Source organism: Choloepus didactylus, chromosome 20, assembly GCF_015220235.1.
Source record: "Choloepus didactylus isolate mChoDid1 chromosome 20, mChoDid1.pri, whole genome shotgun sequence".
Lineage (NCBI taxonomy): Eukaryota > Metazoa > Chordata > Mammalia > Pilosa > Megalonychidae > Choloepus > Choloepus didactylus.
In genome coordinates, this window is record NC_051326.1 from 17,199,760 (window position 1) to 17,312,612 (window position 112,853).

Below are 112,853 nucleotides of genomic sequence, written 5' to 3' on the forward strand. Positions count from 1 at the left end.
GTTAACAATTATGTGTATTCTCTGACTTGTGTGTGCAACTTTTGTATAAGTAGATGCAAATCATGCAAATGCCTTTGTAGAGATTTGGGGATCTCAAGGAGTACCGTCTCCTAACTTTACTGTCCCCTGGCTTACATATACATCTTGGCACAACTCATATTATGCCTGTATTTTGTGTTTGTCTCTAGAAGCTCTAGAAGGGCAAGGCCCTGTTGTGTTAATTTTACTGGTTTCCTTGCCTCCATTTATAACAGTGCTTTTTATGTGGGGGATAGTCAGTGTTCTATAAACATATTCTGTACTCAAGGCTGAAAACTAGTAATTACAGGAAAAGTTGTTATTTCCATTGGGGACAGGGGTGGGGTGCAGAATGTTAGAGGAAAAGCTTGGGAAGGATGGCCAGAGGAATGAAGCTTGAAGCAACAATTTTCCTAGGAGAATCAATACTGAAGATTTTCAAAACTATTTGGTGCTCTTCAACTCACTCTCCTGTTTGGGGACCATGGAGTAACTGTTGAAGGCATCTGTAAGGTAAAACGAGTTCCCAAATTGCATTGTCGTCTTACGTGAGATTCCAAAACAGAGGGGAATTTATATGTTTATTCTTCAGAGTTGCTGGCTGAGGAACTAATTGCTGGAAAGTACAACAAATAGGCAAGTCCAGATATCAAGATGATTTAATTATGGTCCATCCATCGAATAGACATTTTTCCAAGGAAGATATGCAAATGGTCAATAAGCATATGAAAATATGTTCAACATCATTAGCCATTAGGGAAATGCAAATCAAAACCACGAGATAACCACTTCACACCCACTAGGAGGCTATTAAAAAAATATAGAAAGTAAGTGTTGGAAAGGATGGAGAGAATTGGAGCTAACGCATTGTCAGTGGGAATGTAAATATACATATACACTTACTGGTATATGTCCAAAGAAAGTGAAAACAGGGTCTCAAACAGATGCTTGAATACCAATGTTTATAGCAGCATTATTCACAATAGCCAAAAGGTAGAAACAACCCAAGGGCCCATCAACAAATGAATGGATAAACAAAATGTGGTACATAATACACAATGGAATATCATTCAGCCATAAAAGAGAATGAAGTTTTGTGACATGTTGCAACATGGATGAACCTTGAAAACATGCTCAGCAAAATAAGACACATAAGGACAAATACTGTATGATGTCGTAAGAGATGTGTAGAAATAAGACATCTTCAGCCATAGGTGGTTACCAGGAGTTGGGCAGTGGGGAGGAAAGGGCAGTGTTATGTTTGGTGGATTTGGAATGTGTTTTTTTTAAAAAAAAGTTCTGTTCACTTTGCAATATAACACAGTCATTAAAAGTATGTTTAGAAAGACTACCAATATGAAAAAAAGGTTGTACATATTAACAGAAGAAAAGTATGCTGAAATTTAGATAGGAGGGAGGTGAGGGGAAAGGGCATCGGGAAAAACCACAAAACCGTGAAGAATCGTTTTTTCATTCAACAAACATCTGTTAAGCACCTACTACATCCCAAGCATCAGGCTAAGGCTAGGACACAGTCAAAAAAGATTAACAGCCCAGAACAGTAAATCTAACGTTACTCCCTCTCCTCAGAGAGTCACAGTATTCTTAAGTTTGAGCGGTCTTCCTCTTTTTATGTAATTATTTTTACATGGCTGTAATTGTACATTGAAATTGCTGCTAAGTTCATCTAAATCTGTCCTCCTGCTTTTGAGTTCTCCATTTATGGAGCACCCGTCGGGAGGTCTGTACTGTGCTTGTTGCTGTGGGGACAGAGATGCGTTAAGGTCAGAGTCTAGTTGGGGGAGAAGAAATGTCTCTAGGACAAGACTGGCTTTAATAAGGGCCCAGGGAAAGAGGTTAAATTAGTCCAGAAAAAGATCTGGGCGAGTCGTGTGAGCTTTGTTCGGGCTTTGCCGGGAGAATAAAGCAGACAGGATTAAGGTAGAAGCTTGGGTTCTTCCCGCTGTGACCCGCGGCTGAGGCTCGAGGCCGGGCAGGTGGGCAAGAGGCGGGCTGCAAGCCCGCGCCTTCTCCCGGGCTAGCCCCGCTCCCCGCCGGCTCTGGGCTCTTATTGGCCCCTGCTGGCCTCGCGCGCATCGTCCCCCGGGCCGACTCTGCGCTCTGATTGGTCCCTGCTGGCTTCGCGCTCGCGCTCCCGGGTTGGCGGGACGCCTCTGAGCCTGGGCGTGCTGCCGTCGAGCAACCAGCGCCAACCGTCTGAGGAGCCCCTGGGCGCTGTGGGGAAGGTTGGTCGCCCTCGCCTGGCGCCGGCTTCCTCAGGTACTCTCCGCTCGCACCGCAGGATCGGGCCGAACCGGCGACTCTCCCCAGTGTCTGTGGTGCCTGTTCCCGCCGGCCCGCCGCGGTTCAGAGTGTGGCGGCGACTCAGCCCCTGCCAGGCGCCCCGCCCTCTTGCGCAGTCACGCCCACCCGCGAATCTCCTGGAGGTGGCTGCGCGGCAAAGCGAGCCGGGGGGCTGAGGGGAGGGCTGGCGGCGGCCCGAGGCCGGGCCCTGCGGGGTGGTGCCCGCTCGGAGGGCGGTGGCGGAGGACGGCGGGGGGCGCGTGCTGCTGGTCACCAGGAGGGAGCCACAGGCGGCCCCTTGGTGACGGTCGGAGGCGTTTGGGCCGCATGTGCTCTCGCGGCCGAGCCCGCTGCGAGTCCTCCCGGGGCCCCTGGTGCCCACTGAGTGGGGGAAAATGGCTCCTGTCTCCAGCGCAACCTCCCTCTTGCCTTAGGTTTGCACAGACCCGCCTCGCGGTCCCTGTCACATCATTTTTTTGTCCAGGAGCATCCGCACCGATAATCCTGGGGTCTGAGCGATGACTCTCAGTGCCGTGTCCTTAGCCCATTTCTCAGAATTGACACGTTCTTTTCTTTTCCATTTTCAGTTCGACTGGAGGCCAAATAGCCGAAGCTTTTCAAAGTACGTTTTAAAAGTAATTTAGCATTTAAAGACTGAAGACCCATGCAGAGTTCAAATTGGAGTCATGTCTCTTGACAAAATGTATTCTCTAACATAAGCACGTGTTTTAAAATACCCATGATCTCTGTTTCCAATAAAGTTTTCTTAGCATTTAAGTTACATTTAGGAGTTCAGGTGAAATTTGTCTGTCTCATATTCAGACTCTTCTTTCCTTGAAGGACACTTTTCATATAGAAGAGCTAATGATACCTTAATAAGGGCTGCTACATACTGAGGTTTTACTCTGCATTCAGCACGGTACCAGGCATTTTTCATGTAGTTCCTTTCCTAATGACCTAATAAGAGGTCGTTTTTATTGAGTAGTTATTACGTACCAGGTTCTCAATAAACGTAGGTGCTTTCGTTATCTCCATATCCAAAGCTAGGAAACTGAGGCTCCCAAAAGTTCAATAGCCTGAGGTCATATAACTACTGAGAGACGGAAGTCAGGTCTTAAATCCAGGTCTGTTCTCCAGTATTTTAACATACCCTCAACTGGCTCTGTCCCTTTTGCCACCAGACACACATAAGTCTCCTCTGTCTTTAAAAAATCCTCATTTGACTATTGTCCCTTCTAGCTGCTGTTCATTTCCTTCTTGATAGTCATGTCCACCCAAAAAGGGGGAAGGGGAAGCAGGGTTCACATCTCCTGCCTCATTTTGTAGCACATCACTCCTTTAATCTCATTCAGCCTGGTTTTCATTTATTCTCACAACTTCATTGAAGTGTGCTATTATATACAATGCTTCTTCATTCACTAATGATTTGAACTTCTTATGGAAACAGGAATGCCATCTAATTATTTTGCAAACAACAGAGCACCTAACATTTGGCTGAAGTTGAAAGTGTTCTATAACCATTAGATGATTAATTAAATTAGAAAAATATGTTTACAACATCAAAACTTTGGAGTTATCTGCCAGAACATTTTCTCTGAATTTACTGCACAGTTTTTCAATTATTAGATGCTGCTGTAATCATTTCAATAAGGATTCTTTTTTAAGTTATTTTATTTTAATAAAAAAGTGGTAAGCCCCTCTTCCCCACAATAATGGCGTATTTAACCACTAAGTCACAATGTAGTGTATGCATTTACACTGCTAATGTTAGAATTAAATTTATATAAATTGTTGCCTTATAGGTTTATGTTTTCCTGGCAAGGTGTCAGTAAGTAATGTTTGACTGCTTACTATGTGTCAAGCATTTTACATATGGTTTAATTTCATACTTAAAACAATTCTTTAGTGGTTAAAGGATATGGATTTGGTGTCAGTCCTGGATTCAGGTCCTAGCTCTATCACTTACTAATTATGTGGCCTTGGGTAAATTTCTTCTCTAAGCATCAAATTCCTCATCTAGAAAGTAAGGACAAAATAGTCCCTACCTCATGGAGATGTTTTGAGAATTAAATGAGATAATTCATGTAAAACATTGAGCATGGTGTTTGGCACAGTGTGCTCAGCGTGAGGCTTCAATTGTAAGGAAGTTAAGGCTTACCTACCCCTGGCTGAGTTGCCAATGAATATTGCTGTTAGATTTTCACATAGGCAAATGATCTCCAAACAACTTCTGCTGCTGCTTCCATATGATTCTGTGTACCACCGTGTCCCCTACCTATAGAAGAAATTATTCCAGATGCTTAGAGATTTTTGTGGTCTATTTACTAAACAAAAAAATGCCAGACATTCTATTCAATATGAATTCTGATAAGATTTTGTTTTAATGTTGTCCATGTAAAAACTCATTTTGCCATATTAGCATAGTTTGTCTTAGTTCCCCCTCCTTCCTTGTCTCTTGCCCTTTCCTGAAATGGCCCATATTTTAAATTACCTTTCATTCTTTTCTTCTTGCTTACAATCAGAACTCTCATTCACTTAGTTTTAAACTAAGAGCAAAATTAAAAGCTACCTCAAGATGGAATTTGACCAAAACTGTAGCATTGATAGCTTATCTTTTTAAGCTCCTTCTTTACAACTTTCCTACTGTTTGCTTATTAACCCCAATAAATCTCTCTATTTGGGGTGCTTCAAACATTTCCTTCTCTTTCTGTTCTCTCAAATTTTATATGCAATATCCCAACATATACCATAAGGGTTTAGTAGAATAGTGTGACAGGGGCAACCATTAGCCTGATATTTATTATGTTTTACCTTTTTTTGCTTGAGAGAAAATTTGTATCCTATTGCATGAAATATCTATATTTGTCTTAATATAAAAGCACTGTTTTAATCTTAAATTATTTCCCATTGAGTAAAATTGACTTTCCAGAAGATATGTCACAGTTATTCAATGATCTGGAACACTCCACCCTTGAACCTAACCCCCAAATTCTCGATTTGAGAAGCCTGACTACTACTTAGTTTTTTCCATCTAGATATAAGCCTGCTCTTACTTTGAAAAAAAGATGCAGATGAAGCCTCCAGCTGTCTCCCAGATGAGGTGGGTAGGAAAGAGCAGAAAGTTCTCACACACATCTGAAGGCTCAATTTATCACCCATCCCTTTTTCTCAGGAGTTTGTACCACTCCCACCCCCAACTCCATAATTGCCTTCAATTTGGCTGGACCTTAGGATCTAGGAAGAAAAATGGGGAGAGAGGAAGGAAGGAAACGAGAGGGAAGAGAAGCAATTACAGAATGGATTATGAATAATTTCCTCTGCCTAATTCTTCATAATCTAGCCCTGTACTGTCTAGTGTGGTAGCCACTAGCCACAGATGGCTATTGAGCACTTGAAATGTGGCAATGTGGCTACTGCAATGAAGAACTGAATTTTTAATTTTATATAATTAAAATTTTAAAACTAAGGCCTAAAATATTTTTCCCTTAGACACTAATTCATTGTTTCAGTAGAACTATGTCTCATTTTGTTGAAAATTTAGCATCTGAATTAAGTTATGTTATAAGTGTAAAACACCAGATCTCAAAAACCTTGTATGAAAAAAGGGAATGTAAAATATCTCATTAATTTTTATATTAATTACATGTTGAAATGACATTTTGAATACCTTGGGTTACATAAAAATGTATTAGTAAAATTAATCTCACCTATTTATTCATATTTAAATGTGGATTTAAAAAAATATAAAATTATAATGTAGCTTACATTAAATTGGACACTGCTGATCTAGCTCCACTATATCCATTCTTATTTTCCATTCCTTCCTTCAGCAGAGAAGTTTCTGAGGGTCAGGAAGGAGAATCTGTACCTAACTTCTTGAACACCAAGGGAGGCTTGGCTGCCTGGGGCACTGTGAGTTATGGATTCAGAGGTTCTCAGTAGGGTCTTAGAGTATTTTCCTGCTTTGCCTATTCATTCCTCCATTTTCCTATTATCCTAAAAAAACTTGACTGCAAAAGTAATACTAATTGTAGTAATTATTGAACAGATTATGGTAATGATTTTGAGTATTCTTAAATACTCATGGATTAATTTTGTTTCAGGTTTTATTCAATTATAACACTGTACATTCATATACACTTACAATCAGCCATTCACATAGCATGGTCATACACTCACAACTTTAAAAATTAGATGGACCAATTTATGAGAATCCCTCAGAACACATATGCCATATATCTTTGCTAGAATTATTTTTAACTTTTCAATAAATACTGATAAATGCTTGTTGAATAAGTGGTTTTTTTAATATGTCAAGGAATTTACCAGTAAGAAAATGTGTTTTCTTAAAGGTTGTTTTTTAATAAAATAAAGTTTAATAAAATACCTGATGTTAATAATTAACTTCTGGAAATAGTTTGCTTTGTTCTATAAAAATGTTAACATAGGGGCAGAAATTTAAAATTTTCAGAAAAAAGGAACCACAAATAGATTATAAACTCAGCATAGTTTCTTTAATTAACTTTCAAATTTGGTTTTGAATTTCCTAGTAGCCAAAGCAAAAAATGGTATATAGGATCTGTTATGTAAGTCATCTTATTTGGGAAGAGGAAGTATATCAATTACCTGAAGGAAGCATAGCTTTTCCTAGCACTGAATTCTAAAAGTAATTTCTCATGTCTCATGTCTCACTGTCACAAATAATATTTTAATAGCAAGTTCAGTAACATTCATATGACTGCATCTTGTCATCTGTTAACAGTGTCATCTGTTAATTGTTTTTATATAGGAATGAATGACTGTGATAAATAATTACATGTTTTATTTTTACAGGAATCTTGGGAAACCAAAATGAGGCACCATCAAATGTGTTGTGAAACACCACCTACTGTCACTGTTCATGTAAAATCAGGGTCAAATAGATCACATCAGCATAAAAAACCTGTTAATCTGAAACGTCCTATTTTTAAAGATAGTTGGCAAGCTTCTGAAAAAAATGCACATAATAATAAGTCTAAACGCCCCAAAGGACCTTGTCTAGTTGTACAGCGTCAGGAAATGACTGCTTTCTTTAAATTATTTGGTAGGTTTAAAATACTGTAATACTGGTAATTGTAAAGTACTTAAAAATTAGAATGTAAAGTTCTGTCTTATCATTTTCATAATAAAGAGGATGCTGTTATTTTCTGTATAACTTCCCATATTCAAGCAAATTTGGTTTTCTACTTAGCCTTTTTTTTTTTTAATTGGGTTTTTCTTTGTTTTTAGATTAAACATTCAGACTCATCTAGCTTCTGAGACCTCCTAGATCCAAATGTCAATGTAAATTCTGTGCATTTCAGGTTCATACCATGAATTTTCTTTGACCTAAAATAAAAAACTATGTAAAGTCTTAGCTGAGCAAACTGACCTAGCTTGACTGGGCCTGAATGGTTTCCTGGGACTTTAAGTGTTAAAACAGCAGAATCAGAAAATTGGTCACCCTAAAGAAGTTTCAGTATTCTACCTTGGGAATGTTGTTAAAAAGTAGCTGTCCTTAATCATCATGCTCATAAAACAAAATTGTGTTTAAATTTGTGCAGATCATGAGACAATACTACTTTGCTGATAAATTTCTTTCCATATAGTCAAAAAGAAATATCTTTATAGTACTTCCGGCCTAGAAGAGAAGGAATTTTTTTTTTTTTAAGCTAGGGTAGGGTAGACAGTGACAGTAGTAGAATTGACTAGAATAAGGGGTACGTTAGATGGTAAATGCCTGTGGGAATGAATCAAGTCAAAAAGATACCACAGCCGAGTGATAGTCTTCCTTGTTTATAGAGGAAACCGGGTGCATATAAGAGAACAGAGTTTGGGGACAAGTCTTTGGAGGAAAATCTTTAAAAAAAGAAAAAGAAAGAAAGATTGGGGAGGGCAAGCTGGTTAAAATCAGGGGAAAAAAAGAAGAAATGGAAGGAATATATGTAGAGAAACATTGAGCTACAAAGATGTAGCTGTCAAGATCTGGAATGCTGCTAATACACGATTCTCTCTTTCTTTATTAAAGATAGAACAAAATTATTACCCAGAAACTTTTTTAGTACCCATAACTGATCATGAGAAATAAGAAAATACCTGGCTTTACCATTTTAGGTCATTTAAGAAATGGAAATGGAATTAACATGGCAGAAATTGATTATTCTCAGAAATTCAGTAGTATTCTCGAATCTTTCCATTTATTTGACTAGGTTGATGATATTTCTAGGGAGTAAAAATGAATATAAAAAGTTATGCTTTGTTACTTAAAATGAAGGGAGAAAATGGAAAAAAGTAGATTTTCCCACATTATATTTTAACTACCAATTATTTCGGGATTATACTTTTTTGGATGTTATTCTTTTTTTAAAGTGTTTCTTTTTTTTTTGTCAATCGTTTTGTCAGATACTCTGTTTTTCCAAAATTAAATGTTGGTTAAAATAATGAATTATGAACTTTTATACATAAACATTTTCACATGTGTTTGAATAATAGACAAGTAGAATAGTGATAAATAGGAAGTGAGAAGGATCCAAAACTAAAGATACCCTGGGGCCTAAAAGGAGAAAGGAGTAGAAAAACTAAAACATATTTAGAAAACAAACTATCCATTAAGTCATTATTTGTCAAAGAGTGAGTTACCTTTTATCAGATTCCATTTGTTAAAGATTGATTTGGGAAAGGAATAAAGAGCTACTCTAGAGTTACCCAAGGTATGTTTCTCAAAGTGCTATCAGATATTCACTAAACTAAATGCTTCTACCACTCTCCCTTCCCATCTGAGCCTTCTATTAAGGCAAATCAGATGGGAGGGCAAAGGATAAGGCAGTGACTTTTTGTACAATGCTCGCAATGGCAAAACACCAAAGAGCTAAAACTACACTGTAGACAACACTGGTCCAGTAATTTTTGTTTGATTTCTAAGCATCATCTATAATCTTATATAGAAATTAATTCTTCAAAAGTAAACGTATTTTTAAAAGACAAGTCATAGTTATCTTTTGTTGTAGATGACGATTTAATTCAAGATTTCTTGTGGATGGACTGCTGCTGTAAAATTGCAGACAAGGTAAATTTGGTAACAATATAATCATTCACTGGCATTATTGTACTACTAGACCATCAGAACTCTGAGACATTGTAAGAATTTTCGGTTTCATTAAGGATAGAAAAAGAACTAACCTGCATTGCTCCTTCATACTCAAATCTCTACGCATTACTTTTTAGAATTAGCGTATACCATGGATCCATTCAATATTTGAAGAATTGTAGAATATTATTGATTAGATTTAAGCCCATATCTGTTTGACTGAAAACAAGAAGCAGTATAGACCTAATATATTTTGGTGAGAATTATTACCTTTTATCAGGCTGTGGAGAAAGAAGATTCTGAGAGTCACTCCACTAAGGCAGTCTGTTACGTGTTTTAGTATTTTTTGCAAGTAATTCAGATAAAATAAATCCCAGGAATCTTGTAGGATAGAATTAGTTTAACATGATCTTTTTTTTTAATTAAATTCAGTTTTATTGAGATATATTCACATAGCATACAATCATCTATGTTGTACAATCAACTGTTCACAACACCATCATATAGTTATGCGTTGATCACCCCAATCTATTTTTGAACATTTTCCTTACACCAGAAAGAATCAGAATAAGAATAAAAAATAAAAGTAAAAAAGAACACCCAAATCACCCCCCCCCATCCCACCCTATTTTTCATTTGGTTTTTGTCCCCATTTTTCTACTCATCCTTCCATACACTGGATAAAGGGAGTGTGATCCACAAGGTTTTCACAATCACACTGTCATCCCTTGTAAGCTACATTGTTATACAATTGTCTTCAAGAGCCAAGGCTACTGGGTAGGAGTTTGACAGTTTCAGGTATTTACTTCTAGCTATTACAATACATTAAAACCTAAAAAGATTATCTATATAGTGTGTAAGAATGTCCACCAGAGTGACCTCTCGACTCTATTTGAAATCTCTCAGCCACTGAAGCTTCATTTCATTTCATTTCACCATCCCCCTTTTGGTCAAGAAGATGTTCTCAATCCCACGATGCCGGGTCCAGATTCATCCCCCGGAGTCATATCCTGCGTTGCCAGGGAGATTTACTCCCCCTGGGAGTCAGGTCCCAGTAGAGGGGAGGGCAGTGAGATCACCTGCTGAGTTGGCTTAGCTAGAGAGAGAGGGCCACATCTGAGCAACAAAGAGGCACTCGGGGACGCTCTTAGGCACAATTATAAGCAGGTTTAGCCTCTCCTTTGCAGTAACAAGCTTCATAAGGGCAAGCCCAAAGACAGAGGGCTCTGCGTACCAAGCTGCCAGTCCTCAATATTTGTGAGAACATCAGCAACAATCTAGGTGAGGAAGTCCAACGCTTACATATCCCCCAGCTCTGGGCGTGCATATTTGTTTTTGTTCTCCACCCAAGTTACTTTGGGATATGTTGCTATTGCACTCTAACCTATACAGATCTACCACATCTCACTTCCTATTCAAAGTTCCATGTAATTGTGTTTGAACAAACTGACTGCAGAAGTTATACTGTTTAGAAAATACAGATCCTACACCAAATAAACATCTCTTCCCTTGGTCTCACATGGAAGTTGAAGTTTTAGCACACAGTCAGTTTCAACCTTTACCCTTTGGCCCGATTTGCCCTGGTCTTACCCAGATCTGCTTCATTCATATTTCTAATTGAAGTCTGGGCTCTTTTTCAGCTTTGTTTGTTTTTTTTTTTTTTAACAGTTGCTGTATGTGTTGATACTGACATTCATATCTGCCGAGCTCCAGCTCTTGAGTTTCAGGTGTCACACAGATAACCAATGTTCCAGAGGCCAATCAGATTATACACAAAGGGATCAGCATCTCAGAGTTTGGAGATAGCCATTACGGTTCAGGATAACGTGATCTTTTTTAAGGAATCAATATTTCATTTAAAAAGTCATGCTGCTAACTTACATACTAGGAACAGATTTATTTCAACAGTCAAGATTTCTGCTTTGTAAATGCGATTTTATCCCAGACAGTCATCTTAGAAAATTAAGCACATTTAGGATTGTAACCATGGCAACCAGTAGACAAGGGAATGAATGTAAGGTTCGTTGTGGTTTAATAACCACTAAGTTAATACTGATGTGAAAATGTGTATTTCAAGCTTAAGATGACCAAAAATTTGATATGTTTTATTCAATTTTTAATTTTGGAAAATTTCAAACACACAACTCCAGAGTAGAAAGAAATGAAGAACGTCCATTTGCTCTACCATTCAGCTATAACAGTTATGAGGTCATGGCCATTCTTTTTTTTCTAACTCCTCTCCCCAATACTGGATTATTTTAAAGCAGATTCCAGATATCCTTACACTTTACCCATAAATATGCCATAATGTATCTCTAAAAGATAAGGGATATTTTAAATATAATCACAGTGTCACTGCACTTTTATAAATAAACAGTAATGCCTTAATATCAAATACGTCATCTATGGGGAGTTTTTAAAGGTTTTTTAAAATGTTTTGAGCTGAAGTGCATTTCTAGTAATTAAAGTTATTGGACATCAGGGGGCAGTATTTGAAAAGTAACTAATCAGGAGTATTGTACCTTAGCATTATTTCAAGAATTCTCTACTGAAAGTTCCCTTGAAAACTCTGAATCACTTTTGTGGCTAATCCTGTAAAGATAAGCTGACTGGGCATTTTATGATAGGGAATCTAAGCTATCAAAATTATGGCTTGTTTTTAATTTGAACAGAACCTGGCATAACATGTTCATATGGGGCTAGACCATATCTTTCTAATAATGCTTTTTAAATATTTTTTTATGCAATCAAAATAGAATCATGTTATTCTAATTTCTGATTAGAGGTCATTTTAAAAAGGTTAATTTTAAAGTGAATATGTATGTCAAAATATATTTTCTGAACCCTTTGACATATGTACTATACATATACATATAAGTATACATATTCATATACATAAATAGAGATATCAAACTCGTGGCAAAATATTCACAATTTGTGAATCTAGGTGAAGGATATATGGTTATTTATTTTACTGTTATTCCAATTTCTCTATAGATTTGAAATTAAAGTTATAAAAAAATTGAATTTTTAGTTCAAAAATATTGGCAAAATTTAGGAGTTCATTCTAGTTATAATCTTAATCATGATAAATGGTCAAGAACTATTTCTCACAGTTCACACATAGATTACAGAAAGCCAAAATATACTCAACTAGGAAATTCTCTAATAAGGATAAATAATTAAATGTTTTATTGTTTTAGCTCATTTATCAGAAATTTTAAAAGTTAACTATTTTAAAGCAGTTTTACTTATGAAAGCAGAACATTAATATTAATTTTTTCCCCTTTAGTATCTTTTAGCTATGACCTTTGTTTATTTCAAGAGGGCTAAATTTACTATAAATGAGCACACCAGGATAAATTTCTTTATTGCACTGTAAGTATGCTTTTCTATTAAGTGATTTTTGTGGTTGTCATTTGTTGTACATGATACCTTATTTAAAACAGAAGCTGTTTAAAACCTCATGTATATATTTGAATAGACCTTCCAGTTTTAAAGCTTTACCGTTTTTACTTTTTAATAGGCTATTTTTATGTTCTTTTAACTGCTCTTGTCATGCTATATGCCTAAGATGTATTGTTTAATATTCTACTCGTGTTTGTTTGGTGCCTTATACATTTTTCAGAGTGCTCCCATATCATTTATACTAGATTCTCCTCTTTTGTGACTTAAATGTTTTTTAAAGCCTGAGTATTCTCTTTGAAATTTCCAGTTAATATATAGTGAAACTCATAATCATCCTTACCCTTTTAATAGAACAGCTTGTGGAAAATAATCTAGAAGTATTCTTTGTGGGTTTATGTCTGTAAACATAAGGAGGTATTCATTCATATTTGATAACTTTAGTATCCACTGACCATTTCACTGAACATGCTGGACGATGACAAAGGGATAGAATGTATTTCCCCATTCTTCCATTGACTATATATTAGACAGTTTATGTTAGCTTTGTGAGCTGTCAAATGGTTTTAATGACATGGTTTTCCAATCTATAGGCCAGAATTTTGCTAGAATCACTTTAACTTAAAAATACACAGTGTTATACCTTTTCTACCCTGTACCTGGTTATAATGCATTTGGGAATGTTTGATTTTAGTTTAAGTACTTAACTAGGGAAGTATACTTAAAAATATTTCAGTTGAATACCACAGTAGATATCAGCACTGAAGAACAATTTTTTACTCAGTGTATTTAATTCAGAATCAAAGAGTTATTAGAGAAATAGGACTAGAAGAAACTGATCTCTCCATGTATTCAGGGGCACATTTGCCAGTGCAAAGGAAAAGATGAACTCAATAGCAGTCTGTAAATATAAAATTTGGTGATAATTGCTAAATTGGGAAATATAATAGTATTAGCTAATACTTATTGAGTGTTATGTGCAAGGCACTAGAAAAATGTTTTATACACGTTAATACATTTAATCTTTCCTATGAAATATATTTTCTTATTATTCCAGTTTTACAGATGAAGAAACTGAAACTTAGGATGATTAGCTAATTTCCAAGATCACAAAAGTTAGTAAGCAACAGAACTGGGGCACAAACCCGGGTGTGATGCCAAAATCTTAGCCATTGATCACTGAAGTGTTTACATACTTATTAGTTTTATTTTATATCTTTTTGTTACTGCAATATGCATTTTGTAGATTTTTCCCTCACCTGAGAATTAAAAACAAACCAAAAGAAGCCTTAGTTTAAATCTTACTAGATAGCTAAAATTGGATTTGTTTCATTTGTTTTGTAAAGCTATTACCAGTAAAGCACTATGTTAGCTTGTATTGCATAGTAGTATGTAAGTTGCATTGGATGTTTGATTTCTATAAGCTCCTTGTTAAAAATAACATAAATTAAAATTCCATTTTATGTCTAATAATGCTTTTTGTAAAGTCTAACTTAATAGTTATTCTCTCATTAACTATTTTCTCAGTTAACCATGGTTCTAAACCTCAAGTTCTTTTCCTTTCTATATATTCTTATGAAACTCTGAATTTCTGTTATCAGTCTTCCATATTCTGTCTTACAATTATTTTTTCATACTTTGCCTCCTCTACTTGACTGTAGGCTTCTTAAGGGCAAGAAACGCGTATCTTACTCTTGTTTGTATCTTTCAATGACTAACATATAGGAGGAGGTTCTTAATTCTTTATTTGAATAAATGTAACTAATATGAAGAATACATAGATTTTTCTCCAAAGAAATATGGATATTTCAAACTTACAGGACAACTTGCATGTATTCAGTATAGATATTTTGTCACATGGAACGTGAAACATTTCTAATCTACAGTAGAATCATGGTGTAGTCCTGATATTATATATAGCACCATAATACATGATAGATTTTCCAAATTGCAGTTAATCAGCAAGCATGAAAAGGACCAATGCTGGGCTCTGCCTTTTGCTAAGAGCTGTCAAGAATGCTAAAGTAAGAAATTACTCTTTCACAGAGGACATGATTTGACTCATTGTAAAACTGAATGGGTTTAACAATGAAGTGCTTTATAAGGTAATATTAAAATATATATGCAGTTGTGTTAAGGTAGGATAAAATAATGTCAGTGTTCAGTTTGCATGAATGTAACTGAATAGGAATGAGCACATGGTTTTTGTTTGTTTGTTTGTTTGTTTTCAACTGTCATGCCTTATTGCTTTTATTTTTTTTATTAAATTCAGTTTTATTGAAATACATTCACACACCATACAATCATCCATGATATACAATCCACTGTCCACAGTATGATGACATAGTTATGCGTTCATCACCACAATCTATCTCTGAACATTTTCCTTACATCAGAAAGAACCAGAACAAGAATAAAAAATAAAAGTGAAAAAAGAACACCCAGATCATCCCCCCATCCCACCCCATTTGTCCTTTAGTTTTTATCCCCATTCCTCCACTCATCCATACACTAGATAAAGGGGGGAGCACATGGTTTTTTATAAAGAATATATAATTAAAAGTAAGTCTTACTCCTGTCTCAGAACCTTGGTCTCCCTCCTCAAGTACAATGGGATAACATATTCATGTATTATCTGTTGAGAAATAATTTTCTGTACATGAACCATCTTGTGTGTATGTGTGTATTACATAAATAGAAGTGCATTATACATACTTTCCTATGCCTTTTAAAAAGTTTAATGTGAAATATATATAAGAGTGTATGGAATGTATATATGTACATGTGTGTGTTTTAAAGAAAAAAAGATGAATATCTATAACTTAACTTAATAAAACATTGCCAGAACCTTAGAAGTTCCCAGTGCACACTTTCCCAATCAGAACTCCCTCCCTTCCAGAGATAATCATTTTCTTACTTTTCTTTTTCCCATGTATATATCTCTAAACAATATATTCTTTGGTTTTTCCTGTTTTTGAGCTTTATATAAAAGAATCATTGTATATTATTATTCTGTGATTTCCTTCTTTTGCTTATACTGTTAAGATTTTGAGATTCATTAATGTTGTTAATATGAGGCTGTAGTTCATGAACATTCACTGCTGAATAATAGTCTATTATTGCTTATATATTTCGATTTTTTCTACCATTTTGTTATATACTTTCTATTTGTCCCATTTTTTTCTGTTTCTTTTTCCCCCACCATTATAATCATCTTTTTTTTTTTTTTTTTTAATTGTTCCTTTTCACTTCAATTTTTACTCTTATTATTCTTGTGTGTGGCAACGAAAATATTCAAAAATTAATTTTGGTGATGAATGCACAACTATACAATGGCACTATGAACAACTCAATGCACACTTTGTATGACTGCATGGCATGTGAACATAGCTCAACAAAAATGAATTTTAAAAAAACAAAATCCAAAAAAAATAAAATAAAATATACATTCTGCTGATCTCCCCTTTTGTTTAAAATAATTACTGATAAGGAAGGATTTACTTCTGCCATTTAGCTATTTGTTTTCTGTATGTCTTATATGTTTGTTTCTTAATTACTCCATAGCTACTTTTTAATATTTAGTTGTTATTTGCAGTGGGCCATTTTAATTCCCTTCTTTCCTTTTGTGTGTATATTTGTTAATTTTTTAATGGTTACCTTACTGGCAGTTTTTTTTTATCACTTTAATATGTCATCCCACTGCCTTCTGGGCTCCATGGTTTCTAATGAGAAATCGGCTATTGGTTTTATTGAGGATCTCTTATGCATGATTAGTCACCTCTTGCTTGGTGCTTTCAGGAGTCTCTCTTTTGTCTTTCAACAATTTGAGTATAATGTATCTCAGTTTAGATCTCTTTCAGTTTGTGCAGTTTTGAGTTCATTGAGCTGCTTGGATGTGTAGATTTATGGAGTTTTCAGCCATTGTTTCTTCAAATATTCTTCTCCAATCTCCCATCCCCCCTGCCTCTTCTCCTTTTGGGACTCCCACAATGTGTATGTTGGCATGCTTGATGGTGTCCCATCAGTCCCTTAGGCTCTCTTCACTTTTCATTCTTTTTTCCTTCTACTCCTCTAGCCTGGATAATTTCAATTGTCCTATCAAGTTTGCTGATTCTTTCTTCTGTCCACTTGCATCTGCTGTTCAATTCTTCTAATGAACTTTTTGCTTCAGATATTGTATTTTTCAAGTCAAGAATTTCTATTTGTTTCCTTTTAACAATTTATATCCCTTTATTGATTTTCTCATTTTGTTCAAGCATCATTTCCCTAGTTTCCTTTAGTCCTTTGTCCATGATTTCCTTTAGCTCTTTGAACACATTTAAAACAGTTGATTTATAGTCTTTTCCTAGTAAGTCCAATGTCTGGGCTTCCTCAGGGACAATTTTGATTTTTTCCTTTAATTGGGCCATACTTTCCTAATCCTTTGTACGTTTTGTGAATTTCTGTTGTAATCTCATTGAAATATAACAGGGTGACTCGGAAAATGAGATTCTTCACTTTCCACAGGGTTTGCTGTTTGCTTGATTGTGGAAGGCTTAGCTTGTGTTCGGCCAGGGTTTTGACAAGATTTCCTTGAATATCAGGAGCTGGATGCTGACGGTGAGGGTGGATGGCTCCTGGCACAGCATCGTGGCAGCAGAGGGAACCAAGGAATGCAGATCCAGGGTAGGCGGCAGCAGGCACGTCACTCACACAGGCCTGGGAAGCAGGGGTTCCAGGGCAGGGCCCCAGTCCTGTCAGCTCCATGTCTGCTTCCGTGGGCTGAGCTCTGAGGCTGGGCATGGCCAGGGCCGCCTACCCGTCCTATAATCATCTTTTTGATTGAGGTTTTTATATTTTATTTTTCTTTTGGCCACTTTTTTTCCTCTACTTGTTTGGAAATTGTGCAGTTTATATCTATCCTTTTAGCAATTACTATAGTTATTTTTATGACAAGAACCTTAAACACTTTAATTCTGATCACTGTCTTCCTAACTTATATTTTCTTGTTTTGAAATTTTATAGTTATGCCTGATGCCCCCCAATAAATTACACATTATTATTGTTTTATACATTCAACATTTGTTTAGATATACCCAAATATTTGTACCTTTGCTTACCATTTCTTCTTGCATCACAAACCTTCCACTTTGGATCATTTTCCTTCCTTTCTGGATGCTTTTAAGACCTCTTTTTCTTTCATGTTTGAAAGTTCCACTATGTGTTACTAAGGCACTGGTTTCTTTTTATAACATGCTTAGGATTTGGTGGGCTTCTTAGATTTGAAGATTGTCTTTCAACAACTTTTGGAAAATTCTTAGCCACTGTCTCTTCAAATATTCCTTTTTATCTTCTCTAGTCTCTCCTCTTGATAGACATATACCAGTTAGACATATACCAGTTAGACATATACCTCACTCTGTCTTCCAAATCTCTTAACTCTTCTTTGAAATTTTCTATCTTAATTTCATGGTGTTAACTGCATTCACAATGTTGTGCTACCATCAACACAATCCATTACAAAAGCTTCCATTACCCTAAACAGAAACTCTGTACAAATTAAGCATTAACTCCCCATTCCCCATCTCCACCCCTGCCCCTGGTAACCTGTATTCTAATTTCTGAATCTAAATTTGCATATTTAATTATTTCATGTGAGATCATAAAATATTTGTCCTATTATATTGGGCTTATTTTATTCAAAATGATGTCTTCAAGGTTCATCCATATTGTAACATTTATTGGAACTTACTCATTTTCACGGCTGGATAAGATTCTATTGTGTATATATACCACATATTGTTAATCTGGTCATCTGTTGAGGGAATTTAGGTTGCTGCCACCTTTGTGCAGTTGTGTATAATGCCATTATGAACATCGATTTGCAAATATCTGTTTGAGTCCCTGCTTTCAGCTCTTTGGGGTGTATACCTAGAAGTGGAATTGCTGCTCATATGGTAATTCTGTACATAACTGTCTGAGGAACCACCAAACTGCTTTCCACAGCAGCTGCACTGTTTTACATTCCAACCAACAATAGGCAAGGGTTCCTATTTCTCCACATGATCAACAACACTTGTTGTTTTCTGTTGTTTTTTTTATTTTTCATAATGGCCATTCTTATGGGTGTGAAGTGTTGTCTCATTGTGATTTGATTTGTATTTCCCTAAGGGCTAAGTGATAATTGAGCATATATGGCTTATTAGTAATTTGAATATCTTCTTTAGAGAAATGTCTATTCAAAACTTTTGCCCATTTTATATTGGGTTGTTGATCTTTTTGTTGTTGAGTTGTGGGATTTCTTCACATATTCTGGATATTAAACCCTTATCAGATATGTGGTTTCCAAATATTTTCTCCCATTCTGTTGGTTGTCTTTCATTTATTGATAATGTCCTATGATGCATAAAACTTTTTAATTTTGAAGTTCAATTTTCTACTATTTCTTTTTAATGTGAAGTATAAGAAACCATTACTTAACACAATGTCCTAAAGATGCTTTCCTATGTTTACTTATAGGAATTTTATAGTTTTGATTGTTATATTTAGGTCTTTGATCCATTTTGAGTTAATTTTTGTGTATGGTGTGAGGTAGGGGTCTAGCTTCATACTTTTGTGTATGGATTTCTAGGTTTCCTCACACCATTTGTTGAAGAGACAATTCTTTCCCCATTGAGAGGACTTGGTGCCCTTATCAAAAATCAGTTAGCCATAAATGGGAAAATTGATTTGGAACTCTCAATTAGCTCCACTGGTGTACATGCCAATCTTATGCTACAGTCATGCTATTTTAATTACTGTAACTTTGTAATAAGTTTTAAAATTGGTAAGTGTGAGTCCTCCAATTTCATTCTTCTTTTGCAAGATGTTTTTGGCTATTTAGGTCCCTTCATCCTTCCATGTGAATTTGATGATTGCCTTTTCCATTTTTGCAAAGAAGGCCGTTAGAATTTTTATTGGTATTGCATTGAATCTGTAAATCGTTTTGGGTAGAATTGACATCTTAACAATATTTATTCTTCTAATCCATGAACATGGAATGTCCTTGCATTTATTTATGTTTTCTTTGATTTCTTGTTATTGAGATTGTTCACATACCATACAATTATCCAAAGATCTAAAGTGTACAGTTGCACAATTGTGCATCCATCACCAAAATTAATTTTTTTCAATTTTTAGGACATTTTCATTACTCCAGAAAAGAAATGGAGACAAAAGAAGGAAACTCAAATCTTCCTATACCCCTAACCGCCCCCCCTCCATTATTGATTCATAGTATTGGTATAGTACGTTTGTTACTGTTGGTGAAATAACATTAAAATACTACTAACTGTAGTATATAGTTTGCAGTAGGTATATTTTCCCCCTATATGCCCCTCTCTTATTAACTTCTAGTTATAGTGTCATACATTTGTTCTAGTTCATGAGAGAGATTGCTAATATTTGTGCAGTTAATCATGGACATTGTCCACCACAAGATTCACTGTTTTATACATTCCCATCTTTTAACCTCCAACTTTCCTTCTGATGACATATGTGGCTCTGAGCTTACCCTTTCTGCCACATTCACACACCACTCAGGACTGTTATTCTCATAATGTGCTACCATCACCTCTGTCCATTTCCAAATGTTTAAGTTCACCCTAGTTGAACATTCTGCTCATAACAAGCAACTACTCCCCATTCTTAATCTCATTCTTATATTTCATGTTTATGATTTTAAATGTTATAATTAGTTCATATCAGTGAGACCCTGCAATATTTGTCCTTATATGTCTGTCTTATTTCACTCCATATAGTGTCCTCAAGGTTTCTTCATCAACCCATTTTTGTTAAGATGGTTTTGTTCACATACCACACATTCTGTCCTAAGTAAACAATCAATGGAAACACCTGTGTTTCAGACAGTTTCTGGCTGTTTACTAGTTGCCCTGGAGGATGAGCTGAATCCTAGATGTCCCCATTCTGCCATCTTTGCCTCAATCCCATCTTCTTTTTTAATGTAGGCACTTAGAGCTATAAATTTCCCTTTGAGCATTGCCCTTGCTGTATCCCATATGTTTTGTTATGTTGTGTTCTCATTTTCATTTATCTCAAGAAACTTCCTAGTTTCCCTTTTGTTTCCTTCTTTGACCCATTGGTTTAAGAGTGTTTTGTTTAATTTCCACATATTTGTGAATTTTCCAGTTCTTCCTCTGTTATTGATTTCCAGCTCATTCCATTGTGGTCAGAGGAGATACATTATATGATTTTAATATTTTTAAGTTTATCAAGACTTGGTTTGTGATGTAACATATGGTCTATACTGAAGAATGATCCTTGGGCACTAAAGAAGAATATGTATTCTGCTGCTATTGGGTGAAGTGTTTTATATATGTCTGTTAGTTCTAATTTGTTTATAGTATTGTTCAAGTCTTCTGTCTCCTTATTGATCTTTTGTCTGGATGTGTTAGGCATTATCGAGAGTGGCATATTGAAATTTCCTATTCTTAATGTAAAATTGACTATTTCTCCTGTCAAATCTGTCAGTATTTGCTTTGTTTATTTTGGTGTTCTGCTGTTAGATGCATATATGTTTATAATAGTTATATTATAAATGGTGATAAGTGACCATTTTATCAGTATATAGTGTTCTTCTTTGTCCCTTGCAACAGCTTTTGACTTAAAACTTAAACTATCATTTCAGTAATTTCTATTTTACCTGATATTAGTGTAACCACCTCTCCCAGGTCTCTTAGTTACATGGAATATTTTTTTCCGTCCTTTCACTTTCAACCTACTGTTGTCTTTGAATTTAAGGTGAGTCTCTCATACATAGGATATTTTATGTCATGCTTTTAAATCCATTCTGCCAATCTCTGACTTTTGATTGGGGAGTTTAATCCATTTACATTTAAAGTAACTACTAATAATGCAGGACTTTCTTCTGCTATTTTTTGAAAGTCTTATACCTTTTTTTTTGTCCCTTTGTTCTTCCATTACTGCCTACTTTTGTTTTTAGTTGATCTTCTGTAGTGAGTCATTTTTAATCTCTTCACATTTCCTTCTGTGTATGTTTTTCTGATATTTTCTTTTATTTACCATGAGCTTAACTTTAACATTCTAATTCTATTACAGTATCAATTGATTTGATACCAACTTAACTTCACTAACATACACAAACTATGTTCCTATGCCCTTTCATCTCTTTACCTTTATGTTGTTCTTGTCACAAATTACATCTTTATACATTGTGTTTCTAAAACCATATATTTATCATTACTTTTTATGCATTTGCATTTTAGATACTGTAAGAATAAAAAGTACATTAAGAAATCCAAAATACAATAATATTGGCATTAATACAATTAGCATTATAGTTACCCTTATTGGAGATCTTTATTTCCTTATGCAACTTGCAGCTTTGCTCTACTTTCTTGGGTCCTTTCCTTTCAATTTGAAGAACTGCCTTTAGCAAAGCTCACAGGGCAGGTCTCATGGTGACTAACCTCCTTGGCTTTTATTTTTTTTTTTCCTTTTTGTCTGGTAATGTTCTCTCATTTTTGAAAGACAGTTTTACTGGATAAATAATTCTTGGTTGGCTGTGTTCTTTCATCACTGTAATATGTCATTCCACTGACTTTTTGCCTCCATGAATCTCTAATGAAAAATTGGCACTTAATCTTATTGATACTAGCTTGTACATGACATGTTGCTTCTCTCTTGCTGCTTTCAGAATTCTTTTTGTCTTTGACATTCAACAATTTGACTATAATATATTTGGGTGTAGATCTTTTTGTGTTTAGTTTAGAACTACATCTCTTTGTTTGTAGTTCTCTTTTGGGTTTTGTTGGGAATCTTGGATGTATATTCATGTCTTCCATTAAATTCTGGAAGTTTACAGTCATTATTTCTTTGAATAGTCTCTTTGCCTTTTCTCTCCTCTTCTTCTGGGATTCCCATAATACATGTATTCATATGCTCTATGGTGTCCCACAAGTCTCTTAAGCTCTGTTCACTTTTCATTCTTATTTCTTTATGCTCCTCAGCTTGAATAATTTCAATTGTCTTGTCTTCAGGTTCACTGATTATTTGTTTTCCATCTCCAATCTGTCATTGAAACCTTCTAGGGAGTTTTTTATTTCAGTTTTGTAGTCTTCAATGCCATTATTTCCATTTGGTTCATTTTCATAATTTCTGCCTCCTTATTGAGATTCTCATTTTGTTCATATATTATTTTCCTGATATCCTTTAATACTTTGTGTTTTCGTTTAACTCTTTGAGCATATTTGAGAATATTTTTTAAAAGTCTTGGTCTGCTATGTCCAAAGTCTGGTTGATGGTTTCTGATATTTTATCTTGTTACCTTGGATGGGCCACCATTTCCTTCCTTGTAATCTGTTGTTGCACACTGTGAATTTTAATATTTTAATGTGTCTGCTCTGGGATTTAGTCCCAGACCTTCCTTAAGTTCCTTAAGTTTTGTGTCCAGCTTGTGACATGAGAGATTCCCTTGAACGCCAGGTGTTAACAAAAGAAAACAAGCCAACACAAAAAACACCTTTCACAGTCTTTGTAGATTGATTCTGTTTTTGCCTGTGCTCTTCTTCAGAGCTTACCCCTCCCCCCTGCCCCCAACGAATCTGTAGGACCACCCAAGGTGAAAGGGCAGGATCCTCTTCCATCTTTTCTGAGCATGCATTTTGTCCTGGATATATCCTGTGGCCTTAAGAATTCCATTTACAGGGATCTGAATGCCCCCTCTTCTCCCTATAAAATAGACTTTCCTCCTGGATCATGGCATTCCATTGTAAGTCTTTAAGTTGGTAGTCCTTTGCCCCAGGTCTCTGCAATTGATTGTTTCTTACACTGATCTGTCTATCAGTGTGCTTCTGTCTGCAGGGCAAGTTCTGGGATGATGAGCCAGAGATGAGTGTCCTGGTTTAGTCCTTCAGGCTGCCACCAGATAAATTGTCATAGACGTATATGAACCCCAGTGTATGCTTAGGGGTTACTCTGCTCCTTCCATAACTGGGACCAGGGACCTGCACTGAAAGCACAGACTGGCTGTACACTGAGCCAGAGAAAGGGAGGGAGAATGCCAACAAGGGCACCACAAAGTTTTCTTATCATTTTTAAGTTGCATTTTTCTTGATTTGGAGTTCACCCAGTTACTGCAACCCTTTAACTGTTTTCCAGAGCTCTAAGAAAGAGTTCTATTTCAGTTTTTGCTAGTTCTTCAAAGATTCTCTGGGGATTAGAACCCTGTATCATCTCACTATGCTATCTTGGTTGACCAGAAGTTATTGCCTTCTTTTTTTTTTTTTAATTGAGATTGTTCACATACCATACCACTATCCAAAGATCTAAAGTGTACAATAAATTGTCCATGATACCATCATACAACTTTGCATACATCGCCACAATTAATTTTTTTTCAATTTTTAGAACACTTTCATTACTCCATAAAAGAAAGAAAGACAAAAAAGGAGACTCAAAGCCTCCCCTACCCATAACCAGCCCCCCTCCATTATTGATTCATAGTTTTGGTATAGTACATTTGTTACTGTTGATGAAAGAATGTTAAAATACTACTAACTGTAGTATATAGTTTACAATAGGTATATGTATATTTTTCTATATGCCTCTCTATTATTAACGTCTAGTTATAGTGTCATACATTTGTTCTAGTTCATGAGAGAGATTGCTAATATTTGTGCAGTTAATGACAGACATTGTCCACCACAAGATTCACTGTTTATACATTCTCATCTTTTAACCTCCAACTTTCCTTCTGGTGACATACGTGACTCTGAGCTTACCCTTTCCACCACCTTCACACACCTTTCAGCACTGTTAGTTATTCTCACAACATGCTACCATCACCCCTGTCCATTTCCAAACGTTTAAGTTCACGCTAGTTGAACCTTCTGCTCATGATAAGCAAACACTCCCCCTTCTTTAGCCTAATTCTATATCCTGGTAAGCTATATTTCATATCTACGATTTTATATATTATACTTAGTTCATATCAGTGAGATCCTGCAGTATTTGCCTTTATGTGTCTGTCTTATTTCACTCATTATAGTGTCCTCAAGGTTTCTGCATCAACCCCTTTCTTTTAAGATGGTTTTGTTCACACACCATACATTCTGTCCTAAGTAAACAATTGTTGGTTCCCTGTATAGTCACGTATTTATGTATTTGCCACCATCACCACTGTTGATATAAGGACATCTCCATTTATTCCACAAAGAGGAGGAACAGTCAAAGAAGGTAGAGAGACAAAAGAAATAGAAAAAAGAAAGAGAAATAAAAAAAAAAACCATGACAGCTAGAAAGCAACAAAAGGAAAGATAGCATTAACCCAAAGTAGAATAAAGAGTCAGACAACATCACCAATGCCAGGAGTCCCATATCCTCCCCCTATCCACCCCCGACCCTGGCCATATGCATTTAGCTTTGATATATTGCCTTTGTTATACTAAAGGAAGCATAATACAATGTGTCCGTTAATTATAGTCTCTAGTTTGCATTGATTGTGGTTTTCCCCCCAATCCCACCCTATTTTTAACACCTTGCAATGTTGACATTCATTTGTTCTCCCTCATGTAAAAGCATATTTGTGCCTTTAATTACAATCGTTGAGCACCCTAGGTTTCCCTGAGTTACACAGTCCCAGTCTTTATCCTTCGTCTTTTGTTCTGGTGCCCCACATGGTCCCAACCTTCCTCTTTCAACCATACTCACAGTCATCTTTGTTCACTGTACTTACATTGCTGTGCTACTATCTCCCAAACTTGTGTTCCAAACCTCTCACTCCTGCCTTTTCCTTTCTGTCTGCAATGCTTCCTTTAGTGTTCCCTGTAGAGCTGGTATCTTGTTCACAATCTCTATCATTGTCTGTTTGTCTGAGAATATTTTAAGTTCTCCCTCATATTTGAAGGACAGTTTTGCTGGATATGGGATTCTTGGTTGGTGGTTTTTCTCTTTCAGTATCTTAAATATATCACCCCACTTCCTTGTCTCTATGGTTTCTTTTGAGAAATCCGCACATAGTCTTATCAAGCTTCCTTTGTATGTGATGGATTGCTTTTCTCTTGCTGCTTTCAGGATTCTCTCTTTATCTTTGATGTTTGATAATCTGATTATTAAAGTGTCTTGGCATGGGCCTATTTGGATCTATTCTGTTTGGGGTACACTGCACTTCTTGGATCCATAATTTTATGTCTTTCATAAGAGATGGGAAATTTTCATTGATTATTTCCTTTATCATTGCTTCTGCCCCTTTTCCCTTCTCTTCTCCTTTGGGGACACCAATGACATGTACATTCCCAATTTTCATTTTGTCTTTAAGTTCCCAGAGATGTTACTTGTATTTTTCCATTCTTTTCTCTATCTGTTCTTTTGTGTGTGGGCTTTCAGGTGCCTTGTTCTCCAGTTCCTGAGTGTTTTCTTCAACCTCTTGAGATCTGCTGTTGTATGTTTCAATTGTGTCTTTCATCTCTTGTGTTGTGCCTTTCATTTCCATAGATTCTGCCAGTTGTTTTCTTGAACTTTCAATTTCTACCTTATGTACGCCCAGTGTTTTCATTACACAGTCCATCTCTTTTGCCATATCCTCCCTAAACTTTTTGAATTGACTTAGTATTAGTTGTTTAAGTTCCTGTATCTCAGTTGAAGTGTAAGTTTGTTCCTTTGACTGGGCCATAACTTCTTTCTCTTAGTGTATGTTGTAGTTTTCTGTTGTCTAGGCATGGTTCCTTGGTTACCTCAATCAGGTTTTCCCAGACCAAAATGGGCTCCAGTCCCAGAAGGAAGAACTATTCAGTATCCAGTTTCCCTGAGGGTGTCTTAGAAAATTGGTGCACCCTGTGAGTCACTGTGCTTTTCTGACCAGCAGGTGGTGCCTGTCAGCCTGTAACTCCAGACTGGTGAAAGGAGGTGTGGCCTGTGGCTGTTTTCCCCAAGGCTCTGGGGTCTGGTTCTGAATGGAAGGCGGGTAGTAGAGCTGGGCCCCACCCCTTTCCTCTTAGGGAAGATAGACCTCCTAGGGAGAGATCATTAGCATTTCAATGGTCTCTCTCTGCCTGTGCTATTTCCACCTTTGTCTGGGTCAGAATGTTGGGAACTGAAAATGGCTGAGGCTTTCTCCACTGAGCCGAAACAGGGACAGAAAGCCCCCTTCAGGGCTAGTCCATGCCCACCCTCTGGCTCTCCAAGGTCAGTCTTCACACAAAGCCTCTGTCTGCTTGTTGGGGATTCGTATCGAGCAGTCCACACATGTTAAATAAAACTCCAGTTGAAGCTCAGCTGTGCTATATTTGCTCACTTGGAGAGAGCTGCCCTCTGGCTCCAGGAGGCTTTGCAGCTTGGGCTGTGGGAGAAGGGGGCTCCTGACTTGGATCCATAGTTTTTACTTACAGATTTTATGCTGCAATTTCAGGCATTCTTCCCAATTCAGGTTGGTGTATGATGAGTGGACAGTCACGTTTGTCCCCCCCACAGTTATTCTGGATTATTTACTAGCTGTTCCTGGTTGCTTATTAGTTATTCCAGGGGGACTAGCTAGCTTCCACTCCTCTCTATGCCACCATCTTAGCTGCCTGGCCCCTGCCTTCATTTTTGAAAGATATTTTTTCTGGATGGAGAATGCTGGATTGACTTTTTTTCTGTATTTGTGTGTGTGTGTGTGTGTGTGTGTGTGTGTGTGTGTGTGTGTGTGAACCACCTTGTCCTTTACCCATTTCTTTTTGTGTTTTTGGTCTTCTTTGTTAGGTATCTGGCTAATACAGTTGAAGAAGATGAAGAAGAATCCAAGTATGAAATTTTTCCATGGGCTTTAGGAAAAAACTGGAGAAAATTGTTCCCTAATTTCCTAAAATTAAGAGACCAACTCTGGGATAGAATTGACTATAGGGCTATTGTAAGCAGGCGATGCTGTGAGGAGGTAAGGATTTAAAAATAGTTATATGTATGTACTCTATATCTTTTGTTTATGTAATTTTTTGTCTTTTTTTAAATGTGCTTCTAATGTTTTCATTTTTTGTATGTGTAAGGACAGACCATTATCCTTGGTCACTACCATGAATACAATTTGTGTATTGCAATGTTGCTTTTTAAATTTTATACCACAATAATTAACAATTGTCATTTCTGTTTTTCAGAGCAGCCTACTTCTATAACAAGTATTTTTATTTTATTGTGTTCCTGCTTTCTAAAATATCACTAATATATTGGGAAAGGGTAGTGTGAACATACCAAAATATATTATTGAGGATGGTAATAACACTGAAATTGAATAATAATTTCTATTAAATAAAATATGTGAAATTTCAGGTTTCCAAGATTAAAATACTTACCACATGGCATAAAATTGAAATTTAATACTTTTGAAAACTACACCTGTTTTCACATAAAGTAAGTGTCCTTGATACCAGATTCTATTAAGACAAAGTGGCAGAACACTAGAAATTAAAAGATCAATTATTTTATCAGCTGCTCTGATTTTCAATAGAGAAGAAAGTTAATGTTTCAAACTAAAGAAAATTTAAGAGTAGAAAATTAAATGGAAATCAGGGATCACTTAAGCTAGTACTAGTTCAGTAAAGTTTGGTCAGTGTGGACTAGATAATGCTATAATTAAATGAAGTCTTATCCAGTTAAATGACTGTGGGACAAAAGATCCAATTAATGGATTCATGTCAAACCTGAGGGAAGACTTGTGGTGTATCACAGAACTCTACCCAGAACTAACCTTGTTAATTATATGTTAATGACTCAGATGAGGACATAACAAATATGCCTATTTGTAGGCTAAATTAAATTAGGTAGATTGTTGAATGTTGGAAGAAATGCCAGGATTCAGAAATAACTTAGAAGATTATAGAGTAGCCCACATCTTTCAGAAGAAAAAATTCAGTAGAAAAAGATGCCAAGTTAGGTGTCTAAGGCCCCCCCAAATTAATGGGTTCTCATTAAAGGATTAGTACACTCATTCCAATCTCAAGGCCTCAAAAAAGCCCTATATTGTTATATTTCATCACCATGTCTCTAGATCAGGAGTGGGAAATTTGCATTCCTGCTACTGTCCCTGGATGTATTAGTAGGTATGATTTGAACACTAATTTTTTAGAAGTAAACATTTCAGGCCTCATGAGACACTTAACTCAGAGAATGTAGGGGATGCTAGGGGCAAGATGCAGGAAGCAATAGCTTGCCTAGTGACTGACCATCCACCTGTCTCCAAGATACAACCGCTAACATTTTAACTGTAGCAACTTTAATGTACACTATTGGAGGGGGAGTTACCACAGCTGCTGGCACCAGTCTATGAAAAAGCAAAAGAGATGATGTGGTTTAATGGTGTATGTAAAAAGGACTAGAGAGTTTTAGACAGTTGTAAACTCAGTTTTGTAATGGGACTTAGAGAAAAGTTTATGTAGACTTATGCGTAGTATCCAGAAAAGAGAAGGTAATTAATCAGATTATACCTAATATGTTGCATTTGGTTCCACACATGTAGACGCACGTTAACCAACAACTCTTTGGCCAGAGGAGAGCAACTAGAATGGAGCAGAGTCTCAAAAGACTCCTGCAGAAATGATTCTTGTCATTGATGACTTTTTAAAAACAAGCAGCTAGTTTCATCATGGGGGTGGGGGTGGGTGCATGCTTCTAGTAAGCAGTTAAGCTAGATGACCGCTAAAGTTCCTTACAACTCTAGATTTGAGTGTGCAAAATTTTATTTTATGAGTTTTTACTGCCTAAGCTCTTGCTGGACAAGGTACGTTGCTTCTTAACATTTTAAAAATTCATTCATTCATTCAGCAAATATTTATTTAATGAGTGTTCAATATCTACGAGACACTACACCATTTTATTTCTTTAAGTGTAAAAAAAGAAGTCTTGAAGGAAAACAGTAATATTAGCAGCCATTAGTCTCAGAGAAAGGAATATAGATAATTATTATATTATTCCTTGTGTTTTTTCATAATTAAAAAATTTATGAACATTTTTAAAAAGATGAATGGAATTTAAGTTTACCTCCTCAAAAAGGTCACCTTATTTAAGTGAGTTTCATTCTTGTATCCTCTATCACAGTACCCTATTTGTTACCTTCCATAGCACCTAACAAAATTTATATTTATTTTGTTATCTGCTTTCCTATTGTGTGTTTAAACTGTGTTGCCAAAATCCAAATATTAGTCCTCAGTCCTCAATTTAACTTAGCAGCAGTATTTGACACAGTCCCTCGTTTCTTCCTGAAACACTCTCTTCATTTGGTTTCCAAGACACCATCTTCTCAGTCACCTTTACTTGTTTCTTTCCACCTCACCAACCTCATTAGAATGCCCTAGGGCTCAACCCTAGCACCTCTTCTCTTGTCAATTGATACTAGTTTACTAGGAGATCCCATCTACTCTTAAGGGTTTAACACTAGCAACTCCCAGATCTCCTCCCTAATTCAAGACCTGTCTATCTCGTTGCCTACTTAATACTTCATTATCTAATAGATGTCTCAAACTTTACATGCCTAAAATTGAACTGATTCTCCCAAACCTCCTCCTGCATTCTTCCACATCTTAATAAATGTCAACTTCATCCTTCGAGTTGCTCATGTTAAAAAACTAATGTGTAACCCTTGGCTCATCTTTTTCTCCCATCCATACCTTCAAAAAATGTCCAGCATCCTACCATTTCTTACCACCTCTACCACTAACACCTTATTTAAGTGACTGTCATCTCTTCCCTGAACTATTGCCATAACCTTCAAAAAGTCTCCCTTCTATCTCCCCCCCAGTCTGTTCTTCAAAAAGCAGCCAGAGTAAAGTGTTTAAAAAGACAGTCAAATCATGACTTCTCTACCCTAAGCCTGCAGTGGCTTCTCATCTCACACAGGGTAAAAGAAGTCCCCATCACGGCTCTGCATGGTCTGCCAACTCTCCCCCCCTTATCTCTTTGACTCCACTGCTTGCTCTTCCTCAAACACACCAAGCAGACTCCCACCTCAGGGTCTTTGCACTTACCATTTCCATTGCCAGAGGAATGCTCTTCCCCCAGATAGCAGTTTGCTTCACTTCATCACTTTTTCTAGGGCTCTGGTTAAATGTCACCTCCAAGAGACCTTTCATTACTACCTTATATATAATATCTCCCTCAACTGAGTAGAATTGAAGAGTCCAGAAATAAACCCCCATATTATGTTCTATTAGTTTTTGACAAGGGTCCTAAGACAATTCCAAAGGGAAAGAGCAGTCTTTTCAGCAAATGGTGCTGGGACAACTAGATATTCATATGCAAAGGCATGAAGTTGGACCTCTATCTCATACCATATATAAAAATTAACTCAGAACAGATCGAAGATCTAAAATGTAAGACCTAAAACTATGAAACTCTTAGAAGAAAACATACATGTAAATCTTTGTAACCTTGGATTAAGTTTTTTAGATATAACACCAAAAGCATAAGTAACAAAAGAATATATAGATGAATTGGACTTCATCAAAATTAAAACTTTTGTCCTCCAAAAGACACCATCAAGAAAGTGAAAAGACAAACCACAAAGTGGAAGACCATTTTTGCAAATTATGTATCTAATAAGGGACTTGTATCTAGAATATATAAAGAACTTTTAGAACTCAATAATAAAGAGTTAAATAACCCAGTTTAAAAATGGGTGAAGGTTTTGGAGAAATTGGAATCCCTTATGATGGAATACAAAATATAACCCCCTCAGAAGGGATTGGTTTAAATCTAGAGTTTTTAAGGTTTTTATTTTTGGTTTTAGCATCAAAAGTCTTCTTTCAAAAAAATTTATACACAGTCCCTTATAAAACAGGTAATTATAAAATAGAAAAAAATTGAGCTGCTGCCTTCCTGGGGCCCTTAATATAGCTCTGTAAAACTGTCTCCTCAAAATAGTTTGAAAATCAGTAGTCTGGGCAATTGATAAGGCTCTGTCTTGCTCTAAAAATTCTACAATCCTCATAGATTTTGGGTATTTGATAATTGCAACTAAACATTTTTGCCCATAATACTTAAAACTTACAGACTTGAGTCATGAGGTCAATGTGTAAGTACACTTCCCTAGCTTGACTAAATTGGTTACTTCTTAAATGGCTATCATTTGCCAGCTACTTGCTGTGTGATAAGGACTTTACCCACACCTCAGCTAATCCTCAGAACAATCCTATGAAGTTGATCGTATCTGCATTTTAGATATGAAGAAATTAAGCCTCCAAAAAGGTCAAGTAACTTGCCCAGTGTCAAATAAGCTAGCAAGTGGCAGAGCCAGGATAAGAAACTAAGTCTTTCCTGACTCTGAAGCCATTTTTTAATTTAACAAACCTTATAGAAAAATGTCTGATATATAGTGAGGACTTGAAGTGCTTTACAAATGGTACATCATCTAATCCTCACAACAACCCTCAAGATAGACATTATTATTATCATTCCCATATTACAAATGAGGAAACTGAGCAACAGAAAGATTTTTATTCACCATATGGTGTTCTTATTCACCATATCCTTTTCTATACTTGCGAATGTTTTAAGATTAACCTAGAGGAGGCGGGGCAAGATGGCGGACTGGTGAGCTGTATGTTTTAGTTACTCCTCCAAGAAAGTAGGTAGAAAGCCAGGAACTGCGTGGACTGGACACCACAGAGCAATCTGACTTTGGGCATACTTCATACAACACTCATGAAAACGTCGAACTGCTGAGATCAGCGAACTCTGTAAGTTTTTGTGGCCAGGGGACCTGTGCCCCTCCCTGCCAGGCTCAGTCCCGTGGGAGGAGGGGCTGTCAGCTCCGGGAAGGAGAAGGGAGAACTGCAGTGGCAGCCCTTATCAGAAACTCATTCTACTGATCCAAACTCCAACCATAGACTGAGACCAGACACCAGAGAATCTGAGAGCAGCCAGCCCAGCAGAGAGGAGACAGGCATAGAAAAAAACAACACGAAAAACTCCAAAATAAAAGCGGAGAATTTTTTGAGTTCTGGTGAACATAGAAAGGGGAAGGGCAGAGCTCAGGCCCTGAGGCGCATATGCAAATCCCGAAGAGAAGCTGATCTCTCTGCCCTGTGGACCTTTCCTTAATGGCCCTAATTGCTTTGTCTCTTAGCATTTCAATAGCCCATTAGATCTCTGAGGAGGGCCATTTTTTTTAATCCTTTTTTCTTTTTCTAAAACAATTACTCTAAGAAGCCCAATACAGAAAGCTTCAAAGACTTGCAATTTGGGCAGGTCAAGACAAGAGCAGAACTAAGAGAGCTCTGAGACAAAAGGCAATAATCCAGTGGCTGAGAAAATTCGCTAAACACCACAACTTCCCAAGAAAAGGGGGGTGTCCGCTCACAGCCATCATCCTGGTGGACAGGAAACACTCCTGCCCATCGCCAGCCCCATAGCCCAGAGCTGCCCCATACAACCCAGTGTGACGGAAGCGCTTCAAATAACAGGCACACACCACAAAACTGGGAGTGGACATTAGCCTTCCCTGCAACCTCAGCTGATTGTCCCAGAGTTGGGAAGGTGGAGCAGTGTGAATTAACAAAGCCCCATTCAGTCATCATTTCAGCAGACTGGGAGCCTCCCTACACAGCCCAGCAGCCCAGAACTGCCCTGGGGGGATGGCACTCACCTGTGACATAGCACAGTCATCCCTCAACAGAGGACCCGGGGTGCACAGCCTGGAAGAGGGGCCCACTTGCAAGTCTCAGGAGCCATACGCCAATACCAAGGACTTGTGGGTCAGTGGCAGAGACAAACTGTGGCAGGACTGAACTGAAGGATTAGACTATTGCAGCAGCTTTAAAACTCCAGGATCACCAGGGAGATTTGATTGTTAGAGCCACCCCCCTCCGTGACTGCCCAGAAACACGCCCCATATACAGGGCAGGCAACACCAACTACACATGCAAGCTTGGTACATCAATTGGACCCCACAAGACTCACTTCCCCACTCACCAAGAAGGCTAAGCAGGGGAGAACTGGCTTGTGGAGAACAGGTGGCTCATGGACGCCACCTGCTGGTTAGTTAGAGAAAGTGTACTCCACGAAGCTGTAGATCTGATAAATTAGAGATAAGGACTTCAATTGGTCTACAAATCCTAAAAGAACCTTATCAAGTTCAGCAAATGCCAAGAGGCCAAAAACAACAGAAAATTATAAAGCATATGAAAAAACCAGACGATATGGATAACCCAAGAAGGGAAAGTTAAAAAAAAAAAAAGAAAAACAAGGAAAAAAATATGTAGTGCCCCCTTGAGGAGCGTGTGGAGAATGCAGGGGTATTGGCCTACCCCACCTCAATGGTTGCCAACATGACCACAGACATAGGGGACTGGTGGTTTGATGGGTTGAGCCCTCTACCATAGGCTTTACCCTTGGGAAGACGGTTGCTGCAAAGGAGAGGCTAGGCCTCCCTATGGTTGTGCCTAAGAGCCTCCTCCCGAATGCCTCTTTGTTGCTCAGATGTGGCCCTCTCTCTCTGGCTAAGCCAACTTGAAAGGTGAAATCACTGCCCTCCCCCCCTACGTGGGATCAGACACCCAGGGGAGTGAATCTCCCTGGCAACGTGGAATATGACTCCCGGGGAGGAATGTAGACCTGGCATCGTGGGACGGAGAACATCTTCTTGACCAAAAGGGGGATGTGAAAGGAAATGAAATAAGCTTCAGTAGGAGAGAGATTCCAAAAGGAGCCGAGAGGTCACTCTGGTGGGCACTCTTACGCACACTTTAGACAACCCTTTTTAGGTTCTAAAGAATTGGGGTAGCTGGTGGTGGATACCTGAAACTATCAAACTACAACCCAGAACCCATGAATCTCGAAGACAATTGTATAAAAATGTAGCTTATGAGGGGTGACAATGGGATTGGGAAAGCCATAAGGACCACACTCCACTTTGTCTGGTTTATGGATGGATGAGTAGAAAAATAGGGGAAGGAAACAAACAGACAAAGGTACCCAGTGTTCTTTTTTACTTCAATTGCTCTTTTTCACTCTAATGATTATTCTTGTTATTTTTGTGTGTGTGCTAATGAAGGTGTCAGGGATTGATTTAGGTGATCAATGTACAACTATGTAATGGTACTGTGAACAATCGAAAGTACGATTTGTTTTGTATGACTGTGTGGTATATGAATATCTCTCAATAAAATGAAGATTAAAAAAAAAAAAAGATTAACCTAACATACATAGTTGGAAACCTCAATTTAAAATATATATTTTTAAAACCCACATATTCCAAAGTTAGAATTACATATTGTTTTCAGTAAATTGTATCACTGGTTTTTCCCACTTAGAATATTCAGAACTGAAAAATAAATACCCTGACAACCTGAAAGTTTCCTTCAGTCCCATTTTCTATTTGAAATGATTTAAATATCGTGTTAATTATTGTCTTAAGGATCCAACACATCACTTTATAGGTAATACTGCCTTATCTGGAGACACTGCTTTTAAAAAATGTTGGTAACTTATATTTTACCTCAGTTTTAGAACTATTTGTCTTGAGTTATAATTTTTGTACTTGATCTTACTAAAATTCTAAAAGGAAGTTTGCTATTATAGGTTATGGCCATTGCACCAACCCATTACATATGGCAACGAGAACGCTCTGTGTATCACAGTGGAGCTGTTAGGAACTACAGCAGAGATGAGGTTCCACTGCCCCGGGGACCTAGTGCCACACCAGTAGATTGTTCACTCTGTGGTAAAAAAGGAAGATACGTTAGACTGGGATTGTCTTCATCCTCATCTTCATCCAGTGATACAGTGGAGATGACGGAAAAACATTTTCAAGAAACACACAACTCATTCTCAGTGGACAAATTAGTTGATCCTTCTCAAGCTTATAGCTATTCTCAAGGTATGATTTAGTGATGCCTTAATTAGATTTATGCATGTTATTTATTGAGCACTTGTCTGTCCTTATAGACAGAAATACATAATAATTTATGTATTAGAACAATATGAGTTAAATTTATAGTGAAAGTTTTCTCCCTTTAAATTAACACTTTTTGTCTTGTATCCTTATCTGTTTTGTAGTAGACTAAATTAAAAGATTTTTAATGTGTCATGTTAAATTGAAACCTAATATACCATGAGCCTCAAGTATTTTTACATATTAAGTATTTTAAGAGTCTGAAATGTTTATTTTATTCAAAAAAGGTTGCAAGAAGAAAATAAATTTACTTGTAATTTCACCATCCAGCGTTATCAATGGTTAACTATTGTGCATTACTTTTTATTTCTATTTTCTTAAAATTAAAAGTATATTATATCTAGGCTTTTTTCACTTATCATAAAGCACTTCCCCATTTAATTAAATTGTCTTTGAAAACTTGATTTTTAATCGTGGTGTGATATATGTACCATAATTTATTGCGAATTTCATTTTTGTTGGGATTTAAGTACCTTTGTACAATGATAAATTAATTTAAAATAACCTTATGAATTGGAATACTTTTACTCAACCACACTATAATTTTCATTCAAATTATTTTTATAAAGATATAGTATTTCTAACATATCTTGTCTAGATTTGAAACAGTATTAGAATAATATCCACTGGCAGTGATTGTTTTACTTCTTACTAAGCCTTTCTTCCAGATCTTTACCCATCTGAAGATAGGACTGACAGATTTTTTATGGTCTTTTCTAGCTCTATCGTGAGAAATTAACAGACCCACATTATTTCAGAATTTCACCTATTTATTTACTTTTGTTACAGAAGATGTGGGTTTACAGAAAAATCATGAATGAAATACGGAGCTCCCATATACCACTCTATTAGTAACACATTGCATTGGTGTGGGACATTTGTTACAATTGATGAAAACACATTTTTTAAATTGTCCTATTAACCATGGTCCATGGTTTAACTTAGGGTTCACTGTGTTGTGCAGTTCCAAGGATTTCTTTTAAAATTTTATTCTAGTCACATATACTATATAACCTAAAATTCCACCTTTTAGGGAAATTCAAATATGTAATTCAGTGCTATTAATTACATTCACAATGTTTTGCTACCAGTACCACCATCCATTACCAAAATTTTTCCATTGTCCCAAATAGAAACTAAGTACATCTTAAGCCTTCACTCCCTATTCCATACTCTCACCACATCCCCTAGCCTCTCACTCTACGAGGTTGCTTATTCTAATTATTTCATATCACTGAGATACAATATGGTTCCTTTTGTGTCGACCTGATTTTACTCAACGTGATGTTTTCAAGGTTTATCCATGTTGTCACATGTATCAGAAATTCATTCATTTTCACAGCTGAATAATATTCTGTTGTGTGTATGTACTACATTTTGTCTACCCATTCATCGGGTGATGGACACTTGGGTTGCTTTCATCTTTTGGCAATTGTGAATAATGCCATTAGGAACATCAGTGTGCAAATATCTGTTCAAGCCCCTGCTTTCAGTTCTCTTAGGCTTATACCTAGAAGTGGGATTGCCAGGTCATGTGGTAATTCTATACTTAACTTTCTGAGGAACTGCCAAACTGTCTTCCACAAAAGCTGCACCATTTTACATTCCCACCAACTATGAATGAGTATTCCTATTTCTCCACATTTTCTCTAACACTGGTAATTTTCCATGTTTTTTGATAGTAGCCATTCTAGTGGGTGGGAGATGGTGTCTCATTGTGGTTTTGATTTGCTTTTCCCTGATGGCTGATGATGTTGAGCTCTTTTCTTGTGCTTTTTGGCCATTTGTATATCTTCTTTGGAGATCTGTCAATTCAAATGTTTTACCCAATTTTTAATTGGGTTGTTTGTTCTTGTTGTTGAGTTGAAGGATTTCTTTATATATGCTGGATATTAAACCATTATCAGATATTTAGTTTCCAGATATTTTCTCTCATTCTATAAATTCTCATTTTATTTTCATGATAAAGTCCTTTGATGCACAAGTTTTTAATTTTGATGAAGTAACATTTATCTATTTTTTCTTTCATTGCTTTTGTTTTGGCTGTAACTTCTAAGAAACCAGAGCCTAATACAATGTTCTGAAGATGCTTCCCTATGTTTTCTTCTAGGATTTTTATAGTTTTGAATCTTACATTTAGGTCTTTCATCCATTTTGAGTTGATTTTTTTTAATATGATGTGAGAGGTAGAAGTCCACCTTCATTATTTTACATATCAATATTTAGCTTTCCCAGCACCATTTGTTGAAGAGACTATTTTTCCCCATTGAGTGGATTTGGCACTCTTGTCAAAAGAAAATCAACCATAGGTCTAAGGGTTTATTTCTGATTTTTCATTTTCATTCCATTGGTCTGTATGTCTATATGGTCTATATGTCTGTCCTTTTGCTAGTGCTGGCACAAAATGGAATTTTTTTCCTTGATTTCCTCTTCAGGTTGTTCATTAGTGTATAAAAACGCTACTGATTTTTTCATGTTTATCTTGTACCTGCCACATTGCTGAATTTGTTTTTTAGCTCTAGTAGCCTTATTAAGGATTTTTCCAGATTTTCTATAGAATCATGTCATCTGCACATAGGGAATGTTTCACTTTTTCCTTTCTAATTTAGTTGCCTTTTATTCTTTCTCTTACCTAATTACCCTGGCTAGAACTTCCTGCTATAGAGGGAAAGCTTTCAGTGTTTGGCCATTGAGTATGACATTAGCTGTGGGTTTTTCATATATGCCCTTTATCATGCTGGGAAGTTTCCTTCTGTTTTCTAGTTTACTAAGTGTTTTTATCTAAAAGTGGTGCAGGATTTTGTCAGATACCTTTTTTGCATCAATTGAGATGATCATGTGATTTTTTTTGTTGTTTTTGTTCTGTTAATGTGTTGTATTACATTAATTGATTTTCTTTTGCTGAAACACCCTTGCATTCATGGGATAAATCCTGCTTAATCATGGTGTATAATTCATTTAATTTGCTGTTGGATTTGATTTGCTAGTATTTTGTTGAGGAGGTTTGTATCTGTATTCGTAAGAGATATTGATATGTAATTTTCTTTTCTTGTGGTATCTTTATCTGGCTTTTGGTATTAGGGTGATATTGGCCTCATGGAATGAGTTAGAAAGTGTTCCCTCCTCTTCAATTTTTTGGAGGAGTTTTAGCAAAATTGGTGTTAATTCCAGTGTTGGGAGGATTTTGATTACTAATTCAATCTCTTTACTTTTATTGCTCTATTGAGATTTTCTTTTTCTTCTTGAGTCTGTGTAGGTTATTTGTATATTTCTGTGAATTTGTCCATTTCATCTAGGTTATCTAATTTGTTGTCTCTGATTTGAGATCTTTTTCCTTTTTTAATGTAGGCATTTAAAGCTGTAAATTTCCCTCTGAGCACTGCCTTTGCTGCATCCCATAAGTTTTGGTATGTTGTGATTTTCATTCTCCTCAAGATATATCCTAATTTCCCGTTTGATTTCTTCTTTGACCCATTGGTTGTTTAAGAGTATGTTCTTGAATTTCCACATATTTGTGAATTTCCATTTTTCCCTCTGTTACTGATTTCTAAGCTTCATTCCATTGTGGTCTGTGAAGATACATTGTGTGATTTCAATATTTTTTAATTTATTGAGACATCTATCCTGGAGAATGATCCATATGCACTAGAGAAGAATCATATTCTGCTACTGTTGGGTGAAGTGTTCTATATATGTATGTTAGGTCTAGTTGGTTTACAGTATTGTTTGAGTCTTTTATTTCCTTATTGATCTTCTGTCTAGATGTGCTATCCATTATTGAAAGTGGTGAATTGAGGACTCCTACTATTAGTGTAGAACTGTCTATTTCTCTCTTCAAATTTGTCACTGTTTGCTTCATATATTTTGGAGCTGTGCTGTTAAGTATGTATTTATTTATAATTGTTGTGTCTTATTGTTGAATTGACATGGTTTTCAGTATATAATGACCCTTTTTTTCTCTCATTAACAGTTTTTGACTTAAAGTCTATTTCATCTGATAGTATTGTTACCCCAGCTCTCTTTTGTTACTATTTGCATGGGATATTTTTTCCATCTTTTCACTTTCAACCTCCTTATGTCTTTGAATTTAATATGAGTCTCTTGTAAACAGCATATAGCTGGGTCATTTTTTTTTAATTCATTCTGCCAATCTCTGCCTTTTGACTGGATATTTAATCCATTACATTTAAAGTAACTACTGATAATGCAGGACTTTCTTCTGCCAATTTGCTATTTTGTCTTTTTTTTTTTTTTTCTTATTTATTTTTTTAAAAGAAATTTTATTTTGAGATAAATTCAAACTTACAGGAACAGTTGCAAAAACAGTACAAACCCCATACATAGAACTCCAGCATACCCCGACCCTCCTCCCCTGATACCCCGATCCACCACCTTTACAATCCTGTCACACCACCATTTCTTTTTTTCCCTACCTCCCTTCCTCCCTCTCTCCCTCCCTATCATCCATCATCTATTGCTCTGTCTTCTGAACATATGAGAGCAAGCTGCACACATCCTTGAAAAAACAATATAATTCACATATACATTTCCCATGAACAAGAACATTCTTTTAAGCAGTCCCATTAAATGCAGCTAAGAAGTTCAAGAAATTCAACATTGATACAAAGCTTACATTCTATATTTCCTTTTTTTTTTTTTCCTTATGTCCCATCTGTGTCCCTTTGAGCTTCCTCTCCTCCATCCTCAGATCCCATCCAGGATCATACTTGGCATTTAATTGTCATCTATTTAGACTTTTTTTTTTCTTTCAATTGTGGAAACATATATACAGCCTAAATCTTCCTATTCCACCCCCACCCTAGCATTCCATTAGTGGGATTAATCACATTTAGAATGTTGCAATGCTATCACCTTCCCACCATCCCTTTCTAGAAGTTTTCCTTCACCCCAAACAGAAACCCTACACTCATTTCTTAACTCCCCATTGCCCCTTCCCCCACTTCTCGGAACCCCTACTCTACTTTTTATCTCTATGGTCATATTCTCTGATACTTTCTTTGTGTTTACCGTGGGACTTAAATTTAACATCTTAAATCTATAACAATCTTGTTTTTCTTTGATACCAACTTAACTTCAATATGACACATAAACTATGTTCCTGTACTCCCTCATTCCCCCAATTTTATGTAGTTCTTGTCAAAAATTACATATTTTACATTGAGTCCAAAACCACTGATTTGTCATTACAGTTTATGTATTTTAGATACTGTAGGAAGTAAATAGTGGAGTTACAAATCAAAAATACAGTAGTATTGGTATTTATATTTACCATGTGATCTTTAGTGGTACCCTTTATTTCTTCACGTAGTTTCAGTCAATTGTTTAGTGTCCCTTCCTTTCAGCCTGCTCAACTCCCTTTAGTATTTCTTATAGGACTGATCTACTGGTGGTGAAGTCCCTAAGCTTTTTTCTCTGTCGGTAGGGCTCCCTTTAGTATCTGAAGTAGGGAAGGTCTTTTATTAGCAAAATCTCTCAGCATCTGTTTGTCTGTGAAAAATTTAAGCTCTCTCTCAAATTTGAAGGAGAGTTTTGCTGGATAAAGTATTCTTGGTTGGAAATTTTTCTCTCTCAGAGTTTTAAATATGTCATGCCACTGCCTTCTCACCTCCATATTTTGTCTTTTTAAGTCTTATACCTTTTTTGACCTTCAATTCTTCTGTTAATGCCTTCTTTCATATTTATTTGCTTTTTTTTTGTATTGTACCATTGTGAGCCCCTTCTCATTTCTTTCTGAATATATTTTTCATATATTTTCTTTGTTGTTACCATGGGTTAAATTTAACCTCCTAAATCTATAACAATCATATTTAACTTGTTACCATTTAACTTCAATAGCATACATATACACTGTTCTTATAACCCTCAATCTCGCCACCTTTTTTAAATACTTTTTACAGATTATATCTTTGTACATTGTATGCCCCAAATCCTAGATTTATCATTACTTTTTATGCACTTTCATTTTATCACCTGTAAGAAGTAAGAAGTAGAGTTACATACTAAAAATCCCCATACAATAGTACTGGCATTTGTAATTACCCATATGGTTACCTTTATCAGAGGTCTTTATTTCTTTATGCCACTTGGAACCACTGTCTACTCTCTCTTCCTTACAGTCTGGAAGAATTCCTTTAGCCTTGCTTGTAGGGCAGATCTAGTCATAGTGAACTCCGTCAGGTTTTGTTTATCTGAGAATATTTTCTTCATCTTTTCCTCATTTTTGAAAGTATGTCTTACTGGATATAAACTTCTTGGTTGCCGATTGGTTTCTTTCAGCACTTTAAATATTTCATGCCACTGCCTTCTTGCCTCCATGGTTTCAGATGAGAAATTGGTGCTTAATCTTATTGGGATTCATTTGTACATAACTCATTGCTTTTCTCTTACAACTTTTAGAACTCTTTCCTTGTCCATGGTATTGGACAGTTTGATTACTATGTGTCAGGGCATAGTTCCATTCAAGTAAATCCTTTTTGGGATTCTTTGGGTTCTTGAATGTGCACATCCATGTGTTTCATTGAATTTGAGAAGTTTTCTGCCTTTATTTCTTTGAATATTCCTTCTGCCTCTTTTTCTCCTTCTTCTGGGACTCCTATATATGTATATTGGTATGCTTGAAGGTGTCCCACAGGTCTTAGGCTCGGTTCACTCTTTTTTTTACACCCTCATGCAATTTTTTTTTTAATTAGAGAAGTTATAGGTTTACAGAAAAATAATGCATAAAATACACAGTTCCCATATACCACTCTGTTATTAACATCTGCATTAGTGTGGAACATTTGTTACAATTCATGAAAGAACATTTTTATAATTGTAATATTAGCTATATAGTCCATTATTACAATAGTGTTTGCAAATACTTTTTTTTTTAGAGTGTGTAGACGCTTTCTAAATATGTTCACTCTTTTTTATTCTTTTTTCTTTCTGCTCCTCTGCCTGAATCATTTCAATTGTCTTGTCTTTGAGTTCACTGATTTTTTTTTTTTTTTTTTTTCATTCTGTTGTTGAAACCCTCTAGGGAATTTTTCATTTCAATTAGTCTGGTCTTAAATTCCAGTATTTCTGTTTGGTTCCTATTGTGAATCTCAAAGAGATTTCCATATTGTTAATTAATCATTTTCCTGATATCCTTTAGTTATTTCTCTGTGTTTTCATTTATCTCCTTGAGCTTATTAAGGAGCATTTTTTTTTTTCCTTTTGTCCAGTAAGTCCAAGGTCTGGTCCTCTTCATTGACAGTTTCTGGATTTTTATCTTGTTCTCTTGGATGGGCCATCATTTCTTGTTTCTTTGTTGCCTTGTAATTTTTTGTTGCACACTATACATTTTAATCCTTTAAAGTGTTAAGTCCGGGATTTAGTCCCTGAGCCATCTGTCCTTAAGTTTGTATCCAGCTAGCGATATGATAGATATTTTCTTTAGTGCCAGGAGGTAATCAAAACAAACAAACCAAAGCAAGAAGCACCTTTCACTGAGTTTGCAAATTGGCTCTGCATTGATTCAGGCTCTCCTTCAGAGTCTAGCCCTCCTATCAAGATGTGGTCAACACAAAAGTGAAGTGCAGGCTGTCTCTGCCTTTTCTGAGCCTGAGTCTTTTCTTGGGCTTCTACTTGCTCATGGTCTTAGGAATTCCTTTATTTACAGGAATTCAAATGTCCCCTCTACTTCCTATGGAGGAGACAACCCCCTCCCACCCTCCACAGGTACTCTATTGTATGTCTTAAAGAAGGTAATCCTTTGGCCCCAGGTTGGTTTGTCTTAATATTTCTTACACTGCTTTAGCTATCTGCAAACTGCTTCTGCCTGCCAGACAGGGTTTGGGAGGGGGAGCCAGAGATGAATTTCCTGCCTCAGTCTTTTAGGCTGCCACTCAGTAGATTGGCACCAACATACAGGCACCACAGTATGCACATAAGGGATACTTTGCTCCCTCTGGAATAGGGCCAAGGACCCACAGTGGGAGCACAGACCAGCTCCACACAGTGCTGGGGTGGGAATGGGGGAGGCACCAGAAAGGGTGCTACAAGCTTCTCTTACCATTTTTAAAGCTGTATTTTCTTGATTTGTCCCTCTCTCATTTTCTCCAACCCTTTAACTGGTTTATGGAGCTTTGAGGAAGATGGCCCTGCCATTTTTTGCTAGTTGTTCAAAGATTCTCTGGGGGAACAGCACTCTGGAGTGTCTTATGCCGCTCTCTTGCTTGACCAGAAATGTGAATAATAGAATTTTGCTACCAGTTAAATGGAAGGGCAGAAGAAAACCAAGTATTACGTAATGGAATTTAAAAATGTACTCCAGAGCTTCTATGTATCTGGAAATGCACACAAACTATGAAGGCATTATTACTGTATATATCACTGCGTTGTTCAGATATGATACCAGAAGAATATGCTGCTCATGATTGAATCAGTTCTACAAATGCAGCCAGTGTGATTTTTTTTTCAAAAGACAAATTTAAGCCTGTTACTCCTTATGTAATTTGATCCTTCCAGGGAACCGCATTTTTCTTAGGATAGGCAAACTCCTTAACAGGCTTACAAGATTCTGCATGGCCTGGCCCATATCTATTTTCAAGTCTCATTTCTGCAATCAGCCTTTTTCATTAGACATCAGCACCACTGGCCTTTTTTGTACTCATTTTCCCTGCTGTACTTAACTCCTACTTATCATCAGGTTTCAGATCAGTTGTCACTTGCTCAGATAATTACTTGAGTATAGCACAACTCTTACTGTAACAATATATAGTACACTTTACTTGGAGTGCTTTTAGTTTCATATTTATTTAATTATTTTTAGTTTTATATTTGTTTAATTATTTAAGGTCAACCTCCACCATAGACTGTAAAATCTATAAAAGTAGAGATTTTAGGTTAAATTTTTCACATATTGATTAATATGTAAAATGTTATTTAGACTATAGATTATTTTAAATAGTTTTGGCCTAAAGGATAAATGCAGGAATCACAGTATTTCTTATTCCTCCCAGGCACTACTACTTTAAAACCTATAAAACATTTGTACTTAAACAACAACTCTAAGCCTCTGTTTGCTTATCTGTAAATGTGGATAGCCTTAAAGAAGAATTGCACATATCAAATGAGATACCATAAATAAAGTTCTTAAAAATAATGTATGGCACTTGCTAAATGCTCAATAACTGTTGCTTACAAATAATAAGAAACCCTATTCCCCAGGCAGTCTTGTTTATAAAGTGGACTTCCCCAAATATTTGATTTATTTAATACACAGAACAACTCAGATGTTATTCAAGCTGGTTAAAAAGATTCTGAGAGGAGTAAAAGAGATTTCAAGAATTTTTCCATCTTTTTTAACAATTTTTAAGGTGATTATATCACTTTTTCTCAGTTTTCCTACTACCATAGCACGGACTTCTTTGTTTTTAATATACAAACAAACCATTAAAATAGGTATTCAAAATACACAGATATATAAAATTTATCTTAAAATGCATATTTTATTTTCAGTAGCCAATGACCATCAATCAAAGAAAGAAAGGAAAACTAATTTCATGAAGAAAGACAAATCTATGGAGTGGTTTACAGGAAGTGAAGAATGAGATGGCTGAATTAAACCAACTTGGAATCAACTACAAAATGTCAAACTAACTGCAAGACAAGTGTCAGAATGGGACATTTAAGCAGTTTTGCAATGCTACACATCTTTAACTTTTATTTTTCAAAATTATATGTAAAAGTTTTACAAATCATAGTAATAGTTAAAAATGCCAATCTATAAAAGTAGTGATTTGAAATATAAAGTTTTATTTTTATACTTTTCAGTCTTCAGAATAGTTGTTGTCATCTGTAGTATGCAGTTAAGTTGTAGTTTGAACTTCCTCAACTTGACAAGAAAAGTTATCGGGGGAGGGGAAATAAGGTTAATACAATAATTAGAAGAAAAACACCGTTTAATATGATATGACCTGAAAACATTACTCACCTCTGTGACCAGTTTGCCAGTGTACAGGTATAGCAATATAAAGAAATGATCCACAGGGAAAATCACAATGTGATTTTTCACGTGTAGAACAAAATACATACTGTAGGCTACATAAAATATTTTATAATTTGTTCACAAATTACTGTACCATTACTGTAATTTTTTTCCCAGACATTTTTCTAACGTTTTGGAGCTGCTCTGCCAATTGCCTTAAAGAAGCAATTTGTCAATGATTACATGATAAATTTGTATGACTTTGATAAGTCCATGTGATAAATAATGGGTATTAGAAAACTTGTTCATGGACTAAATAATGGACACATTCAACAAGGACTTAAATTTAGTTCCTTGAAGAATTCGAGCAGCATCTTAGAAGTTGCTTTTTGGAGTATGAGCTATTTGCATATTAGGTCCTATTAAATTAATTCCCTTCAGTAATAATCACTGATCTAAATTTAAAACATTCATTAGTGTATTTCAAGAATTTCACAAGCTGAGCTCCTCCTTAGAGACAATTAAAATAAGAATATTTTAAGAAGCTCATTTCTTCAAAGGCATCTGAGTTTACATAAAAGGCAGGAAAATTCATTATTCTGTCCCTTACAGATTTTGATTTAATGGAATAAATACCTTATTTCAATAATTATAGAAAAAAAAATCCCTGAAGAATATTTTTATAACTTATTGGTCAATACACTCAGGAATGCATTCTCCATTTATTATTGCAAATACACGCATTAAATACAATTGAAGCTCACCACAGTCATTTTCTTGAAACAGCTCATCTTCAACTACAGTTTGCTTTCAAGAATGTAAGTGTAGATCTGTGTTGGTTTTACATTCTACTTTTTTGAGCTAACATTCCATTTTTCTGTTTTGCAAGGCAGACCAACCAATCTCTGATAATGACTATCTTGTCAGGAGAGAGGAAGTTTACAGATGCGAATTCCATCTAACAGTTCAATAACCCTTGTGATGCTTTCAGAAAAGTAAAAATGCACTGTAACTTTCTACTAAAATATTAACTTTATATTTATTTTAAGTTTACTATACCTCTTACCCAAATTTAAATGCTATAGTTAAATCAAGAGGGGAAAAAGTAAAAATGAAAGTTAGGCACATAATAAGTAATTTCAAAAATACCAAGTAAAAAAATACAGAAGACCACAATTTAGCATTGCTGTTCACGTTACACTTTCAAACTTTTATCCCAAATTGTCAGAAAAAATATATATATCTTGTATTACCATTTATGTAAGGGATGATTTAAACATCAGTTTAATTGAATTTGGGACATGCATCATTTTGTAACAGTTTTACTAGATGATATATATGCCTTAATTACAAAATGAACAGTTTAGACTGGTACTTAGGCAAAATAAGTGTGTTTAAAAGCCACGTTACAAAGAAAAACGACTATATTTTTCACTTTGCTATATATAACACATATACCACCTGGTTTCCCTTTTTAAAATGTAGGTATGAAACAGGCAAAGCAACTTGAGGATTTAACATGTCCAAAGCTATCTGTGAAGGCAAAAAAGAGAAGTGGACTGAGTTCTATTTAAATAAACTTAGGTTTTCTTTTCTTAGTGTGTTGCAATGGCACAAATTTGGAAAGCAATTACCTAGTTAAAGTATTTGTTTTTTTTTAGAATAAAGTACTATTAACCATAATTTTACTGTTTTCAAAAGGGTATGTTTATTATACAATTTGTCATACTACTTGACTATACATAAAAACTGTAATGGCATGTCTTGCACTTGACAATATTGATAATACAGGAATTTTTTTATATGTATATACATATATACATGTATAAGTGACATATATATAAAGTCCAAATGTTTTCTCTCAGCTGTTAGCAGCAGAAATTCACATCTCAAATATGTTTTAATTTTGAATGTTTAAAAGAAAGGTCTTGAATATTAATTTTAGAGGTCTCTAAAATGCAAGAGCCATGTTCCTTCTTTCTTCTTCATTCTTCATTCAATTGTAGAGTTCAGCACTGTACTCATAAGAAATGCAGAATAATTACAGTGAGAAAATGAATGGCTGAAATTTTCAAATAAAAAATTAATTAAAAACAAAAATAAATCTGGTCATTACTCATAGTTGCCAAAAGACGGAAACAATCCACATGACTATCAACTGAAAAATGGACAAACAAAATGTGGTACATACATACAATGGAATATTATTCAGCTGTAAGAAGAAATGAATTCCTGATGCATGCGACAACACAGATGAACCTTAAGGACATTATGTTGAATGAAATAAGCCAGATACAAAAGGACAAATATTGTATGGTCTCACTAATATGAACTAATTATAATGAGCAAACTCTTGGAACTAAAATCTAGACTGCAAGTTACCAGGAGATAGAAAGAAGGTAGAGAATTGGGAGCTGCATCTTACTTTGTATAGAATTTTTAATAAGGTTGATTGTAAATATTTGGAAATGGATAGAGGTGAAGGTAGCACATTACTCTAAGGATAATTAACAGTGCTGAATTATGGGTGTGATTAAGGTTGAAAGGGGAAGTTTAGGGTTGTGTATGTCACTATAAGGAAAGAGGATAAAACATGGGACTGTATAACATAGTGAACCCTGTTGTGGATGATGACTGTGGTTAATTGTCCAAATAAATATAAGAATATCCTTAAATGAACTAGAACAAATGTATGTCACTATTACATGGTGTTATTAGAGTGGTATATGGGGAAATATACAACTAATGCCAACTGTGGACTATAGTTAATAGCAACATTGTAATATTCTTGCATCATCTGTAATAAAGGTACTATATCAATGCTAAGTCTCAATACTAGGGGGGTATACAGGATATGGGAATTTTTTTTTGCGTGCGATGAAAGTGTTCTCAAATTGATTTTGGTGATGAATGCACAACTCTGTGAATACACTCAGAGCCATTGATTACACATTTGGATGAACTATATGGTGAGTTAATAAAACTGTTTTAAAAAATAACACTATAGTGCACTGGAAAAAAATAATTAAGACCCAAATCATCAAGGAATTTTCTCTTTACCAGTCTATTCCTTTCTTTGAATTTCTAAGACTATTTATAAAAAGTGTTTATGAATTATGAACCCTCAATGTTTTAGTGTGTGTGTTTAAATCATACACATCCAGAAATAGACAATGCCTCTAAACTATAATATAGGCTATTAGCATTTGTGGTGGTTCGAAGCTGTATGTACCTTAGAAAAACGTTCTTAAATCTAATCCATTCCTCTGGATTGTAAGTAGGACCTTTTGATGAGGTTATTCAGTTAAGGTGTGACGCCCCCCCCCCAATCAGAATGGGTCTTAATCCATTTAATAGAGCCCTTTTTAAATGGAATGAATACAGAGGGAGAGAGAGAGAGAGAGAAAGAGAGAAGTCAAGGAAGCAAGAAGCTGAAATCAGTAAAACTCAGAAGAGAAGGGAGAGAGCAGCAAGTACCACAATGTGCCTTGCCATGTGGCAGAGGAGCCAAGGATCACTGGCAGCCAGTCTTCAGGAAGAAAGCATCACCTTGATGATGCCTCAGTTAGGACATTTTCTCGGCCTCAAACTGTAAGCTAATTAATTCCCATTGTTTAAGCCACTAAATAAATAAATACATCTGCTCAAAGTAAAGTAATTTTTATTGACAGTAACTCCAGAAAGTTAAGAGTTGTTAGCACATCAGTATATTACTTGATAAATTATTCTACTGTTTGTGTTTTAAAACAGTATTATGGACCAAGGGACATCATTCATCATTAATTTATTCACCAAATATTTATCATGAGATCCTGTGTGCCAAGTATTTTGTTAGGTAGTAAAAAATACAATGGGAGCTTATGTTCTCTTTTCTCATGGGAACTTACATTCTAAAGAAGTGATGGACATTAAATAAAAATTAAATAAATATATGTGTCAGAGGGTTATTAGTGATACCAAGAACTATAAAGCAGAATAAGAGGGATAAAGAGTGGCAAGGCAGGGAGAGGAGGTGCTAATTTATATATAGGATGGTCAGTGACTAGACCTGAAGAAAATGACGTATACCCTGTGGAAATTTACTAAAATTCCCTCCAGGCAGAGGGAAGAGCAAGTACAAGTGCTCTGAAGCAGTAGGATACTTAGCAAGCCTAAGAAAGAGTAAGGAGGCCCCCTGTTGAGGCAGTGAAGAAAAAAAGGGAGGAGATGGTAAGACATAAGGTCTAAGATGGTGAGGATGTGGTGAAGATGGGGTAGAGCCAGATTATGTAGTATCTTGCAGGCTATTGTAAGGGCTTTAGCTTTACTCAGAATGAGAAAAACATCTGAAGAGTTTTAAAGAATGAGATAATCTGACTTATTTTTTGAAGTCTATATGTAGAATAGAGGACAAGGGAGGATGATGGTGGTTTGCAATGGCAAATAGCAGTGGACGTGGTGAGAAGTGGTATATATTTAGAAAGGAGAGCTGATTGAGAATTAGGATTGGCTATGTATGTGAAGAAAGAGGAGAGTCAGGGGTGAATCCAAAGTTTTTAGCCTAAGCCACTCAGAAAATGGAGATGTAATTTACTAAAATGAGGAAGACTGGAAGGAGCATGCTTGGGGAGAAATAATCAAGAATTCAGGTTTGGCATTAGGGATAGACAGCTTGATGTGCTGAGCCCTCTATCTTGGGGCTTGCCCCTATGATGCTTGTTGCTGCAAGGAGAGACTAAACCTGCTTATAACTATGCCTAAGAGTCTTCCCCTGAGTGCCTCTTTGTTGCTCAGATGTGGCCCTCTCTCTCTCTCTAACTAAGCCACCTTGGCAGGTGATCTTGCTGCCCTCCCACATATGTGGGACCTGACTCCCAAGGTTGTAAATCTCCCTGGCAACGCAGGATATGTCTCCCGGGGATGAATCTGGACCCAGCATCCTAGGACTGAGAACATCTTCTTGACCAAAAGGGGGATGCAAAGTGAAACGAAATAAAGCTTCAGTTACTGAGAGATTTCAAATGGAGTCAAGAGGTCACTCTGATGGACATTCTTATGCACTATATAGATAACACTTTTTAGGTTTTAATATATTGGAATAGCTAGAAGTAAATACCTGAAACTACCAAACTCCAACCCAGTAGCCGTGACTCTTGAAAACGATTGTATAGCGGAGGCGGGGCAAGATGGCAGACTGGTGAGCTGTATGTTTTAGTTACTCCTCCAGGAAAGTAGGTAAAAAGCCAGGAACTGCGTGGACTGGACACCACAGAGCAATCTGTCTTTGGGCATACTTCATACAACACTCATGAAAACGTGGAACTGCTGAGATCAGCGAAATCTGTAAGTTTTTGCGGCCAGGGGACCCGCGCCCCTCCCTGCCAGGCTCAGTCCCGGGGGAGGAGGGGCTGTCAGCTCCAGGAAGGAGAAGGGAGAATTGCAGTGGCTGCTCTCATCGGAAACTCATTCTACTGATTCAAACTCCAACCATAGATAGACTGAGGCCAGACACCAGAGACTCTGAGAGCAGCCAGCCCAGCAGAGAGGAGACGGGCATAGAAGGAAAACAACACGAGAAGCTCCAAAGTAAAAGCAGAGGATTTTTGGAGTTCTGGTGAACACAGAAAGGGGAAGGGCGGAGATCAGGCCTTGAGGCGCATATGCAAATCCCGAAGCAAGGCTGATCTCTCTGCCCAGGGCACCTTTCCTTAATGGCCCTGGTAGCTTTGTCTATTAGCATTTCAATAACCCATTAGATCTCTGAGGAGGGCCGTTTTTTTTTTTTTTTTTTAAATCCTTTTTGCTTTTTCTAAAACAATTACTCTAAGAAGCTCAATACAGAAAGCTTCAAAGAATTGAAATTTGGGCACGTCAAGTCAAGAGCAGAAATAAGAGAGCTCTGAGACAAAAGGCAATAATCCAGTGGCTGAGAAAATTCACTAAACAACACAACTTCCCAAGAAAAGGGGGGTGTCCGCTCACAGCCACCATCCTGGTGGACAGGAAACACTCCTGCCCATCGCCAGCCCCATAGCCCAGAGCTGCCCCAGACAACCCAGTGTGACGGAAGTGCTTCAAATAACAGGCACACACCACAAAACTGGGCGTGGACATTAGCCTTCCCTGCAACCTCAGCTGAATGTCCCAGAGCTGGGAAGGGGGAGCAGTGTGAATTAACAGAGCCCCATTCAGCCATCATTTGAGCAGACTGGGAGCCTCCCAACACAGCCCAGCAGCCCAGAACTGCCCTGGGGGGACGGCACTCACCTGTGACATAGCACAGTCATCCCTCAACAGAGGACCCGGGGTGCACAGCCTGGAAGAGGGGCCCACTTGCAAGTCTCAGGAGCCATACGCCAATACCAAAGACTTGTGGGTCAGTGGCAGAGACAAACTGTGGCAGGACTGAACTGAAGGATTAGACTATTGCAGTAGCTTTAAAACTCTAGGATCATCAGGGAGATTTGATTGTTAGGGCCACCCCCCCTCCCCGACTGCCCAGAAACACGCCCCACATACAGGGCAGGCAACACCAACTACACACGCAAGCTTGGGACACCAATAGGGCCCCACAAGACTCACTCCCCCACTCACCAAAAAGGCTAAGCAGGGGAGATCTGGCTTGTGGAGAACAGGTGGCTCGTGGACGCCACCTGCTGGTTAGTTAGAGAAAGTGTACTCCACGAAGCTGTAGATCTGATAAATTAGAGATAAGGACTTCAACTGGTCTACAAACCCTAAAAGAACCCTATCAAGGACAGCAAATGCCACGAGGCCAAAAACAACAGAAAATTATAAAGCATATGAAAAAACCAGACGATATGGATAACCCAAGCCCAAGCACCCAAATCAAAAGACCAGAAGAGACACACCTAGAGCAGCTACTCAAAGAACTAAAGATGAACAATGAGACCCTAGTACGGGATATGAAGGAAATCAAGAAGACCCTAGAAGAGCATAAAGAAGACATTGCAAGACTAAATAAAAAAATGGATGATCTTATGGAAATTAAAGAAACTGTTGACCAAATTAAAAAGATTCTGGACACTCATAGTACAAGACTAGAGGAAGTTGAACAACGAATCAGTGACCTGGAAGATGACAGAATGGAAAATGAAAGCATAAAAGAAAGAATGGGGAAAAAAATTGAAAAACTCGAAATGGACCTCAGGGATATGATAGATAATATGAAGCGTCCGAATATAAGACTCATTGGTGTCCCAGAAGGGGAAGAAAAGGGTAAAGGTCTAGGAAGAGTATTCAAAGAAATTGTTGGGGAAAACTTCCCAAATCTTCTAAACAACATAAATACACAAATCATAAATGCTCAGCGAACTCCAAATAGAATAAATCCAAAAAAACCCACTCCGAGACATATACTGATCACACTGTCAAACATAGAAGAGAAGGAGCAAGTTCTGAAAGCAGCAAGAGAAAAGCAATTCACCACATACAAAGGAAACAGCATAAGACTAAGTAGTGACTACTCAGCAGCCACCATGGAGGCGAGAAGGCAATGGCACGATATATTTAAAATTCTGAGAGAGAGGAATTTCCAGCCAAGAATACTTTATCCAGCAAAGCTCTCCTTCAAATTTGAGGGAGAGCTTAAATTTTTCACAGACAAAGAAATGCTGAGAGAATTTGCTAACAAGAGACCTGCCCTACTGGAGATACTAAAGGGAGCCCTACAGACAGAGAAACAAAGACAGGACAGAGAGACTTGGAGAAAGGTTCAGTACTAAAGAGATTCGGTATGGGTACAATAAAGGATATTAATAGAGAGAGGGAAAAATATGGCAAACATAATCCAAAGGATAAGATGGCCGATTCAAGAAATGCCTTCACGGTTTTAACGTTGAATGTAAATGGATTAAACTCCCCAATTAAAAGATATAGATTCGCAGAATGGATCAAAAAAAATGAACCATCAATATGTTGCATACAAGAGACTCATCTTAGACACAGGGACACAAAGAAATTGAAAGTGAAAGGATGGAAAAAAATATTTCATGCAAGCTACAGCCAAAAGAAAGCAGGTGTAGCAATATTAATCTCAGATAAAATAGACTTCAAATGCAGGGATGTTTTGAGAGACAAAGAAGGCCACTACATACTAATAAAAGGGGCAATTCAGCAAGAAGAAATAACAATCGTAAATGTCTATGCACCCAATCAAGGTGCCACAAAATACATGAGAGAAACATTGGCAAAACTAAAGGAAGCAATTGATGTTTCCACAATAATTGTGGGAGACTTCAACACATCACTCTCTCCTATAGATAGATCAACCAGACAGAAGACCAATAAGGAAATTGAAAACCTAAACAATCTGATAAATGAATTAGATTTAACAGACATCTACAGGACATTACATCCCAAATCACCAGGATACACATACTTTTCTAGTGCTCACGGAACTTTCTCCAGAATAGATCATATGCTGGGACATAAAACAAGCCTCAATAAATTTAAAAAGATTGAAATTATTCAAAGCACATTCTCTGACCACAATGGAATACAATTAGAAGTCAATAACCATCAGAGACTTAGAAAATTCACAAATACCTGGAGGTTAAACAACACACTCCTAAACAATCAGTGGGTTAAAGAAGAAATAGCAAGAGAAATTGCTAAATATATAGAGACGAATGAAAATGAGAACACAACATACCAAAACCTATGGGATGCAGCAAAAGCAGTGCTAAGGGGGAAATTTATAGCACTAAACGCATATATTAAAAAGGAAGAAAGAGCCAAAATCAAAGAACTAATGGATCAACTGAAGAAGCTAGAAAATGAACAGCAAACCAATCCTAAACCAAGTAGAAGAAAAGAAATAACAAGGATTAAAGCAGAAATAAATGACATAGAGAACAAAAAAACAATAGAAAGGATAAATATCACCAAAAGTTGGTTCTTTGAGAAGATCAACAAGATTGACAAGCCCCTAGCTAGACTGACAAAATCAAAAAGAGAGAAGACCCATATAAACAAAATAATGAATGAAAAAGGTGACATAACTGCAGATCCTGAAGAAATTAAAAAAATTATAAGAGGATATTATGAACAACTGTATGGCAACAAACTGGATAATGTAGAAGAAATGGACAATTTCCTGGAAACATATGAACAACCTAGACTGACCAGAGAAGAAATAGAAGACCTCAACCAACCCATCACAAGCAAAGAGATCCAATCAGTCATCAAAAATCTTCCCACAAATAAATGCCCAGGGCCAGATGGCTTCACAGGGGAATTCTACCAAACTTTCCAGAAAGAACTGACACCAATCTTACTCAAACTCTTTCAAAACATTGAAAAAAATGGAACACTACCTAACTCATTTTATGAAGCTAACATCAATCTAATACCAAAACCAGGCAAAGATGCTACAAAAAAGGAAAACTACCGGCCAATCTCCCTAATGAATATAGATGCAAAAATCCTCAACAAAATACTTGCAAATCGAATCCAAAGACACATTAAAAAAATCATACACCATGACCAAGTGGGGTTCATTCCAGGCATGCAAGGATGGTTCAACATCAGAAAAACAATCAATGTATTACAACACATTAAAAACTCGAAAGGGCAAAATCAATTGATCATCTCAATAGATGCTGAAAAAGCATTTGACAAAATCCAACATCCCTTTTTGATAAAAACACTTCAAAAGGTAGGAATTGAAGGAAACTTCCTCAACATGATAAAGAGCATATATGAAAAACCCACAGCCAGCATAGTACTCAATGGTGAGAGACTGAAAGCCTTCCCTCTAAGATCAGGAACAAGACAAGGATGCCCGCTGTCACCACTGTTATTCAACATTGTGCTGGAAGTGCTAGCCAGGGCAATCCAGCAAGACAAAGAAATAAAAGGCATCCAAATTGGAAAAGAAGAAGTAAAACTGTCATTGTTTGCAGATGATATGATCTTATATCTAGAAAACCCTGAGAAATCAACGATACACCTACTAGAGCTAATAAACAAATTTAGCAAAGTAGCGGGATACAAGATTAATGCACATAAGTCAGTAATGTTTCTATATGCTAGAAATGAACAAACTGAAGAGACACTCAAGAAAAAGATACCATTTTCAATAGCAACTAAAAAAATCAAGTACCTAGGAATCAACTTAACCAAAGATGTAAAAGACCTATACAAAGAAAACTACATAACTCTACTAAAAGAAATAGAAGGGGACCTTAAAAGATGGAAAAATATTCCATGTTCATGGATAGGAAGGCTAAATGTCATTAAGATGTCAATTCTACCCAAACTCATCTACAGATTAAATGCAATCCCAATCAAAATTCCAACAACCTACTTTGCAGACTTGGAAAAGCTAGTTATCAAATTTATTTGGAAAGGGAAGATGCCTCGAATTGCTAAAGACACTCTAAAAAAGAAAAACGAAGTGGGAGGACTTACACTCCCTGACTTTGAAGCTTATTATAAAGCCACAGTTGCCAAGACAGCATGGTACTGGCACAAAGATAGACATATAGATCAATGGAATAGAATTGAGAATTCAGAGATAGACCCTCAGATCTATGGCCGACTGATCTTTGATAAGGCCCCCAAAGTCACCGAACTGAGCCATAATGGTCTTTTCAACAAATGGGGCTGGGAGAGTTGGATATCCATATCCAAAAGAATGAAAGAGGACCCCTACCTCACCCCCTACACAAAAATTAACTCAAAATGGACCAAAGATCTCAATATAAAAGAAAGTACCATAAAACTCCTAGAAGATAATGTAGGAAAACATCTTCAAGACCTTGTATTAGGAGGCCACTTCCTAGACTTTACACCCAAAGCACAAGCAACAAAAGAGAAAATAGATAAATGGGAACTCCTCAAGCTTAGAAGTTTCTGCACCTCAAAGGAATTTCTCAAAAAGGTAAAGAGGCAGCCAACTCAATGGGAAAAAATTTTTGGAAACCATGTATCTGACAAAAGACTGATATCTTGCATATACAAAGAAATCCTACAACTCAATGACAATAGTACAGACAGCCCAATTATAAAATGGGCAAAAGATATGAAAAGACAGTTCTCTGAAGAGGAAATACAAATGACCAAGAAACACATGAAAAAATGTTCAGCTTCACTAGCTATTAGAGAGATGCAAATTAAGACCACAATGAGATACCATCTAACACCGGTTAGAATGGCTGCCATTAAACAAACAGGAAACTACAAATGCTGGAGGGGATGTGGAGAAATTGGAACTCTTATTCATTGTTGGTGGGACTGTATAATGGTTCAGCCACTCTGGAAGTCAGTCTGGCAGTTCCTTAGAAAACTAGATATAGAGCTACCATTCGATCCAGCGATTGCACTCCTCGGTATATACCCGGAAGATCGGAAAGCAGTGACACGAACAGATATCTGCACGCCAATGTTCATAGCAGCATTATTCACAATTGCCAAGAGATGGAAACAACCCAAATGTCCTTCAACAGATGAGTGGATAAATAAAATGTGGTATATACACACGATGGAATACTACGCGGCAGTAAGAAGGAACGATCTGGTGAAACATATGACAACATGGATGAACCTTGAAGACATAATGCTGAGCGAAATAAGCCAGGCACAAAAAGAGAAATATTATATGCTACCACTAATGTGAACTTTGAAAAATGTAAAACAAATGGTTTATAATGTAGAATGTAGGGGAACTAGCAGTAGAGAGCAAGTAAGGAAGGGGGAACAATAATCCAGGAAGAACAGATAAGCTATTTAACGTTCTGGGGATGCCCAGAAATGACTATGGTCTGTTAATTTCTGATGGTTGTAGTAGGAACAAGTTCACTGAAATGTTGCTATATTATGTAACTTTCTTGGGGTAAAGTAGGAACATGTTGGAAGTTAAGCAGTTATCTTAGGTTAGTTGTCTTTTTCTTACTCCCTTGCTATGGTCTCTTTGAAATGCTCTTTTATTGTATGTTTGTTTTCTTTTTAACTTTTTTTTTCATACAGGTGATTTGAAAAAAGAAGGGAAAGTTAAAAAAAAAAAAAAAAAAAAAAGAAAAAGAAAAAAGACAAACAAGGGGAAAAAAAAAAAAAAAAGATGTAGTGCCCCCTTGAGGAGCCTGTGGAGAATGCAGGGGTATTCGCCTACCCCACCTCCATGGTTGCTAACATGACCACAGACATAGGGGACTGGTGGTTTGATGGGTTGAGCCCTCTACCATAAGTTTTACCCTTGGGAAGACGGTTGCTGCAAAGGAGAGGCTAGGCCTCCCTGTATTTGTGCCTAAGAGTCTCCTCCTGAATGCCTCTTTGTTGCTCAGATGTGGCCCTCTCTCTCTGGCTAAGCCAACTTGAAAGGTGAAATCACTGCCCTCCCCCCTACGTGGGATCAGACACCCAGGGAAGTGAATCTCCCTGGCAACGTGGAATATGACTCCCGGGGAGGAATGTAGACCTGGCACCGTGGGACGGAGAACATCTTCTTGACCAAAAGGGGGATGTGAAAGGAAATGAAATAAGCTTCAGTGGCAGAGAGATTCCAAAAGGAGCCGAGAGGTCACTCTGGTGGGCACTCTTATGCACACTTTAGACAACCCTTTTTAGGTTCTAAAGAATTGGGGTAGCTGGTGGTGGATACCTGAAACTATCAAACTACAACCCAGAACCCATGAATCTCGAAGACAGTTGTATAAAAATGTAGCTTATGAGGGGTGACAATGGGATTGGGAAAGCCATAAGGACCAAACACCACTTTGTCTAGTTTATGGATGGATGTGTAGAAAAGTAGGGGAAGGAAACAAACAGACAAAGGTACCCAGTGTTCTTTTTTACTTCAATTGCTCTTTTTCACTCTAATTATTATTCTTGTTATTTTTGTGTTTGTGCTAATGAAGGTGTCAGGGATTGATTTAGGTGATGAATGTACAACTATGTAATGGTACTGTAAACAATCGAAAGTACAATTTGTTTTGTATGACTGCGTGGTATGTGAATTTATCTCAATAAAATGATGATTTAAAAAAAAAAAAAAAAAAAAAAAAAAAGAAAACGATTGTATAGCAAAGTAGCTTACAAGGGGTGACAGTGTGATTGTGAAAACCCTATGGATCACACTCCCTTTATTCAGTATATGGATGGATGAGTAGAACAATGGGGACAAAACCTAAATGAAAAATAGGGTGGGATAGGGGGGTGATTTGGGTGTTCTTTTTTTATTTTTATTTTTTATTCTGATTCTGATTCTTTCTGATGTAAGGAAAATGTTCAAAAATAGATGGGGGTGATAAATGCACAGCTATAAGATGCTACTGTGAACAGTTGATTGTACACCATGGATGATTGTATGGTATGTGAATATATCTCAATAAAACTGAATTTTAAAAAAATAAAAGAATTCAGGTTTGGACATGACTTTAAGATGCCTATTAGGTATATAAGTAGAGATCTCAAAAGACTGAATCAAAGTGTCAACATGATGGACATAAACTGGTTCTTAGACTGTAGATTTATATATTAGGTGTACTAATTAGGCCAAAAGTAGGCAACCAAGAAACCTGCTAATCTTCTTCAGTGCTCTAGTCTCAGTTAACAGTATCACCATTCACCCAGTCACTGAAACCAGGAAGGTGGAGTCATTTTCTTTACCTTGAACTCTCTCTTTGCTTTCTTTTTAGCTAGTCATGTGTGTTAATCTTTATTTAACATTAACATGCATTAACATGAATATTAACATTATTTCATTTAACCATCATGACACCACCATGAGTAGTTATTAGCTTCCTTTTGGATTAGGAAACTGAAATTAGACTTGGGTCAGTAACTTGCTTGAGCTAATTAAGGGAAGTAGTTTGCATTCAAGGTTGAGGCCTATGTAGTTTACAGGACAGGCTATATCTGCCATAACAGTAGATATAGATGTTACAGAATCAATTAAATTCAGTTAACCCTTTGCTCTAGTTTTTTTAAAACTTTTTATTGAGATTGTTCACAAACCATACACTTTGATCCAAAGATCCAAAGTGGACAATCAATTGCCCCTGGTACCATCATACAGCTGTGCATCCATCACCACAGTTAATTTTTTTTCAATTTTTAAAACATTTTCATTACTACAGAAAAGAAATAAAGATACACACAAAAAAGGAAGCTCAAATCCTCCCATACCCCTGACCACTCCCTCTCCATTATTGATTCATAGTATTGGTATAGTACATTTGTTACTATTGATGAAAGAATGTTAAAATACTACTAACTATAGTATATAGTTTGCAGTAGGTATATATTTTTTCCTATGTGCTCCTCTATTATTAACTTCTAGTTATAGTGTCATATATTTGCTCTAGTTCAAGAGAGAATTTCTAATATTTGTACAGTTAATCACAGACATTGTCTATCAAAAGATTCATTGTTTTATACACTCCCATCTTTTAACCTCCAATTTTCCTTCTGGTGACATATGTGACTCTGAGCTTACCCTTTCCACCACATTCACACACTATTCAGCACTGTTAGTCATTCTCACAATGTGCTGCCATCACCTCTGTCTACTTCCAAACGTTTAAGTTCACCCTAGTTGAACATTCAGCTCATAATAAGCAACCACTCCCCATTCCTTAGTCTCGTTCTATATCCTGGTAATGTATATTTCATGTATGAGTTTACATATTACAACTAGTTCATATCAGTGAGACCCTGCAGTATTTGTCCTTATGTGTCTGTCTTATTTCACTCAATATAGTGTCCTCAAGGTTTCTTCATCAACCCATTTTTGTTAAGATGGTTTTGTTCACACACCATACATTCCGTCCTAAGTAAACAATCAATGGTTCCCTGTATAGTCACATATTCATGTACTCACCACCATCACCACTATCGATAGAAGGACATCTCCATTTCATCTCCTCCACAAAGAAGGAGGAAGAGTCAAAGAAGGTAGAGATACAAAAGAAAAAAAAGAAAGAGAGAAAAAAAAACATGACAGCTAGAAAGCGACCAAAGGAAAGATAGCATTAAACCAAAGTAGAATAAAGAGTCAGACAACATCACGAATGCCATATGCATTTAGCTTTGGTATATTGCCTTTGTTACATTAAAGGAAGCATGATATAATGTTTCTGTTAATTATAGTCTCTAGTTTGCATTGATTATATTTTTCCCCTAATCCTACCCTATTTTTAACACCTTGCAATGTTGTCATTCATTTGTTCTCCCTCATGTAAAAACATATTTGTACCTTTTATCACAATGGTTGGGTACCTAGATTTCACTGAGTGATACAATCCCAGTCTTTATCTTTCCTCTTTCCTTCTGATGTCCTACATGCTCCTAACCTTGCTCTTTCAACCATACTCACAGTCATCTTTGTTCAGTGTACTTACATTGCTGTGCTACTATCTCCCAAAACTGTGCTCCAAACCTCTCACTCCTGTCTTTTCCTTTCTGTCTGCAGTGCTTCCTTTAGTGTTTCCTGTAGAGCAGGTTCTTGTTCACAATCTCTGTCATTGCCTGTTTGTCAGAGACTATTTTAAGATCTCCCTCATGTATGAGAGACAGTTTTGCTGGATATAGGAATCTTGGTTGGTGGTTTTTCTCTTTCAGTATCTTAAATATATCACCCCACTTCCTTCTTGCCTCCATGGTTTCTATTGAGAAATCTGCACGTAGTCTTATCAAGCTTCCTTTGTATGTGATGGATCACTTTTCTCTTGCTGCTCTCAGGATTCTCTCTTTATCTTTGACTTTTGATAATCTGATTATTAAGTGTCTTGGCATAGGCCTATTCAGATCTATTCTGTTTGGGGTACGCTGCACTTCTTGGATCTGTAATTTTATGTCTTTCATAAGAGATGGGAAATTTTCATTGATTATTTCCTCTATTATTGCTTCTGCCCCTTTTCTCTTCTCTTCTCCTTCTGGGATACCAATGACACATACATTCCCATGTTTCATGTAGTCATTCTATTCCCAGAGACGTTGCTCATATTTTTCCATTCTTTTCACTATCTGTTCTTTTGTATGTGGGCTTTCAGGTGTCTTGTTCTCCAGTTCCTGAGTGTTTTCTTCTGCCTCTTGAGATCTGCTGTTGTATGTCTCCATTGTGTCTTTCGTCTCTTGTGTTGTGCCTTTCATTTCCACAGATTCTGCCGGTTGTTTTTTCGAACTTTGGATTTCTACCTCATGTTCGCCCAGTATTTTCAATATATGCTTCATCTCTTTTGCCATATCGTCCCTAAACTTTTTGAATTGATTTAGCATTAGTTGTTTCAATTCCTGTATCTCAGTTGAAGTGTAAGTTTGTTCCTTTGAGCCATAACTTTGTTTTTCTTAGTGTAGGTTATAGTTTTCTGTTGTTTAGGTATCTGGTTTCTTTGGTTACCCCAATCAGGTTTTCCCAGACCAGAATGGGATCAGATTTCAGAAGGGGCAATATTCATTATCAGATCTCCCTGAGGATGTGTCTTAGAAGATTAATACACACTTTGAGGCCTCAAGCCACAGTGCTTTTCTGCCCAGCAGATGGCGCCTGTCAGCCTGACACTTAAGACTGATGTAAGGGGGTGTGGCCAGTGGCTGTTTTCCCCAGTGGCTCTGGGGTCTGGTTTTGAATGGAAGGTGGGTAGTAGAGCTTGACACCATCTTTTTCCTCTTAGGAAAGATGCACACCCTGGGGAGATATCATTTGCATTCAAATAGTCTCTGTGACTCTGCTGTCTCCACCCTTGTCTGGGTCAAAGAGCTGGGAATTGAAAATGGCTGAGGCTTTATCCATTGAGCCAAAAAAGGGACAGAAATCCCCCTTCAGGGCTAGTCTGCAGCCACTCTCAGTTTCACCCATCGCCAGAGATAGCACCCAGTCTTCTGGGTTCCCCCTCCCTCCCCAGAGAGGTCCTCTGGCTCTCCAGGGTCAGTCATCACCAAAGGCCTCTGTCTGCTTGTTGGGAATTCATAGCTTGAATTGAACAGTCCATGCTCATTAATTAAACCCCCAACTGGAGCTCAGCTGAGCTATATTCGATTGCTGGGAGAGTGTTGCTCTCTAGCACAGTGAGGCTTTGCAGTTTGCCTTGGGGGAGGGGGCTCTCAGGTTTTGCAGTTTGCCATGGGAGAGGAGACTCTCAGCTCGGGTCCACAGTTTTTACCTACAGATTTTATGCTGCGATCTCGGGCATTCCTCCCAATTCAGGTTGGTGAATGATGAGTGGACAGTCATGTTTGTCTCCCCGCAGTTATTCCAGATTATTTACTAGTTGTTCCTGGTTGTTTATTAGTTGTTCCAGAGGGACTAACTAGCTTCCACTCCTCTCTATGTTGCCGTCTTCTCTACCTGGGTTCTCTGAATTCTCTTTTGAGAATCTGTGGGGTTTTTTTTTAATTAAACTCAGTTTTATTTAAATATATTTACATACCATACAATCATCCATAGTGTACAATCAACTATTCGCAGTACCATCATATAGTCATGCATTCATCACCCCAATCTATTTTTGAACATTTTCCTTACACCGGAAAGAATCAGAATAAATATAAAAAATAAAACTAAAAAAGAACACCCAAATCATCCCCCCCATCCCACCCTATTTTTCATTCAGTTTTTGTCCCCATTTTTGTACTCATTCTTCCATACATTAGATAAAGGGAGTGTGATCCACAAGGTTTTCACAATCATACTGTCACCTCTTGTAAGCTACACTGTTATACAATCATCTTTAAGAATCCAGACTACTGGGTTGGAGTTTGGTAGTTTCAGGTATTCACTTCTAGCTATTCCAATACATTAAAATCTAAGAGGTGTTATCTACATAGTGCACAAGAATGTCCACCAGAGTGACCTCTCAACTCCATTTGGAATCTCTCAGTCACTGAAACTTTCTTTCGTTTCATTTCGTATCCCCATTTTGATCAAGAAGACAGAGAAACTGTGGGGTTTTGATGCTTCTGTTTAAACTAAAGTGATCCAGACCCACAAATGTACCTCAAGTTTTTCCTCAAATTTATCCTACAACCACTGCCTTAGATCAGGACCTCCTCATATCGTGTTGAAATATAACAATAGCTTTTTAAGTAGACTTCCAGCCTCCATTCTTCCACTAAAATTATTCTAAAACAGAAATGTGGACATTCTATTCCTCTACTTAAAAATTCATCACCATTTCCCAATATCTACGAGATAAAGTCCATACATCCTGTGTTGATATACATACAACATTCTTCATTAACTAGCCCCTCATGGCTGTGCCTCCAGCTTTGTCTCTTGCTTACTTATTGTACACAATTGTGCAGCCATGTTGTTTCACACTTCTGAGTGTTTCCATATCTGTTTATATGCCTGTCTTCTCTTCTATATTTAATGCTCCTTTAAATATTTAAAGCACAATATGTGGCACATAGCAGGTCCTTAATAAATGTTTCTTGAATCAAGAAACCAAATGGGGGAAAAAAAGAAACAAAGCAGTTCTGTCATTCAGAAGCAGATGATAATCTTCCAGCTAGACGATTAACGGACATTCCATGGAAGAGATGGCCTTTGATCTAAGCTTTGGAGGAGTAGAGTAAAATTTAAACAGGTGGAAAAATGGGAATAGAAAAGAAAGAATAGTTTATGATGAAAATAATTCCTGACATTTAAATATTTCCGGTAGCAGGCACTGTTGTATGCACTTACGTAAACAAATTACCCAGTCAATTGGCTATTGTGGAGCCCAGCTGTTAACCAGGCTGAATGGACAACAAAACTTATTTCCTCCCACTTCTTTCCCCTCCACTTCTCTTCTCAGAGAGAAATATTATCCTGAAGTTGGTAATATTCCCCAGTAATTTTATATTTTTATAAAATATGTATAAAAATAATACATGGTATTATTTTGTGTGGTTTAAAATTTTACATATATGGCCATTCCATACATGTTCTTTTACAACATGCTTTTTTCACTAAGCACCATGTCTTTGAGATTTACTGATGAAAATACAGGACGTTCCTTTAAACTACTGAATAGTTAGTATTCCATTATGTCCATTTCTCTTCTGCTGTTTTCAAAATTTGTTAAAATCTTTTATTAGCCATTGTCTCTTCTCCCTTTCTCTTTCTTTGTGGTTTAACACCTTTTTTATTCCTTTATCATCAGTTTGGCTGGCAGGAGAATAGGCAGGTTACAGAAAGAGCTAAAGCGGAAAGGTAGGTGGAGATTGATTCTAAGGACTAGAGGCTTTTACTGGAAAACCCCTCATTGGTTTTCAGAAGGAGAGTGGCAGTACCAGAGTTCTATTTTAAGGAGAGTAATCTAGAGGTGAGGAGAAGCTGAAAGCCCTCCTCCTATTATATTCCCTCATACTGAATATTCATCTGGCACTATTATTCAAGAGATTCAACTAAATAAATCTGGTAAGGAGTATTCTTTCCTTTAGATCAGTTAAACAGGTTTCTACAAAACTTTGACAATATCATTTAACACCCTCTGTGTCTTGTATGCATATCCAGCAAAATTCTAATGACCAATTAACCTCCCGGTTATATTTGACATTCCAATGGGTGGCCTAAAGAGAGAAACTCCTTTTTTTCTCTTATTGAGACTTTGTATACAGTAAGCTGTGCCACTAGAACCATAGGCTTTAGTTATCTTGGAGATAAGAACCAGTTTTGATAAAAATCATCTCTCCTCTTTGAACTTTGCTTTATTTCTCACTTAGTTTCTTAAATAAAGTTCCAGCAGCTGATTAAGTAAAGAGAGGAAGACTCCTTCCCAGACCTCAGTCTGTGGTCTCAAACCATGATCAGTTAAGTGGCCTCACTGAGGATAAGGCAATTTGTGTTAGAATTCTGGACTCTGAAGCCAGCTAATCCCTCCATGTCCCACATCTCCATCATCTTTGATCACAGCTTAAAATACTAACCCCTCTTGTCATCTATCCTTTCATCTTCAGAGACCTCTGTACTCCTTCTCCCCTAACTTGACCTGGTCTTCTTCCTCAAAGCCTTTCATGCCAATATTTGGAGCTTTGTTCATCACAAACTGCTCTACCTTCAACACCTTTAATGAACATTTCTCTATATCCTAACTTAACTGTCTAAAGAGGCCTCTTGCCTGTTTCCTCTCAAATGGGGGTTATTTATTCCCCCCAAATCTCAGAACATGTGGTCAAGTGATGGGCTCAACATATTCCTGATGCTGTTTCCAAATTATCATTCCTCCATCCTGGAAGCACTGATGTTCACGCTGCGACACTGTTTCTCCTAGTCTCTGGTCATCACTACTTTCTCGCTGACAACTCTGGCACTGACTGTATTTCTCTTGGCCCCTCGTGCCACCATGATATTAAAGGGCATTAAGGGAAAATATTCTTCCCATCCCTACAGATAGAAATGGGACCAAATAAAGAAGGAAGACCCCTGCCCATACAAAAGAAGACTGATCCTCATTTTCCTTATGCTTGTATTAAGTAAGAGCATTGGACCCACTCTGAGTGGGAAAATTTACTGCATCAAATGTTCAATATTCCATGTCTTCAGTTACTCTGAAATATCCTAATTAATAAAATCCACATTGCCCAGCTACTGTTCTACATGACTTATTTTCCATGAATCGTGCCAGTGTTGGTAATTCTTAGCCAGATCACGGTGGTCTTTTCTTAGTTCAAAGCTTATATTACTCATCCTTTGTGATCCAACTTAATTAAGTAAGAAATTTATCATATTTCATAGTATTACTCAGTTTATAAAAAGGGTCAAAAATGTATTTTGCAAAGGTATTACATGTACATGAAAAAATAATTCAAAAGTTGAAGGTTACAAGTGTCTCCATCCCATCCCTGATTCCCAATTTCCCTCATCAGAGGCAACCATATTACCAGTTATTTACCCTTCCAAAGATGGCCTGTGCCTATACAACTGTGCAAGTATCTCTCTCTCTCTTTTTGATTTTAACGCACACTGGGACATATTATAAACACTGTCCTGTACTTTCCTTTTTTACTTACCCATGCCATTTCAGCTATGATGGATCCACCACATTCTTTTTTCAGAATAAAAAATTGTTTATTTTTATTACCACCTCATTCTTTTTACAGCTGTTATATTCTGTTGTATAACTATGTCATAATTTAACCAGGCACCTACCAATGAACATTTAGCTTGTATCCAGTCTTAAGCTATTAGAAACAGTAATGCAATGAAAATTCTGGTGTCTAACTCACTGTATACATGAGCCAGTATAGCTATACTCCAAACAAAAAGGTACTGGAAATTGACCACTGTGAAATGATGACATTTCACATGTGTCTCTTAAGGAGTTTATTTAAAATTTTTTCCACAGACCTACTTTTCAATATATGAATATTAAACTATGTTATTCTAAAGGGAAGAACAGCTTTTAGAAATCAGTTGAGGTATTCTCTTAAAAAGCATTTCAAAGTTATAAAGGTTGAACTTAAATTTCCTGAAGCCACTACTTGGGAGATAATTAGAGAAGTCAATATCTAGCAAGTCCAGACTTAAAGTCCTCCTTGAAATAGAATAATGTGACTTATCTGTGACAAATGGAGAAATACACTAAAGATCTCTCTTTAAAGCTTCATAAGATGTAACTAATCTCTTACTTACAAGGTTTTGTCTAGTGGGGAGAAAAAAGAAGTAGGGAAGGAATATGAATTCCAAAAGTCTCTTCTCATGATTAGATTGGACCAGTCAAAAGAGGAAAGAAAACTGATGCAGTAAAAAAAGACAATGAGCTTTTGATATGCTACTAGCCTAAAGCCTCTGGGGAAGGTTTTATAGTTCTTGGGTAGATCTTTTAAAACACAGATTGGATTCCTGCTTAGAATATTCCAGTGACTTCCCACTACACACGGAACAAAATACCATCTCTGTCTTTCCACCTCTCATAGCACTCTCGCCCTCACCTGTCCGACTCAGGCCACAGTAGGACGTCTGCAACACTCTTCCCTTTGCAGAAGCACTCTGTTCCCAGATCTTTTGCAGGGCTGGCTCTTCCTTATTTAGGTTTCTGATCAAATGTACCGCCTCAGAGACCTCTGACCGCCTGACGTGAAGTATTCTCCCCCCACCGCCCCACCCCAACACAACATCATGGTCAATTTGTCTTCACAACGCTTAGCACTACCTGAAATTACCTAACACTTTCATCTACTTGTTTGTTTTTGTCACCTCTTCTATGCTGATTCTGAGAACTGGTATATCCCCCTAAAATACTGTACTGAACATAGAAGATAGTCAATTATTTGCTGAAGGAAATGAGTTGCTACTCAAGGGACTGAGACTGTGATTAAGGGCTGAAATAAATCATTATCAATCAGTGATTAATATAGGATTATAACTACACAGTTCACGTTTTAATAAAGGAAATTTGGTTTATGTTTAGTGTTTAATTTTAGCAGTTTTAATATAAACTTCTAGTTTTTCTAAAGGGAAAAGCATAGTAATATATCTATGGTTGATAAATATGTTTCTAGTAATGTAACATGTCTTGTTAAACTAAATACGATGATTAAAATATCACCATAATGGTAATACAAAGGTGTCCCTAAAAAGAGTTCAACATCCTCTCAAGTGCCGTACTTGCAAACTTAAGAGTAATGGAAAATAAACATAAGCATTAAATATGTGCCTCGTGAGTTCTCATCACTCTAAATGATAAGTTGATATTTTCTTCATTTGAGAGATAAGGGAATTAAGACTCCCAGAACTTGCCCAAATAACCTGCTCAAGTGGCAGAACTGGAATTCAAACACAGCTGACTGGTTCCAAAACCCATTTCACTTAATCATTGAAAAAGTATTTACTGAGGACCTACTAAGTGCTTGGCACCTAAGAAAGTAAAAACAGACCAGATTTCTGCCCCTGGAAGCTCACATTCTATACATTCTATAGGGGGAAATGAGCCCATAACCAGGTGTTCTGGTTTGCTAAAGCTATCAGAAAGCAATATACCAGAAATGGATTGGCTTTTATAAATGGTATTTATTAGGTTACAAATTTACAGTTCTAAGGCCATAAAAGTGTCCAAACTAAGGCACCAACAAGAGGATATCTTCACTGAAGAAAGGCCGATGGTGTCTGGAATACCTCTGTCAGCTGGGAAGGCATGTGGCTGACATCTGCTGGTCCTTTGCTCCTGGGTTGCATTGCTTTCAGCTTCTGATTCCAGCCGCCTTCTCTTTAAGTGTCTGTGGATTCTCAATTAGCTTCTCCAGGGCAAACTCTGGGCTTCATCTCTTAGCATCTCCAAACGACTTTCTGTCTGCATCTCCAAGTGTCTGGTCTTTGCTGGCTCTGAGCTCTCTCTCTCTCCCTGAGCTCTCTTAAGTACTCCAGTAAACTAAGACCCACCTTGAATGGGTGGGGTTACATCTCCATGGAAATAATCTAATCAGAAAGTCCCGCCCACAATTCAGTAGGTCATATCTCCATAGAAACAACTGAATCAAAAGATCCCACTCACAATAGGTCTGCCCCCACAAGAGTGGATTAAAAGAACATAGTCTTTTATGGGGCATGGGGTATAATAGATTCAAACCAGCACATCAGGTTAACAGGCAAATAATTGTAGAATTGCATTTATAACAAGTATCACAAAAACAAGTTCCGTAGAACTAGGAGAGGGTAGGTATAAGTATCACAGAATTTGATATCCTAGTCAAGGATTTTGAAAATTTCCCTAGTAAAATCTGATCTGGATGTGGCCTCTCTCTCTAAGGCACTCAGCAGGTAAACTCACTGCTGTCCGCCCTACATTGGACGTGACTCCCAGGGATGAGCCTGGATCTGACATCGTGGGATTGAGAATGACTTCTTGACCAAAAGGAGAAAGAGAAATTAAACAAAATAAAGTTTCAGTGGCTGAGAGATTTCAAATGGAGTTGAGAGGTCATTTTGGAGGTTAGGCAGAACTCCCCACCCCCAACACACACACAATCCACCTCTAGCAAATATTCCAAGAAGCTCCCCGCACCCACAACAAGCGTGACTGTTTGCATGGAGCCCACCTTAGATGACGTGATGGTTTGAGCAAGAACAAAAATTTTCCATAACGTAATAACCTCCCTGCTTAAACTCCAGACCTTGAGCAAACCAAGCCCCTAACATCAACCCTCAATTCTCTATCTTACCCACCAACAATTATTCCCCCAACCCCTCCTCCCAAAAGCTATAAAATTATACTTCCATCTTTGTTTGGGGCTGTTGCCATTTTTTGGCTTCAGCTTGCCTGCGCATAAATAAAACTTTCTTGGATTGAATTTTGGTCTCTTCTCTTCCCAATCAAAAAAACCTAATCCTTTTTAGTTTTTAGTGTATTGGAATAGCTAGAAGGAAATACCTGAAACTGTGAACTGCAAACAAGTAGCCTTGACTCTTGAAGACGACTGCATAACCATGTAGCTTACATGGTGTGACTGTGTGATCGTGAAAACCTTGTGGCTCGCACTCCCTTTATCCAGTGTATGGACAGGTGAAAAGAAAAATGGGGACAAAATTTAAATGAATAATGGGGGGATGGGAGGGATGAGATATTTTGTGTGTTCTTTTTTACTTGTATTTTTATTTTTATTTTTTTGGAGTAATGAAAATGTTCAAAAATTGATTGTGGTGTTGAATGTGCAACTATACGATGGTACTGTGAACAACTGATTTATACAATGTGGATGATTGTATAGTATTTGAATATATCTCAATAAAACCAACAACAACAACAACAACAACAAAAATTCTGCTCTGGAGCTGAAGGGTGAAATAGAGACTAGATTAGATAAAGAGGGGAAGGAAGAGCGTTTCAAGTGGAGGAAACAGCATATGCAAAAGCCCTAAAGTGGGAGGAAGCACAGACTATTATAACTGAAAGGAGGCCAAGGCACTATGCATGTCGGTCACACCAGAGAGGCAATCTTAGCCATTTTATTTGCTACATCACCAACCAAATAAGTCTTACATACTAGGGCAAAAAAAAAATCTGAATTGAAACTCAGCTGCTCTGGTGCTGCTTGTGTGCTCGTACGATGTGGACCTGGTACCTCTTCCGTGAAGCGGTAGCTAAGGAGACTCGGGCTCTCACCATGGCCGACAAAAAACCCAAGGAAGGAGTCAAGACGGAGAACAACGATCACATTAATTTGAAGGTGGCAGGGCAGGATGGTTCTGTGGTGCAGTTTAAGATTAAGAGGCATACACCACTCAGTAAACTAATGAAAGCCTGCCTATTGTGAACGGGAGAGATTGTCAATGACGCAGATCAGATTCCGATTTGACGGCAGCCAATCAATGAAATACACGCTCCTGCACAGTTGGAAATGGAGGCTGAAGATACAACTGATGTGTTCCAGCAGCAGACAGGAGGTTTCTAGTGTCTATTAAAAAGGGAGCCTGCTACTTTACTCCAGAACTCTGTTCCTATAGACCAAGAATACATTCTCAATTAGAAAAACTGCAAATTGGTTCCACTGCATCCTGACTGCGATAGTATAATTTTTCCTATTCTTTCATTTTACCCTTCCCTGTTCCTTTATTGTAGATAAAGTAACTGGTGTATGTACACAAGCATATTGCTTTTTGTTTTTTTGTTTTTACTAAATGGCCAATGTTTCAATGTTTTGATTGATATCAAATAGAGATGGGATGGGGGAAAATACTGGTTCTGTGAAGATACTCCCTTTCTCCAATAGTGGTGTGCTCATTCGTCTCTTATCTGTATATTCCAGTGAATTGTTTTGCTCTCACCGTTTAACAAAAGCCAACAACATAAAAAATCTTTGCATATTTTGTTTGATTGGAGAATTTTAATGTTTTTCATTTATCATCATAAAACCAAGGACAATTTTATAACTTTTTTTGTATGTAGCTATCACATGTAGGGCAATCACTTTTTAATTAGGGATAAATTACTCCAAAAGAAATGAATCCTAGGTAGTTTTCTCTTTAAGTCAAGTGTCTAGTTGTTCAAATAAACTTGTTTAAAATGGAAAAAAAAATGGCTTTCTTACTAAAATTAACAATATGCAAATTTTCATCATAAACTATGTATAAGTCATGTCCATTGGCTTAAAAAGGCGGGGAAGGGCAGAGAAAAAGAAACAAAAAATGAAATGTTCTGAGATGCACTTTAAGTGCATTAATCTGGACTGTCGGATTGAGTCCGTTTTCATCAGGGCTGCATCCAATACAGACGGCCTTCCTTTTCTGTCTTTGCTCCTTCTGGAACCAATATGCACCTAAAGCCCATTGCATTACCTTCAGATATGATATGGCAGGCCCTCTTTTCATCAATATTACACTGTCTTCCACTGTTGCTGCAAAGGAGAGACTAGGCCTCCCTATAATTGTGCCTAAGGGCCCCCCCACCCCACCCCGAGTGCCTCTGTTGCTCAGATGTGGCCCTCTCTCTCTAGCTAAGCCAATTTGGCAAGTGAAATCACTGCCCTCCCCACTACCTGGGATCTGACACCCAGGGGAGTAAATCTCCCTAGCAATGTGGAATATGACTCGCGGGGAGGAATCTTAGACCCGGCATCGTGGGATGAAGAACATCTTGACCAAAAGGGGGATGTGAAAGGAAATGAAATAAGCTTCAGGGGCTGAGAGATTCCAAAAGGAGCTGAGAGGTCACTCTGGTGGGCACTCTTATGCACAATATAGACAACCCTTTTTAAGTTCTAATGAATTGGAATAGCTAGCAGTAAATACCTGAAACTATCAGACTACAACCCAGAACCCTTGAATCTTGAAGACGGTTGTATAAAAATGTAGCTTATGAGGGGTGACAATGTGACTGGGAAAGCCATATGGACCACGCTCCCCTTTGTCCAGTGTATGGATGAGTAGAAAAATGGGGGCAAAAAAAAAAAGCACCCAGTGTTCTTTTTTACTTTAATTGTTCTTTTTCACTTTAATTTTTATTCTTATTATTTTTGTGTGTGTGGTATTGAAAATGCTCAAAAATTAATTTTGGTGATGAATGCACAACTATATAATGGTACTGTGAACAAATGAATGTATGCTTTGTATGACTGCATGGTATGTGAATATATCTCAATAAAATTGAATTAAAAAAAGAAAAAAAAATATTACACAGTCTTCCAATGCCGTCCTACTCAGCATGAAATGCTTACCCCAGGAACCCATAAGTATCTGACCGGGGAACTTCCCCACAACCTCGCTAAATGGCACTGCTCCCCCACCCCCCCCACCCCCCAAATAACTCAGCTAAGGGTCAAGCGTTGTTCAACCTAAATGATTTTAAAAATTGTGTCTCTCTCTTCCCAGCCTCCGCTAAAATTAGCTTCCCACTCTGAAAGGGGCCCTCCCTGGAACTTGGAGACAGGGGCTTTTCGACCAGGGCGGCCAGCGAGCGATCCCCAGGTCCCTGGCGTGCGACAACGGAAGGGCCCTGGTCTCCGCCCTGCTGCTCCCGCTCGGGAGGGGATGATGCCGCCCGCGGCGCCAGCGGTCTGAAGCTCTCCAGCGCGAAGAGACTTCAGATCCCACTGTCCCGGCCAGGCGGAAGGCAACGGCCAGGCGGAGGGCAACATCCAGGCGACTCTGCACCGGGTACTCTCCTCCGCACATCCTCGCGCCCTCCTTCTCCATCCAGCGCGTCTTTAGGCAAGGACGTGCACCACAGTCACCGGGCTCCCTCGGAGGCTCTCGCCGCAGCCCGCACAAGAATGAACAGGCCGCGGCCATTAGAGGGCCGGTAAAGCGGCGCCCGGACAGCAGCACGGCGTGTCGCGCAGGCGCCGTCGCACGCGAGTGACGTATCGGGAGACGCGCCCACCCCGCCGCACGCCCTACGCTCCGACACATAGTTTGCTGCGACTGTGGCCTGGTGGGGTAGGTTTCTCCTTGAGTTGCTGCCGGAGAAGTCAGCCGTCCTCCCGCTCGGGTTCCTGTTTTCCTCTGCGGAACGTGGGCCGAGTGAAACAGTTGGCAAGTCCCCGCCAGCCTCGCTCGAGGGTAGGAGGGTAGGCGAGGCAAGCTTGCCAAAGCGCTGCGTGAACTGGGGAAGTCCTAGACCAGGGTCACAGACACCCGACGTGTGTAAGTTACACGAGCCCCGGGATACGTTGGACAGAGCCACGCGCTCTGGAGGGCCACGCGCTGACTGGAGCTCCTTTCCCAGCTGACCCCCAGCCCTAGCAAGTCCCCTTTGATTTGGCCGGGACCCCCTGCCTAACCCCAACCCTCTACCCGCCAGTCTTTGCCTTGATTGACACCTGACCCTCTCAGAGCCTCCGAAGGTCTTGTAAAGTGACAGTGTTCACTGTGTGCTTAGCAAAATATTTTATAATTAAAATATAATATTTAGTTAAGTATTTTATCCTTCCAAAAAACTAAATAGAAGCCTCTTAAAACTGGAAAAGGTGTCTGCCCTTACAAAAGAGTCCAAAGGTTCACGTAACATTAAATATCATTAACTTATTTGCTTTATATTCACTTAGCAAAAGTTTATTGAGGGTCTGGCAATACCAGACACTTCAGATACTTATTTCATTTAAATTTAAAACAACTGTTAGAAATTATTATTTCCGTTTTAATGCATAAGAAAACTGGCACAGGGAGAGTAAAGGATTTGGTGGAGATCCCACAGCTGACAAGTGGCATGACAGGGTTTCCTGTCTAGTACAATCTGGCTCAGCTGTCCGTTCTCTTTGTACTATAGCACCCCTTCTGAAAGATCAGTAAACAGTGCAAGTGAATACAAAGTTAAAGGCGAAATACGTTCAAAGGGCCATGAATTCAATATGAATTCAGTTTAAATTTGATAAAATAAATCTTGTTATTAATCTGTACTTTTGAGGACTGTAATCTGTACTTTTTTGTAAACTCCGTTATGAGGATTCTTTCTTTTTTACTCCTAAAAATGAGTACGGAAGCTGCTCCCACCCTCACATTCCCCACAACCAGCTGCAATGTCTCGCTTTTTGTTTTGTTTTTAAGAAAAGTTATGATCAATCTTTTCCAGGATCGTGGGGTTTCCACTATCTTTTCTTGTGGGCTTTCTTAGAGAAAAAGTCATTCTTGGATATAGAGTTCTTGAAATTGATGAGGTGTCAATGCCAAGTATGAGTCTGAGTTGGAACTTTGGCAAACCTATGTCCTATGATAGCTTTTAAATTTATCATTCTTACTTTACTATCTTAAATATTATTAAACAATATTTGACTTATTTCAGAAGGGGCAGGAACTGGAACAAAGAAGGCATATTGAAAAAATGTGATGTAAATTTAAATATCTGATTTCTGAAATCAAGTGTAAACAGTAAATGACATCAATTTCTATTGTTTGAATAGCAGACACAATGTATAAATATTTTGTCCTATACACATCTGATGAAATACGTTAACACATTTTGCAAAATACAGTTCTCATTTATTCATGATCTTTTAGAGCTTTTTAAATCTGAAAAAAAGCTACTATGAGTGCCTTTCTAGTTCTGACTATACTCTTCCTGTCTGCCTTCCCTATGAACTGTGAACCTGCCCACAGAAACTATTCTTAAAATATGAGGCATCATCAACTTATTATTTTTATGTTATAAGACCAAAAAGACACTGTCATCTAGTGACATTTGTTCAAGCAATTTACTTTACGGTCCTAATGGCTGTCAAGAAAAATGATAGGTGACAGCTGACATTTGTTAATTTCTGGTCAAACAAGACCACTTATAATTCCACAAATGTTCTCCCCTGCCCCTTTCTTGCACATACTTCTTTCCTCTATTTTGTATGACCTTCCCTTTTTCCTCAGGCATGAACCTCACAGTACCAGTAGACTGGCAGCTCCATAAAACTGGGAAAAGTATCTGTCTTGTGTACTCCTAGGGTTCCCTATCTTTGTATTTTTCATGGCACATGTCACATTATATGGAAATTGCTATTTATCAACTTATTTTCCAGATTAAAGTATAAGATTATTCAGGAGGTGACATCTTGTTCATTATTAGAGTTCTGGTGCCTGTTATCATGCATGGAAAACAATCTGCCATCAACAATAAATGAATGAAGAAAGTAAGAAATGAGAAAACTAGCAGCTCTGATATCTAGACTCCTGTAATAAGTAACTCGTGCAGATATGGCCTAATTATATTTAATAGTTATGGTGCATTTTGTTAGAACTGTTGAAGTTCAGATATTTTTTTCTTTCTGACGTTTAGTTAAATATTAAGTATTTAGGTCTAAGAATATAACTGCTTTTTGGTTTTCCCCCAGCTGCTGCTAAACTTGAATCTAGATCTTATTGTATTTCTTCTCTAGTATTTACTGATGAGTTATCAGAAATTACAAATCTAAATCTAGATCTAGTTTTGAAAACTTCTCAAATATCTGTACAGATTTTTTTTAAATTGCATGATATTTATGCAACAGGAGGGTCTTATTATTACCAACAATCCCTTGCTAAACACTTTTTTGTTCCTGAATTAGAGGATTTTTTGCAGTATGATCTAGAATTATAAATATGTCATCCAAGGCTAGCACATTGTGGGCCGTCAGTTTAATATTTCAAAAACAGATTTCAAAAACTTGGAATTCTTCTTCTGGAGAGGATCCTAGATATCAAACAACTCTTTCGCCCTCCTCAGGCTTCTTCTTTTGGAGAGTGATTCTGCACCTACATCCCCCCAACTCCACCCCTACAGTGGTCAGAGTCCAGCTCTGAGAGGTTTGAGACTAAAAAGAAGGGTGAATAATGAAGATGGAAAATATTTTCAAAACTGGATCATGGTTGATTTCACTCATATCTACTGAACTGGTTGCATTGCGATTATTTTGAGGTTGAGGTTTTTTCCTGATTGTTTTTGAAAGACAGTGTGGTTAAAAAGTAAACAGAAGTTCTGGATTAAGTCAGCCTTCACTTTCAAATTGCAGAGGACTTAATTTGCTAGGAAACGTCAGGATTTTTCAAAGCATCAAGTAAAACTCCTGGAGGAAAGTGCTTATGTGGAGAAAAGTGCTTCTTAGGTTGAAGAGTCCTCTTTATATATTCACGTTATTTAATATTTGCTGAGAGTTATCTTTGTCAGGTTTATATATAACATTAGAAACATTAAAGTTTAAAACAGTAAACTAGCTTAAAACTATATAAATAGGAAATATTTTACAGCAAGGGCTTCAAAGAAATATCAGGTCAAATGCAAAATTTAGGATCGACTGATTTTTTTTAAGAAAATGAAAATAAACAGAAATATGTTTGTATACTATTTATACTCCTTTTGTTGCTTTGACTCTGGAAATGTGCTCAGTAAGAAAACTAAGGGCTCTATTTACAGATTTGAGACTCAAAGACTAATTAACAAATGAAAAAAAAAAACAGGAGTTTTGGCTTAGGTACACTTTCTAAAACAAAACAAAAACCGTTTGTGTGAGTGATGTAACTCTAAGGTAGGGCAAGTGCCTACAGATTGCAGACTCTCTCTAGGGTCCTTTTAGAGCATAGATAGCTGATTTAATGTCATTTTCTCTTTCCTGTTCTACTGGGGCCCAGATAGAAGCAATATGTACTCTGTTGTCACCTGTGACCTTTCTGTGATGAAGAAGAAATTTGACTGTTTTCTCCTGGGTGTGTGATAAGGGAAGGCTTGTCTAGAAAACCTTTAGCAGAGGTACCTAATTTTCTTAAGACAGATAATTGGTGGTGACAGGTAATTTTAAAAACAATTTGTCAAAATTTATAGGAAAACAAACAGCAAATTTGGGAATAAACTCTTTAGTTTGAAGAGGCTGTAGTTGAACTACCATTAGTTGTCATTTTTATCCTTATTCTTTAGTTTTCTATGAACTATGGATTTTTCTTCTACAAATCCTGGATTTTCTCTAATTTTTATTCAAGATAGTAATAGCTGCATAATTTATGATTTTCCTACAAGTAAAACTTTTGTTATATTTCCCTAGACTTCCCCAAGGTGAAAATGTTTGGATTACAATAGCAATAGCTTTCTCCATACACTATATACAAACTGTATCATTCTTACTTAAGCAAGGTTTTTATTTGTTTGTTTGTTTGTTTTTGTTTTTGCAGTTAAACACTTTCTGGTGTTGGTATGCAAACTATTTCTCTAGTATTCTATATTTTAAAAATTGGATATACCCAGTGTTCCAAGGGCGACAATGCTGTTGTCACAAGTTCAGGGCCCACTACTTGTAAAAGGGGACCATGATTGGAGATGTATTTGACCCCACAGCCATCCAAGCTAAGGGGCTTCTCAGCCACCTTGCCTTCAAATTCATCTGCATTAAACTTGTTAAAGCTCCACTTCTTGGAGATATGGATCTTCTGGCATCTGGGGAACTTGAGCTTGGCCCTCAATCACATGCTCCTTGTTTGTTTTTGGTTTTGTTTTTGTTTTTTAATTCATTTTATTGAGATATATTCACATACCATGCAGTCATACAAAACAAATCGTACATTCGATTATTCACGGTACCATTACATAGTTGTGCATTCGTCACCAAGCTTGGTGCATATGGACATGATGACTTGGCCAATATGAACCCTGGCCACAGTACCCTGGGGCTTCCCAGAGGCACGTCAGCATACCTGTCTGGAGCCTCTCAGCCCCAGCACAGGACAACATCTTGTTGATGTGGATGACATGGAATGGATGGAGTCACACTCAGGACACGAAAGCCATCTCTGCCACAACTTCTCACCACGTACTTGTTGGCACAAGTATGGGTGGCCTCCAGGCCTTCGGAAGAGAGTTGCTCATATTCATCAGACACCATATGGCCACGGAGTGGGAACTCATCTACTTTTGCCTTCTTCCGACCCCAGTCAAAGATGTGGATCTTGGCATCAGAAACCCCTCGGCAGAATTGGGACCTTGGGTACGGCTTGTTTTTACAATACTGGTAACACCATGCAGGACAGCAGCCCACGGCAACTCCAGAATCTCCTGTGGCACTCAGAAGATAAAGCGCTCCCCTGGTTTTTAAAGTTAATTGTGAAGCATTTAAGATTTGTGCTTTATGTTATCTCCCTTTGCTCACCAGACATATAATGAATTCACATAAAATAAACTCCTCTAAATCTTAAATTTTAAACCCTTGGGCAGATCCATTGATATATTCATTCATTCATTAGCTTTACATAATTGGCTCCTAATCATGCAGATCTCACCTACTTCTCTGAATACCCAAGACAGATGTTGTTCTAATGTTTCTTTTGTGCATTGCTGTTTTTTGTTTTGTTTCTGAAAAATTGTGGTAATAGTCTAATCTTTTTCTCATATTCATTTTTGTATTGTAGAATATGACTAAGCATAAACAGTGGTAAATGCTTTGGGTCACAGCATATCAAAACCATGTACAGTCACTGTTGTGAGCTTTCATAGCATGAGAAGTTCTGTCTAATTAAGTGACTCTCGTGTGTGCTCTATAAATTCAAACCATTGGTAAGGTGGTGTATTAGGATACAGTTTGCCTGCAAGTGAAGGTAGGCAATTCAGGGCTAAGATGGCACTCTAAAGTATCAGGTACTCCTGGGTGTGGTCTCCACTCTAAAGTTCACCTCATATTTCACTATGGCAGTTCCAGGTATAGCCATAACATCTCAATTCCTGTCAGTAAGAAGAGGAAGAGGTGAAAAAGCTATGCGCTCTTTCTTAAAAACACTTCCCTAAAGATACACATATCACTTCTGCTTAGATCTCATTGACCAGAATTTAATTGCGTGGCCACATCTAGCTGCAAGGGAGGCTGGGAAATACAGTTTTTATTCCAGGTGGGCATATGCTTAGCTTAAAATCTGGAATTCTGTTACTTTTGAAGAGGAAATGGATTTTGGGGACGACTAGCATTTTGTCTCAGAGATTCTTGCTAGCTAATTTAGGCAACCCCCATTTTTAAAAAAGGTTGTATTCCCACAACTCATTTGTAAATAGTTTTTGGAATTCTGTTGTGTTTCCAGCTCTGCTCAAAAGCCTATTTAGGGATAAAGTAGGTGAAACAGTGTTCCCTTTTGAAAAAAGACAATGGAAAACTATTAAAGAGCAAATTGAATCTTTTAAACAACGACAGAAATAGGTATAAAAATCTGTATTTTCAACTCTGCTAGACACCATCACTTGGTTGTCCAGCTGGTTCCTCAGACTCATCATTTCCATGTTTCCTCCATTCTTCCAGTCCCCTGGAACCCTGGTCTTCTACATTCTCTATTTCATTTTAAATCACATGAGTCTGTATTATTTTTAGGATAGAAAGTTCCAAGTCATCTGTGATTCTTCTCTCTGCAGTTCTCTCTTCCAGCACAATCAGAAGACTGACATGTCCTCTGATCAGTGTTCAAGTCCTGTGGATTTTGTCTCTGAGATGGCTTTGAATTAGTCTCCTTTTCATTTCCATTCATCACCATCCTAGGCACAGTTATTTCCCATGTGGAGTACTTCAGTGGTCACCAAATTTAGCTACCTGTGCCTGAAGCCTCCCTACTCCTCTCTTAGATTCATTAATTCAGCTGCTTGATACCCATGTTGAGAGCCTGCCACGTGCCAGGCACTGTGCCAAGCTGCAGATGCACAGACTGGAGTGTTGTGCCTAGAATAGCTCTTGCCATCAAGGAGTCCACATCTATTAGGCGAGGAGTGGTGGCACTGAGGGTGAGGTGGTGGGGCTCTCTGTGTAGGGTCCAGGCAACAAAGAAGTACACTGTCTGTGAGGACTTTAAAAATGATGGCAAAACCAACTGAAAGTCAGCCTGCTTCTTATTATCATGTGTCACCAATTCTAAATATAAGTGACCAAATACTCCTCCTGTAAAACATTCTTTGTTGGTTTAAGTTCTAGATGAAGTACTTTGACTACCACTGAGTTTCAATTACATATGTGTGCATGAGTGTATTCTTCAAATGAGCACATTTTTACTACTTACTCTTCAATAAATATTGTATTCTATAAGAGAGAGAATTCGAAGGCTTTTAGTTATATAGTTCGTCCTGACACATGTGGACTCAGAAGAGTGCTTTTTAAGTTCTTAAAGTTTCAGAAGCAGTCAAGCTTTCTATGGGCACAATTCAGGTGATACCACATATTCCTGTGTTTAAACAAGAGACTGAGAATAGAAAATCATTGATGATAACACAACAATTAAAAACAGGAAGCAGCAGAACTTAAGGTACTTCATTCTTCCTGTCATTCTAAGTGACTGCTTGGAGTTTTTATTTGTGTTCAAAATGCTCCAACTGTAGAGACATCTGAAAGCTACTTGGCTTTGGACCTAAAAAAACAAAGATGTCGGTGGTATTACATTTTCTTAAAGTATTGTGAATCTCTACCAGACTCATCCTTATGTTTACAAGTTTTCCCAACTATTTGTATATCTGTTGTTTCATTTAAAATAAACTGTTCAAAATTAAAATTAATAAGTGTTATCTAGTAACTGTAAGCAAACATAGGTTGACAAATCTAGCAGTCTTCATTATTGAATGTGAGTATATGAATATCAATTTTGCTGAAGCCATTGACAAAACTGCAGAAATTGAAGGCTTGAAAACAAAAACTGTTACTCATTAGTGTAGCAGACCAATATATATGTGTAATGTCCCTCTTCTTAATATATTAATGTAATTGAAAAATATTAATCCATAACTTTTTTCTCTTTTGTACTATGGTATTTATTATATAATTTACAATTTATAACTGACAGGATTACATATGTGACATTCAATAAAAGAAAAACTCTGTTTTCACTAGCCTTTATTAATATGTCATTTAATATCTGATTTAATATTTATTAATCTTATATCTGATTTCATGATTATTAATAAAAATAAATTTGTCATGTAGAGAAGGAGAGTTGTTTACTGTTTTAAAAAATAATCCACTCTAGGTGTCAAATACACTAGGTATGCCAGTCGGGAGATTGACTCTGGAACAGATTATTTTAATGCAGTGTGGTAAATGCAATGAAAGAAATCATCATTGCAAAAACGCAGACATGAATTACCTAATGGGGGAGGCAGGGGACTGTCAAAGTTGGTGATTGCTCCAACCCAACTCAACCGCAAGACCAAAGAACACGCCAGGCAAAAAGTTACCCATGAGTTTTAATTAGGGACTTCTGTACAGGAGGATTTTTCCCAGTGACGGTTGGGAAATGGAAGTCAATGATCTGTACAGATAATGAGAGGAGTGCTTTATATAGTTCAATAGAGCCAAACAAGAGGAAGAGGAGTGCTTTATATAGTTCAGTAGAGCCTCCCAAGATTTGGTTACAAAGAAACCTTGGCTGAGTCTCACAAAAGTTGATTACCAACAGTGATTAGATTAGTCTCAATGACCTTCAACATCTGTGCTCTGGGTGTGCTGGCCACTGCCTGCCCAAGGCTCTACCCTTTTCCCTAAGGGAGGGGGTGTTCGAACCCCTGGGCTGCCATAGTGATCAAGGGAAGCTTTTATTTTTGGTAACTTATTTTTATATAATTTTAAAAGTTGCACAAGGATCTCCCATGTATCTGTTACCAGATTCATTACCTGTTTATATTTTATCCCCTTTGCTTTTTCATTCTCTCTCTCTGCATACATACAGACATGTATATACACACATTTTTCTGAACCATTTAAGAGTAGGTTGGAGACATTGTGTCCCTTTACCCCTGAACACGGCAGTACAGGTTGTATACATCATGCTTATTGAAAAATTAATACTGCTATGTACAATTCCTAAAAACAATGATACTTATGTAACCACTTTCAGTGCAGTTATCAAATTCAAGAAATTTTAACATTGATATAAGGCTTACATTCTATGTTCCAGTTTTTCCATATTATCCCAATAATGTCCCTTTGAGCCTTTTCTCTTCCCTTACTAGATCCCATCAAGGATCATGTATTACATTTGGCATTGTCACTTGAGTTGCTGTTTTTTTTAAATTGTGGGAATATATATATATATATATATATGACATGAATTTCCCCATCTCAATACTCCCAAGTATACCATTCAGTGAGATTAATTACATTCACACTGTTGAAGTACCCTCTCACCACCTTCCATTACTAGAACTTTCCTATTCCCCCAAAACTGCAAAACTACACCAATTAATTATGCATTAATTCCCCAATCCCCCTGTCTTTGGTTAAATTTGGAAGTTTCAACCATTATTTCTTTGAATATTCTCTCTGCCCCTTTCTCTTTTTCCTCCTTTTCTGGAACTCCTATAAGGCATTCTTAATTCTTCTTTCTGCTCCTCAGATGGGATGATTTCAAAAAAGTCTTATTTTCAAGTTCTCTGATTCTTTTTTCTGTCAGCTCCAATTTGGAGTTGAATCCCTTTAGGGAATTTTAAATTTCTGTTACTGTGGTCTTCAGCTCTGTTTGTTTCCTTTTCATAATTTCCATCTCTCTATTGATATTCTCTTTGTGTTCATCAATTGTTTTCCCAATTTCTGTTAGTACTTTGTCCATGTTTTCCTTTACATCATTGAGGACCATTTTCTTTTAAAGTCTTTGGCATGTTCCAGGCCTGATCCTCCTCGTTTTTTTTTTAATAAGAGAAGTTGTGGGTTTACACAACAATCATGGATAAAATACAGGCTTTTAATATACAACATAGTATTAATACCTTACATTGGTGTGGTACATTTGTTAAAATTGATTAAAGTATATATTTATAATTGTTCTATTAACTATAGCCCATGGTTTAACTTAGGTTTCACTGTATTGTTCAGTTCCATGGATTTAAAAAAAATTTTATTCTAGTAACATATATACAACCTAAAATTTCCCCTTTTAACTACATTGAAATATATAGTCCATTGTTAATTACATTCACAATGTTGTGCTACCATTATCACGCTCCATCGTCCCAAATTGAAACTCTGTACCTTTTAAGCCTTTTCTTCCCTATTTCCTACCCCCACACCATCTGCTGGTAACCTATATTCTAGATTCTGACTCCATGAGTTAGCTTATTTTAATTATTTCATATCAGTGAGATCATACAATATTTTTCTTTTTGTATCTGGCTTATTTCATTCAACACAATGTCTTCAGGGTTCATCCATGTTGTTGCATGTATCAAAAGTTCATTCCTTTTTATGGCTGAATAATACTCCATTGTGGGTGTATACCACATTTTGTTCATCCATTCATCAATAGATGAACAGTTGGGTTGCTTCCATCTTTTGGCAATTGTGAATGATGCCACTATGAACATTGGTGTACAAATATCTGTCCAACTCCCTGCTCTCAGTTCTTTTGGATACATACCTAGAAGTGGGATTGCTGTGTCATATGGTAATTCTAAACTTAACTTTCTGAAGAACTGTCAAACCGCTTCCATTTTACATTCCCTCCAGCAATGAAGGAGTGTTCCTATTTCTCCACATCCTCTCCAACACTTGTAATTACCTGTTTTTAAAATAGTAGCCATTTTAAAGGATATGAAATGCTATTTTCATTGTGGTTTCGATTTGCATCTCACTAATGGCTAATGATGTTCAGCATATTTTCCTGTGTTTTTGACCATTTGTATATCTCTTAGAAATGTCTATGCAAGTCTTTTGCCCATTTAAAAAATGGGTCGTTTGTCTTTTTATTGTTGAGTTGTTGGATTGCATTATATATTCTGGCTATTAAACCCTATTGGACAGGTAGTTTTCAAATATTTTCTCCCACTGAGTAGGTTATCTTTTTTTAAAATTCAGTTTTTTGAGATATATGCACATACCATACAATAATCCACAGTGTACAATCAGTTGTTCACAGTACCATCCTATAGTTGTGCATTCATCAAGTCAATTAAGTTTTGAACATTTTCCTTACTCCAGAAAAATAAAAATAAGAATAAAAATACAAGTAAAAAAGAACATCTAAAGCATTCCATCCCCCCATCCCACCCTATTTTTCATTTAATTTTTGTTCCTATTTTTCTATTCATCTGTCCGTACACTGGATAAAAAGAATATAAACCACAAGGTTTGCACAATCACACAGTCACACTGTGTAAGCTACAATTTTACAACCATCTTCAAGAATCAAGGCTACTGGGTTGCAGTTTGACAGTTTCAGGTATTTCCTTCTAGCTATTCCAATACACTGAAAACTAAAAAGGGATATCTATATAGTGCATAAGAATGCCCTCTGGAGTGATCTCTCAACTCCATTTGAAATCTCTCAGCCACTGAAACTTTATTTTGTTTCATTTTTTCCCCTTTTTGGTCAAGATTTTCTCAATCCCACAATGCCAGGTCCAGGCTCATCCCCGGGAGTCATGTCCCATGTTGCCAGGGAGATTTACACCCCTGGGAGTCATGTCCCATGTAGGAGGGAGGGCAGTGAATTTACCTGTCAAGTAAGCTTAGAAAGACAGACCACATCTGAGCAACAAAGAGGTTCTCTGGGGGAGAATCTTGGGCAGAATTATAAGTAGGCTTAGCCTCTCCTTCGCAGTAACAAGCTTCATAAGGGCAAGCCCCCAAATCGAGGGCTCAGCCTACCAAATTGGTAGTCCCCAATGTTTGTAAGAATATCAGTAATGACCCAGGTGGGAAAGTCCCACATTTCCATATTTTCCCCCAGTTCCTCTGGGGTGGTGGTGGGGGTGCTGCAAATTCATTTTTATGCTCTGCCAAAATTATTTTGGGATGTATCAGGATTTCACACTAACCCATATAAACCTACCAGATCTCACTTCCTAGTCAAAGTTCCATGTAATTATGGTGTTTGAATAAACTGACCATGAAAGTTAAATTATTTAATGTGCTACAGAAAATTTAGATCCTGCACAAAATAAGCATCTCTTCCCTTGGTCTCACACAGAAGTCGAAGTTTTTAAAAACAGTCAATATCATTCTTTACCCTTTGGCCTGATTTCTCTTAGTCCTAACCAGATCCATTTCATTCATATCTCTAATTGAAGTCTGAACTCTTTTTCAGCTTTTTTAACAGTTGATTATGAGGTAATACTGACATTCATAGCAGCCAAGCTCTAGCTCTGAATTTCAGGTGTCACATAGATACCCAAAGTTTCAGAGAGAGACCAGGTTATACACAAAGAACTCAGCATTTCAGAATTTGGAGATAACCTTTACAACTCAGGAATAGATGTGACTGCTGTAAGAGCTTACAATCTAGGGGCCATTACAATAAGCGTTCCCCTGATAACCTGTGCTCTAAGATTCAATTCTCAGAGTTCACACATTATAGTTCATCCACATTAGTGAGGTGTTATCTTGTTTGTCTTTTCATTTCTGCCGTATACTTCACTCAAAATGCTGTCCTCAAGATCCATTCACCTACTTTCATGTCTTACAGCTTCATTCTTTCTTGCAGCTGCTCAATATTCTATTGTATGCGTACACCACAGTTCACCATTCTGTTCATCAGTTGACATACCCTTTGGCCACCCCCACCCATTGCAAATGGTGAATACTGCTGCCATAAACACCAGTATGCAAATGTCCATTCACATACCTGCTCTCAGATCTTCAAAGTATATACCCCATAATGAGGTTGCAGGACCTTATGGCACCCACATACTTAGCTTCTTGTGGAACCACCAAACTGTCTTCCAGATAGGCTATACCATTTTACTTCTCCACCAACAGTAAATATATACATGCCTCTCTCCATGTTTTCTCCAGCACTTGTATCCCTCTGTTTTTTCCCTGCAATTTTATAGAGATATATTCACATACCATACAATCATCCACACTGTACAATTAATTGTTCACAGTATCATCGTATAGTTGTGCATCAATCACCACAAACAGCATTTGAACATATTCAGTCTCCAAAATTTTTTTTAAAGAATAATAAAATGATAAAAGAAAAAATACAATAAGGTCAGACAACACCACCATTACTAAGGATCCCACACCCCTCCCTTATATCTCCCTCTCATAAATATTTAGTTTTGGTATATTGCCTTTGTTACATTTAATGGAAGCATATTACAATATTACTGTTAATATAGACTCTAGTTTGCATTGATTATATTTTTTCCCAATACCATCGTTTTTTTTTCACATCTTGCAAAGTTCATTTTTTTATACCACATGTGAAAACATTTTTATATTTGTACATTTAGTCACCATCATTGACCATGCTAGGTTTCACTAAGTTACACCAGTCCCAGTTTTTTACGTCTTTCTATCTTTCCTTCTGATATCATACATGCCCCTAGCCCTCCTCTTTGAACTTTACTTACAGACATCTTTGTTCAGTGTACTTACAATATTGTGCTACCAACACACACTATTGTGCTATCCATTTCTGGATCTATGCAGTCAATCCTGGTGAACATTCTATACTCCTTCAGCATCAAATACCCGATCTCTGCTCTCTTTCTATCTGCTGATAACCTGTGTTCTCAGCTTTAACTCTCAAAGTTTGCTCATTAATGTTAGTTCATATTAGTAAGACCGTACAGTATTTGTCCTTTTGTTTCTGGCTAATTTTGCTCACTGTAATGTCCTTAAGGTTCATTCACGGTGTTATACATTCTGTGGCTTTGTTCTGTCTTACAGCTGTTTAATATTCCATCGTATGTATATACCACAGTTTGTTTATCCACTCGTCTGTTGATAGACATCTGGGCTGTTTCCTTCTCTTGGCAATTGTGAATAATGCTGCTATAAGTATCAGTTTATGAATGTCTATTTGTCTTAGCTTTCATTTCCTTTGAGTATTTATCTAGTAATGGATTTCCTGTATCATATGTGCTCCAGGTTGCTAATGCTGCCATTTCGCAAAACACCAGAAATGGATTGGCTTTTATAAAGGGGGTTTATTTGGTTACAAAGTTACAGTCTTAAGGTCATAAGGTGTCCAAAGTAAGACATCAACCACAGGGTACCTTCACTGAAGGATGGCGATTGGTGTCTGGAAAACCTGTTATCTCGGAAGACACATGGCTGGCTTCTGCTCCCAGGTTGTGTTTCAAAATGGCATTCTCCAAAATGTTGCTCTTGGGGCATTTTGTCCTCTCTTAGCTGCAGCTCCTCTTCAAAATGTCACTCTCAGTTGCTCTCAGGATGTTTGTCCTCTCTTAGCTTCTCTGGAGCAAAAGTCTGCTCTCTACAGCCATCATCAAACTGTCTCTCATCTGCAGCTACTCTCTCAGTTCCTGTGTGTTCTTCAAAGTGCCCTCTTGGCTGTAGCAAGCTCGCTCCTTCTGTCTGAGCTTATATAGTGCTCTAATAAGCTAATCAAGGCCCGTGCTGAATGGGTGGGGCGGTACCTCCATGGAAATCCTCTAATCAGAGTTATCACTTACAGTTGGGTGGGTCACATCTCCATGGAGACACTCAATCAAAGAATTACAACCTAATCACTAATACATCTGCCCACACAGGATTGCATCAAAGAGGCCCTCGCCCTCTCTAGTGGGTCAGGGTTACATGGCAGCGACTACGGCAAAGCGAGAGCCTCGGAGACGCCGCTGCCACCAGCACAGCCAGAGACCTGAGCCAACCCTGGGGGCTGTCCGCAGGCCCTGCTCTCTCTCCATGAGTCAGAGAAGTCTCATTGTATCGGAGTAAGATGGATGGTAGCTTTGATTGTGATTGTGGTGAGCTGGAGCCACCTGATCACTAAAAAAAGACATCTTCTGTTAACCAACAGCCGCCAGAGCTTCCTGTTGAAATATATAGCAACAAAGGAAGAAAAGAAGCAAAAAGGAAATAGTGCTTACCAGCACCTTAGAACGATGCTGCTCAGGACCAGTCCAACACTGAATGTATCTGCACTGTGAGGAGAATGTTCAGAGAAGCCTGTTGTGTGCATATTTATTCACATTTTTGTTAAATGTTAAATCATTTAGCACAAGTAAATCTGAGTGCACAGTATGTCATTTCTTTCCTTTTGAGTTTCTCGAGTGTTTTCTTTAAATGTCTGCAGAGTTGCTGCCCCTTTCTTGAACTATGAGTACTGCAATCTTTTTAATTCTCAGTATGAGTAGAGCATTTTGAGATTTAAATCTAAGGGGAACTTAACAGCCTGGTTGGCATATGCAATGAACATCAAGAAACCATCTTGCTGTGGAAGCAAAATTATTTTTTGTCTCCCTTTTTGGAAGATCTTTCCTTTCGATGCCAGTTTTCTTCCTTGTTTACACAAGTTCAACAGTTCAAAAGGGAGAGGCAATAGTAAGGGTTTCAAAATGGCTGAGAAATTTGAAAGTCTCATGAACATTCATGGTTTTGATCTGGGCTCTAGGTATATGGACTTAAAACCATTGGGTTGTGGAGGCAATGGCTTGGTTTTTTCTGCTGTAGACAATGACTGTGACAAAAGAGTAGCCATCAGGAAAATTGTCCTTATTGATCCCCAGAGTCTCAAACATGCTCTACATGAAATCAAAATTATTAGAAGACTTGACCATGATAATGTTGTGAAAGTGTTTGAAATTCTTGGTCCCAGTGGAAGTCAGTTAACAGATGACGTGGGCTCTCTTACTGAACTGAACAGTGTTTACATTGTTCAGAAGTACATGGAGACAGACTTGGCTAATGTGCTGGAGCAGGGCCCTTTACTGGAGGAGCATGCCAGACTTTTCATGTATCAGCTGCTACGTGGGCTCAAGTATATTCACTCTGCAAACGTACTGTACAGAGATCTCAAACCAGCTAATCTTTTCATTAATACTGAAGACTTGGTGCTGAAGATAGGTGACTTTGGTCTTGCATGGATCATGGATCCCCATTATTCCCATAAGGGTCATCTTTCTGAAGGATTGGTTACTAAATGGTACAGATCTCCACGTCTTTTACTTTCTCCTAATAATTATACTAAAGCCATTGACATGTGGGCTGCAGTCTGCATCTTTGCTGAAATGCTGACTGGTAAAACCCTCTTTGCAGGTGCACATGAACTTGAACAGATGCAGCTGATTTTAGAATCTACACCTTTTGTGCATGAGGAAGATTGTCAGGAGCTTCTCAGCATAATTCCAGTTTACATTAGAAATGACATGACTGAGCCACACAAATCTTTAACTCAGCTGCTTCCAGGAATTAGTTGAGAAGCACTGGATTTCCTGGAACAGATTTTGACATTTAGCCCCATGGATCGGTTGACAGCAGAAAAAGCACTCTCCCATCCTTACATGAGCATATATTCTTTTCCAAATGATAAGTCAATTTTGAGTTATCCTTTTCATATTGTAGAAGAAGTTGATGATATTTTGCTTATGGATGAAACTCACAGTCACATTTATAACTGGGAAAGGTACCATGATTGTCAGTTTTCAGAGCATGATTGGCCTATCCATAACAATTTTAATATTGAGGAAGTTCAGCTTGACCCAAGAGCTCTGTCTGATGTCACTGATGAAGAAGAAGTACAAGTTGATCCTCAAAAATACTTGGATGGAGATCGTGAAACGTATCTGGAGGATTCAGCTTTTGATACCAGTTACTCTACTGACCCTTGCTGGCAGTACCAAGATCATCATGAAAATAAATATTGTTATCTGGAGTGTAGCCATACTTGTAACTACAAAATGAGGTCATCATCATATTTAGATAACTTAGTTTGGAGAGAGAGTGAAGTTAATCATTATTATGAACCCAAGCTTACTATAGAACTTTCCAATTAGAAAGAACAAAGCAAAGAAAAATCTGATAAGAAAGGCAAGTCAAAATGTGAAAGGATGGATAAGTTAAAGCCCAGACAGCTCTAGAGGAAGCATCACAGCAACTGGCTGAAAAAGAAAGGGAAAAGAATCAGGGATTTGATTTTGATTTCTTTATTGCGGGAACTATTCAACTTAGTCGACAACATGAGCCTACTGATGTTGTTGATAAATTAAATGACTTGAATAGCTCAGTGTCCCAACTAGAACTGAAAAGTTTGATATCAAAATCAGTAAGCCAAGAAAAAGAAAAAAAAGGAGTGGCAAATTTGGCTCAATTAGAAGCCTTGTACCAATTATCTTGGGATAGCCAGTTTGTGAGTGATGGGGAGGACTGTTTTCTTACAAGTCAGTTTTGTTGCGAGGTAAGGAAGGATGAACAAACTGACAAGAAAAACACTTACACCGGTTACTTGGACAGGTTCTTTAGCAGGAAAGAAGATGCTGAAATTCTAGAAACTGAGCCAGTAGAGGACAGGGAGCTTGGAGAGAGAGGAAATGAGTAAGGATTTCTGAACAACAAGGGGGAGTTTCTCTTTAACAAGCAGCTTGAATCCATAGGCATCCCACAGTTTCACAGTCCAGTTGGGTCAGCACTTAAATCAATACAGGCCACGTTAACACCTTCTGCTATGAAATCTTCCCCTCAAATTCTTCATAAAACATACAGCAGCATTCTGAAACATCTGCACTAAAAACACTCAGCAGACATTTCTCTTTGTATTCTTCATGAAATGTGTTCTGTCTTTTTTCTTACTAATGTTTTAAGTCTTTTTTTTTTACTTGAATCAGATGGTGTCATTTTAGTAAGGATTTCATTAGTTTTTGGTTTTTAAAATCCAGACTTATTTTCTACATGTGAGATAGTTTTTATTTTAACTGGCATGTTGTTTGCACACAAAAATTTAAAAAATAGAGCAAAATAATACAATGCAGTCAGAGACAAAAGAAACGCACTAAGACAAGTAAAAACATTCTCTCATAGAAAAATGATCTGTTTTACAGGAAACAAAAATCTTGCCGTGAAATTTACACAGTGAGACTGTACATGATTGCATGGAAATATCTATTTTTTTCTGAAAACATTTTTTCATTCATGAGTATTTTCAAGATTTTCATACTTTACACATTTCTTAAAACACACGATACCAGCAGCAACTGAAAATGAATGCCGAATTTGGTACACATGTGTTATCTACTCAAGGTAACACAAGTATGTGGCAAAACATATACCATCCATAGTGCTTCACAATATGCACTTCTATTTAGCCAGCGTTTATTATAGTAATCTATTTTCAAGATTCATTCACTGTTTATAAATTTTCTGGTATGCATTCTTTATAGAGAAGTGTTAATATATCACATCTTATTTATTTTAGCAAATTGGTATATTTTCTGTATTTAATTATAGAAAGTTAACTTAGTTTTTGAAATATATTTGCAAATACACTTTTCCCATTTGGCACTATGGTTTGTTGCCTACCTAGCTGAATATTTAATGTCAGCTTATTCTAAGGTTGTCCACTTACTTAATTTACTTGTATGTTCATTTTAAGTAAAGCTCTCACTGTGTATAGGAATTTGTATTTTGGAGGTGCTTGATCTACAAAGAAAAATTAGGAATTACTTTATTATAAAATGCTCCTAGAAGTCTTAATTGTGTTTATTTTTAAAAACAAACTGAATGTTAGACTTGTGTGCATGGAAGTAATTAAGGTACATCATTATTGTAGTTTAAAAGTTGTACTTCTTTGATAAGACACTTTGTTTTTACTGTATGTTTTTACTGAATGATCTATTTCCTGTCTCAAGGCAAGCATGTATAAAATTAGGTTAAATGTAGCAAGTGACATCACAGTCTCTTAGAAATTTGTTTCATCTATTTTATTTTTACTGAATACTGTTTGTATCTTTGGTTATCCTGTTTAAAGAAAAAGGACAAATGAAACATGGCCAGCAAAAAAAAAAAAATTTTTTTTTCATCAAAGATAATGGCATTTTGGGGGACATAATACATTCAAGCTGGCAGAATATGGTAATTCTATACTTAGTTCCTGAGGAACCACTCACTGCCTTCCAGTATGGCTGCACCAGTCTACATTCCCACCAACAGTGAATAAGAGTGCCTCTTTCTCCACATCCTTTCCAGCACTTGTAATTTTCTGTTTGTTTGTTTGTTTGTTTTTATAATGGCCATTCATTCCAGTAGGTATGAGAGGATATCTCAGTGTAGTTTTGATTTGCATTTCCCTAATAACCAGTGAAGTTGAGCATCTTTTCATACATTTTTATGCCATTTGTATTTCCTCTTCAGAAAAGTGTCTGCCCATGCCTTTTCCCCATTCTTTAAATTAGGTTGTTTGCCTTTCTGTTGTTGAGTTGTAGGATCTCTTTACATATTCTGGATATTAAACCCTTATCTGATATGTGGTTTCCAAATATTGTCTCCCATTGTGTAGGCTGCCTTTTTAGTTTTCTGACAAAGCCCTTTGATGTATGTTCTAGTTTGCTAATGCTGCGGGGATGCAAAACATCAGAAATGGATTGGCTTTTATAAAGGGGGTTTATTTGGTTACACAGTTACAGTCTTAAGGCCATAAAGTTTCCAGCAAATACCTTCACTGGAGGATGGCCAATGTTGTCTGGAAAACCTCTGTTAGCTGGGAAGGCTTGTGGCTGGTGTCTGCTCCAAAGTTCTGGTTTCAAAAGGGCTTTCTCCTAGGACATTCCTCTCTAGGCCGCAGCTCCTCTTCAAAATGTCACTCTCAGTTGCTCTTGGGGCATTTGTCCTCTCTTAGCTTCTCCAGAGCAAGAGTCTGCTTTCAATGGCCATCTTCAAACTGTCTCTCATCTGTAGCTACTCTCTCAGTTTCTGTGCATTCTTCAAAGTGTCCTTCTTGGCTGTAGCAAGCTCGCTCCTTCTGTCTGAGCTTATATAGTGCTCCAGTAAACTAATCAAGGCCCATGCTGAATGGGTGGGGCCACACCTCCATGGAAATTATCCAATCAGAGTCATCACCCACAGTTGGGTGGGGCGCATCTCCATGGAAATACTCAAAGAATTACAATCTAATCAACACTAATATGTCTCCCCACACAAGATTGTATCAAAGGTAATGGCGTTTTGGGGGACACAATACATTCAAGCTGGAACAATGTAAAAAAGTGTTTTATTTTGAGGAGATCCCATTTATTTTTTCTTTCATTGCTCATGCTTTGGGTGAAAGGTCTAGGAAACCACTTCCTATCACAAGATCTTTAAGTTATTTCCTTACATTTTCTTCTAAAACTCTTATGGTCTTAGTGCTAGTGTTTAGGTTTTGATCCATTTCGAATTAATTTTTGTATAAGGTGTGAGATAGGAGTCTTCTTTCATTCTTTTGGATATGGACATCCAGTTATCCAAACACCATTTATTGAAGAGTCTGCTCTGTCCCAGTTGCATTGGCTTGACTGCCTTGTCACACATCAATTGTCCAGTGTGATTGTGAAAGCCTTGTGGATCACACTCCCTTTATCCAGTGTATGGATGGCTGAGTAGAGAAATGGGGACAAAAAACTAAATGACAAATAGAGTGGGAAGGGGTGATGATTTGGGTGTTCTTTTTACTTTTATTTTTTATTCTTATTTTTACCTTTTCTGGTACAAGGAAAATGTTCAAAAAGATAGATTGAGGTGATGAATATACAACTATATGATGGTACTGTGAACAATTGATTGTACATTTTGGATGATTGTATGGTATGTGAATATATCTCAATAAAATTGAATTAAAAATTGATTCTGATGATGAACACGCAACTGTATGGTGGTGCTGGGAATAATTTACACTGTGGATTTAGGGTGTGTGAATATATCTTACTTAAACTATATTAAAAAAGTAAATGAACAATGGGGGGAGGAAGAGGATGGGATGTTTTGGATGTTATTTTTAATTTTAGTTTTAATTTTTTATTTTTTGAAGTAAAGAAAATGTTCAAAGTTTGATTGTGGTGATGAAAGCACAACTATGTGACGATACTGTGAGCTACTGATTGTACACTTTGAGTGAGTGTATGCTATGTGATTATATCTCAATAAAGTTGCATTTAAAAAAAAGATCAGTTATCTATAGATGAGAGGTTCTATTTCTGAACACTCAATTCAATTCCATTGGTCGATACATCTATCTTTATGCCAGTACCATGCTGTTTTGACCAGTGTAGTTTTGTAGTATGCTTTAAAGTCAGGTAATGTGAGACCTCCTGCTTCATTCCTCTTTCTCAAGATATTTTTGGCTATTTGGGGCACCCTGCCCTTCCAAATAAATTTGGTTATTGTTTTTTCTATTTCTGCAAAGTAAGTTGTTGTGATTTTAATTGGTATAGCATTGAATCTATAAATCAGCTTAGGCAGACTTGACATCCTACCTACATTTAGTCTTCCAATCCATGAACACAGTATATTGTTCCATGCTTTTAGGTCCTGTTTGATTTTTTTTTTTTTAGCAGTTTCTTGTATTTTCTGTGTAGATCTTTTGTGACCTTGGTTAAGTCTATTCCTAAATAATTGATTCTTTTGGTTGCTATTGTAAATGGAATTTTTTTCTTGATTTGCTCCTTCTGTTGCTCATTACTTGTGTATAGAAACACTACTGATTTTTGCATGTTGATCTTGTACCATGCCACTTTGGCGTATCCATTGATTTGCTCTAGTAGCTTTGCTGTAGATTTTTCTGGATTTTCTACATATAAGATCCTGTCACCTGCAAATAATGAAACTTTTTCTTGTTCCTCTCCAATTTAGGTGTCTTTAATTTCTTTTTCTTGCCCAATTGCTCTAGCTAGAACTTCCAGCACAATGTTATATAACAATGGTGACAGTGGGCATCCCTGTCTTGTTCCTGATCTTAGAGAGAAAGATTTCAGTCTTTCCCCATTGAGTATGATGTTAGCTGTGGGTTTTTCATATATTGCCTCTATCATATTGATAAAGTACCCTTCTACTCCTATCCTTCTGAGTGTTTTCATCAAGAAGGGATGTTGAGTGGAATATGACTCCCAGGGAGGAATCTAGACTCAGCATTGTGGGATGGAGAACATCTTCTTGACCAAAAGGGGGATGTGAAAGGAAATGAAATAAGCTTCAGTGGCAGAAAGATTCCAAAAGGAGCCAAGAGGTCACTCTGGTGGGCACTCTTATGCACAATATAGGTGACCCTTTTTAGGTTCTAATGAATTGGAATATCTAGCAGTAAATACCTGAAACTATCAAACTAAAATCCAGAACCCTTGAATCGTGAAGATGATTGTATAAAAATGTAGCTTATGAGGGGGTGACAATGTGACTGGGAAAGCCATATGGACTACCTTCCCCTTTGTCCAGTGTATGGATGGATGAGTAGAAAAATGGGGGCAAAAAAAAAAAAAAAAAACACCCAGTGTTCTTTTTTACTTTAATTGTTCTTTTTCACTTTAATATTTATTCTTCTTATTTTTTGTATGTAGTAATGAAAATGTTCAAAAATTAATTTTGGTGATGAACACACAGCTATATAATGGTACTATGAATAAATGATTGCGTGCTTTGTATGACTGCATGGTATGTATAGTATGTGAATATATCTCAATAAAATTGAACTTTAAAAAAAAAGAAAGGATGTTGACTTTTGTCAAACACCTTTTCTGCATCAATCAGATGAACATGTGGTTCTTCCACTTTGATTTATTGATGTGGTGTATTACATTAATAGATTTTCTTGTGTTGAACCAGCCTTCCATACCTGGAATAAATCCCACTTGGTCATGGTGTATAATTCTTTTAATGTGTTGCTGGATTCAATTTGCAGGTATTTTTTTTGAGGATTTTTGCATCCTCAGTATATATTCATTAAGGAAATTGGTCTATAATTTTCTCCTATACACAAGTAATTTTCTTTTTTTTTTTGTAGTATCTTTGTCTGGCTTTGGTATTAGGGTGATGTTGGCTTCATAGAATGAGTTAGGTGGCTTTCTCTCCTTTTTAATTTTTTTGAAGAGTTTGAGCAGGACTGTACTAATTCTTTCTTAAATTCTTGGTAGAATTCACATATGAAGCCATCTGGCTTGGACTTTTCTTTTTTGGGAGTTTTTGAAGACTGACTCAATCTCTTTACTTGTGATTGATTTGTTGAGGTCATCTATTTCTTCCCAAGTCAATGTTGGTTGTTCATGCTTTTCTAGGAAGTTGTCTATTTTGTCTAAGTTGTCTAGTTTATTAGCATATTGTTGCTCATAGTATCCTCTCATTATCTACTTTCCCTCTCTCTCTCCCTCCCTCCCTCCCTCCCTCCCTCTCTCTCTCTCTCTCTCTCTCTCTCTCTCTCTCTCTCTCTCTCTCTCTCTCTTTCTCTCTCTCTCATCCCAGGGCCCCTTTGTGTGGCACTCCTCACTGGCTTTTGTTCCACTCTGGGTCTCGGTGGATTTTGGTCCCTGTGCCCAGATGTGTGGGGTTAAGGTTAGCCTACTTAAGGGTCCATCAATTTTATTGATTTTCTCAAAGAACCAACTTCTGGTTTTGTTGATTCTCTCTATTGTTTTCCTGTTCTCAATTTCATTTATTTCTGCTATAATTTTTCTTATTTTATTACTTCTGTTTATTTTGGGATTAGTTTCCTGTACTTTCTCTAGTTCCTTAAGGTGAACATTTAATTCTTCAATTTTTGCTCTTTCTTCTGTTTTGATATAGGCATTTAGGGCAATAAATTTCCCTCTCAGCACCACTTTTGCTGCAACCCATAAATTCTGATATGTTATGTTTTCATTTTCATTTTTCTCAAGGTATTTACTCACTGGTTGTTTTAGAGTGTGTTGTTTAGCCTCCATATATTTGTGAATTTTCTGAACTTCTGCCTGTTATTGATTTCCAACTTCATTCCATTATGACCTGAGAACATGTTTTGTATAATATCAATATTTTAAGATTTGTTGAGACTTGCTTCATGACCGAACATGTGGTCTATCCTGGAGATTGATCCATGAGCACTTGAGAAAAATGTGTATCCTGCTGTTGTGGGGTGTAGTGTTCATAAATATCTGTCAAGTCTAGTTCAATTATCATACAACTCAACATCTCTGTTTCCTTATTGATCCTCTGTCTACATGTTCTATCTGTTGTTGAGAGTGGTGTATTGAAGTCTCCAACTACTATTGTAGAGCTATCTACTTCTCTTTCAGTGTTCGCATCATGGATTTTGGGGCACTCTGGCTCAGTGTGTAAATATTTATGATTGCTATGTCTTCTTGATGAATTGTCCCTTTTGTTTATATATAGTGTCCTTCTTTGTCTCTTTTAATTGTGTTACATTTGAAGTCTAATTTGCCTGATATTAATATAGCTACTTCCACTTTTTTCTGGTTGTTGTTTGTGTGAAATATCATCTTCCAACCTTTGACTTTCAATCTATTTTTGTCCTTGTGTCTAAGGTGAGTTTCTTGTAGACAGCATATAGATGGGTCCTGTTTTTCAATCCATTCTTCCAGTCTCTATATTTTTTTTAGGGGGGTTAATCCATTAATGTTTAGTGTTATTATTGTAAGGGCAGTACTTTCTTCTACCATTTTGTCTTTTGGATTTTATAGATCATATCTTATTTTTTCTTTGTCTCCTTTTACCCTTTCTGATAGTCTTCATTTCTACACTCTTCTCCAAACCTGTCTCTACTGTATTTTCCTATCAGCCTTTAGCACTCCCTTTAATATTTCTTGTAGTGGAGGTCTCTTATTCACAAACTCTCTCAGTGTCTATTTACCTGAAAATATTTTAATCTCTCCCTCATTTTTTATAATTTATTTATCAAAAAATTAAAAAAAATATTTCAAACAAAATAAAACAAAGGAAAAGGAAAAACAAATAACCTAAAATAACTACATTGCTTCCAACATGTTCCTACCATAACACAAGAAAATTAAAAAACCATAGTCATTCCTAAGCATTCCCATATCATTAAGATTACTCTCCATATCTTATCTGTTCTTATTAGATTATCGTTCCCCCTTCACTAAATGCTGCCTATCTCTAGGTCCCTGCACCAGTGTGTATATGCTATGTCTCCCAGAAAAAGCCATGCTCTTTGATGCAATCTTGTGGGGGCAGACATATTAGTGGGGATTAATTGGAACATTTGGATTAGGTTGTTTTCATGGAAATGTGCCCCACCCAACTGTGGCTGATGACTCTGATTGGATAATTTTCATGGAGATATGGCCTCACCCATTCAGCATGGGCCTTGATTAGTTTACTGGAGCACTATATAAGCTCAGACAGAAGGAGCGAGCTTGCTACAGCCAAGAGGGACACTTTGAAGAACACACAGGAGCTGAGAGAGTAGCTGCAGATGAGAGACAGTTTGAAGACAGCTGTTGAAAGCAGACTCTTGCTCCAGAGAAGCTAAGAGAGGACAAATATCCCAAGAGCAACTAAGAGTGACATTTTTGAAGAACTGCAGCCTAGAGAGGTACATCCTGGCAGAAAGCCCTTTTTTTTTTTTTATTAAATTCAGTTTTATTGAAATACATTCACACACCATACAATCATCGATGGTATACAATCTACTTTCCACAGTATGATAACATAGTTATGCGTTCATCACCACAATCTATCTCTGAACATTTTCCTTACATCAGAAAGAACCAGAACAAGAATAAAAAATAAAAGTGAAAAAAGAACACCCAAATCATCCCGCCATCCCACCCCATTTGTCCTTTAGTTTTTATCCCCATTTTTCTACTCATCCATACACTAGATAAAGGGGGTGTGAGCCACAAGGTCAGAAAGCCCTTTTGAAACCAGAACTTTGGAGCAGACGCCAGCCACGTGCCTTCCCAGTTAACTACAGTTTTCCAGACAGCATTGGCCATCCTCCAGTGAAGGTATTTGATTGCTGGAAACTTTATGGCCTTAAGACTGTAACTGTGTAACCAAACAAACCCCCTTTTATAAAAGCCAATCCATCTCTGGTGTTTTGCATTCCAGCAGCATTAGCAAACTAGAACAGATTTTGGTGCCAGAGAAGTGGGGTGCTGCTGAGTTTGCAAATACCAAACATGTTGGAACAGCTTTTTAAATGGATTAGGGGGAGATTCTGGAAGAATTGTGAGGAGCTTGGTAGAAAAGGCCTAAACTGCTTTGAAGAGACTGTTTGTGAAAATATGGACTCTAAAGATACTTCTGATGAGGCCTTGAGTAGAAATGTTGAATGTGTCATTGCCAACTGGAAGAAAGGAGATCCATGTTTTAAAGTGGCAGAGAATTTGGCAAAACTGAATCCTGGTGTTGGATGGAAGACAGAATTTGAAACTGACAAGCTGGGATACTTGGCTGATGAGATTTCAAGACTAGAAGTTGTAGATATAGCATGGTTTCTCCTTAGAGCTTATAGTAAAATGTGAGTGGAGAGAGAGAAACTTAGAACTGAACTCTTGGGTTCAAAGAAACCAGAAACTGATGGTTTGTATAATTCTGGGCTTCCAAGGGGTGGAACTTCAGAAGCTACAGCCCAACGTGAGGATTTAACCAAACATTGAACCCGACCACCATTCCAGTATAAGCCAATATTGGAGATGGATTTATCCAGAAAGGATTTGTGGAAAGTCCTATTGTCTGACAGCTTTGACCCCTGTGTGCTTCATGCAAAGCCAACAGAATTTTTGTGAGATCTTTATAGACAGAGCTGCTGCCAGTCTGGACTGGAGGAGACAGACAAGGAACAAATTGAAGGAAAAAATTCTTCAAAGATGGAGCCATGGAGGTTGAGGCATGGAGTCAAGAGGTCTCAGTCTGGGAGAGCAGAGTGGCCCACACACATGGAAAGGGTGAGTTTGCCCCAGAGGTCAAGGAGCACCTGACCACCACCCCACTGTTCTGAAGGGGTTGATTGTGTACCCCGTAGATGGAAGAGAATTTGGGTGCTGCCCTGATGTTTGAGGAGGGTGAGGCCGAGAAGGTGGTCTCCCCAGTGTGTGGATAGGTTGGAACACTCACCCCAGCATTTGGAGAGGAAAGGGCTGTGGCAAAGGTCCTTAGGAAGGGCTAGACTCCCATTCCCCAGGCCCCAAGGATGCAATGTCATTCTGTAAATGACTCTCAGACTTTGAAACCTAATAGAGTTCGCCCTGCGGGTTTTAGGAACTGTTTTGGTCCTGTTAACCCTGTTTTCCTTTCAGTTTCTCCTTATGGCAGTGGGAATGTTCACCCTATGACTGTCCCACCTTTGTGTACTGGAAGTACATAACTTGTTCAAAGTTTCACAGATCCACAGCTTGAGGGGAATTATGCCTTAGAACAAACTATGCCTGTGACTGATTTTGATGGGATCTTGTAATTACCTATTGTTACTGAAATGATTTAAGTCTTTGTGATATTGTGATGGGATGAATGTATTTTGTATTTGGAAAGAATATGTTTTTCTGGGGTCCAGGGGGTGGAATGTGCTGGTTTGAATGTATTATGTTCCCCAGAAAAAGCCATATTCTTTGATGCAATTTTGTGGGGCAGACATATTAGTGGGGATTAAGTTGGAACATTTGGATTAGGTTGTTTCCATGGAAATGCGCCCCACCCAAGTGTGGGTGATAACTCTGATTGGATATTTTCCATGGAGGTATGGCCTCACCCATTCAGCATGGGCCTTGATTAGTTTACTGGAGCACTATACAAGCTCAGACAGAAGGAGCCAGCTTGCTACAGCCAAGAGGGACACTTTGAAGAACACACAGGAGCTGAGAGAGGAGCTGCAGATGAGAGACAGTTTGAAGATGGCCGTTGAAAGCAGACTCTTGCTCCGGAGAAGCTAAGAGAAGACAAACACCCCAAGATCAACTGAGAGTGGCATTTTTGAGGATCTGCAGCCTAGAGAGGAATGTCCTGGGAGAAAGCCATTTTGAAAACAGAACAATGGAGTAGATGCCAGCCACGTGCCTTCCCAGCTAACAGAGGTTTTCCAGATACCATTGGCCATCCTCCAGTGAAGGTACCCGATTGTTGATGACTTACCTTGGACACTTTATGGCCTTAAGACTGTAACTGTATAACCAAATAAACCCCCTTTATAAAAGCCAATCCATTTCTGGTGTTTTGCTTTCTGGCAGCATTAGCAAACTAGAAGAGTCCCCTACATTCTACAATATAAAACATTTGTTTTATATTTTCCACAGAGTTCACATTAGTGGTAACATACAATCTCTCTCTTTTTGTGTCTGACTTATTTCACTCAGTGTTATGTCTTCAAGGTTCGTCCTTGTTGTCATAAGTTTCATGACCTCATTCCTTTTTTACTTCCATGTAGTATTCCATCCTATGTATATACCACATTTTATTTATCCACTCATCTGTTGAAGGACATTTGGAATGTTTCCATGTCTTGGCAATTGTGAATAATGCTGCTGTGAACATCAGTGTGAAAATATCTGTTCTTTTCACTGCTTTCAGATCTTCTGGGTATATACTGAGAGGTGAAATTGCTGGATTGTAGGGTAACTCTATATCTAGTTTTCTAAGGAACTGCCAGACTGTCCTTCAGAGTGGTTGTACCATTATACACTACCACCAGCAATGAATAAGAGTTCCAATTTCTCCACATCCTCTCCAGCATTTGTAGTTTCCTGTTCGTTTAATGGCAGCCAATCTAATTGGTGTGAGATGATATCTCATTGTGGTCTTAATTTGCATCTCCCTAATAGCTAGTGAAGATAAACATTTTTTCATGTGTTTTCTAGCCATTTGCATTTCTTCTTCAGAGAAATGTCTTTTCATATCTTTGCCCATTTTAAAATTAGTTGTTTGTACTATTGTCATTGAGTTGTAGTATTTCTTTATATATGCAAGATATCAGTCTTTTTTTTTTTTTTTTTTTTTTTTTTTGACATGAAATTTTATTATAGGGCTTACCTACAAGGTGGGGAAGTCAAGCCACATTGCCCTGAAATTGGGAGCTTCTCTGGAAGGATTCAAGAGCTGCTCTGAATGGCAGCCAGTTCAGAGCACAATGTGGAAATAGTCTGCACTTTGGGGGGCTGAATAAGCTGGTTATAAGGGCTCGACATTCCAAAGGGTATGAGAGCATAAGGCAGGGAGCAGGGTCGTGCAACATAGGGAGGGGTTAATTGTAATCAACAGGGAGGAGGAAGGGTTATAGAGATAACAGTATCTCAGGGAGTCTCAGGGAGGAGGTAGTTTTGGGTATAGATTAGAGTTAGCATCTGATATTACAAGGAGAATAGGTCAAACCTCAGCTGTCCTAGGTCAAGCAAAATGCTGTGTGCAGTTCTCAAGACACTCAGGGGCCAGAGACTCCCACATTCCACCCCCACACAGCGATTTGCATTGACCATAGGACAGACATTGCATCCATAATCCACAACAATACAGTGAATAGCAGAGTACAAGCAAACCAGGACATATGGACTATAATACTATTAACAAGTGGCACCATGGCCAATTTAAAGAATTAAACCATTTGGACAAAGGATTATCAGATAGATGTTCAATATGATCTGGCATGTGATCAGGAGCTTGTGTTAACATTTTGTGAGTTATCAGGTACGTATACACAGCATTGAATATTAATTAAAACACAGGTACACCTGGGGCTAAAATAGCTAAAGGATAAAACTACCAGGCAGTCTGCTTTATTCTCTCTCTCTCTCTCTCTCTCTCTCTATATATATATATATATATATTTTTTTTTTTACCATTTCCTAACTTTGTCCACAGAAATAAATTTCCCTTTCCATAAACTTTCTGCAACTTTCTATAACCATCTATGTTTTTGTCCTACATTTTCTCTTTTCCACTCTGAAACAACCAGTCATTTAGGAGAAAACTGCTTTCCTTATCCTTTTCATACAAAACATTCTTTATACCTCTTATACTTAAGTTACCAAAATAATTTTGAAAACCATTTTCAAGCAGATATTCTACAGCATAAAATTATGACTAAAATTAAAACTTGTTAGAATAATGCTAAATACAATGCTTTAGTTAATCCATTATTGAAACAATAATATACAGTTTTTTTTTTTTAAACAAGAATTAATAGCACATGTAGGAACAATATAAGCTGAGTTGCCATTAGTGGATAGAAGAGTTCCAAGTGAGGGTTTTTAATGCCATATTTTCTTCCCCCTGCAGGGAGCCCTTTGGGGTCAGATCTACAGTTAGTTTGGGGTTGCATAATAAGCTGCACACAATTGTTTTTCCAATGGGCTATATCTGAGTTCTGTGCCCTTCCAAAGTTGGGACCAGAAACTAATGCTTACACATTTAGCCTGTTGCCTTTGCCACAAACCCCACCCAAAGCCAATGTTGGCACTGGCCACATCCCATTCACAGGATATGTTGGGGTCCACCCCCTTTAAAGCCTGTGCTTGTGCTTTTATAAACACAGCTTGCTGTGGAAAATCCCATTCCCATGCTTTTCCTTTTCTAATTAGGGTGTACAAATGTTTTAAAATGTTTAAATAGAGTATAAACAGTTTCCAGTAACCTAATAAACCAAAAAGGCTATTAATTGTTTAGAAGTTAGCAGTATAGGGTATTTTAGCTCTCTATTTTAACAACAGCTAAAGGAATAGCTTTAGTTTTACCCAACCAGACAATACCCAAGAACTTGATAGAATGTCCAGGCTCTTGTAATTCGCTATGATTTATCACCCATCCTCAGCTTTCAAGGTGGGTCACCACTGTGCTAGTGGCAGTTTCTAGTTCTGGAAAAGAATTACTGGTTAGCATGATATCATCATTATAGTGAAACATAGGGAGTGTCCTTTTCTTTAAATCTTGTGCTACCAGTCCATGGCAGATGGTGGGACTGTGGAGGTATCCTTATGGAAGCACATCAAATGTCCATTGTTGGTTTTCCCACATGAAGATGGATGCAGTCTGGCTGGAGGGATCTAAAATACTACAGGATGGGGAAGTTGAGCCACATTCCCTGAAATCAGAAGCTTCTCTGGATGGATTCAGGAGCTGCTCTGAATGGTGGCCAGTTCAGAGCACAACGTGGAAATAGCCTGCACAAAGATATCAGTCTTTTATCTGATATATGGTTTCCAAATATTTTTTTCCCATTGAGTTGGCTGCCCTCTTCACCTTTCTGACATGTTCCTTTGAAGTACAGGAGCTTTTGATTTTGAGGAGTTCTATTTACCTATTTTTTTTCTTTTATTGCTTGTGCTTTGGGTGTACGGTCTAAGAAGCAACCTCCTAATATAAGTTCTTGAAGATGTTTCCCCACATTATATTCTGGGAGTTTTATGGTACTGTCTGTTATATTGAGGTCTTTGATCCACTTTGAATCAGCTTTTGTGTAGGGTGTGAGGTAGGGGTCCTCTTTCATTCTTTTGGATATGGATATCTAGTTCTCCCATCCCCATTTGTTGAGGAGACTGTTATGTCCCAGGTCAGTGGGTTTGGGGGCCTTATCAAAGATCAGTCCACCATAGATCTGGGGATCTATTTCCAAATTCACAATTGGACTCCACTGATCAAAAAGTCTATCTTTGTGCCAATACCATGCTGTTTTGACTACCATGGTTTTATAGTAAGCTTCAAAGTCAGGAAGTGTAAGACCTCCCACTTTGTATTTACTTTTTAGAATGTTTTTAACAATTTGAGCCATCTTTCCCTTCCATATAAATTTGATAACTAGCTTTTCAAAGTCTGCAAAGTAGGTTGTTGGAATTTTGATAGGAATTACATTGAATCTGTGGAAGAGTTTGGGTAGAATTGACATCTTAATGACATTTAGCCTTCCTATCCATAAACACAGAATATTTTTCCATATTTTCGGTCCCCTTCTATTTCTTTTAGTAAAGTTATGTAATTTTCTATGTACAGGTCTTTTACATCTTTGGTTATATTTATTCCTAGGTAATTGATTTTTTTAGTTGCTATTGAGAATGGAATCTTTTCCTTTAGTGTCTCTTCAATTGGGTCATTTCTCTTGTATAGGAACATTACTGACTTATGTGCATTGATCTTGTATCCTGCTACTCTGCTAAATTTGTTCATTAGCTCAAGTAGTTGTGTCATTGATTTCTTAGGGTTTTCCAAATATAAGATCATATCATCTGCAAATAACGACAGTTTTACTTCTTCCTTTCCAATTTGGATGCCTTTTATTTCTGTGTCTTGCTGGATTTCTCTGGCTAGCACTTCTAGTCCAATGTTGAATAATAGTGGTGACAGTAGACATCCTTGTCTCATTCCTGATCTTAGAGGCAAGGCTTTCAGTCTCTCACCATTGAGTACTATGCTGGCTGTGAGTTTTTCATATATGCCATTGATCATATTGGGGAAGTTTCCTTCAATTCCTACCTTTTGAAATGTTTTTTAATCAAAGAAGGATGCTGGATTTTGTTGAATGCTTTTTCAGCATCTATTGAAATGATCATTTGATTTTTCCCTTTTCATTTGTTAATGATTTGTATTACACTGATTGATTTTCTTATGTTGAACCATGTGTGCCAGATTGCATGTATTATGGCCCCCAAAATGCCATTATCTTTGATGCAAGCTTGTGGGGGCAGATTGGTCTATCTTTTTTATTAGGGTGTGACCTTTTGATTGGATGTTTCCATGGAGATATGACCCACTCAACTGTGGTGATGACTTTGATTGGATAATTTCCATGGAGTTGTTACCCCACACATTCAGGTTGGGTCTAAATTAAATCACTGGAGCCATGTAAATGAGCTGATAAACAGAAGGAACTCAGAGCAGCTGTGAGTGACATTTTGCAGAGCAACTGAGAGTAACATTTTGGAGAGGAGCTGCAGCATAGAGAGGAACATCCTGGGAGAGAACTATTTTGAAACCAGAACTCCAGAGCATACACTAGCCACGTGCCCTCCCAGCTAACAGAGGTTTTCTGGATGCCATTGGCCATCCTCTGATGAAAGTACCCAATTGTTGATGCCTTACCTTCAAGACGTTATGGCCTTAAGACTGTAACTGTATAACCAAATAAACCCCCTTTTATAAAAACCAATCCATTTCTGGTGTTTTGCAAAATGGCAGAGTTAGCAAACCAGAACACCATCCTTGCATACCTGGAATGAACCCCACTTGGTCATAGTGTATGATTTTTTAAATGTGTCTTTGGATTCAATTTGCAAGTATTTTGTTGACAGTTTTTGTGTGTATTTTCATGAGGGAGATTGGCCTGTAGTTTTCCTTTCTTGTAGTATCTTTACCTGGTTTTGGTATTAGAGTGATGTTGGCTTCATAAAATGAGTTAGGTAGTGTTCCACTTTCTTCAATTTTTTGAAAGATAGGGAAGATTGGTGTCAGTTCTTTTTGGAAAGTTTGGTAGAATTCCCCTGTGAAGCCACCTAACCCTGGGCATTTATTTGTGGGAAGCTTTTAGATGACCAGTTGGATCTCTTTGCTTGTGAGTGCTTTGTTGAGGTCTTCTATTTCTTCTCTGGTCAGTCTACATTGTTCATGTGTTTCCAGGAAATTGTCCATTTCCTCTACATTATCTAGTTTGTTTGCATACAGTTGTTCATAGTATCTTCTTATGATTTTTAAAATTTCTTCTGGATCTGCAGTAATGTACACTCTCTCATTTATTATTTTGTTTATTTGGGTCTTCTCTCTTTTTGATTTTGTCAGTCTAGCTAAGGGCTTTTCAAACTTGTTGATCTTCTCAAAGAATCAACTTTTGGTTTTATTTATTCTCTCTATTGTTTTTTTTTTTTAAATTTATTCTCTATTGGTTTTTGTTGTTGTTTTCTTTAATCCTTGTTATTTCTTTTCTTCTACTTGGTTTAGGATTAGTTTACTGTTCATTTTCTAGCTTCTTCCATTGTTCCATTAGTTCTTTGATTTTAGCTCCTTCTTCTTTTTTAATGTATGCATTTAGGGCTATAAGTTTCCCCCTGAAAACCACCTTTGCTGCATCCCATAAGTTTTGATATGTTGTTTCTCATTTTCATTCATCTCTAGATATTTAGCAATTTCTCTTGCAATTTCATCTTTAACCCACTGATTATTTAGGAGTGTGTTGTTTAACCTCCAGATATTTGTGAATATTCTAGATCTTTGGTGGTTATTAACTTCTAGTTGTATTCCTTTGTGATAAGAGAATGTGCTTTGAATAATTTCAATCTTTTAAAATTTATTGAGGCTTCTCCCTCACTTTTGAAGGACAGTTTTGCTGGATATAGAATTCTTGGTTGGCAGTTTTTCTCTTTCACTATCTTAATTATATCATACCACTGCCTTCTTGCCTCCATGGTTTTTGCAGAGAAATCCATACATAGTCTTATTGAGAGTCCCTTGTATGTGATGGATTGTTTTTCTCTTGCTGCTTTCAGAATTCTCTCTTTGTCTTTGACATTGGACAATCTGATCAGTAAGTGTTTTTGAGTAGGTCTATTGGGATCTGTACTGTTTGGGGTACACAGTGCTTCCTGAATCTGTAATTTTATGTCTTTCATAAGAGTTGGGAAATTTTCAGTGATTATTTCTTCTATTATTCTTTCTGCCCCTTTTCCCTTCTCTTCTCCTTCTAGGACACCCATAACATGTACATTCATGTGCTTCATGTTATCATTCAGTTCCCTAAGACCCTGCTCATATTTTCCCATTCTTTTCCCTATCTGTTCTTTTGTGTGTATGATTTCAGATGTCCTGTCTACTAGTTCACTGATCCTTTCTGCTGTCTCTTCAAATCTACTGTTGTGTGTCTCCATTGTGTTTTACATCTCTTCTGTTGTGCCTTTCATTCCCATAAGTTCTGCCATTTGTTTTTTCAATCTATGAATTCTTCTTTTTGGTCACCCAGTGTCTTCTTTATGTCCTTCATCTCTTTTGTCACATTTTCCTTCAGATCATTGATTTGATTTAAGAAGATTTATTTGAACATCTTTAATTAGTTGTTTCAATTCCTGTATCTCAGTTGAAGTGTTAGTTTGTTCCTTTGACTGGTACATATTTTCATGTTTCCTAGTATTGCTCATTATTTTTAGCTGTCTAGGCATCTGATTTTCTTGATTAGTTTATTCTGGAGCTCATTTTCACTCTTTTACCTTGGGTTTTCTTGTTGGTTGGCTTTGTTCTCTATCTGTTCTTTGGTGTTCAGTTCAACTTATTCTAGACTTCTAACATGTCTTCTGTTAAGTTGGTCAGAATTTTTCAGCTCTTAATTTTGGTTCTTGCTCTGACTCTGTATAACCTTTTTGTGAGAGGGTCTCCCCAGATATTATCGACCACAATTGATTTTCCCAGTCCAAACAGGCCCAGTCCTCAGAAGAAAGGTGTACTGTGTATCATGTTTCTGTGAGAATGAGACCCTGCAGGTTGTCAGACCCTCCTATGAAGCCTCTAGACTCTGTGTTTTCCTATCCTTCCAGCAGATGGCACTTGTCAGCCCACTGCTCCCCACCAGTGTAAAGAAGTGTGGGGTCTTTAATTCTCAGCAGACCCTGTCCCCACCAGGGGTGTGGCTGACTGAAGCTGTTTTCTGTTATCCAGCCCCTGGTGTCTGAGTTCTCTGAATAAGGGCCACCACTTGAGCTTGGCCCCTCCCCCTTATCTTGGGGAAGTTATTTCCTTTGGGGAATTGTCTCCCCCACTAGACTTATTACTTTTGTCTTTCAGATCTATCTTATCTCTGCCCTTGCCTGGGTCCAGATGCCAGTTGCAAATATCTGAGGCATTCTGTAATGAGCTACTTGGAATAGTTATTTTAAAAAAAAAGAAAAAAGAAACCCCATTTCAAGGCCTTTCCCTAGCCCCCAAGTTTATTAGTCCCAGTATAGACTATTTAAAGATATACCCTTTAGGCTTTATCTCTTTCACCTGAATAGTTTCTCTCAGACAACTTTAATTCTGCCCTTGCCTGGGGCAGTGCTGAAGCCTGAGCATTCCAGCAGCTCTGATGGGCTATGGAAAAGTAAAAGAATAAAGAGTCAGAGAGAAAGAAAAGGAAAAAGAAAGAAAGAGGAAAAAAAAGCAAAAAAAAAAAACAAAAAAAAAACACGAAACCCTTTTTAGAGTCGAACCCCAGCTCCCTGGGTTTGGAAGCAAGACCCGGAATTAGTTTCCATTTCTATGCCCCTTTTTCTTGGAGCCCAGGCCTTTTCCAGTATTTTGAACATCTCCAACTCCAAAAGTCTCTGTTATTTTTCTGTTGTTGCTGTCAGCCCTGCCTCCTCTCTGTTGGACCAAATCATATCTGTTCCTTTGCCTGCTCTTGGTTTGTGTGTGCTTGGAGCTTTTATTCAGCAGTCTGAATTTGTTAATTAATTCTGCAATTGGGGCCTGGTTGAGCTCCCAGCACAGATTGTTTCTTTTTCCCTTGGGAAAACAGGTCTAAGACAGTGTGCTGTGCCTTGGGGGAAGAGGCTCCAGACCCCTGGCCAGGGAAACTTACAGTTCTTTGCTGTGATCTCAGCCATTCCACCCATTCCAGGCTGGAGTACCATGCATGCCAGTCACAAAGTCCCTGAGTCTGCTGTTCCATACAGTTCCTAGCTATTTACCAGCTGCCCTAGGGGAGTAACTAAATTCCACACCTTACCACTACACCATCTTGCTCCACCCCCAGGTTATCTTTTTAATTTCATGATAAAGTCCTTTGGTACTCAAAAGTTTTTAATTATGTTGAAGTCCCATTTATCTATTTTTTTCTTTCATTGCTTGTGCTTTGGGTGTAAAGTCTAAGAAACCACTGCATAACACAAGGTCCTGAAGATACTTCCCTATATTTTTTTCTAGGAGTTTTATAGTCTGGTTCTTATATTTAGGTCTTTGATCCATTTTGAGTTAATTTTGTATATGGTGTGAGATAGGGGCCCTCTTTCATTCTTTTGCATATGGACATCCAATTTTCTCAGCACCATTTGTTAAAGAGACTGTTCTTTCCCCATTTAGTGAATTTGGCAGCCTTGTCAAAAATCAATTGTCCATAAATGTGAGGGTCTGCTCCTGAACACTCAGTTCAATTCCGTTTGTCTATATGTCTGTACTTGAGCCAGTCCCATGCTATTTGTGGCTTTGTAATAAGTTTTAAGATCAGGAAGTGTGAGTCCTCCAACTTTGTTCTTCTTTTCTCAAGATGGCTTTGGCTATTTGGGGCCTTTACCCTTCTATATAAGTTTGATAATTGGCTTTTCCATTTCTGGAAATAAGGCTGTTGGAATTTTAATTGGGATTGCATTGAATCTGTAAATCACTTTGGGTAGAATTGAAATCTTAACAATATTTAGTCTTCCAATCCTTAAATATGGAATGTCCTTCCATTTATTTAGGTCTTCTTTGATTTCTTTTAACAATGTCTGGTAGTTTTCTGTGTACAAATCCTTTACATTCTTAGTTAAGTTTATTCCTATATATATGATTCTTTTAGTTGTAAATGGAATTTTCCTTGATTTCTAATTCGGATTGTTCATTAGTAGTATATAGAAACACAATTGATTTTTGTGTGTTGATCTACCCCACTACATCGATGAATTCATTTATTAGCTCCAGGAGCTTTGTTGTGTATTTTTCAGGATTTCCTTTATACAGGAACATGTCATATATAAATAGGGAAAGTTTTACTTCTTCCTTTTCCATATGGATGCCTTTTATTTCTTTCACTTGTCTACAATGTTGAATAACAGTGGTGGCAGTGGGCATCCTTGCCTTGTTCCTGATCTTAGAGGGAAGGCTTTCAGTCTTTCACCATTGTGTATGATATTAGCTGTGGGTTTCTCACATATGCCTTTTATCATGTTGAGGAAATTCCCTTCTACTTCCATTTTTCTAAGTGTTTTTATCAAGAATGGTGCTGGATTTCATCAAATGCCTCTTCTGCATTGATTGAGTTGATTCTGTGATGGTTTCCTCCTTATTCTGTTAATGTGGTGTATTACATTTATTGATTGTTGAATCATCCTTGCATACCTAGGATGAATCTCACTTGATCATGATGTATAATTCTTTTGATATGCTGTTGGTTTCAGTTTGCTAGTACTTTGTTGAGGATTATTCCTTCTATATTTATAAGGTCTGTTGGTCTGTAGTTTTCTGTTTTGTGTGTGGCGTCTTTATCTGGCTGTGGTATGAAAGTGATATTTGCTTCAGGGAATGAGGTGGATAGTGTTCCCTCCTCTTCAGGTTTTTGGAAGACCTTGAACAGGATAGGTGTTAATTCTTCTTGCAATGTTTGGTAAAATTCTATTGTGAGGACCTGTGGCCCTAGGTTTTTCTTCACTGGGAGGTTTTTGATTACTGATTCAATCTCTTTACTGGTTGTTGGTTTATTGAGATCTTCTATTTCTTGAGTCAGTGTAGGTTGTTTTCATGTTTCTAGGAATTTGTTTATTTCATCTTGCTTACTCCTTCCTTTCTAATTTGGATGCCTTTATTATGTTTTTACTTTTTTTTTTTTTCCTAACCTTATTGCACTAGATAGAACCTCCAGTGAATAGAAGTGATCAAGTGGACAGTCTTGCCTTGTTCCAAACATCAGGAGGAAATTATTCCATCTTTCACCGTTAAGTATGATATTAGGTGTGGGTTTTATTTTGTAGATTCCATTTATCAAGTTGACAGTGTTCCCTCTATTCCTAGTTTGTTAAAAGTTGTATATTTTAATTGACTGTGTGTTGGATCTTGTCAAATTCTTTCTCTGTGTTTTTCCCCTTTATTTTATTTTCATAGTGTTTTACATTTATTGGTTTTTGGATGTTAACCCAAACTTGCATCACTGGGATAAATCCCATTTTGATCATGGTATATAACCTTTTTAATATGTTGTTGAACTTAGTTTGCTAATACTTTGTTAAGGATTAGAGAGGTCTTTTGAATCAAAGCTGGTGTTGCCTGCTTTGAGTCATTAGGTTTGAGAGGAATTAGTATAATTAAATGATTAATTAGTTGGATGAAGGGCTGCAATCAGGGGCAGAGAGAGGATTGGAAGAGCCTGACTTACTAGCAGAGAACAGTATCAGCAAAAGAGCAGACCCCAGAACAAGTGTGGTAAGGGCAGGAAACCAGAAGCAGTTCAGGGTCTGGAATGTGACATTGGAGGCAAATTCAGGCTAAGGGATGATGCTGGGGAGGATGACACAGACCAGATTATAGATTGTCTTTTACTCCATCTGTATTAGGAACATAGACTTTCTCCTGTACGTGCCAGCAAGTTTGTGAAGAGTTTTAAGTAGAGAGGTGGTATGGTCACAGTTATGACTTGCAAAGATCATGTTGAAGGACCAGCCTAGAGATAGCACATCCACCTAGGTGGGAATTTTCTTTCAGGTGAGAGATATAAGGGTTCAAACAAGAATAGAGGTAATAGAATTGGACGGAGATGAGAAAACTCAATTGGGAATTATTTAAGAAACACAATAGTATCTGATTATCAATCCAATATGTGTTTCTTTGGGTGGAAGTGGTATGAGGGATTGAGTAATAAATAGGGTGACTCCTGGCTTTCCTCAGTGGCTAACTGGATTGCTGGTACTATCATCAACTGAAGCAAAAAATACAAAGAATGAGCAGAATTAGTTTCAGCTGCACATGATAAGACCTGACATACAGTATGCTAAAAAAGAAGGAAGTTTATTTCCTTTCCATAAAAGAAGCCCAGAGAA

At 37.4% G+C, this 112,853-nt stretch overlaps 2 protein-coding genes and 2 pseudogenes across 2 annotated transcripts; 3 read left to right on the forward strand and 1 right to left on the reverse strand.

Annotated features, from left to right (window-relative positions):
- Positions 1–440: 440 nt before the first annotated feature.
- Positions 441–45,340, forward strand: SPDYA (speedy/RINGO cell cycle regulator family member A). The gene is made up of 8 exons (XM_037812980.1): positions 441–531; positions 2,910–2,944; positions 7,156–7,405; positions 9,348–9,406; positions 12,720–12,805; positions 27,569–27,740; positions 35,372–35,669; positions 45,249–45,340. Exons 3-8 carry the CDS (start codon positions 7,174–7,176, stop codon positions 45,338–45,340), a joined length of 939 nt encoding a protein of 312 aa, XP_037668908.1. The 5' UTR covers positions 441–531; positions 2,910–2,944; positions 7,156–7,173.
- A 173-nt stretch (positions 45,341–45,513) lies between these two features.
- On the reverse strand, positions 45,514–73,267 carry TRMT61B (tRNA methyltransferase 61B). Its single transcript, XM_037812768.1, is given in 12 exon segments — positions 45,514–45,638; positions 45,724–45,805; positions 46,486–46,572; positions 46,574–46,643; positions 46,645–46,701; positions 47,153–47,250; positions 66,153–66,190; positions 66,193–66,342; positions 71,845–71,958; positions 72,751–72,853; positions 72,855–73,136; positions 73,190–73,267. Coding segments are annotated over 12 exon segments (1,284 nt in total).
- Positions 70,741–71,028, forward strand: LOC119516788 (annotated as a pseudogene).
- A 15,511-nt stretch (positions 73,268–88,778) lies between the features above and the next one.
- On the forward strand, positions 88,779–90,946 carry LOC119516348 (annotated as a pseudogene).
- The last annotated feature ends 21,907 nt before the right edge of the window (positions 90,947–112,853 follow it).

Excerpts from the sequence above, each read along its gene's own strand:
- SPDYA (XM_037812980.1), top strand. The coding sequence starts at position 7,174 with ATGAGGCACCATCAAATGTGTTGTGAAACACCACCTACTGTCACTGTT. Across the intron at positions 12,806-27,568 it reads ATAAATTTCTTTATTGCACT|GTATCTGGCTAATACAGTTG; the intron begins GTAAGTATGCTT and ends CTTCTTTGTTAG. Across the intron at positions 27,741-35,371 it reads GCAGGCGATGCTGTGAGGAG|GTTATGGCCATTGCACCAAC; the intron begins GTAAGGATTTAA and ends TTGCTATTATAG.